The sequence below is a fragment of the Euprymna scolopes genome, chromosome 15 (genome assembly GCF_053919585.1).
Source record: "Euprymna scolopes isolate OS-2025 chromosome 15, ASM5391958v1, whole genome shotgun sequence".
NCBI classification, from domain to species: domain Eukaryota; kingdom Metazoa; phylum Mollusca; class Cephalopoda; order Sepiida; family Sepiolidae; genus Euprymna; species Euprymna scolopes.
In genome coordinates, this window is record NC_136496.1 from 17,567,626 (window position 1) to 17,711,804 (window position 144,179).

Consider the following 144,179-nt stretch of genomic DNA (forward strand, 5'->3'; position numbering starts at 1 on the left):
GAGAGATATATTTCGGAGATATACACTACTTTTTTAATCTGTATATATATATATATATATATATATATATATATATTCCTCTTATACTTCGTCATGATGTAAAATGGAAGAATTTTAAGTTAAGTACACCTGATGTTAGCTGTGGTTTTTCCTGTAGGCGGATAATTACAAATCACGCGGGACCACGCGTGATTATCCGGCTACAAAAACACACACACACAAAGCTAACATCAGGTGGACTTAGCTTAAAATTCTTCCATTTATCATTATGGAAAAGAATAAGAGGAAAAAATATATATGTATACAGATTAAAAAAGGAGTGTACAGGGTGAACAGAAAGTCATTGGACCAATTCAAAAGTGGTTTATTAATAGAAATTTACAAAAATAAAATTTAAACATGAATGAAAATTATAAGTTACGAAACCAAGAATAAATTCAAATTATTTATTTGCAATGTGTTTTTCCTTCCTTTCGATTAGACGTTCAATTCTCTGTCTGAAGTTACCAACCGAGGCACGCAGCGTTTCCTAGTGTATTTTAGCCCATTCACTCAGAAGAGATGTCTTCAACGCATCAGCACTTGGATGAGAAACAGAACAGACCTTTGCCTCCAACAAAAACCACACCGAAAAATCCATGGGATTCAAATCAGGCGATGTAGGAGGCCGCATCTCCTTACTCCAGAATCTTGGAAAATGATGTTGGCACCAGTCCTGAGTTTTTCTGGAGGTGTAGGATGGTGATCCATCTTGTTGGAAGGTGAAAGGCTGATCTTTTAAGTGTTTCTTCATCTCTTCAAATGCTGGGACCAAAATATCGTTAATGTAGCCACCTTTGTAGATCTTAAGCCCCTGCTCTACGAAAATCAGAGGAGACTTCCAAGATTTGGAGGCTGCAGCCCACACCTGAGGGAAGACGGCTTTTGTCGGCGGAAAACTATTCTCACGGAGTCATCAATGGCTGCTGAAGATTTTTCGCAAACTCTGTCGTTCTGATTGTTAACTGTCGCTTCAATTGTGAAGAGTTTTTCATCAGAAAAAAAAACGATCTCTCGTTGTGCCGTGCCAGCCTTCAAGTCTCCAAGAAGAAGATTTGTTCCTTCAAGTCTCTTGTGCTTTTGGGCAGGTGTGAGTTACTGTCTCTTTCTCATCTTGTAGGGGGACAACTGGAGCTCGTTTTTTTACGATGGTTCTCATCGAGGTAACGCTCACATTCATGTTTTTAGCCATTTGTATTGCAAATCTCTTTGGGTTCCTCCTTACCCTCTCTCGGGCAGCTTTAATCACCTTCTTTGTTCGGGCAGTGCGAGGTCTTCCACTCCTAGGACGGTTTTCAGCTGTACCAAGTTCCTTAAATCTGTTCACAATATGGTATACGGTGGATTTAGCCACTTTCAAGAGCTTAATAATCTCAGAGTTTGTCCTTCCCGCGCAATGAAGGTGAATTATGACCCCTCGTTTGCTAATTTTTCTGAATATATCTCCGAAATATATCTCTCTTTCAAAATAATCATTCGTTTGTTTGATAAATTGTTTAAAAAATCGCGTTTTATTTGGCCTTAAAGTGTTAAATGTTACACGTCTCTGATTTGATTTTCAAAATTCACTCAAAGCCTATTATGGATAACCAACCCAGACTTTCAAATCACGCGCGACTACGCGTAATTATTTGGCTAAAGAAAAAAAAAACACAGCACACATCAGGTGGACTTAACTTAAACTCCTTCAATTTAACATCATAACGAAGAATAAGAGAAAAAAATATCTTATTATTTTCTGCTCTTAACACAGGGGGTGAAGATTGATTGTTCCTGTTGACAGTGACATGTGCTGTCAAACGGTAAAAGAAGCAGACAGAAATAAATACCTGAATATAATATCACGATTATTGAATGCGCTAGTTTTAAATGGCCACTTAAAAGTCTTTGAAAACGTAGTAATGTATTCTAATCGACAGTTTGGCTTGCGTTTAAGTACTGTACTTGTTCATCTCTATAGAGAAGTGTGCTTTACATGTGCGTGTTTCTCTTTGACGTTATATAAAAGGATGAGGGTATTCTCCTGAAGACATTTCATTTAAAATATATTCTACTGTCTAGAATATTAGGGACACGGCGTGCTCCAAGTAATGAGATCACGGGTCAAGCATTACTTCACAAATATGTGCATGCTATGTGTCTGAAAACAGAGATAGTGAAATAATTCAGGATATAAATATTGTAGCAGATTATTTAGGAGACCAAGCCTGTAGAAAGAAAACAGAAGACGAGATATTAAAGTAAGATATATGCAAGGACCAATTAACTGAATTAGAGGGCATCGAATAGAAAATGCAATGGATGAATTCGCTCATATGTTTTTACACTAAAATATCATAATGAGAGTTGAGAAACAGGGGAGCTCTGTATATTAGACATACAAAGTAAAAGCTTTAGTTTAAGATACATATGCGTTTATATCGATGAAAAGACGTCCTTATAGTATACGGCTGGTGCAAATAGAGTGTCGTTGTTTTTGCATATATATATACACATATACATATATAAATATAAATATATATACATATATAAATATAAATATAAATAAATATACATATATATATATATATTAATATATACATATAAAATCAAAGAAGAGACGTGTTACATTTAACACTTTAAAGTCAAATAACAACGCGATGTTTTTTTAAAAAATAAACGAATGTTTATTTTAAAGAGAGAGATATATTTCGGAGATATACACTACTTTTTCAATCTGTATATATATATATATATATATATATATATATATATATATATATATATATATATATATATATATTCCTCTTATTCTTCGTCATGATGTTAAATGGAAGAATTTTAAGTTAAGTACACCTGATGTTAGCTGTGGTATTTTCTGTCAGCCGATAATTACAAATCACGCGAGACCACGCGTAATTATCTGGCTACAAAAAAAAAAAAAAATTACACACAGCTAATATCAGGTGAACTTAACTTAAAATTATTCCATTTAACATTATGGCGAATAATAAGAGGAAAAATATATATGTATACAGATTGAAAAAGGAGTTTATATCTCCGAAATATATCTCTCTCTTTCAAAATAATCATTCGTTTATTTGATAAAATTTTGAAAAAATCGCGTTTTATTTGGCTTTAAAGTGTTAAATGTAACACGTCTCTGATTTGATTTTCAAATTTTACTGAAAGCCGTTTATGGATAACCTACCCAGACTTTCAAATCACGCGCGACCACGCGTAATTATTTGGCTACAGAAAAAAAAAAACACAGCAAACATCAGGTGGACTTAACGTAAAATCCTTTAATTTAACATCATGACGAAGAATAAGAGTAAACATATCTTAATCCTTATGAAATTATTTAGGTGTGTATCGGCATTGTCCGAGGAAGTATGCTCCTCACCAAACCTGTAAAAAAAACGTTTTATATATGCTGTTAATTGATGCCAATGCCCCCCCCCATAATAATTGAAGGCCCTTACGCACATGGAGAGAATAAATGAACCGCGCGAGCACCGCGGATTTTCATATAAATTATATAATGAAGTGTATGGTTTTTAAATCCTAGGGTTTTTTTTTATATAGTTTAATCTGAAAAAACATGGGGAATTTTATTAAAAGGAAAATGTAACGGAAATGTTTTAAGTATTTTTCAGTATAATAATTAAAATAAAATACAACTAATCGAGATCTAACCTTTTTTAACCTATTAACGAGTTTAACTGCACATTTTATTTTGTTTTTTCTTGATTGTACAGGTCGTAATCATGATGAAATAATATAAAAATATACCTTCCTATTTTTTAAATAGTTTAATGTATTTTGTGTATTTTGTTTTTGTGATGATAAATCTATATATCTAGAAAAGTAAACATGTCTGTGTGTATATCTGCGTATGTTTCTGTGTACATTTGCCTACACAATAACTCTGTCAATTTTAAGTACTGAGATTTGCGGAAATCTTTGCAATCCGTTTTCGGCCAGAAATTTGGCTGTTAAGGTCCCAAAGTTCAACGATTTAACATTTGAGAACTCTACCAAACTCCTCCGACAATTTTGGGTTTAAACACTTGAAATTTTATATATAGGTACCTTGGATATGGATCTAACTTAATAAAAATATTGGACCCCAAAACAATAAATGTTAAGTGATCATAATAGGGGTAAAATTAAAAAAAAAAAACATCGACCGTTTTTTGCTCAACATACACCTCCAAACACCCGGGTAACGCCGGGCGGAAATGCTAGTATATCAACGACTCAAAATGGTCAATCTATATATCTATAAAAGTTAACTCCTCCCCTTGTGTCCCTGTATGTGCTATTTCCGAACAAAACACTCTGTTAATTTGGAGTCTATAGACTCAAGATTTTACCACGTGTATAGAGATTTGGGAAAATGTTTAAAACATTTGTTTTTTTTCGCCAGAAGTTTGCTGCCCAGGTATCAAGTTTCAAGGAAATCTTTGAAATTTCTATCAAACTCCTCCGCTAATCTTTGGTCTAAACACTTGCAATTTTAGATGTATGTTATTTTGACATGGTTCACACGTTATATTTTGATTTTAGCACAAAACAATAAATGGGGAGGGATCAAAATTGAGGTAAAAAAATAAAAATAACCTTTTCAGTCCTTACGAAATGTTCAGTCTAAACATTTGAAATCTTACATAACGTGTATTCAGACATAGAGCAAGCTTTGTAATCGGGTTTTAGCCGAAAATTTGGCTGACAAAGTTGTCCAAAATCAAAAGATTTCACTTTTGGTGCCTTTAGCAAACTATTAAGCAGATTTTGGGTTAAAACATTAAAAAATTTACATAAAGAGAATGTAGCAAGGTTTTTAATCAGTTTTTTTTTTCTGCGAAATTTTGGCTGCCAAGAAGTCAAAGTTCAAAGAGTTTACTTTGCAGATTCTACAAACCCCCTGCCAAGTGGTAAGTCTTACATACATCTCACTTGGATATGCACCAAACATTTTTAATTGATTTGAGTCCAAAACAATTAATGTTCCTCGTCAAAATGTTGATTTAATTTTAAAAGAAATTGACCTATGCGGTGTCTCAGACATTTGTTGGTATAAACATATGACATTTGTTGGTATAAACATATGACATTTGTTCGTATAAACATATGACATTTCAAATAAAGTATAGTCAGACAAAGAGCAAGCTTTTTAATCAGTGTTTAGACACAATATTTTGCTACCAAATAGGGGGATGTTTTAAAGATTTGGCCTTTGCCCTGTCTAGCAAACTTCTCAGTATATTTTGGGTCAAAATATTTCAAAATTTTTTAAGGGTATTCTGACATGCAGCAAGCTTTTTATTCAGTGTTCGGGGGGAGAATTTGGCTGCTAAGCCGTCAAATTTCAAAGAGTGTTCCTTTGTCGACTCTACCAAAACCCTCTGTTAATTGTGGAGCTAAACACTTGACATTTATGATGTAGGTTTCCTGGACATGAGTAACATTTGTATATATATATATATATATATATATATATATATATATATATATATATATATATATATATATATATATGTACATTTGCACATGAAGTTATTTACAATACATAGGTCCCAGACAAATCAGGCTTGACTGTTAGTATATAAATATATATGCAATGCGACTGTTCGGGAAATCACCAATATAAACGTAGTGTGTTTAATTCGTTTTTTGTTCCCGCATTGACATCGAGTTTGTGTCTTACTCTGTCTTCGTGAGGAGGAAAGTAAATTGGAACATCAACACTGTGCACGTAGTGTGTTTAATGACAACAAAATATCTAACTTTTTTTGTAAACTAAACAATGGTTATTCTACATTCCATTTTCAATAACATTCTGTATTTCAATAACATTATGTATTGTGTATTTATTTTAACTTATGTTCGGAATTCTCAATTCCAAATCTATCTCCACATGTTCAAATCCATGACTATCCTATTTAATATTTATTCACTCACAAAAACAAGGGGAAGTTCTTTAACAAATCTACATTAATTAATCTGACAGACGTTGACACATTTAAAATATTAATGTTTAAATTTCAACAGTCTTTATCCTGGTTAACGGTGGCCGAATTGATTGGGCCCTTGCTACTAAATAATCAACATATGAACACTCCTAAGACTCTAATCTCTCACTAAGACTCTCCTAAGACGAACAACAACAATACAGAATATACGTCATGATAAAAATACCACATATACATATATTTGGTACTACTTATAATAACACTCACTACGTAATACTAGAACTTTCTTCAATAGAATAAAAACATACATGCAAAATTTGTAAAATATGTTTTAATCAAGATGGATTTTATATTTAGTAATGTGTTTCTTTATGTCTCTTTACTCTATGTTGCATTCTATTTTAATGAAACTGACAGAATGACTTTTATCGTGATTTACTCTTCTTGTTAAATGATTTTACCATGACTTTTTCTATCATGGTGAATTACTTTTACTATTACTTTTTCTGGTGAATAAATTTACCATGATTTGATATTTTGGTAAATCGAAGACAATGACTTTTACCATGAGTTACTATTCTGATAAATCCTAAAACAATGCATTTACCATGATTTAGTATTCTGATGAATTAGAAAGAATGGTTTTCACCATGATTGCTATTCTGATGAATCGGTAAGAATGACTTTTACCATGATTTACTATTCTGAAAAACCTGAAAGAATGGCTTTTAACATGATTTACTATTTGGATAAATCGGAAGGAATAGGTTTTACTATGATTTATTATTTCGATGAATCGGAAAGAATTACTTTCACAATGATTTACTATTCTGTTAAATAAGCCAGAATAACATGAACACTAGTTTACTATTCTGATGAATCAGAAAGAATGATTTTACCATGATTAATTATTCTGATAAATCGGGAAGAATGATTTTACTATAGTTTACTACAATGATTAATCTGAAAATAATCGTAAGTAATGACTTTTACCATAATTTACTATTCTTATAACTTTGCCAGAATAACTTGTAAAAACGTTTAATATTCTAATAAAAAGAAAGAAAGAATGATTTTACCATGATTTACTTTTCTGAGAAATCGGAAAGAATGATTTTATCTATGATTTACTATACTGATACATCTGAAAGAATGGCATAATTAAATGTGCTGATACTGCAGAAAAATATTTTACCATGATTTTCTATTGTGATAAATTTGAAAGAATTATTTTACCGTGATTAACTAAAGGGATAAATCGAAAAAAAGGAGTTTACCATGATTTACTATTCTAATAAATCTGAAAGAATACCGTTTACCATAATGTTCTATTCTGATAATCTAAAACAATGGCGTTTAGCATTATTTGCTATTCTAATAAATCGGAAAGAATGACTTTTACCATGGTTTACTATTCTGATAAATCCGAAAGAATTAATTTTACCATAATTTACTATTCTCATAAATCGGAGAGAATAATCTTTACCATGATTATAAAATTAGAAAGAGAAGGTTTTATAATGTAAATGATATCAGGCACATTTAGATAATAGTGCAATTGCTTAATATATAGAGTAAGTACATTAAATCCTTTAGAGCAATTCTGACTCTTTGTCTTTACGTGTTCTATTTAAGATTTATCAGGTGTTCTATAAAGTAGAAATTACCATTCTCAATTTTTGTTGGAATATGATGTTAAATTACTCTGAATATGATTTACTATTTTGATAATCTGAAACAATTGTTTTTACCATTATTTACTTTTCTGATAAACTGGCAACTATTGTTTTACCATGGTTTACACAACGGATAAATCTGATAATTTGTTCTTGCAATGATTTACTATTCTCATGGATTAGAAAGAATACATTTATCCATGATTTACTATTCTGATGACTTGGAAGGTGACTTCTAGCATAATTTACTATTCTGATACATTGAAAATAATGACTTTCTACCGTGACTTACTAATGTGATGAATCTGAAATAATTGCTTTTACCGTAATTTACTACGCTGATAAATCTGAAAAAATGGTTTTTACCATGGTTTACTATTCTGATAAATCTTCATGAATAACTTTCACTATGATTTACTATTCTGATAAACCTGAAAGAATGAATTTTACCATTTCTTGTCCTGGTAATTCTTTTAAAAATGACTTTTACCATGATTAACTATTCTGAAAAATCAGGAAGAATGATTTTACTATAGTTTACTATTCTGATTAATCTAAAAAGCTCACTTTTACCATGATTTACTATTCTTATAAATCAGAAAGTATTAATTTTACAAAGATTTACTCTTCCTCTTAAAGAATTACTTTACTATTGCTTATATATCGGAAAGAATGGATTTCACTTTAATCTACTATTCTGATAAATAGAAAAAGAATGACTTTTACCGTGCTATGATTTACTATTCTGATATATCCGAAACAATGACTTTAACCATTATTTACTAGTCTGATACATCTGAAAGTATGATTTAACCATGATTTACTAAACTAATAAATATTAAAGAATAACTTTTCTCTTGATATACTATCCTTAGCGATTGTAAAGAATGATTTTACCATCGTTTACTTTTCGGATGAATCTGACAGAATGAGTTTTACAATGATTTACAATTCTGCGAAATCTGAAAGCATAACTGTTATCATAAGTTACTATACTGATAAATCAGAAAGAATGATTTAACCATGATTTACTTTTTTGATAAATCTGAAAGAATGACTTTTCCCATGATTCCCTATTCTGATAAATTAGAAACAATGACTTTTACCATGATTTAGTATTCTGATAAATTTGAAAAAAAAAATAAACAACGTTTACAATCGTGTTCTATTGTGACAAATCTGAAAAAAATATTTGACCATAATTTACTAATCTGAGCAATGTGAAAGAATCACTTTTACCATGATTTCTATTCTGAAAAATCTGAAAAGATTTTAGTATGAGTTACTATTCTGATAAATGTGAAAGAATGGTTTTACTATGATTTACTATTCTTATAACTTGGTCAGAATAACTTGTACAATACGTTAATATTCTGATAAATAAGAAAGGATTACTTTTACCTTGATTTACTTTTCTGAGAAATATGATAGAATGATGTTATCTATGATTTACTATACTGATCCATCTGAGAGAATGACTTTTACCATAATTAAATATTCTGATACTTCAGAAAATAATGATTTTACCATGATTTTCTGTTAAGTTTTGAGATATTGTGTTTGAACAAAGATGGCGGCGTAGTTCAGATCAGTAACCAAGATGGCGGCGTCGTTCAGATCAGTAACCAAGATGGCGGCGAAGAATTAAATACGGTCCGTGACGTAGCAGACGGCGAACTGATTGAATCCAAAATTTGACGATTTTTATAATAATTTTGCGACGTTTTCATTGGCTGTTTAGCACAGCTGTTGGTTAAAAAATGATCGGCGAATCCATTCGTCTCATACCCCCCATCACAAGTCAAAGACATTTTACATTTTCTATTCTGATAAATTTGAAAGAATTACTATACCATGATTTACTAAAGGGATACATCAAAAAGAAAGATTTTACCATGATTTACTATTCTGATGAATCGAAAAGAACGGCCTTTACCATGATTTACTATTCTGATAATCTGAAACAATGGGTTTGCCATTATTTACTATTCTAATAAATCGGAAAGAATTACTTTTACCACGCTTTACTATTTTGATAAATCTGAAAGAATGAATTTTACCATGATTTACTATTCTGATGAATCTGAACGAATTACTTTTACCATGAGTAACTATTCTGATAAATCAGAGAGAATAATATTTACCATGATTTATAATTATAATAAATTAGAAAAATGAATTTATCCACGCTTTACTTTTCTGATTACTCGGAAAGGTGACTTTTAGAATGATTTACTATTCTAATACATTAAAAATAATAACATTTTATCGTGATTTACTAATGTAATGAATCTGAAAGAATGGTTTCCCATAATTTACTATGCTGATAAATCTGAAAAAAATGTTTTTTTTTATCATGGTGTACTATTCTGATAAATCTTAATGAATAACTTACACCATGATTTACTATTGTGGTAAACCTGAAAGAATGAATTTTACCATTTCGTGTTCTGATAATTCTTTAAAAAATAACTTCTACCATGATTTACTATTCTGATAAATGTTTAAGAATGACTTACCATGGTTAGCTATTCGTATAAATCTGAAAATGATTTTACCATGTTTTACTTTTCTGATAAATCGGAGAGAATAATTTACGATGATTTAATATCCTGAAAAAAATGAAAGAATTACTTTTATCATAAATTATTATTCTGATAATCTGAAAGAATGAGTTTACCATAACTTACTATTCTGATAAATCAGATAGAATGATAAATCAGATAGAATGATTTTTCATGATTTACTATTCTGATGAATCGAAAATAATTGCTTATACTATGATTTACTATCTTGAAAAATCTGAAAATGATTTTTACCATTATTTACTATTTTTGTAACTCCTAAATAATTACTTTTACCATGATTTACTATTCTGATAAATCTGAAAGAATAAACTTTTCCATGATTTACTATTCGTACAATTTAGAGAAATGTACTTTACCATAATTTACTAGTCTTATGTATCGAAAAGAATGAGTTTACTATAAATAACTATTTTGAATTATCTGAGAGAATAACTTTTACCATTATTTACCATTGTTATAAATTTTAACAAAAACTTTTACCATGATTTACTCTCCTAATAAATTATATAGAATGAATTTTACCATGATTTCCAATTCTGATGAATCTGAGAGAATAAATTTTACCATGATTTACTATTCTGATAAATGTGAAAGAATGGCTCATACTAATCATTATTATCTTGATAAATAGTAATGAATGACTTTTATGATGTTTTACTAACCTGATAAATCGGAAAAATTGATTTTTTCAATGATCTACTGTTCTGATACATCTGAAAGAATGATTCTTACCATGATTTACTATTCTGATAAATGTTAAAGATTGCCTTTTACAATGATTAACTATTCGTATAAATCTGAAAATGAGTTCACCATGATTTACTATTCTGATAAATCACAGAAGATGAGTTTTACCATGATTCAATATCCTGATGAATATGAAAGAATGCCTTTTGCCATTATTTTCTCTTTTTGTAACTCTAAAATAATAGTTTTACCAGGATTTATTATTCTGATAAATCTGAAAGAATGAATTTTACCGTGATTTACTATTCTTATTAATCGGAAGGAATGACGTTTACCATGATTTACTATTTTGATAAATCGGGATAATGATTTCACCATGACTTTTACCATGATTTACTATTCTTATAAATCTGAAAGAATGACTTTTACCATGGTTTACTATTATGATTAATCTGGAAGGATGTCTTTTACCATGATTTACTATTCTGATAAATCTGAAAGAATGACTTTTACCATTGTTTACTATTCTGATTAATCTGGAAGAATGTCTTTTACCATGATTTACTATTCTGATTAATCTGAAAGAATGACTTTTACCATTGTTTACTATTCTGATTAATCTGGAAGGATGACTTTTACCATGATGATTTACATTATGCTTTATTATGTTTGGCAGATATGTATTTCTCTGAAAATAAAAACAACCCTGGCACCGATTTGTTATTGGTATTTTATCGATTTTTGTTTCTCAGATCTGCTTCGTTATCGTAAAAACGAATTGCACGCCAACTTTGGTAATATAATCCAAAAAGGAAAATATATGTAAAACTTTTTTAAAGTAAATTGTGTTATGTATCTCTTGTGTGTAGACCTGACACAATTAACACACGTCTTATGAAAATGGTCAAAATAAAACATGGTACATGTCATTGCTTTTCCTGAAGATTTCGAGGTGGATCATTATATGTTTGTTTTTCGTCAATATAGTACGGTTGTTATTTAGGTTTCGAAAATAGTTTCCAAAACCTCGATATTACCTTAAGGTTCTATTTCAGTCTTTTACTTGTTTCTAATTAGTATTATTCATGCATTTTTATGCTAATGATATTTTTATTACAATTTATTCGTTTATCTGTTGTATTCATCTTATTTTTTGACAAATCATCTTGGGTTATATTCTTTTTTGTGTCATGATTTGCTAGAACGACACACTTTAGAACTGATTATTTCTTATTCTATAGTAATGTTTAGAATGTTCAGTCTCATTGATTGAATAAACCAAGGCATTAGTAAATCTTTTTTTGCAGTGATAGCGCGGTTTTCACTTTACAGTAAAGTTTCTAGTTTCTGTCTGTAACATTAAGCCGAGATTTTGAAATGGAGACATTGAATGGTTCGTTTTTAAAATGTAAACGCGTGCAGTATTAGTATGCACCCACGAATGGCTCTCAAGAGGTCAGTATTTGGGATTACCTACTTAAAATAACGGGTTGTGTTTTCGTGAGGGAGTGTAACAAATTTCTCTAGATTTCCAGTATCATCCACAACTTTCAATAACATTTACGAATTACGATTTTTGCAATAATTGTTTACAACACACTTCTACTTTGCAGTGACTATTGCCATTCCCTAGTATTTGGGTTTCAACAACTGTCCCCACGATCAATCTCTATGGGAATCTGATTATTCCTTCCATCCTCAATCTTTTCCTCTTTGCTTGCTTTTTACGTATATGAGGTGGAACGGTAAATGTACGGCCTCAATGAAACAACACTATAGTTATTGTAAGACTTTTATTGCGAAAATTCAATTTAGGTAACTTGATTAGGTAATAGAGCTTGAATTTATTTAATGTAGCCGACTTAACCTTAATAACCGCCTCGATACTGATCACGAACGAGGCTCATGTTTTTCCTCATCGCTGGCGGGAGATCAGCGAATACTCGTCAGCTGGCGGCGTTCAGGCTGGATCTTGTGTAGTGTGAGATCATGTGAGTCGTGTTCTCGACGAATGACTAAAGGAAGTACTCCAGTGTCTTCAGCTTCAGGAAAAGGTGAAGTAAGAGAAGGCAATCGTAGCACTCCTTTCTGTAGCCACGCCTGATCTCATTATACTTGTGGTCCGTAGCCGAGTCCTGCTGCAACACTCAGTCGTTACGTGGCAACCTGATTGCACTAGTATATCAGCAGACTCTTCAGCATATAAACGTACATTTTCTGTTGATTTTAAAGCCGATTTCGAAAATGTGAGGTTGCATAATGTAGTCCTCACTTGAAATCACACTAAATACCATAACAATAGCCGGTAACATTATTTTTATCTCCATCGGCACATCCCTGTTATTCGTTGATATACCGCATATCCGATAAACTGCATTTTGAGAGTGCTGGTAAAGTCATGTTGTCATAAATTGGATTCTTAGAGAACAGGAGTTATACTGCGTCGCATCTCCGATTGAGGTCGTTTACTAATAATAGAAATATTTCATTATTCCTGGGATTTCAACACCATTAGCTAACTAGTAGCTGGCTTTCAGCACAAACATTCATCGGTTTTAATCAAATGAAAATGGAATCATGTCGTCATTTCTAGAGCGTCAATTCCATCGTCCCGCCTTGTATTTTAGGTGAAATCAAGCAAGAGTGCTTTTTTTTATTCATATATCTATATAATTCTTAATATTTTATTTCATTTACTTAATATATATTTATTTTATTTGTTTTTATATTTCGCATTTTCCGTTGAGTTATTATAAATGATTGCTCATTACCAATAAGATTGGGTTTTCCTGTACTCCAAGAGACAACAAATATCACTGGTACAAAATGAATAATAGTAAGTATTTCTGAAGATATTAATGAACTATATTATTTTTGCATAGCCCGGAGAAAAAAGAAATGAGCTCCATGTTTTTCTGTACACAATAATTCATTTGCTACTGCATATTAGTTCGTAATACACTTTAGTGTGTATATAGTCTCGCCAATTATATTATATCCTTCAGAAGACAATGGTCAAGTGTCCGGATTTTTTTTGTTTAATTTAGTAAAGTCAAAGACATTTTTCTTAAAAGTTTTCATAGCAAGGAACTTTGTTTGACTGCCACACATTTAACCCTTTTACGTCGACAAATTCAAACTCCGCAATCAGATCCGGGTTTTGGCGAAAAAGTTCCATCACGAATCAAAACTGAAATTACTTGATTTGTCTAATAAAATGATATTTAATAGATAACATTAATTTGCGTTAGGGATAAATAAGTAAACCAAACAATAATTAAACAAAATTATTTTATATGAACATCTGGCCAATGCCGTCATTTTTTTCTCACAGTGCAGTCCGCCCGAGTATGTGAAGCCCAGAAATTTAAATTCTTAAGATTCAGGTAGGATGTTATGTTTACTGGATGCAGTTTGTTTATAAAGGGTTTTGCAATTGATAAAGAAAAGTAGCACAATCAACACCCGTTTTAAAATATCGGCCATACACAGGTTTAAATGCAATATATTTAAGGCAAATATACGACGTTTTTATTTGTACGTTCTGTTCCAGTCCACATATTTCATACTAAATAAACTATGCTGTGTTTTTGGCATTTATAAAACTATACTTTATTTTAATGTGAACCGTTACTTTTATTCAGAAAAATTCATTTTAACCTACATACGCTTATCATATTGTTGTTTATCTATTTGAAACATGCAAGAAAATATAACACATTTATCAGTAAATAATTGTACATGATCTGAGAGCTGCCATTACATTTTAAACGTGTTGTTATATTCAACCACTCGAACCCAACACGTTGTATTATATCGTCAAAAAATATCAAACAAAAAACCGAAACAAATGAACAAAATCGAGCCCGCCTTTTGGAATGAATTGATTCGTGATTCTTTTAATATAACACGTTTCATTTGCGGTTGAAATCTTGTTAGGTGTAGCTTAGTTTAAAAACATATAACAATGCCACCTTTAAATATTAGGTACATGTGCAGACATTGAACCGAGTGTACATAAATGTCCGTTATATACAAGTTCATGATAAACCGTTCCCCTTGAGTAATCCAATTTCCACTATTAACGATTCCTAGTATATTGTCCCATTGACTACTGTAAACTCTTTTTCACCATTATCATCGAGTAACCTCTGGGATTGGATATGAGTGGACTCTTTGTAATATATATATATATATATATATATATATATATATATATATATATATTGGTGTGTGTATATGCATAGACATACACACACATACCCCCCACACACACACATATATATATATATATATATATATATATATATATATATATATACTAGTAAAAGTACCCGTCGTTTACTGGGTTCAAAAACAGCCTACAGAAAATGGACTCTGATTTATGAAAGTGTGAGAGGTTATGAACAGGAAGGGTTGTAAAGAGATAGTTTCGAATTTGGGGGTATCAAAACCAAAGCAAAATATAATGAAAGTAAAAATAAAATAGATAAACCCCATAATTTATTATACCAGACCTGTTCACACTGAAACACTTATCACAATATTCTGTGGATGTATAGTAAAAAACTTGTGTAACTTTGTGACATATGACCATTCTATGGAGCTCAGTCGCGAACGAACACCCCATAGTTTTATTATACAATATTTCTTCAAACTGAAACCTAATTATCAAAGAATACTTACGCAGACAAATATGAAAAGGATGTATTAAAGTCTGTGCCTATTTCCATTCTATGGAGGACAGGTTCGAACGCAGACCCCACAATTTTATTATACTATCCCTTTTAAAGTTAAAACATACGTATAAAAGTATTATTATGTACATCTATATCAAAAACACTTGTAAAATTTTTATTTTTAATTTTTCTATTTTTTATTTCCATACTTTGTGGACCAGGCGCGGACAGAGACCCCACAATTTTGATGAACCATCGTTCTGACAGATCAAACATACCCATTCCTGTGTCTTCATACATCTTCTATCATTATATGTTATCAGTTTTCTATAATACTCAACCATATAGGAGCCTATTCGATACCAGACACGACACGCAAACACACAGACGTTCAGCTTCATATATATATATATATATATATATATATGTATATATATATATATATATATGTAGTCACACTGCCATGTACACATTACTCGCCTCACAATCTATCAATTTCTTGTTATTAATAACTGAATTCCCCTAATAAGACATTAACTTTTAGGTTTTTATGTTTAAAAAAGAAGAAAGAAATGAACAACTTCAGATTACAATCTAAAAGGGGAAAAAACGTCTTGCTGTTGTCAGCTAAAATTTTATGAAATGATGTATTTTTAGTATTAATTTCACACTGTCTGCTCTAGGCTTAAGTAGAGTAGAATATAATATGCCATTTCATACGAGGTGCTGTTATTAGCTTGGTATCTGTGCATATAAACCACGTTATATTATCATGTGTTATTTCGGTAGAAATTTAAATCATTGTTTAAAGGCCTGAAGGTGTGTTTCTTTATATATATATATATATATATATATATATATATATATATATATATATATATATATATATATATATATATATATATATATTGTATTTTATGTACAGAAAGTTTTTAGATGAGACAATTCATTGGAACCGTCGGTTTCAAGTCCAATAATTTGTCTCATCAAACAACTTCTTGTACACAAAATACAAAATATAAATACGCTCTTATTTTTCGGATTTTCCTTTTAATTCTGCTTGATTTTGTTTTCTTTTTCCAAAAATAACTGATTACACACACCCACACACACATATATATATATATAGTGTGGTAGAGAGAGAGAGAGAAAGAGAGAGAGAAAGAGAGAGATATAGATGTATTTATATATATATGTGTGTATATAATATTTAATTACATTTAATTACTGTAAAATATTATACTAATGGTTTCTAATTAAGTTCATCAAGAGTAAGGGACAGAGAGAGGCAGATAGAGAGAAAGAGCAATGTATATATATATATATATATATATATATATATATATATATATATATATATATATAAAGAGAGAAAGGGGAATGCAGTAAAATGGAATAGGTTAGTCCACATAAAATATCCTTTTTGAAGAACTTCACAAACGATATCATTTTGACACCGACCCAATACTTATTTTAAAATGTTATAGGGAATTTTATTTTACAGATCGCTTCGTTTAAATGTGTAATGTTTACTCGCATACTAAACACAACATTCAATAATGTTACTATACATAAACGAGAAAGTAATTAATGTTTTCCTGCAATTCGGTTTGTTTTGTTTGTTTTTGTAATGACGTATTATTCTGTATAATTTGTAATAAATTGCGAAATTAATTAAGCACTGTTAATATTTTATGTTACTCGCCCAGTTGCACAAAATTTTCTCAAGTCGCCATTTCTGTGCGTAAATTTCCTATGAGCAACTGATAGGAAAATACCTTTATTAAGAAGGGCAACCCGTTAGGAAAAAAACTGAACTAGATTTTAATGGAGAACACACACACACACATACACACACACATATATATATATATATATATATGTATATGTATATATATATATATATATATATACATATTTAAAACATACTTTCTGACACAGAAAAAACATAATTTCTGTTCGCAATTATTTTTATCTCACACACTTGAACGTTTTGTTTCGTGGAGTCTGAGTATTAACAAATATCTCTAGTTTCAACCTCTGTCGTTAAACTTAGTCAATAAATATTGACGGTCATAAACATTTGAGTGGCGCTAATTCTTCCTTAGTTGTCAGGGCTCAAATCGAACGGATGCATAGTCAGTGCGCTGTTCTCGGTTTTTCAATCCTCCAACCCTTTTTATGTAAGAGGTGGGTAACTTACACTTTTGCAGTTTCATTTGTATTTGTTGGATGTGTTATTTCACACTCCTTTTTTTGTAACTTTGTTGTTACATACAAACAAACGAAAGAACTAAATAACAATCCAGTTCGATTGTTTTTCTTTTTTAACAATAGTTTTTATTACATATTACTCTACCGTCTCGACACAACTTAAAAATCTCCTGAAACCACGTGTCCATCTAGTTTGGCTTCTGTTTCTCTTCCGTCCGATCACAAGATTTTTGTCGACTTTCCTTCTCTCGACAACGTTGTGCATTTCCTCTCAATTTTTTTTCTCTCGCACAGGTTTCACAATTAGCATATGCGCGTTCTTTTGGCTTCTGCTGCTGTCAATCCCTTCAGAAGCCATCCGTGCAACGCTGCTGTTGATATTTCCACAGGCGTCTCTATGAACTGCATTAGATTTTTACTCTTCTTACTGTATAGCCGGTAAACCTCTGGAAATCATGTGTATTAGTCTCTAAAATTGACTATTTTCTTTAAAACTGTATCCGTTTTATTATTGCTATCACTTGTTTCTTTTCAGACTACTCCGATTCAAATCTCTGCCTTTCTATTTTCGAAGGTCAGCGGACCTGTTGCCAGTGTAGTACAATCATTTGAGTTATCGTAACTTTTTTATGTTCAATATATTCGTTTTAGATTCCGTGGGTTGGCATTGCTTTTCATTTTATTGTTCAAATATCGCTGTTCTAGAACGGCGAAATCTAGTATCTTGCAGGACTTTCCTCATTTTGTCTGCTATTATTATATCTAATCTTCTCGCTTAGAAAGTTAATCCAGTTGCACCTTTGAACATCATTATATTATATGAATTCCGTTTTTAGTACTGCTAATCATATAGACTCATATCATTTGTCTCTCGGTTTAATATGCAGTCGTTTTCTCAGTTTACTGCCTTACTGATTTTCTTGTGTATAGTCTTATATGTTCAAATTTGTTGGTGCATTCACACATAATGTGATTTATCAGTTCCTCTTTTGTGCATGGATCTATATTGTAAGTTTCATTGTTTTAGCAATCTTTACTTAGATATAATTCCTTCTAATCGTAGTATGCGGTTGTGTTATAGAGATACAGTTTCACTGTTAGTCTGAAATTTATTTCTGCCCATGTTAACCTGATTTCCTTTGTCTAATCTGTTGGCATCCTTACGAATCATCCACGTGGCTGTTCCCTTCCAAATGTTTTGCTTTATCACTGGCCGCTTTACATCTCTCTTATTCATCTTATGTGGTTTCTTGCTAGGATAAATAGTATTTCTGTGTTCCTTGTAATGTAATCGTAACTTCTTTTTTCGTAGCAAGTATGCAACATTCCACACAAAACAAGCTTCCTACTATATCAGATATTTTCACGTTTAAATAATTAGCGTGACTTTTCGCGTAGCGTATTATATATAATCATTAGGTTTTGGTATTCTGGTCAATATGCCAGATTTCTTCTTTTGTCTAGTCTATAAACTGTGCAGATAATCTTAAAATCAATATTGTGTTCATACATAGTATTACATTCTTACCTTATAATTTAGATTCTTTGATTTTTCTTGTCCTTCCTCGATATTATCATCGAATTTTCTCTTTTATTCCACCACATCATTGGTTGATGAATACAATAGGCCAGTTTTGGTGTCAAGTATACACAAACACAATAGTCCATTAGCCGAGTCCTGTCTAGAACGTTTGGGCCTCCTAAAAGCCCACCAGAGGTAGAAAGAGTGTACTTTTCCGTGCGCAGCATGACACTACAAATATCCTGACAGTATACTAATGAAGATACAAAAACTCTCTTAGCGCAATCAGAGAATTGCGACCCCTATACTGTTAGTCGAAACAGCAGCTAGACAAAGTACCAATCAGTTAGCTTTGACCTTTAATAGAATACCAACTTAAACCAGCTGTGAGCAGAAGTGGTATGCAAGCAAGCTCAATTTTCTCAGTCTGTGAGAGAAGGTAAGAGATAAAAAATACTGTAGGGGAACCGTATACAATGTTCTAATCAGAAAACAAGGGAAACACAGTGTGGCTTCAGTCAGTCATTGGCATTGTACATCTGCGTTTGGCTAATAGACAAAGAAAGAGTGTGAGCGCCTATCAAATCAAGCAACTTAGATTTATAAACCGGGTAATTTATTCGGGTCAAAAGCTCTAGGAAGGTTGCTGACCATGACTAGATAGGATTCCTCTTCTAATTTAAGTATCATCGTTTTTTTGTTTTTGTTTTTTTTATGCTTAATTCCAATTTTGAGTTGATTAGATGGTCCCCGCGTTTAGAACTCACAAATGTATGTAGGTGTCATTTTATCATTAGTGTTCTCATCTCCCACTGCGTTTTGGAAGTCCTGTACTCTCTGCTGCCTTAAATTTTACTCTTCTTAAATCCAACAGTGCGTTCTTTTTCATTCCGAATTCCATACGACAGTTCGTCGCTAGCGATTCATATTTCGAGTTCATGTGATATAATGTGAGATAAATACTTAAGATTTAAGGGCATTTAATTTGTTTATTTTATAGAAGTCCAGTGTCTATTCTTACGAATTCTAATTTTTTAAATTACTCTTAGTCGGCAAGGTCCACAGAGATATAGAAGGCCTGTTGACTGAAAAATGCCTGCAGGCATCGTAGGTAAGATTTGTCGAATGATAATGTCGATACTATATAAGGGCATTTATAAAAAGAGGATAAAAACATGTTAAAAAAGAAAAGAAAGGAACCCAGTTCGATTAATAATGGAACTGAACTTTATTCAATATATATATATATATATATATATATATATATATATATATATATATATATATATATATATATATATATAAGATTCCCGAAAGGATGAAACACTAGTGTCTGTAGGTATTTAATTATTATAGTAGAAAAATAATTATGACAGCCCCTTTAAGAAATTCGTTTCTTATCGTTGAGCACTTTCAGTTGAATTAAAAGTCGGTCAATTTAGCTCTTATGCGTAGATCATCGTATAACGATTAGATCACTGTCTGCCTGACGTAAATGAACACTTAAAATTAAGATGTTTAAAATTCAATGTTATTTCAAGCGGTTAATGGTAGCCGAATGGATACGGTCTCCGCTGATCGAGCCAGAGATGTCTCGTGATGCGGGGTTCGAATCATCCGACTGGTAGTAATCGTGACACCCTGCACTGAAGATTCTCGAAAGGATGAAACACTAGTGTCTGTAGATATTTAATTACTATAGTAGAAAAATAATATATATATATATATATTATCTATGTAAACTTACGTAATTTTAAAGCAATTTATAATGTAATACTTATGAAACTGAATTATGAATTTAGTGAATAAACCATGAAAGAAGTATAAGACAAAATATTCTTGGCCTTCGGGACAAGATCACAGTGTAGTAGTACCTGTTCTGTTGCTAGAACTCACCTTTTCTATCCTCGGTCGGTGAAGGCGATACTCCTTCATGACTAAGACAATTTTTAAAATTATTTTTTGTTTCTATCCAGAGTGCCCTTATTGGGGAGCTGGATTTTTCCCACGAGATTATATGTTGAAATATTTGTTTCCTGTCATTCTATGTCCATTTTTTCCCTGTTTGTCATCTAAATGTATCGCGTACTTTCATCAGTTACATGGTTAGATATCATATACTCCGCTATAATCTTCATTTCCATATCAGTGCCAAATACATGAATACGGAAATGAAATTCACATGCCTCCTAAAAGACAGTCACACTATAACATGAACGTCGGTTAAACACTAAGAGAATATAGTAAACGTGTTCGATATTAAATCAGGGTAGTCGTCAATTTGGGAGACGACATTATAATATTTCACTCACTAGGAATTGTCTCACAGGTCATCATAAGGGATTACTCACTGGCAGTAACCTGTGGTATTCGCTGGAGGCCGTGTGACAACAAGTCTCCCCAGATTACCAATGTTCTTCAACTCTTGACCACTGGTCCGGATGATTGCAATTTATTGCAACAGCCGTTTGCCCTTTACTTCTCATTGGTGTCGGCCAGTGGAGTTTCGTGGGGCTTGGGTGACAAAATACTCCCGCAATGTATCAGATTTTAACTGCACACTTCCAGTGGAGCTTTTGTTAGTACTCTCCCACCTTGGAATTTTCATCGTGCCTTACCTTTCATAAGTAGTTGGTGTGGCGACAGTCGATGCCATCTACAGTTTGTTTTTGGCATTTCACGCGGAATGATCACCCTGCGTGAACGAGTTTTGATTAAATGGCTGCTCTCTGAGATTTTCTTTCACTTTTTTCGTATATATCTCATACACTTTTTTGTAATCGAGCATGCATTTTAAGTTTTGATTTTTTAAAATTTCTTCAATTAAATTGGATTCATCCTTTTATTTCGTGCTTGTTCTGATTTTATTTTCATTTTGTATTAATTTTTTTTTTTAATTTCTACACTAATACTTTTTTTTTTTTCATACATATTCAAATAATGCTTTTGGTCCCAAATAGTACCTTCAAAAAAGTTTTCGTGATTAAATAAACCAATGAAAACCTTTTGCGTATGCGCTTTTAAGGTAGCAAACATTAAAATAAAATCCGTTTACACAGGGTCCACATTCTCCATTTTTTTATTGCTATTGTTGTTGTTATCATTATTATTATTATTATTATTATAGTAATAATAATAATAATAGCAGTAGTAGCAGTAGCAGTAGCAGTAGTAGTAGTAGTAGTAGTAGTAGTAGTAGTGTTCGTGAAGTGTACGCACCGTGCTATGTTATAGACAGGATTTTCAGGTTAATTTAATGTTTACGGTATCATTTTTTTCATTAATTTATTAGCTGACAATGCAGAATAGTAAGAATGTCCCCCCTCCTGTTAAAATGTATTTCTAAATAACGTTTATATTTCAGCACGGTTCGTACGATATTTATTTATAAGATAAATCACAAGAAATTAAGTTAACTAATATTTAATGTCCTCTTTATTTTTAGTTCATATCAAAACATTAATTAAACTGGATTATTTAATAAAGTTGAAGTTTTTAAAGGAGAATTTCCTATTTCATTTCCCATTTCAGTCATGTAAATTATTTAAATATAAAATGTTATAAAACAACAAAACCGTAAATTTGAAATATATTTCAATGAAATAAATACCCAAAAATATTGAATTCATTGATGGTTTTTAAAAATAAATAAATTAAAAATTAAAAATTGCCGTGAAAGGTGTTTTAACCTTAAAATATTTGGAAATACACAATGAAAAGTTGCACTTATGATTCAAAAAACAGACTGAAAAATATTCTCTAATGAAAATGGTTTGTGTAGCAGTTTAAAAAAATAATGTACTGATATATTGGACCTCCTTCGTTAGAAATAAAAGTTCCTTCGAAAGAAATAAAACAATTTCAGTTACTGTCATATTTTGTTAGATGAAAATAGCAATTCTGATAATTGTAATAATACTCTAAATGGAAAATTGTTTTTTTTCTCTTTAGGAGAATAAAAAAAACATAATTACAACAGCCACAAATATAAGACATCAAAAATAGTTTTATGGGTACGTGGTTGCACACCGGAAGATATAGACACTTTCCTGCCTTTTACCTACATGCTGATCTGATAATGACATCACAATGTCATGTTCATTGGCCTGTACCTACTCGCGGAAGCCTCGGCCGAGCACGGACGATAATGTATGTCAGAAACAAAAGTTTGAACTTTTTTTGCTGATTTCAATATCTCTGTAGAAAAATGAAAGTTGTAAGAGATGTCATATTTCTAATTTCGAGACACCCTTTCCCGATCTAGCTCACTGCTTTCTTCATCTTTTTCATATCCAGGGTATTTGATTATATTACAAGAACAACTCACTTTTTCTTCTTTTGTATTGTATTATAACAATAATATTATTATATAATAATAGCAGTTCCGCCCGGCTTTGCTCGGGCCCTATGTACTCTTCATAACTTTATGTGCATATGTATGTATTAAAATTGTGAATATATACGGTAATGCCTTTCTATACAATAGTCACTCTTAACTAACAGAGAGAAAACTTAGTGGAGACCGCAGACGGCAAATATATTTTAAAATTTGACCCCAATTTTGACACCTTAACATTTATTGTATTGACCTCAAATTAAAGTAATATGTTTTATCTATGTCCAAGTTAGACCCAAAATTAGCGGAGGAGTTTAGTGGAGTTCTCAAAAGAAAAATATATCTTCGGCCCCTTAACAGCCAAATTTCTGGTCGAAAACAGATTTAAAAAATGTTCCCAAATCTCAATACCCACTAGGTCAAATCTGGAGGCTGTAGACTGAAAATTGTTATATGGTAGGGGAGTGGACACAGAGACAGACACACGCACACATAGATATTTTCAATTTTATCCATATACAGATTACTAGTATGGGTGTACGGCTTTGCCCGGGTGTTGGAGGCGTGTGTTGTCGTCTGAAGGGTCGAACTTCAACACGATACTGATCTTGTGAAAATCCATCGCCTCTGTCAGAAGTTTTAGACAGACATGCTAACATACATACATACATTTATATATTAGTAGCTAGAATTTCAACGACGCATGAATGTATGTCAAAAATACACGTATCACACACACATATGAACAATTTAATATAAATATATCATAAATGGACAGCAACAACATCAGTTAGGGTTCGAACCGATTATAAAGCTCGCACTATCTCTTAATACCCTTTACGTATAATTTTAAATGTTTAGAACAGAAATCGTCTGAGTAATTTGGTAGAGACTGCCGAGGACATTTTTTTTTACTTTGACATTATTACTTCTTAACATTTACTGTTTCGGGCTTAAATGAAGTTACTAAGTCCGATTCAGTCCCAGGAACTTACATCTAAAATTTCAAGCGTTTATACCCAAAATTGTCGGAGGAGTTTGGTAGAGTAATCAAAGGATAAATCGTTGAACTTTGAGCTCGTAACAGCTAAATTTATGGCTGAAAATCGATGACAAATATTTTCCGAAATATCAATACCCTTTATATCAAATTTCGATGTTGTAGACTTAAAATTGACAGTTATTGCGTAGGGAAATGTACACAGACGGACACACAGACAGACAGTGTTGCCCGGGTGTTTGGAGGTGTATGTTGGGCATAGAAAAAGTAGGAGTCATGCTCGAAAACGTACAGCAAAGGAGGAAAAGTACGGGGGAAAAACCTGACGTATTTGCTGTTACGACTTCCGCTAAATCGGAATTGACGTAATGCCAATTAGTAGCCATTTTGCTTATTTTGTTGTTCTATTGTTTGTACTAAGACAGAAGGGCAGTTGTTTTTTTTTCTGTAAAATTGTTTGAATGTTATTTTTTAGTGCAAATATTAATACCAAAACACTTCAAGTAAAATTCGAAATATTGTATTTTAAGGTGATTGCTAAAACTCGGAAATTGAATTCTTGAATCTAATGTGTGCAAAATAATTTTCAACGATTCGTAAAACGAATATTTTCATATTTTTGTAGTTGCTGTATACGTAATATTGATAAATATTTTTGACAGAATTATTTGCATAATGGTTACAGATATTACGATACTTTTGCTGTGTTCCACGGTTAGTTTAATCAACTTTTGTTTTGCATGCAAACTGATTATGAAAAAAAAAACACATAATTAAGTGAAAATTGTAATTGGACCCTTTCTTTAGGATTTATCTAAGTCCGTATTCTGTCATATCTGCGCTGTTCACTCAGTCTATTTAGATGTTATCAAGTTTTGTTCCATTTATTCGTTCTGCATTGTGATCTATATGCTCGACTTTATTATAAATCATTCATGGTTTAAAAAGTAGGCGACGTCTTTAAACAAATGAATAGCTCCACAATCACAACATGGCTTAGAGTTGTTTTTCAGTTTATTTTCATTGGGATGATTACTTTTGGAAGTAAGTGGTAAGACTCCCTCTTTGTGATTTGCCAGAAGATTTAGTTTTGTTTAGACTTAGTAAAATTACCAAAACCAGAAAGTTACAATATTACCTCAGCTGTGAGTACCATGTGTAGCGAAACTTTATCTGCAAGATCAACTCTATATCCATTAGTGCGTTATGCTTCAGTAAAACATTCAATTCTTTTTAATGCGTCTGATATTTTTTTCTAAAAGATTAAAAACTTTTCAATCTTTGAAAAGTTTTACTTGATAATTAATTTCTCGCTTAGAGGACGTTTTCTAGGCATTTCGCGATTAATTCTTTGCAAAGCCGTTATCAGGTGTCACAAGACACGGAGATTGCCTTCTTCTGCCATAATGCTAGAGGCTTTATTATATCTTGCATATTCCACACAATACGTGTGATAAACTTATCAAGATAGCGAAAATAATATGATAAATTACACAAATGTAAGATATTATCTATCGGATTTTCCAACCGATTTCTAGGTTCACACCGCTGTCCAATCAATATTTTCCACCGTTTTATTATCGTTCGAGTTTTATCAAATTGCACTTCCCCAGCTTCAGTCATCATTTTTGCATAAACAACGCAATATCTGCGACACAATATTCAGTTTTACAAGCTTGTCTTATTGCTGCTATGAAATTACAAAAATGTCTCTTCGTAATTTACTATGTAAATTGAAGTAAACCATAACGTACAATGTTTCCAACTTCTTTATGCAATATAGTGTAAAAATTAACATCAGAAAATGACACATTTCACTCTTCAATTACACTTTTAGCGTAGTATTTTCAGTATAAGTTTAATAAAACTTAATCTCTAGCAGTGTGTTTTAAATGTCTGATACTGGCTATCACAGCTGATTAAATCATTAATAAATATATTCATTAATACATATATACATTCATATTCATTAAGTCAGATACGTGGCAGTGATATTTGAAGAGTCTCCAGTTGTGCACACCATAACAAGTTTAATTCAACACCTATAATTGATTAGAGAAAAGACAGTTTTCAAGATCGGCTTGATTGAAACAGGGTTAATAATCAAGCCCCCGCCTGATATGTATCTCTATAAAAAAGAAGTGACTTTAAATATTAATAAGAATGTTACAGTTCTATTATTCCGCGTCCAAATATATGGCGTTTATAATGTTAGATTTGCTGGAATATGATAAATAAAAAGAAAAATACTTGGTAGACATATAGAATATTTGTTATTTATTACTATTATTAGTGTATGTAATAACATGTCATTATGCTTTCGTGAATCTTACTGCATTGTATGCAAGGATTTCATGATTCTCATAATTAGGTTATTTTAATGGAAATCGACCCTGACAAACAATAGCTTAAATAATGTAAGGATCTAACAGGAACGAAAGATAGCAGTTGTAAATTAATCCTTATTTTACAAAAAACGCAGTGGTATAAGGAGAAGAAACACACAGTTAGCGTAGAGTTCAACAGTCTTGCAGGCCTTCGAAAATGTTACTGGAATTTGTATTAAAATGGGATATAAAACATCCGAATTACCGAAGGCCACTTGATTACAGAATCAAACACGCCTAAACAGACTAAGCTTAGAAAAGTAGAAATCCTTCTCTAGAACACATGTTATAAACATATTTAGAGAATACAAAACTAGGCCTAGCAGCGTAATGTCTGAAATGTAGGTTGTAGAAATGAAATGTTCTGGCCAATTAAATTACTATTACGTTTCTGCATTTTACTAATACATCTATATCTGGACAGAGATTGGCAAGCCACAATATATAATAACGATTACCCGTACATGGCCTGATAATATGTCTGTAAAAACTCTGCTGTAAAAATATATTTATAATGATAGGGAGAAACCGCTTCATCAGAGGTGGAGAGAGTTATATATTAAATATATAAAATCCAAGAAAATTTGGATGAGGTAAAAAAGATCAAACGCTGATTGCTGCTCAACAGCTGTGTAATCCATGGGGATGTCAGGAAGAAAATAGACACGACCTAGAGTGAAAACGCGTGTTCAATCGCAACAGATTAAAAAAACACGCCTTGCATTGTTTATAATTGAAGGCGAGCACACGTCTATATCAAATACATATTTAAACTGTTATAAAAAAAAATTGGCGAATAAGAATAACAGAACAGAATAGGGTATTACCGGAATAAATACTAATGTTTTGCACAATCGTCTATGGAATATCATCAATATATTCATGCAGATGTGTTTGTTGAACAATAAAAATTCTAAAGTATGACATTGCCAACACGAATGTCTACGTAATTCGACAAGCGGATTAGAAGAATGTATTCTAATTTTAGAGACTCGTCATTTATTACATTTTTAATTATTATTATTATTATTATTATTATTATTATTATTATTATTATTATTATTATTATTATTATTATTATTATTTAAATGCATTCAACTTCTTGCATTGAATCTGTTAACGTGTTTTTATTTAAACCTCATTTTTACTTTTCAACAGGATATATGTTTTCGCAAGATGAAGCTATTTTTCTCGATTACGAAATAGTAATGGTAGCGTTTTAGAACTGTTATATTTGGATTCCGGCTACGAAGTTATAATATGGCTTTTCATCAAATAAATCTGATTGCCAGCGTCGTCGAAGAAGTAAATTATGAGATTTGTATTAATTTGGCACTTCTTAATACTTGTAACAAGATTTGGACCAACTTGTGACGTGACTAGACTTTACGTATATTTAAGTAGAATAAAACTATTCACAATAAGTACAAGCTATGATTTTAATAAACAAGTGAAGCAATTTCATTGTCGACTCACTTATCATGTGTATCTATTCGACACCTGCACTTATTATTGTATTTAATGGAGAAATATAATCTATGTGTTATATCGTGGTTTATATTCATAGGATTATGCTATCGATTAGCCGATTAGAGACTTGATTTAAAATAAATTATATACCACGAACTATTAATGTATTTAATGGAAAAATATATTCTATGTGTTCTTATTTGTTTAATTTTTAGTCGATGAAGAATAGATTAGGTGATGAAGAACTACGCCGAAATAAAATATAGACCGTCTATAACTTTTACGATGATGAGTTTAACCAAAACATCTTGCGGACTACAAGCACAATAAGCAGCCTTACTTTAAATTTATTATTAGACACAGACACCCAACATATTAAACTACGATGCGAAAGCAAATTTACCAACAAATATTTAAAGAGTAAGAAACATGACGCATATAGTTGTATTTATTGCAATAGTAATCAATATTTTATTTGTAATTGGAATTAATATAAAATCAATACAGAAAAAAAGACATCAGAGAACAAAGAAAAACATAAAAAACTTTTATTACAGATGTTCGGAATGTATTTATATCAATATATTACTAATGCATTAAAAATAGAATTTTTAGATCATTGCATAGTATTTGTGTCGATAGGATGCTCATCCAAACTGTCAACATCCCCTCCCTTAAGACGCACAAGATTGGGATCTGAAAACATGAAAAATAAATAGATTATTACTACGTTTTTTTGTTATGCGATATATTATTCTTGTATAGACTGAAACTAACATACAACACATATAAGCCTTTATAAGTCGATAATACCTATTCCAATATGACGGCTGTGCCTGTGGAAGCTTATGATTTATTCTTAATTTAATAACTAATGTTTGTTTATTTTTCTTTCTTTTGCTTTTAATTTATAACTATATTCACGTAGTGCATGCAAATTGGTTATAAGTTGTTGCAAAAGCAATTCTATTGTCATTTATTTCATAGATAAAATATAAAGAAAGAGAAACAGTCAATAGATAGCAAACATATATCGCAGTGAAAGGTAAATGTCAACATATATTTATTACAGTAAATCGTAAATTATAGTTACGGCAATTCACAAAAAATATATATACACCATTTACGTTTCACCCACAGCAGTTACTACTAACACAGTCATATACTTACCAGAAATCCTGGATCATAGATATATACTAAATATTAATTTGTGATATTCATTACGTTTGTGAATACAAGAAAAGGTCTAGTTTATATTTTCGGGTTTTTTTGTTTAACTATTTCTGAATAACTAAAAAAATAGTATGTTAAAAACACGCCTATATTACTGCTCTCTGTCGATATAAATGCCGCAACTTTATATTGTTTCCCAAACTGTACTATATTTTTACATGGTAGTCGCCACTTATCAAGGCTGAAAGCCAATCGGGGAAAGGGTTATTGCGTGTACATTAATCAAATTAATTAATCTATTAATAATCGTTAATAATGGAGATTTGATAAAGTGTCTTACTTAAGGATGCGGATTATCAGGAATTTTTTTTATGGTCGATTGAAGACATCTAATTGTTTGTCAGGTGGGAAACAGGCAAATGGAAGAGAGCCTCACAGGCATGAACTTCAAAGAAAGAAGCTTTTTTCATGGAATCTACGTTTTTATTTAGGCACAGATAAAGTTTGGGGCAATTTATTGACAGTGGTTTAAGCTAGAGGGGTGTTTTCCGTGAACGATTGGCGAGGGGGGCAGAGATTGAAGCTCAAACAAACACTTACCAGGGAAATAACGATAAAACAAAGACAGGCTCGTAAGTCTCTACTGTGGGAGAGAGGTTCCAGGGAAAAGAAAAAGGCATTCCCCCACTAGGCCACGAAGTCTATTTTGTACTCTGTCAAGGCACGGTAGGCTGTGTTTAGTAGCACCTGCTCAGATATGACAGCAGTACTCCATCCTTGGACGTACTTTTCTTTTATATAGATAGATGATTGAATCGGCAGCGAGATATCTTCTAGAGCGATAGAAGGATCCTACAATTTTTCCAGCGACCTTGGCAACAGGCTTTATGTGCGTGTTCCGTTTCAGGTCAGGAGTAAATGTCAATCCCAGAAGCTTATTAAAAAATGGAACCTTTTCTAGACGAAAGCAATCGAGTTTAATTGATGTTAAATGATGAAAAGAACGTTGGTGATGTAAAGATATGAGCTTGGTTTTAGATGTATTAAAAGTAACCAGCCACATCTTCCCCCACTGTACAACGGTCTCAAGATCAGAGAAGAGAGAATCAGAGAGAACGTTGTCATTTACGTCGTTTGATGTGTTAGACTAGATGGTCCTGGTATCAGCATAAATGTCGATGAAATATTTAAGCATGTGTTTTGGGAGATCATTGATGTTGCTCAGGAAGAGAGTTGGGCCCAGGATTGACCATTGAGGGACTGTAGCATTAACATTGTGGGCCTCTGATTTCTGCCCATCAACTACTACTTTTATGATCCTATCAGAGAAAAATGATTCAATGATTTAGAAAAGGTTTCCAGCTATACCGTAGCTGGAAATTTAGCATAGTAGACCTTTATGGCATACCTAATCGAAGGCCTTTGATCTGTCCAGGGAAATTGCTCTACAAAGGAAGACTTTGCCGGGAGATTCGCTAATCCTATGAGTTATAACCGTTAGTACATCTTAGCACTAGTAGATCTTGTGGAGCAGAAAACTATATTGCATGCAACTAAGAATGTAACTTCTGAGATGGTCAAATACTTATTTATTTAATATAGATTCCAGCAACTTACTCAGGACACACAGGAGACTTATTGGTCTGTACTGTAAGGTAGATGACTTATCATATGAATTATTAAATACAGGACCTACTGATGAGTTTTTTCAGGGTGTTGGGAAGCAATTCTCCTTAAAACAACGTTTTGTAAGCATGGGGGCACGTTCTAGTCGTATTTTTTAGTACTATAATTGAAATGCCGTCAGAGCCAGTTGCTTTACTGGAATCAAGATACTTGATTAGCTTGATGAACTCATGCACAGATACTTGTATAGTGCATAGCGTGCTGCCTGTTATAGGATGAAATACGAGGAGTTAAAAGCCTTGGTCGCATAGGATAGAATTAGCTACATATTTCTTGGCAAATAATTTGGCCTTGTCTTTTGCTGACGAGATGGCCTCACGTCCATTGATGATTGTTGGAGTAGAACGCACGCTTATGTTCAGGATTCTGTTTGCTATTTGCCAAAACGGTTGTGAACCGTGCCGCTGCTCAGCTACTTTGGATATAACGGACTGAGTACATAGCTCTATTGCATTTTGTATTACTCTTTTTGGCAATCCCGATAGTAGCTTTAGTCTCAGTGCATCGATTACGTTGCCAGCTATGGAAAAAGTGATTTCTGTGCGCGATGGCAGCAGCACATTCTGGGGAGTACCATGGTTGGCTTTTAGGTTTTTATTTGAATTTTTTGGATGGTATGAATCGGTATATGCCTAAAATTTACAATTCAGTAATTTCTGATACTATAGAGACCACATCCTTTTTAATCATGGAAGGCAGATGTAGATCAGATATAAATGTACGGAAGTTATCCCAGTCACCCGTAAGTTTCACTACGATAGCAATGCACTCCCAACTTGTGACTGGCAGCATTTTCGTGTTTTTAAGGAACTAATGTATATTTCATATGTCTTTAAGCTGACTTTGCAGGTATCCTTGTTAGCGTTTGTGCATACTATACATTCAAGCAGATGTAATCCATCCGGCATATTTATTACCTTATTTCAGATACATATATTAAATATTATACACATCGTGAGTCATAAGAAATTTTTTTTTTTTTGTTCTATTGATCGTTCACCTCAAACAATACACAGGGTCATTTATTCGCGAGGTTCGACTATTTGGGACCAGATTGGCAGGATTCTATTTATGGAGTTCGTCATCGAGATATTTGATCAGATTACACCTGAATTTTTGTATGTATCTGGAGTTGGGCAAACAGGGTGACTGAAGGGAATTCCAACGAGTGTAAAAGCTATCTTAGTTGAAGTTTGTAGGCATCTAGGAGTCTCAACGCTAGAGGAGTGGGGTTCTGCTGCTTGTAGGGGTTGTCGGATATATTTTCGTTGCAATTAGTGCCCTTAGTTTGTTATCTAGGGGGAACTAGTTCTCAGAGTTCTTCAGTTGCCATTGAAATACTAATAAAACAGACACAGGGATGCCATTTAAGTCGATGGCACAAAGGTTGAAGTTTAGTCTATAGTTCTAGACCTATTAGATTGCCAACCATTTTAACCCTGTCCAGGAGTAATAGACAAGATGCAGATTCGCCAGTCAAGATGTGGCAACAATACTCTATGCATGGGCGAAAACTGTCTTGAGATACAAGATACTCTCATGTATAATAACCCTTTTAGCACTGCATAGATATAACCTCCTTGTAAAGTGATCGACTCGAGGGGGCGATTTGTTCCCAACTGGAGAGGTTGAGACCTCCTGGGCCCTAAAAATGACCGGGTAAATATGCTAAAATTGTTAAATTAATCCCGGATAACAGCGGATATAAAAAAATACTTGAAGTAGAAGATATAAATATAGATTTTGTTTTATTGTCAAAATCAGATATATTTTGTTTTATTGGAAGGCCATATATATATATATATATTCAATAACAGAAAATGTTAGAATAATGACGCTAACATTAATCTGGGATGAAGAACGCTAGACCAGGTATTCTGACTGACAGGGATTAACCTCTAAGTTCATGGGAGCAGATATCGGTTTTGGTCCCAGATTTCAAAACTGTAGACTATGGCTGAACTGCACACCCGCAATTCGCATCTGGCTCCCCCCCCCAGCTACGTATCTTACCTTTATTGACTAAGTGGATTTTACACCACGACCCGACCTGGACTATATACGGCCAATTTCCCTCAAACTTAACGAGATTTGCGCGGAATCTCGAGATAATAAGATTGCTCTCAAAGGCCTGACCACCACCCTTCTCTATCCTGCAATGTTGCCATCTACAAAGAAGCGAGATTAGAGAGTTTAAAAACGTGCTAAGAACTGATTTTATAAATATGCTAAGAACTGAAGTGTACATACCTTTAAAAAGTGTGTATTTTTTTAATTAATTTTTAGTAGAATAGAAGCCAATTGTCTTCTTTCTTCTGGTGAATGCAGCATTCGTTTTCCTGCTTCCAGAGAATTCTACACCGAGGCGTTCCGGATTTAATGTGATACACCGTTCGGAGGACTATACAAAGTGTGAAGACGATCAGGAATCAGTTGTGTGACCTCACCACGAGAGGCGTGTCACACCTCGCAGTAGCTCTGCCAATTTTCTTAATGTATTTGTTCCAATCCATCTTGTCTGAATGTTAAATAAAGGCGTCTTGCTTTACTTACCATACTTGACTCTCTCTTTCAGCATACAGTAACCGTAGCCGGCTGGGATACTGGCATCATTTAGCACTTTATAACATCTAGGATGTGGGTTTCCGTTTGCAATGTCTGCTGCACCTTAACAAGATAATATTTAAGGAAAGAATTAACAATTGTACACAAAATGATTTGATAGACATTAATACAGATTTAAACTATAGTGCATCACCCATATTTAAGTTGGTAGGAACATTTGGAAAATGAAATTGCCATACACATCAGGTAATTATTCTTAACATGACGAAATTAAAACACTCGCATTTTAATACCTCCTTTTACTGCAGATTCTACCAAGCCGTTCAGTTAATATTTTTATAATTTATCTCACATTATTAGCTATGTTGAGATATTTTACTCAAAACTATCTCTCTATCGCTCTCACACGAAATTAAGCTGAAAAATTATAGTACGCATATTACAAATGTTGGAATTAATAATCTGCTAGTAATTCTCTCTCTTATAACATATTACATGCTGTTTAAATTGCCTCCCTATAACTGTAAATTTACTTATGTATGGTGGCGTGAGTTCCTTTGATATGTAATAATAACGATTGGACAAAGACAGTCTCGAGGATGTAAACAATTCAGTTCACAGGTATCTCCAGGTGTGCGAGTTAAGAGTAAAAGCCTTGCGCAGTGTCTAATTTAGTTATGATATATTCTGTATCGTCAGTATTCAGCATAAAATTAACTGTCGGTTTTGATCCAATTACTTTCTTTTTAAACTTTTAGCTTTACTAATTTTCACGGAAAAAAGCATGTATGTACCGCTTCCTTAAGTGCAGACTCTGATTATACTGTTATAAAAGAGTGCAGTTTATTCAGTACATAAGCGGACAATTGTTTGCACTATATCATAAATCAAACGGGTGTTTTGTTCAAAATAATTAAACTAGCCATTTACACGCCCGTTTTCCATAAAATGTTATAAGGGTTACTGTTTATCATCAAACTGTGTTTTAACTCTTAACAAGTAAATAAATATTACAAAATTTAAAAAAAAAACTATTAGTCGACATCGTTTCGTTTCGGTAAACTATTTGGAAATGACGACAAATAACGATTCTGACAACACGTGTGTATAAGACGAAGTTTTTTTTAACAATCTTTAAAAGGGTAACACAGAAATTGTAAATTTTAGAAATAAAGCATAAGTAAAAAAATATTTTTACTCATGCATTTAATGAACTTGACGTAACTAAGCTTGAGACTCGGATTTCTCCGGAATATGACATCCACAGAAGAAAGAAATAAACAATTCGATCGGTGGATGCATACATCTCCCAGGCATAACAACATTAAAACCCCTACTCGCCGGAGGTCGGAAATATACATACATACATATATATATATATATATATATATATATATATATATATATATATATATATATATATATATATATCCAAAACCTCGACAGTCGTTCTTTACATGGGAAGATGTGGTGTATACCTAAAGCCGTTTTTAACATGAGGGGGTTCGGGTGTTTACAATACGCAGGGGAAAGTCGTAAAAATTAACGAAGTTGCTATTATTTATTGTAAAAAATGTTAAACTTAATTTTTGTGACAAAAAACATGTTATTTTATACAAACATTTATTACGAAATACAAATGACCGGTAGTTTTTTTTTTTGTTTTTTGTGTTTTTTATTTCAAATTTTACCTTATTTTTTCTTTCACATAGCGTTGTTATTATTTTATCTACAACGCTCGATTCTATCGGGCTGTTGACGTCATGCGCCGGTTAAAGCTGAACGATGAGAAAATAATTACACAACACTTAAAGTTTAATTCATTCTATCAGTCTTTGGAAAATAAATATTTGAATAAAGTGGCAATTATGCACTTACGTTACCGTGCTTTATTATTAAAATTAGTATTTACACATTAAATTCAGGTTTTAAAATATCTTTTTGTTTGCTACATTGTTAGGTGAAAGTAAAGATAACCAGTCGGTTTCTAATTTGTAGAAAATCTAGCTCCCGAAAAAGAAAACGGTACTCTGGATTGTAACAAAAATAAAAATTGTCTCAGTCTCAATGGATTTCTCCTCTACTGATCAAGGAAAAAACGATGAAGTGTACTTCACTCTCTGTCTCTCTCCCCCTCTCTTAATAAATTGTCCGACCATCTCTCCCTCCCTCTCTCTCTTTCTCTCTCGCTCTCTATATCATCATCTCCATCTCTCTTTCGGCCCCTTTCTCATTCTAATTTCCTCTATCTCTCTCCCTTCCCCTTCCTTCCTCTGTCTCACTCCCTCTCTGTTTCTAACTCTCCATCACTCTTTATCTCCTTCTCTTTCTGTATTTCCCTCTCACCTGCTATTTTCTATCTATATATCTTCCTGTCTATCTGCCCATCTCTAATCCCTCACCATATTGTAGTCTCCTCAATTAATAGGCATTGCCAAACATGGATACATCCTATTTTACACATAATTTACTTATTGTGAGAATAGAAGTTATTTGAAATTACTGCTCTTTTTAACAGCACCAGGAGTAACTGGTAAAACCTTTCTTATTAACCTGAGTTTGGCAGCCATTGAGTGACAAAATGGCATAGCCCTTGCGTCATGTGGAATACCCGCAACATTGCCATCGAGTAGAATAACTAGTTACTCTACTTTGAAACTACTATCAAACATTCAATTTTACAAATCTCCCATGTTCAACATCTCCAAAATACCCAGTATGGGGAAAATCTTGAAAAAATGCTAACCTTTTGTTTGGGATGAATGCACAATGGTAGGCAAATAATCACTTAAGGTTCTTGGCCGATCTCTGCAAGATTTTCATGACAATGGACGATTATTTGGAGATGCCGTAATATCGCTTGCAGGAGATTTCAGACAAATGCTATCTGTAATTCCTCAATCAACACCGGCAGATGAAATAAATGCTTCCCTTAAATACTACCCTTTTTGTTGCCAGATGAATGCATTAAACTTAACTCAAAATATGAATGCCCATATTTTTGCATCACTTGTGGGAAATTGGGCGCTGAAAAGTTCTGGCTGATCCGAGTTAAGGGCGACATTCGTTGAATTTTTACTTCTGTAATTTTATTACGTCAAAAGAAGAGTTAGTTTAAAAGGTTTTTCCAGATGTTCAAATTAATTATACGACTTCCACTTGACTGAGTAAATGAGTTATTCTTGCAGATCAGTACAAGACGTACCTGAATGCAACGCTATTATTCAACGTAAAATGCATGTTAGGTAATCACATACACACCCATCGACACTGTTGTTTAAGCAGATAATGTGGTTAATTATCCAACAGCTATATAAGTTGCAGTATATGCGTCCACATACACTGCAACTTAAAATTGGTGTACTAATAATCATGTTGCTAAATATAAAGCAATCCAAGATTTGCAATGGAAAAATTAACAAACAATATCAACAGAACCTTTTACAGATGGAGATATTTTCATTGGACGCATTTCTATGATTCCACCTGATACACCATTACACTTTAGGAAACTGCATTTTCAAGTTTTATAGTCGTTTACAATAACCATCAACAAATCGCAGGTAGCAATCTATATAATTGTGGGGCTTACCGCTTAACACTGAATGTTTTTTTTTCACCTGGACAATGTATGCTATGTGTTCAAGAGTCACCAAACCAGAAAATATTTCTCATTTTGGAACTTTTTCCATTGCGCGAATTTCAGCCACAGCAAGGCGTGGCAGGGTAAAGCTAATATATATATATATATATATATATATATATATATATATATATATATATATATATACATATATAATTGGTTGAGAGATTCCATCGAGAAAAAATGTATATTTAAATGGGAAAGGTCACCAATAATTGCTGTTGGTGACCTTTCTCATTTAAATATATATATATATATATATACATATATATACATATATATTTATATATATATACATATATATATATACATATATATATATACAGTACTCTGTACATATGTTTTGTATTTATTTTATCTGCCTTATGATTATATATACAATCAACACCAATACTTAGATAAACCTATCCGCATTGTTGTCATAAAGTGCAAGCATTGGTAATTTAAATTCTTTTGTTTTTATATAATAGATATCAGTATTATCGGTGGACGTAATATTTTCATGATTTCAGTAAACAGTTCTTTCATGTGCTGTTTATTTTCATATTGCTGCGCCTCTAGACTCAGTTTTTTTTTGTTGTCTTTCATCTGGGCTTTTCTGGCGTTCAACTAATCGTTGTTAAGTTTCCTTTGAGCGATTTTGTAGTTCAAATAATTGTTGTTATCTTTTTTCTGCAGGTTGTTGCTTTTCATCCGAGCTTTTTGGTGTTCTAATAATTGTTCTTGACGCTGTTTGTTTTTTCCTTTGCACGTTGTTGTTTTTCAATTTGCAGTTTTAATAAAAAGGCCTATTTACTTTGCAAGGTATCCATGCTTGAATGATGTGCAAACAACTGAGTTTCCAGATTTTTAACAAAACAGAGCCCAAAAGAACAGTTTTTAGTATTTTTAGAAAAACTGTGGGAAAAGAGAACATTACTTTGCTTTCTTTAGTGGCTTTGCCAAAGGAACCTTGAACATACAGTTTTAGCTTCTTTGAACAAAATATTGATTAAAAAAATATATGTTTTATATACGAGAAAAATATATCTCAACAGAAATATTCATTATTTTTTAAAAATAAAGTGACTTTTCGCATAAAACCGAAAGGTGTTTATCGTAACGTAAAAAAAAAACGCTGAAAACAGTATTTAATTTTATTTTTTGTAAGTAAAAAAGGTCATTGACACACTTATTTAATGAGGCGAGTAAAAGCACACGGATAATTCGTATGCCCTTTATTTTCTCTTTACGAGTGCGCCTAGATATCGTATAGATGAGAGAAAGTATGAAAATATTTTTACTTTCCATGACTTTGCAATGACTTGGTTTGGGGGAGTTAACCACTTACCTTTCATCGGTGTTTTCTGTACACTTGCTTGTGTTAAATCAGATTTCTGTTGTGAGTTCTTTTTAATGTTGAAGTATTTGGAATTCAGATTGCGTCTATGATGTCAAAATCTGACATCGCCACTGCAATAGTTTTGTTTAAGATTAACAAAAAATGCAGAACGCGAAAATAAAGTAACATGTGTTGCAAAGTATACAATAGATGGTTTGTTTGTCGTAGTCCACATACGTCGTAGGTGTGTTCATCAAATATCGACTGCCACCTTACATCTTAATCTTTCAGTATTAATAGAGATTGAAATAGTATATTTGTATGTTACATAGATGAGTTCCGCCGCAGCTTTTAAAAGAGTGCTCGGTGAAGGATAGATCAAATATACAGTATGTTTATTATACCAACATTATTGGTTACACATGTGCATACATGTTTCAGTGGAATCTCAAATCAGAAAATCATAAAAGTGTAATCTCAAATCAGACTGTAAAAAGGGGAACTACTGAAGACATATCAATACCCCCGTTACCCGAGACGGGATTTCCCAGGGTATAAGTCACACCTATAATATACTTTTGTTATACAAAAGGAATGAATCTTAATTTTTATTTTTTCCATTAAACAACCACGTAATATTTTCGAACTATCATAGTTTAATGTTTGTCTGTAACGTGTTTCTAGTGTGTACGCATCTTGATTCCGGGGCAGACATACTCCTAATTCTTTTATATGTGTTAAATATGTACGTATTTTTACATGCTTATGATTCCGTTGCCTTCTGTAGGGATAATTCCTATTTTAATCATAACTTTGTATAAATGTGTTTCTCTTTACTAGTTAAAACAAGAGATGAATTATTTCACATTTAAACGTGTCCTTATTCAGCTACCTTTAACTGTCATCCAATATATATTCAACCATATATTATCTCATTTACCACACTAAACTATCTCCTTTACTACTGTCAGCTAAGTTTATAGGTATCTTTTTTTAAAACACATAAAATTCCTCTCTGCCCCGTATCCATAATTGCCCCTCCTGCTTTTTCTTTTGTTTATTTCACTCGCGAACCTAGTCATTTCTCCTCTGCACTCGTATGCCGTTTGTAATTCTTCTCTGCGTTTATTTTCACTTTTAACGCCTACGCTTTCAAATTATATCAGATCACTTTCCTATCTTTTCTCCCTCAATACTTATCAATATTTTATGATCCTTGTATTTGTATTTTCCCTCTTTTACCCTACTACTACACCTCTAACCCCTTATTCGATTCTTAAGCTCTTCATCCTAAATAATGGTCCTTTCTTGAGTCCATTATATTATCATATTACCATAGTTGGTTGACACAATCTGTAGTCTTTTTGCTCTCTATTTATGGTCTCTGGGTTCAGAGCATAGTTATAATAGTAATTAAGTTTGTATTATATTACATTGATTTCATTTATTAGCTCATATACCGAGTTATCTGTTATTTTACTTCGATTTATTTTTATTTTAAAACTAAATTAAATATTATGCAATGATCGAACCTAAATTAATTTTCTATGAATATTTTATTTTAAATTCGATTTCAGCGATTTTCTTCGGATTACTACTAAACATTAATGATTTCCTTCCATTCTTGTTTTGTTATGGAAACATAAAAACTAGATGCTCTATTGCAGCTTTCTTTCATCATATTTCTATTGTTTTACATACTCGGCACTTCTCCAGATAAATTAGACCTTGATCAAGCTCCCAGTATTAAGTTATATCTGCACATTTTCTTCAGAAAACGTACAGAAAAATTGCATTCTTCAACACTATCATATTTTTCACTGAACTAATTCATTAATTTCTCTAAACTCAGACCGTGTATTCTTTGTCTTTAGCCAGACATCCTGTGTCTATTTTTTAAACTGAAAAAAAAAACGCAACTTTTCTTACTCCACTTCTTTCCTAAAGAAAACATTTTTTCTGGCTTTGAAGCTTTTCTCATGTCTTATACTCCGACTACCCTTCCCCTTTATATTATTATCGACACTTATCGTTTCTATTTCTTTTCTAAAAGATATTTAAAAATGACGTTGTCTATTTTACCATATTTATGTATCATGATAATATCAACTCCTCTTCTGATGAGAAGTATTTACCATTGAAATATCACAGGCGCAAGAGATTACTCCTTACCAGCTCAGTAAATAACCCTAGATTCCTCTCTCCGTCTGTATCTCTCTTTATGTTTCTGTTTGTCTTTTTTTCTTTCTCCACATGCATATATACTATGGGTCTTCAATAAATCTGCAGAATTGTTGGTACAAGCATGCAAAATTTTTGTACACCCTAACAATTCAGTATGTTATTGATATGCATCTTATGAGATAACTGAACAGTTGTTGTAATTTCAGGTCAAAATAAACAGCCACAGCAGATGTCGGAGTACACCCTACTAAAGCCTAATGACACACCTGCTTAATTTCAAAAGTACAACCACACCATGAAGTCAATTAAAAAGACCAATACGCAGTAAAAGTCGGGTTTAGACATTGGAAAAAATACGACACAGCCTAGTAGAAATACATCAGATTACATTTGGAAATATTCTCATGATTCGCGCATCAGTTTTTGAGAGGCATAACGATATTCAAGCAGAGAGTATGATAGATAGTATAGTAGGTGTGGCAGGTGTAAATAATTTGGAACATCAGAGTTTATTAGCCAAATAAATAATTCTATCGATAAAGAACGTCGAGTAACTAGAGAGACAATAAGTAAACATTTGTATGTCAGTGTGAGAACTGTACAGATTTATTCGCAGGGAACTGAGAATCAGGATTTGCGCAATTTTTTCCCAAGGTTTCTAGAAGAATATCAGAGAGTTTAGACGTTGTCAAAACAGCAGGCGGATAGTTCAACTAATCAGTTCGTGCCCATATGGTGTAGATCAACACACACACACCCACACACACATACATATATATCTGTGTGTGTCTGTGTGTCAAAACATACTTAAATTCATTGCCTTCACAACAGCAGCCGCATAGCGTAATGTTGAACAGACTTGAGTGCCATTTCAGCGACCAGGTTTCGATCCAGGCTTGAGGCAGTTGTTTGTCTAGCCACACTGATGAGCTGTGAAACAGCGAAACAGTATTGTATATGGATGGCTATATATATATGTATATATATAGTCTCTTGCAAATATATATATACACTCACATAGATACACAACCCCCCCACACACACACATATATATATATATATATATATATATGAGGTAGAGATTTAGAAGGCTATCACAATGCGAGGAATGAAATATAGTCGTTGTTGGTGACAGGAGACGAAAACAAGTGGCGATTTACAAATCAATAAGTGCATACATATGATGATTGCAACGTCTTGTCAGACGAGTGACACTCCCTCAGACATTTAAAATCCATAAGCCCAAATGTACGAGGGAGTATCTATACAAATATGATGTTACAGAGTCTTAGCTTTGTACGACAGCTAAGTCTCTCTCTCGGTTAAAAATGCTGAGATCCAGCAACAAGGAATAGCAAGATATCCAGCAACAAATTAAACTGCATACCAGCTTAATGCGGGTACCGGTCTTCCGCTTTATGGGTTTTTAACACCATGGCGTACGGGAGCCCTCTCTACCCCTATACACACATACACACACGCAAATATACATGGTGCTAGTTGGCCGTTGACCCAGAAAAAAGAGTTCATTCGCCCTGTCTATATATACATATGTTTATTCAGTTGTAATTAATTTTAGGAAAATTAAATAGTATACGGAAAAAAAATTAGTTCCGAACTTATATATGGAAACTTTCACTTATAAGTAAAAATGCTTTCATACAGATATTTACTTTTAAACAAATAAGCGGCAGGCTCAAGAAGAAAATCCCAAAATAAATTTCCTAGGTTCATGCTTAATCACTAATAGAAGTAGCGATTCAAAAATCATTCCTACTAGAAGAAATCGAGTTAAGCCTCATCTCATTTTCTTTATGCGATATTATTTAAAACAATCCGATTTGTGGCATCTATGTTCAAGAGTGATATATTCGTTTATTATAAGTGGAATAATTTATAGAATGTGGACAAACAATTTCTGCTATTTTTACATAGGAATCACAACTTATCAAGGCCCATGATCACTCGAGTATAAGGGTTAAAGAGTGTACAGTAGTCAATTGGACAATATAGTAATTGTCAGTAATGGAAATTGAGTAAACTTGTTAACTTAAGGGGAACAACTTATCAATAACTTGTTCACATTGGACTTGAATACAACCATAGTGTAGTGAGCTGGACAGCAGTAAAACGGAAAACAATTCCACAGGCGTGACGTTCAAAGAAAGAAGCTCTATATTTTGGTTTAGGCACATATAAAGAATGCGAGGAATTATTGATAGTGTTTTCAGCTAGACGGGGGTTTTCTTGTGAACGTTTGTCAACGGGGGACTATAGATTGAAGCTTAGTCGAGCACTTGCCATGAAAATTACGATAAAGTTAAGACAGACTCGCTTCATCTCTTCTATGAGATAGAGGTTGCAAGGAAGAAAAAACGGCATCTCCTATGAGGCTACTAAGTTTATTTTGAACTCTATCAAGGAAGGACAAGTGCTATCTAGCAGCCCCTGCCCAGATGTGGCAACAGTACTCCATCCCTGGACGAACCTGTCTCTAATATAGAGAATGGCATCAGAAGTGAGATATCTATTGGATCGACAGAAGGATCCCACTACTTTTCCACCGGCTTTGGTAACAGATTTGATGTACTTTAGCCATTTCAGATAATGAGTAAAGGTCAAGCCAGAAACTTGTCAGAACAGGATGCCTCCTCAAGACGAGAGCCATTCATTTCAATTGATGCAAAATGGGGATCAGAGCGTTGATGATGTAAAAGTAGAAACTTGGTTTTAGATGCATTAAAAGGAACTAGCAACTCTTTCCCCTATTTACCACGTGCTCAATGTCAGAGGAGAAAGAATCGGAGGCCACTTGATCATTTACAGTCTTAGATCTGCTACCATAGATGGTAGTACCAACAGCATAAATGTCTACGATTGATGTAAGAATGTGATTTTAAAGATCATTAATGTAAATCAGGAAGAGAGTTGAGCCAAGATGGACCCCTGAGTAACTCCAGGATTAATACTGTGAGCTTCTAATTTCTGCCCATCGACTACTATTCTTATGACCTTGTCAGAGAGAAATGATTTAATAACTGAGGAGACATTCTTAGATATACCATAGCTGGGGATCTTGTGAAGTAAACCTTTATGACATACCTAATAAAGGCATTTGATATGCCAAGAGCAATTGCTCTAGAAAGGAATCCTCCCTGGAGAGATTCGCTAATCCTGTGAGATATAACTTTAAGCACATCTGCTGTAGATCCTGCAGAATGGAAACTCTATTGTGTGCCACTAAGAAGGTTATTGTTTGCTGAGATAATTGATTACTTCTCTATTAACACAGATTCCAGCAACTTACTCATGACGCTAAAGAGACATAAGCCTATACTGAGAGGGAGATGACCGATCGCCGGAATTCTTAAATACAGGGCAAACTGGTGAGATTTTCCAGGGTGATGGGAAGCAATTCTCCTTAGGAACACGTTTAAACAGTTTTGGCGCTAGTTTTGGTTGAATTTTTTTGAGTACTATAATTGGAATACCTCATGATCGGTTGCTTTACTGGAACCAAGGTTTTTGATTCGCTTGGCAACATCACGTGCATATATTTGTATACCACATAGCGTGTTTTCTGATACAGGAGGAAATATTGCTTGTTAGTGGCCTTGGTCGACAACAGTAGAATTAGCAGCAAAGTTCTTGGCAAACAGTTTGGCTTTGTTTATGCTGACGAGATTACCTCAGGTCCATTAATGATAGTTGGGATAGAGCACACGTTTCTGTTAAGCATACTGATTGCTATTTGCTAAACCTAGTAAGAACCAAGCCGCTGCTCAGCTTCTTGGAACATTACGGACTGAGCGTACAACGTTTTTGTACGTTTTACAATGGTCGCTGGCATTTCCAAAAGCATGTTTAGTTGCAGCACATCAATTACGTTTGAAGCCATGGAAAAAGTGATTTATGTGCGCAATGAAAGCAGCACATTCTTGAGAACACCACGGCTGGCTGTTAGGTTCTCTATGGAGCTTTTACGAGGGTATGAAACGGTCAATACCTACAATTCACCATTTTGTCAAGTCTGATACTATAGAGGACGGAGAGGTAGATCTGATATAAATATACGAAATCTATCCCAGTCAGTCATAGAGTATCGGTATACTGTACGATGGAGAGGGACATCTGAAAGCTTTTTACATTTCATTTTTATCTTAATTGATACAACAACAGAATGGTCGAAAATCCAAGTGGAGACAGAACGGAAACTGAACATAGTTCAGGACAAGTTGCGAGGAAAAGGTCTAGGACACTTGCATTCTGCCCGTCAGAACATGATCATTATCAACGATGTGTGTGTATATTTCTGTAAGTGTTCTTCTGTGAATATACGTATATTATTTCATATATGCATATATATATATACATATATATACACATATATATACACATATATATTAAATAGGTCTATATATGTAAGTATTTAGTTATTTGTCCATTAAGATATACATTGTAATGCAATTTCTCTATGTATCAAGAGGGCGAATTGCGTGCATATTTTTTGCTTGATATATCTAATTGATTTTATTGCAGATATAACTCTTAGAGAAATGAGCTACATGCATATCTATATATATACATATATAAATATATACATATATATTATTACTACTATTATTATTATAATTATTATTATGTTCAAATATTATTCGTCTTAAATGTTGAGAGGCTAAAAATTATGTAATTTTCACTGTACTTTTTTATAACCTGATATTGCAAACCCCCATATCACTGTTCATTAGAATTATGTCGAACAGATTACTCTCGAGTTACAAAACGGCATGAATTAAATAAAATCTGTTCAAATTCTCTAGTACTACATGAAGTTTCTCGATTTCGGCATTCAAATTACTCATCTCGACAAAAGTGTAGAGTTTGGAGATTACTTTGGCCAACATGTGCAAATTTACGGTAAAATCACAGAAATAATTTCTTCAACTTAAACTGTGCAACTTATATAGCCCCATCTACATAATAAATAAACATTATGTATATTTATTTCTGAAATTCTTTTTCTCACTTGGAACTAACCACTTTTTCGCATTATTTTTATGCACATGTTGATGTGAATTTAGTTTGGAATACTCCAGAATTTTATCTAACGACAAGTATGTACTTTTCAACATGTTAATGTAAATAGGCAGAAACGTTGTTAAAAAGCACTAGCAAACGATAAATTCTAAAAATGTGAAACTAAGGATTAATGTTAGTTTATTCATGTGAAAAATTATGTGTACATAATTTTCAATAAAAAAAAATGATATTATTTTTATGGCTAGTGTTTAAATAAACATACCAGTTTTATCAAATACGAAAACATATTAACACATGTGTCAAGAGGCACCCTCTACTTTTTTGGGGGGACAAACAATTCCTCATTTCCTTTACAAAAATATATATACCTACTTTTTTCTGGAGAGAACCACAGCTGGCTGTTAGGTTTGCTCTGGAACATTTTAGAGGGGATGAAAAGGTCAACCATTTTGTCAGGTCTAATAGTATAGAGGGCACATTGTTTTAAATATGAAACGCAGAGGTAGATCTTATATAAGTGTACGAAAGCTGTCTCAGTCAGTCATAGAGTATCGATATACCGTACAATAGAGAGGTACGTCTGAAGACTTTTTACAGTTCATTTTTACATTAATTGATACAACAGAGTGGTCAGAAGATCAAAGGGAGACAGAACGAAAACTGAGCATAGTTCAGGGCGAGTTGTGATGAAAGGGTTTAGGAGACTGGCATACGGGTCGTCAGATCATCATCATTATCAACCATGTGTGTGTGTATGTGTATTTCTGTAAATGTTTTGTGTGAATATACGTATATTATTTCGTATACCACACAAACTATATTTTACATTGAAATTACAATGAGGAAAAACGTTTTTTTTTTAAGTATACAACTCAATACACGCTTTTTTTTATCTATATACTAAAAAATTATCAAAAAACTGTCTGAGGATCTCGACGTCAACCTTGGTCAGTTTCTGCATCAGCCAACATTCATTGTCCTGCCTACTTACCGTAAAAGAAGCAATCGTTGTCTTTGTTGCAGGGAACATTTATTCTGCACTCATGCTCATAGCAGATTGAATGTTTTGCTGGACACTGCAGGGAAATTGTGCACGGAATCTTTCTCTAATTGAAAAGAAAATATTTAAGCATCAGAAGCAGCAAATTATAAACAAACTAAAACCACAAAATAAAAAGTCGATAGAACTTATACAATCTGATGGACGTTGTCAATGATGGAAAGTATGAAAACATTAATGTTTAAAAACTTACACACTCTGAACTTTTAATGTGAATACAAAAATATTAAATATGAATATAAAACATTGTTCTATTTTTATAAGGAGTACCATATTGTTTTAAAGATGGTAAGCAAGTTTGCTTACGACAAGAAGAGTTCTAAGAAGCTGTTCATGCATTCATTTCATTGATACAGAATTTTGTAATATTTAGTGTGGAATGATTCTTGAATTTTCGAACGGGGGAATTATCACATTAACAAGCTGTATAACTAGCTATGTCTAGATAACATTCCATATAAGTAACTATTTGTTAATTGTCGAGTTCGATACCCTATAACATGAGAATTTCTGTGTGAACGCGATGAAGTCTGATATTAATGATAGAATTTATTGAATCTCTTGCAAAGGCGAACGTATCATATTTTCATAAATGTGATTCAAACGATAGAATAATTTTCTTCTTGGTTTATATTTTTAACAGTTATCTCTATCGTAAATATTACAACATTATTTTTATTCATATTGTAACGGACTGCCTAGTATTGAGTAATATCATACCTTATATGTTAAATATAAGCACACATATTATTGCACAACATGTTTTATATTAAACTGCAAACAATACGCAGATGCATCCAGTATTGCTGGTGTGTTGTTATATCAGCAGGGAGAGATGTATTAATAATTCTCAGAAGTTGTAATTTATAATTTACTGAAAAATACAAACGTGTCAAGTAATTATTTCACTTATTAAAATAAAATTATTTCCATGACATTCGTATATTTCTAATATATCTATTAGCATTCATATGCAAAGTGAATATATTCTCTTGGCTGTGCCATGAAATGCATTTCACGGATTAATTTGTTTAATAAGCACTTGTATTCTTTTAAAAAATTATAATAAATAAAATAACGAGACCGCTTTAAAGTAAATACCGATTAATAACCTATTTAGAATCGATCTGAAAACATTTTACCGGCCAAACTACAAAAGCAGATATACAGATCCTCTAAAATATTTGCTAAATTCCGGATGAAAAACGGATGTCGGGTAGTAAAAAGTAAAGGACGACCAACTATAACAACACAAATCATACAAGATATAAATCGCAGATAAAAATATTACCATGGCATTGATTGAATTCTGCAAAATACATAAGGATGTGTAATAAGATTCACAAGATCTAAAATATATACGACAATATAATCAATTTTATTATGAATACAATCGACACATTAAGATTAGAATTAACAATGATGAAAGACAATGCAGCACTGACATGAGAATACAGAAATATATTTTTCAGAGGAATTGATCGACATAGCATCTGTTTATCACGATCATGGTGCAACTCAATTATCTATAATAGAATTGAAATTCCTGATGCAAGTTTACACACAGAGAACAAAGAATAAACGACATAATATATAAGCATTATATATATATATATATATATATATATATATATATACTTCATATTAGTTTTTATTTAACAATCAGTTGTTATGGAAACGTGAGAATGTAAAGTTTACAGAATGTTACTGGCAGCAATATTCTATAAGTTATCCCATCTAAACAAGAATTGCTCGATATGCAAGATAGAGCAACTAAATTAAATTGTGATTCAATAATAATAGAATAGAAATTATTCTAAAGTATTCGTTGTCTTGCTTAGAATAATAAAAATTATTTGATATGAAACTCAACCACTTCATTTCATTTCAATGAGAGTTTTTTTGAAATTCATTGAATCACAATTTAAATATATATATATATATATATATATATATATATATATATATATATATATAATTGGTAAAATGATAATAAACTGTCAAATCTGATAAAAAGTACTTGACTCTTTAGCCAAGATTGCAAATGTAATCTAAAATGGAAAATATCCACACTTGGGGATAAGAGATTATGACTGAGGACGTTTGGCGTAGTGGTGAGCTTCACCCGGAGATATGAGAGCACTTGTATTGCATGCTACTTACAAACATTTTCAAGTGTTAGAAGAGGACAGCATCAAATCTACAGAAATGAAATAAAAGATTGGAGATGAAAAGAAAACACAACATTTTAGACACAAAAATAATATTGAATAAATATGTGAACTAATTTAAGAACATGGACAGCATGGCTACTTAGAAACACTGGACGATTAATAAGCTGAACCACAGGCGAACCTAAGCCTCCTGATCAGAGGAGAAGAAACGTAATCTCTTTGTAGAAAACACTACAGTTTAATGATTGTTCTGGCCGATTCTACGTGAAATTCTCGACTGTACTTCTAGTAGGTGGGTTAAAGGCACGGAAACGACCTGAAAAAAGAAACACAAAAATTAACTCAAATAACTGGTGATAACATGTAAAACAATCAATGCAGGGTAACACACGACCAAAAACCTTAAAGAAAAAAAAATGTGTTTTAAAAGAACTACATGGACAATTTCTAAGAAGGGGATCACGAAAATACGCGGAATTTACCAGTAAAAAGACATCGGAAAAGGGAAAATGAACCACTACTGACAGCTGCACAGGACAATACTATTATAATAAAGTATGTTAAATAAACATATATATCTTCCAGGAAAAATGTAAATGTAGACCCTAAGGACAAACTAACGGGAGGAATGTATACAAACAACAGAATTTTTAAAGCAATACATGCAAATATATTTTTAGATGATGGAAATGGCAAAATCCTAATATATATAGAAATAGAAAAAGACAGAATAAGCCAAGCAAAAAATAAACACACAGTAAAGAAGAAAGTGTTTAATGGTAGATGTTTTCAACATAAAAGATCCTATGCAATGATAAAGCAAAAAGAAGACAAAAGCAAAGTAAAACTTTGTCAAATCACTGAAAGGAATATTCAGTAGTTAGAAGGTCAGTAGTTTAGGCCCAGTAAAAACTGTCTATTCCTGATAAACAAAAGACCAACCAGTAAACGGCAATATTAAAAAAAAAACAGCTTTAACTTTAATGAAATCCTCAAACGCGTCATGAAAATACTACAGGAAAACACAAAAAATTGTAAATTTTTGCATTGATCCCGGAAGGGGACACGCAGAGTTTTCCTGGGAAATCCGTAATGTTACCTTTGTACTAATATCTTGTTTATACTTGTGAAATATTTAAAAAATGCAATGTGTAGCTATTGGAAAAAGTTTGGACAGGCGAATTTTTTCGGGAAGGAAAAATAAACTGTAACAAATCCCCATCCAATAGATACATTTCTTTATTAATTATCAATAATTACATGAAATAATTAATACCATAAAATAAATAATAAATACATACACGTCAAAAATTGTAATGAATATATAGTAAGCATAATTCACTGCGGATATCACATAAAAAAATTTCAACTGCGAATGTGGATTTAAGAACCAGCGACGAAATTTCTAAGAAGAACACACCTGAGAGATAGGCTGATTTCAATCAAGAGCAGTGAGTAATCTCGTTGTAACTACATATGCGAATACAATGAAAAATGTCTGCATATATATATAGCAAAAATAATTGTAAAGATTATGAAAATACATAGAACGTTTTGAAATGTTAGGAGGTTTGTTGTCAAAGAGAATACTACCAGTTAGCATTAGCCAATATTTGTTAATGCCTGTGTGAGAGATGTTAGTGAGTAGAACGTCTAATGGCATTAATTATGACAATGTTAAAGACATTATAATTACCTTTAGTAAAATGTTCAAGAGATCAGCCTCAGTGTCAGCTTTGACAATGTAAAACATCAACTGAAATGTAAAAACAATAGATAAAATTATTATCGAGAAAGATTTTTACTCGACCGGTAAACCAACGTGCGTGATATATTTTTTTTATAAAATCCAAGTGTTTCAAAAGTAGCCTGAAACATTCCTACATTTCAGTGTTATTTTTCTAAGCTGATCGTTCTTGAATTAAAGCGCTGCAATTGCAGAACATATATTAGACTCTATTTTCTGCCGTAATGCCAATAACTGAGCCTTTTCCACCGAAGAAAATTTCTCTCACTTCTTACATCTAACTTACGGCTGCATTTAATTTTCAGTTACTGTATCGTATATATCCTGTTCCGTGTATGCCCTTCACAATATCACTATTTTATACGTTCTACATTCCAATTATAGGTCCAATTAATGAATGTGTCATTACTTTTCGTTTGACAGATTAACAATTTAGCGGGCTATACATATTTCGCTTGCATACGCTTCTTTATCAATAGCGGAGCGTCAAATAAACGAACAGCTACGCTTGCTCTTATATGGCTGCCGAGGCATACGCGTACTTGCTTACATTACTGTGTTTTCCCATAACATTATACCAGCTGGCTTTCTTAAAGTCGATTCTAGAAAGCGAACCTATTCGCTTAAAACAGTATTCAGTGATCGTAGGTCTAGTATACACGGTTTTCTTTGTACGTTTCTAAACAGAAACACACCGGCTCTAAGTTCAGAACTGTAATATTCTCTTTAATGGTTCATTTTTTCATAGTGATAGAATATTGACGTTGAATTAGTTTTCTGAGAGGCCACTGTTAATTTAAAATTAATTAAATAACAACAAACACCTTGTTCTTGTTTCGAAATAATAATTCTTATTATAATTCTCATTTTGTTACAGGATAACTTAATTATAAAAATAATTCTAGCTAAGTATCCTGCATTCTAATAAAAAAACAATAAGCACCAACATGGAATTTAGCTTGGAGATTATATGAAACAAAATTGCTTCGTAATTTACTCATAATTTTTACTTGCTTCAATAATTCGCATTAAGAAAAATGACTTCATATTTAATTACTTATCTGTGCTATAATTCATAGTAAAACAAACATTGTAAATTACTGTTTCGATAAAAAAAAAAGAAACACTCTCATGATTTCGGCCAACCGCTACGAATTTGGATTAGAGGGACGTAAGAACGAACCACTAAAATAGAGGCGGAGAGACCACAAATAAATCATGACTCGCATTTTTTAGTCTAAAACACCAGTTCAATTTCATACCTCCGAAATCCTAGTGTTATTTTTCATGAACGATTTTTTAAAACGTTAACTTGATCTAAGAAACTAAGCACCATCTACGTATTGCTTTCCTTGACTTATTTTTAAAAAAACAGCTTTAACAGTTAAAACGCACCACACTTTGGCTGTATTTTTTTTTATATGGCTCCCAGTCAGAAATTACGCTTTTTTCAAGAAGGTCAATAATATTTGGATTAATAGCAATACTTGTGTTCGGTACATTTGTTAGATAAATGTAAAATGTCAGGATCATAAGCATATTCATGAAATATGTAGACATTGATGACGTAACCTATTCTATGATAAGTATCTGGAATTCTTAATGCTCCCGTAACACAAAAGATCATTGTTTCGTTGATTAATGTGAGTAAGCTAATAATTTGGCAGGGAAATAAAGTCAAAAATTATAACTTCACGTGCCACGTCCAGGGTAAATTTGCCAACTAGCTACATGTGCTCTTTTGCAAACAACGCATATAAAGAGAACTTTATTTAGATGGCGCATTTACCCCCGGATTTTGAGCAATTACCATAAAAAATAGTGCATAACTTGCAAATTGTCATTTGCACACACACGCCCACACATGCGTATATATACTTATACATACATATATATATATATATATATATATATATATATATATATATATGCGTGTGTGTATTCATATATATATGTGTATGTGTGTATGTGTGCGTGTATAAACGCAGGCTGTCCGGTGTTGCCCGGTCGTAATATAGTAATTGCCTATTACATTTAAATTACAATATATTGTTATACATTGTAAACAGAAATACCCTAGGTATTAAATGTAACGTAAAAATTCTTAAAAAATAAAGGGAAACACGAAAAGAAACGTACATATGTGAATGCGATTACTATGGTTTTTGTTTCTAAACAGTTTACTTATTGTAAGTATAAAAAAAAATACACGAGATGAGTTCGAAACAAAAATCAAAATATAATGATTCTAGCGCTATAACCATTAGATCAGCGAGATACGATCTGCACAGTGTTTAAAAACCTATCTAATTGAACATAATAATCTCCCTTATGAATGATTAACGCACGATGATTTTAAAAACGTACGGCAAACACGTAAAATTACAATAACCTTCAAGTTCCAATTCATGAAGTTTGCACACTAATCAACCCTTTTCCCGGGTTTCTACATTTTCGTCGTGTACGAACACAACCATATACCAGTTTCAAGTCGGTAGATCAAATATAGTTTAAGAATTGTTTTCACACACACTTTAGAACTCTTTTATATATATATATATATATATATATATATATATATATATATATATATATATATATATATATATACTGACGTAATGGATGTAAATTAAAATGTTTAAATTCAACGTTGTTGCACGCGATTAATGGCAGCCGAATAGGTACGGTATTTGATAATCGAGACGGCTCGTGTTGCCGAGTTCGAATCTGTCGAATGGTGTTAATCGTGACACCCTGCAATGAATATTCCCGAAAAGATGAAAAACTACTGCCTGTAGGTATTTAATTATTATAGTAAACAAATAATTATATATATATATATATATATATATATATATACACGCACCCCCCCACACATATATATATATATATATATATATATATATATATATATATATATATATATATATATACATATATTTGAGGTTTCAGGTGCCCAAACGTCGAGACTGACGAAAACAACGAGGTTGTTAGGTAGTGTTCAATAAAAAGAGCAAAATATTTTTTTATTTTAATTTGAGAGTAAACAGTTACATATGGTCGCAACAAATAGCAATCTGTTTCAGTCAAAGTGACATCCTCATGCGATCCAGAACTTCACAAAGCAAAAACGATTTTTCTTTTTGGCATCGAGCCGTTCTGTATTGCCTGAGGAAGTCTCTTTTTTACCCTCAAATAATACTAACAATAATATATATATATATATATATATATATATATATATATATATATATATATATATATATATTATATATATATACTAGCAAGCTGCCCGGTCTTACCATGCGTTGCCCGATCGTAATATATTATATTTTTATTTATACTGAGACAATATCGCATGCGACAATTCTGTTTTTCTATACCGTTCAATTCGTATAAGCAAACAAAAAAATAATTGATTTTTAAAACGGTATGACATAGAATTGACTGACTATATATTCGATACTAAAAAATGCAGCCAATGTTCCCTAGTTTTAAATTCATCGCCAAATTCCTCTAAAATATTAAGTAAAAACAAAACGGAAAGAACTGAAAAAATGTGTATGCGAGCATTGTGCTTTTCCCCCTAAATAGATTACTCCTTGCAAATAAAAGAAAATCCTCTAGTTTAGGTCTAAACCTAAATGCATTGAATCTACGATTATCATTCGCTGCCACTCCATTCTAAAGTTTTTTTGTTTATTTTATGCTCCGTGAAAAAGTTGGTAAGCGGTAAAAATAACCGATGGCTTCCAAGTACCAATGTTCCGATTCTGACCCAGTGCCAGCAGCTTTTTCCTGAGGAAAACGAATAAAAATGTTTTCCATTTATAGATTACAAGATTTCAAGTAGCACATCGAGAATTCGTTTAGTATATAGGTTTAGGCGTGTCCTCACACACATTCTATCTTTTAGAGATTTACATTTTGTTTTGCTCTAAATTGTGAATCTTCAGACAGCGATGTGAACGTAGTGCCAAACCATCTTTTACGGTAAATTCATGTTAACTTTCTTGGGCATAATCCTGCATATATATATATATATATATATATATATATATATATATATATATATATATATATATATATATATATATATATGATTCCTTCACTTTTTGACAGACTATGGATCCTCACGAAGGGGTGCCTACGCGTGAAATTTTTGTGATAGGAGGTGGGAAATCTCAAACCATACATCTCCTTAGTTGTCATTGTTTAATACCAGTGGCAACTGATGTGTGTACAGGACGACTGAAAACAAATGGTGAGATAAGTGGAGTGATCATACACCGCCAGGAATTCCGGGTGTGTTTACGAAATTATGCTGATATATATATATATATATATATATATATATATATATATATATATATATATATATATAGCAAAAATGTAAATTAGTAAAACCTTGAAGAGAGTGATCAATACTATTGCCGAGCAAATGGATGTATATTTGCACCGTTTTATTTGCTTAGTTAAACATGTTTCGGCTATCTAAACGTATCAACTATCAAAAAACTACATATATTTTACAGAAACGAGTATTATTATTCTTAGGAAAACTATATAAGAAGAAGCACATAAAATAAAAAAAAGAATCTAACATTCGGATTTGACGTTAAGATTTTAAAACATTGTAAGGTAGTAAGGGGCGAAGAGGGAGGTTAAAATATTCACACAGTCAAGGATAGTAACAGAAAAAGCGGGGAGAACGAAAATGTGGATAAGAAGAGAGTAAGATGGGTCAAAATTTGATTGCGGAAGCAGGGGGAGTAAAACATAGATAAGTACTAAAAGGAGAAGAGACACAAACACACACACATACATATATATATATATATATATATATATATATATATATATATATATATATATATATATATATATTTTACACGAATGCCCCGGTCTATGCCGGATTGACTTGCTAGTATATATATATATATATATATATTTTAGAGGAAACATCATTTAATCTAAATACCAAAAAACAAGAAATGGGCAGATGAAAATAAAATTTTTTTTTCCTTAAGGCCTTATCGTCTGACCCTCTAAGAGGAGACGTCAGAATGATAGATTAAAAACTAAGAAAAACGAATGAGGGAAGTGGGGAATTTTGGTTGTAGTTGGAAGAACAGTGAGAGAAAAAAAAAAAAAAAATAAAAAATAAAAAATAAAAAATAAAATTCTCACTGTTCAGGTGGTTTTAAATCAATGAATATCTCCAACTGATGTCTAAGAATCTTTTGTCTACACAGGCTAGGTCGAGAGTTGTTAATAACTAACGCCTCAATGATATTGAGGTGATAGTTCGACCTAGCACTGTATAAAACAGAAAACCACCCATCGGAATATTGATCGGCACACCTATTTATACTCAACAAGTGATCGCCAATGGCAGACTCATGAGCCTGGGAGTGCCCGGATGCTCTCAAAACCTGGTGTAGTCGAATATCCCGAGGGATATGTTGGGATATTCTCATTTCTAATCTTTGGGACGTTTTGCCAACGTAGTCAGCTCCACACTGACAGACGAATTTATAAACAACAGAGTTCTTTTGAATGGTTGGCAAAACATCTTTACGAAAAGAAGAGAAAAAGGTTCGAGTTGTGTAAACTACTCGAAGCATAGTAGCTGGAAAACACCGTTGAGTAACAGAAGAAATCCTTTTAACAATATGTAGGCCATCAGGACCCAACCATGGTAATTTTAAATAAATGGGACACCGTGATGGACCAATATGTTTACCGCTATTAAATGTAGTAATTTTACGTTCAATAGTAGATTTTATTATATTAATGGGATATCCATTATTAAGAAAAATATTTATGATTTCACCAAGTTCCGTATCAAGACGGTTTGGTGAACAAATCATAAGTGCACGATGCGTAAGAGCGCTAATGAGGTTTATTTTTCTAGACTGAGGGGCAAAAGAAAACCAATTAAGATAGAGCCCTGTAAATGTAGGTTTTCTATAAACAGAGGTCTCAAACGTAGTACCAACTTTAGAAACACGAACGTCGAGGAATGGGAGAGAGTTACAGTCTTCAACCTCCATAGTAAATTGTAAAGATGGATGCAGGTTGCAAAGAAGACGAAGAAACTGTTCAGCTTCGCTCCGAGAGGGAAAGCATGCAAAAGTATCATCAACGTAACGTGTGTAGAATGCTGGCTTAGTAATTTTGGAAAATAATTCGTTTTCCAAAAATCCAACGAAAATGTTGGCTAACGAAGGACCAAGAGGGCTGCCCATTGATATCCCATCAATTTGACGGTACATAATATTGTTGAAACTAAAGGAGACTGATTTAGTAGCAAGTTCCATTAGTTCAATGAAAATTCGTTCAGGAAGTTGTGGAGATTTTAAGGGGCCACGGTACAGATAGTCAGCACAAATACCAATGGTTTCATCCAAAGGTATATTAGTAAAGAGACTATTAATGTCAAAGGAGGCCAAGAACTCGGTATTTTTAGATAAAGGCAATTTTTGTATCTAGGATACGAATTGAAAAGAACCAGGGATACAATGGACCGAATAAAAAGAAAGCACAGGTTTAAGAAGGTCAACTAGCCATTTACCAAGTTCGTGTTGTGCAGAACCCAACATAGATAAAATGGGTCTCAAAGGAATGTTGGGTTTATGGACCTTGGGTAAACCGTACATTCTAGGCCTTTGAGAACCGATGGGTCGGATTCTATCATAAATCTCCTTAGAAATAAATCCGCTTTTATGAAGTTGAAGAAATCTTTTCTGGATTTTTATTTCCATACGAAAAGTATCATCATGGCTTAAGTCACCCAAACGGAGAAATTTACTTTTATCGTCCAAGATTTGTAACATTTTGGAGATATAATCCGTTTTGTTAAGTATAACAACGCCCGATCCTTTATCCGGGCGAGAAAGGTAAATGTCGGGATTAGACCTAATTAATTGTGCCGCTTCAAAATGATTTTTTTGCCACACAAAATCACTAGATTTAGTATTTATGGCAGAAAACCTCCGACCTAATTCGCCCAACTGAATTTTAACACTAGTTAATTCATCAGTAGAGATAGGCGAATTGTGTTTTAATTGAGTATACAATAATTCAATTTCACTAAATACTGCGATTTGATCAACAGAAGGGGGAGGAATGCAGAATTGTAAGCCAGCAGATAAAACAAATTCTTCTGTATTGGACAAAACATGAGAAGAATAATTAAATATATGTTTATCCAAATTTGTTATAATCCCAAACTTCTTAGTAATTAAATTTTTTAAATATTTATCATAAGAAGAAGTACATTTAATACGGGTAAATTTATCACCGATGGATAAAAACCTAGAAAAACGGAGTTTATCAAAGAAAGATAATTCTTTCCAAACCATGGCCCAAAGAAAAAGGTGTTTACTACGTAACGAATTATATGTATCAGAATTAAACAGGATTTCATCTTGTAGAAAAACACGTTGAACTGCCAATGTATTTCTACATTTAATTTTCGAAATACGATGGCAGATATAGCCGGGAGCAACATGATTAAGGCGGCAAGATTTTAGAAATTCCATCCTACACTTCAAAACGATTAACTTATTTTTAATACGTATAACCTTGTTTAACGTTTTGATAAATTGTGAGTTGTACCGACCTCGAAAATATGTAAGTAAATTTTTGGTACAACAGAATGGAAGGATAAATTTTAGAGGAAACATCATTTAATCTAAATACCAAAAAACAAGAAATGGGCAGATGAAAATAAAATTTTTTTTTTCCTTAAGGCCTTATCGTCTGACCCTCTAAGAGGAGACGTCAGAATGATAGATTAAAAACTAAGAAAAACGAATGAGGGAAGTGGGGAATTTTGGTTGCAGTTGGAAGAACAGTGAGAGAAAAAAAAAAAAAAAATTAAAATTCTCACTGTTCAGGTGGTTTTAAATCAATGAATATCTCCAACTGATGTCTAAGAATCTTTTGTCTACACAGGCTAGGTCGAGAGTTGTTAATAACTAACGCCTCAATGATATTGAGGTGATAGTTCGACCTAGCACTGTATAAAACAGAAAACCACCCATCGGAATATTGATCGGCACACCTATTTATACTCAACAAGTGATCGCCAATGGCAGACTCATGAGCCTGGGAGTGCCCGGATGCTCTCAAAACCTGGTGTAGTCGAATATCCCGAGGGATATGTTGGGATATTCTCATTTCTAATCTTTGGGACGTTTTGCCAACGTAGTCAGCTCCACACTGACAGACGAATTTATAAACAACAGAGTTCTTTTGAATGGTTGGCAAAACATCTTTACGAAAAGAAGAGAAAAAGGTTCGAGTTGTGTAAACTACTCGAAGCATAGTAGCTGGAAAACACCGTTGAGTAACAGAAGAAATCCTTTTAACAATATGTAGGCCATCAGGACCCAACCATGGTAATTTTAAATAAATGGGACACCGTGATGGACCAATATGTTTACCGCTATTAAATGTAGTAATTTTACGTTCAATAGTAGATTTTATTATATTAATGGGATATCCATTATTAAGAAAAATATTTATGATTTCACCAAGTTCCGTATCAAGACGGTTTGGTGAATAAATCATAAGTGCACGATGCGTAAGAGCGCTAATGAGGTTTATTTTTCTAGACTGAGGGGCAAAAGAAAACCAATTAAGATAGAGCCCTGTAAATGTAGGTTTTCTATAAACAGAGGTCTCAAACGTAGTACCAACTTTAGAAACACGAACGTCGAGGAATGGGAGAGAGTTACAGTCTTCAACCTCCATAGTAAATTGTAAAGATGGATGCAGGTTGCAAAGAAGACGAAGAAACTGTTCAGCTTCGCTCCGAGAGGGAAAGCATGCAAAAGTATCATCAACGTAACGTGTGTAGAATGCTGGCTTAGTAATTTTGGAAAATAATTCGTTTTCCAAAAATCCAACGAAAATGTTGGCTAACGAAGGACCAAGAGGGCTGCCCATTGATATCCCATCAATTTGACGGTACATAATATTGTTGAAACTAAAGGAGACTGATTTAGTAGCAAGTTCCATTAGTTCAATGAAAATTCGTTCAGGAAGTTGTGGAGATTTTAAGGGGCCACGGTACAGATAGTCAGCACAAATACCAATGGTTTCATCCAAAGGTATATTAGTAAAGAGACTATTAATGTCAAAGGAGGCCAAGAACTCGGTATTTTTGGATACGAAATTGAAAAGAATCAGGGATACAATGGACCGAATAAAAAGAAAGCACAGGTTTAAGAAGGTCAACTAGCCATTTACCAAGTTCGTGTTGTGCAGAACCCAACATAGATAAAATGGGTCTCAAAGGAATGTTGGGTTTATGGACCTTGGGTAAACCGTACATTCTAGGCCTTTGAGAACCGATGGGTCGGATTCTATCATAAATCTCCTTAGAAATAAATCCGCTTTTATGAAGTTGAAGAAATCTTTTCTGGATTTTTATTTCCATACGAAAAGTATCATCATGGCTTAAGTCACCCAAACGGAGAAATTTACTTTTATCGTCCAAGATTTGTAACATTTTGGAGATATAATCCGTTTTGTTAAGTATAACAACGCCCATTCCTCGACGTTCGTGTTTCTAAAGTTGGTACTACGTTTGAGACCTCTGTTTATAGAAAACCTACATTTACAGGGCTCTATCTTAATTGGTTTTCTTTTGCCCCTCAGTCTAGAAAAATAAACCTCATTAGCGCTCTTACGCATCGTGCACTTATGATTTGTTCACCAAACCGTCTTGATACGGAACTTGGTGAAATCATAAATATTTTTCTTAATAATGGATATCCCATTAATATAATAAAATCTACTATTGAACGTAAAATTACTACATTTAATAGCGGTAAACATATTGGTCCATCACGGTGTCCCATTTATTTAAAATTACCATGGTTGGGTCCTGATGGCCTACATATTGTTAAAAGGATTTCTTCTGTTACTCAACGGTGTTTTCCAGCTACTATGCTTCGAGTAGTTTACACAACTCGAACCTTTTTCTCTTCTTTTCGTAAAGATGTTTTGCCAACCATTCAAAAGAACTCTGTTGTTTATAAATTCGTCTGTCAGTGTGGAGCTGACTACGTTGGCAAAACGTCCCAAAGATTAGAAATGAGAATATCCCAACATATCCCTCGGGATATTCGACTACACCAGGTTTTGAGAGCATCCGGGCACTCCCAGGCTCATGAGTCTGCCATTGGCGATCACTTGTTGAGTATAAATAGGTGTGCCGATCAATATTCCGATGGGTGGTTTTCTGTTTTATACAGTGCTAGGTCGAACTATCACCTCAATATCATTGAGGCGTTAGTTATTAACAACTCTCGACCTAGCCTGTGTAGACAAAAGATTCTTAGACATCAGTTGGAGATATTCATTGATTTAAAACCACCTGAACAGTGAGAATTTTAATTTTTTTTTTTTTTTTTTTTTTTTCTCTCACTGTTCTTCCAACTGCAACCAAAATTCCCCACTTCCCTCATTCGTTTTTCTTAGTTTTTAATCTATCATTCTGACGTCTCCTCTTAGAGGGTCAGACGATAAGGCCTTAAGGAAAAAAAAAATTTTATTTTCATCTGCCCATTTCTTGTTTTTTGGTATTTAGATTAAATGATGTTTCCTCTAAAATTTATCCTTCCATTCTGTTGTACCAAAAATTTACATATATATATATATATATATATATATATATATATATATATATATATATATATATATATATATATATATATATATATATATATATTTATTTATATATATATATGTATAGGTGTATATACATATAGGTATGTTCATGAATTAAAATGTGGCACGCGTCTGCGGATGAAATGTCAGAAATTGACAAGCTAAACGGGAATTGTTTCAATATTTCTCACAAATATAAACAAACCTTGTTATTGTTATGAAAAATGTAACAGAAAGGAATCTGGTTATGTGGATGTTTTGAAAAGATTGACAGAGAAAAGTGACAGAAGGAAAGAGATGGCAGTTGGAGATTAGATTGACAACCTAGTAGATGCCACGATAGTTCTCTCTGTCGCTCCCCCACTATCTCTCTCTCTCTCTCGCTCTCTATCTATCTATCCATATACCATAAGCAAGGACAACAGGAGAAATAAAAAAAAACAACTAAATGTTGGTTGCCGTGACCTCTGCTTTTAAAGAAAAAAGCAAGATCGGACCAGCACCACAGACAACGTGAAACGGGTCCTTAAAAGAAAAACAAACAAAAGAAAACAAACAACCAAAAAGAAAAAAAGAACAAAGCGAGGTAAGTGACGTTCGATATTTTCCTGTGTGTTTCTGCTCTAAAAACATATATAGGAATATAAAACCTAACACAGACGCAAACAAGCTAATATATGTATATGTGTAGATGACACGTATTTTGTATGCATTGAGTAACAAGAAAAAAAACCCTCAAATTTCGTTAAAAATTAATGATTTTTTTTTACTGTTTCATTAAAATTTGATTGTGCTTTTGTCCAGTTTTACATTGATTTCTTTCGTTTAATTGCATACTGTGGAATGCGTAGGTTAAGAAAATAAATAAAATAAGTATAAAAAATGGAACAGGAAATTTTTAGAAGTTTCATTCAGGAATTCAGGATTGTACAACGGAGTTAAGGAATGCTGTTAGTTCGGTGTCGAACACAATTAGGGGAGAATCCCTACTTAAAAACATAAAACCATTAGAGAGAAGAGAAAATTGCGGATACAAAAGATGTAGGGACGACTTAGAGAGATATTTTAGGGTGGTAGGAGCCCGAGATGAAGAGAAATGTCCAGCAGCTCTTCTAAGAACAACTTCTTGGTTGGATAATACATTAGTACCCTGGTAGTTACCAATGCGCATATAACATGGGAAGGGTTGAGGAGTTCCTTAGACGAATACTATGGAATTGTCACAAACCCCAACGCGCATATAGTTGAGTTAGCTAATGTAAGACAGGGTAACTCGGAGGGTATCCAAGCCAATATGTAGATGATATTGAAGCTAATAGAAGGAGCCTATAGTGGGATGGATTCATAAAATGAGATAGTTACCAAACAGGTAGTAGGGTTTTTTTATAGAAGGCCTCCGAGACCGAGATGTAAAGATGGCAGTAATGAGACACGAGCCGAGGAATCTTCAGGCGGTTTATCAAAAAGCCGTAACAGAAACCCGGCTTGATGCAAGCCATGAATATGAAGACGAACCCATGGAGGTTTGTCACACTAGACGGCGAATTCAAGTTAACGCCATGGGTCCAGCTAGATTCCCAAAACACGATGGTAGATTGAAAAAACGAGAACCATGTAAGAAATAGGGGTCCAACATATAAAACTAGGGAAAGCGAAAGAGCTAGACATAGTATAAAGCGTTTTATTGTGGTAGAGAAGGCCACATGTTGAGACAATGTAGAGAACGTATCCAGGGAAACGGAGGCCCGACAAACGGAAGAGGAAATTACTGACGCACATAATCAGTAGAATGGGCGCAACAAACTCCATTACGGTTAGATTAGAAGGGAAAATTATAGAGCTCTAGTGGATACACAAGCAGAAGTTTCGGTAGTGAAGAGTAGTGTTTTAATGCATTGAGACAGGGTCCTGAGTTAAGAAAAAAAAGCAGTCAATATAAGGACAGCAAATGCGTCTCCATTAAGTGTGGAAGGTATCGCACGATTAAAAATAGGAATAGGAAGCCAGTCCACACAGCATGAATTTTTTGTGGTCGAAAATCTCACCAGAAGTGTAATATTAGACCGTGATTGGCTTAGGAAAAATTGGGTGAGAATGTATTTTGATTTAGGAGCCATAAGGTTAGGAAATGAGTATATAGCTTTAGAGGAAGATGCTAATATTACAACGATAGTTAGACTGGCCGAGAAAATAACGTTAAAACCTCAGCATCTACATACATGCAATGCGCGTGCAGGTTTTAATAACGGTCAGGGATTGGAATATGAGATAGACCAAATAAGCAACGGATTTGTTAGTAAACTGAGTGGAATATCAGTAGCTAATGCTATAGTAAAATTAATAAGTCTAGTGAGATTCCGTTGCTTATAATGAATAATACAAAAAAGACAGTCACTTTAAAAAGGGGCTGTCCGATAGCTAAGTGTAGTTAGGCTGGTAGCATTACTGAGATTACCATGCCAGATAAACAAAATAATAAGATCTCGGGTGAACACTTGGAAGGAATAAATATACCTGAGGAATTCAAGTTATAGATCGCTAGGTTGCTAAATCGGAATAGGGATGTGTTTGTTACGGAGGACAAGGATTTGGGCAGAACCAATACAGTAGAGATGCGTAAATGCCCGTATCGAACACCACTAAAGCAAAGAAGGATGGTAGATTCAGCAGTAGACGAAATGATGCGGGCAGGAGTAATAGAAAGATCAAATAGCCCCTGGAGTTTTCCTATAGTACTAGTAGAAAAGAAATATGGTAGTAAGAGATTTTGTGTGGACTTTAGAGGATTAAATATAGTCACGAAGAAGTATGTCCGAGCATTACAAGTAATTGATGATATTTTAGCATCGCTTGGGTCAGCAAAATACTTCTCGAAATTAGATTTAAAATCAGGGTACTGGCAGGTTAAGTTGAATGAGAACGATAAGGAGAAAACAGCGTTCACCTGCCACCGGGGTTTATTTAATTTTAATGTGATGCCATTCGGACTAGCGAACGCACCCGGGGTTTTCCAAGAATTAATGTCCATAGTTTTACAGGGACAGGATACATTTGCATTACCGTATTTGGATGACATACTAATATTTTCCAATACAAAGAAAGACCATTTAAATCACATAAACAAGGTGGTAGGTAGCTTACGCAAACATAACCTCAGGTTAAAAGCCACAAAATGTGAGTTCTTTAGAAAAGAAATACAGTATCTGGGGTTTAAGGTTAGTGAGAGGCGTATACAGCCAGACCTGGACAAAGTCAAATCTATAAAATCGATTTCGACTCCAACCACTGTGAGACAAGTAGGGGCTTTCATCGGTATGCCGTTATACTATCGGCGATTTATACAAAATTTTTCCGATATCGCTGAGCCGTTAGTTAGGTTGACGAGGAAGTGTGCGCGTTTTCAATGGAATGACGCATGCCAGTCTTCATTTGATATCCTAAAAACGAATCTCGCAGACATGGTAATACTGGCATATCCCGATCCTGATAGGGACTATAGACTGTATACAGACGCCTCCGATCAATCGATTGGAGCATGTTTGCACATATGTTCTATGATTAGAGAGCGGTTAAAGAGGTAGAAAAAGCCAATTTATTTTTTATCTCATAAGCTGAGTAACACCCAGACGAGATGGTCAACGATAGAGAAGGAATAATATTCGATACACTATGCCCTTAATAAGTTAAACCACTACTTGCATAGTGCAACGTTCACCATCTGTACAGATCATAGACCCCTAGAATATTTGTTAAACTCAACGATACAAAATAGGAAGATAACAATATGGGCTTTAAGTATGGCTGGATATGATTGTACCATACAGTCCCTGAAGGGGAAAGATAATGTTTGTGGGGATCTTTTGTCACGATTGGTGGATTCGAGTCAGGACGGTGATGATCCTCCGGTGGAGATAGATAGTAGAAACTATCTAGTGACTGCGATAAATTCGAATCTCTTTGAGCCGAAAGAGTATGCCTCATATAAGAATGCTGAGGACTCATCGGTTAAGCACAAACGACCTACGTTATCGGGTATAGATCTAATTAGGGAACAAGAGTTAGATAAGGATATATTAGAATTGAAGTAGCGAATAAAAAATGGTAAAGCGTCCAAAGACATATATAGTAATGGACGAAGTCGTGTATTATTCGTCGCAACCTGACAACGAACCATTGATTAGATTATATGTACCATCACACCTTAGGAAAAGGGTGTTAGTACAATATCACGACGATAATGGTCACATGGGAGTGGAAAAAACATAGGTAAATGTATCCCATGCCAGACCAGAAATTTGAAGAAACAACAACCTCAAATGCAGGAGTGCGATCTGCCCCATTTCCTTTTGCAAAGTTGGCATTAGATGTTTCTGGGCCCTACCCAAAGACACTTTCGGATAACCAGTACATATTAACTTTCATAGATATGTATAGGCTTTTGCGGTCCCCAATAAGAAAGCAGAAACTGTATTGCATCTGTTAATTGACGAGATTTTTCCAAGATTCGGGGTACCGCTTCAGCTTTTAACAGATAATGGGCCCGAAAATATAAATAAAGTAACGAAGAAGGCATTAGAGGACCTTAATGTAGATCATGTGACCACATCGTTTTATCACCCGCAGAGTAATCGAAAAGTTGAAAGATTGCACAGAACGATGCACGACGTGTTAGCAAAGAAGATAGGAGATAACGAACAGTCATGGGACATTTATACAAATCAAATGTTAGCGGCTGTTAGGTTAATGTGAGCGAAACAACAAAGTTCTCACCATATTATTTGCTTTATAACAGGGACGTTATTCTGCCGCTAGATACTATATTGAGACCACGTAGAGTGTACTATGGTGACGAACATAACGACATTGCTCTACAAGAAATGCATCGAACTTTTACGTTAGTTAGGAATAATGTTAAAAAAGCTAGGAAAAAGATGATAAAACTTTCACAGAGAAAAACAAAATCAGTAGAATTTAAGATTGGTGACATAGTTTATTACAAAAACCATCAAAGAAGGGGAAAACTAGACGTACGTTGGAATCCCTATTATGTAGTTATAGAAAAAAAGGTTCTGTCTCTTATAGAATTAGGGATCAATTAACGGGCTCTGTGACTAAGGCGCATGCAGAACATCTCAGGGCAGCATCTATTAAGGAGTGGGAGATCCCCACTACAGAGATGTCGTTAAGGATAACTGCATTGGCCGCTCCCGAGGTATCAAGTGATTCGGAGAGTGAGTCAAAAAAAGAAGATACTGATTTTCCAATCCAGAAGTGTCGACATCGGCGGGAGAATTCCGATGAAGAACCTGACGTTCTGTTAATGGATCGCCGTATCTTGCGACGTACGTCGGCAGGAAGTGTACATGGCCTAACGGTGAGATTCGAAAATTTTGCGGACGTAAGAGGCTATGAAGATAGTAAATTTCTTCCGGCAAAAGGAATCGAAATCGACACAGAAATGAATAGGACTAGTGCAGAGACTAGGAGGAAGAATACTGGTCGAAAGAAGGGGGGAAGTTTAGGATGGGTTAAAGAAATATTCTGTTTATAAATAAAACGAAAATAAATAACCCTTTCCTCCGTGTAACAGACGCTGGATGACACTTTGGTAAGATAGTAGCTGCTTCTCATTTCAATCAGAAATTTTAAAGGAAGTTTAAAGAAAAGAAAAGAAATCAAAATAGAGCAGAAGCATACATGATACTATCGGGTGTCATTTACCGATGTTAATTTTAAATTAAGACGCGGTTACCGGCGATGATCAAAGATCATGCATCGGAAAGAGACAATTAAAGACAATTAAAAGGATTAATGACATTTAACGAAATATAAAAATGTGGAAATATAAAAATGTGTTGTATGTGGACTCGAAGAAGAAGTGTCAGACACCACAGAATGCAAGATAAGTGTTTCCTATGAGAAAACTCGAAAAAGAGTCATATAAAAAAAGTGGATAAGAGAGATGATTTTTCTTCTGTTACACTCCAAAATGCAAATAAAAAGAATAAATAAAAAAGAGGAAGAAAAAACGATGTTGTAGAAGTGTTGTTATTGTTGAACATTGTTAAGAGATTGTTGAAATGCTATATTGTTTAAAAATGTTATATTGTAAGCTATGGTGGAGGAGAGAGGGGAGTGAAATGTATGATGTTATGCATACATTTTTTAAATACAAAGGGAGGAATGTAACACGAATACCTCGATCTAAGCCGGGTTGACATGCTAGTATATATATATGTTTATTGGTGTATATACATATATGTATGTTCATGAATTAAAATGTGGCACGCGTCTGCGGATGAAATCTCAGAAATTGACAAGTTAAACGGAAATGGTTTCAATATTTCTCACAAATATAAACAAAACTTGTTATTGTTATGAAAAATGTAACAAAAAGGATTCTGGTTATGTGGATGTTTTGAAAAGATTGACAGAAAACGTGACAGAAGGAAAAAGATGGCAGTTGAAGATTTGATTGTCAACCGAGTGGACACCACGATAATTCTCTCTGTCGCTCCCCCACTCTCTCTCTCTCTATCTACCATAAGCAAGAACAACAGGAGAAATAAAAAACTGACTGTTGCTTACACCAATGTTTGTTGTGTTTTGAATTCTTAAAAAGGGTTTATAATATAACACTCACATACACACATACATATATATATATATATATATATATATTTGTGTGTGTAATAATGCAGTAATGTATATATATATATATATATATATATATATATATATATATATATATATATATATATATATATATATACCTCTTTGTAGTTACCCAATTTTACTGGGTTTTTATAATTCAGTAATCGTTCATATACCAATACATTTTAAGCTAAAACGAGATGACTTAAACTGTAAGGTACATCATATTACATAATTGAGCATTCATATATTGTTTTAACAAAAACAAAGCCATCAAAGAATGGGTTGATAGCAACAGCTACTGTATTTGAGCATCAGTTACAATTGTTTCAAGACTATTCGGACACATTCTTACATTACGCCGTTTGAAAATTTTCACAAGAACATCCTTTCTCCAGATTATTGAATAAAAATCACTTAAACAATAAACAACAAAACATTATGAAAGTCATTTCTCTTATGAGGAAAAGAAAACAAGCGAAAATATTTTACCTATATCTCATCCTTACTAAGTATTTTTAAAGATTTATATATTACCTATTTCCGTATCCCTATAAAAAAATAATTTCAGACTAAGTATCATACAATGTTACCATTATGACCTATGTCCATTTAATATGTTTTATTAATACTATTCAATGATGTCTTAAATTAAATTTCTTTATTTCGTTATTTAATTTAAATTATTTTTTCTAATCCGTACTAATCAACTAAGTTTTATTGTTGCGATCCTATGTTATTTTCGTATCTATCTATCTATCTATTTATCTATCTATCTTTTTCTCTCTCTCTCTCTCTCTATCTATCTATCTATATACATATATATATATGGCAATTAAGCTAAGCTTCATTGCACTATATATTTTTATAACTTACTATATATATATATATATATATATATATATATATATATATATAAAAATATATATATATATAATTTCAAGTCTAGATACCACATATTTTGATAAGGGTTGGTGTACACTTTCTCCATACATGCAGTCAAAGTAATCTTTCGAGTCCTCCTCGATGACCATCCCTCTTGAAAAAGCCCGCATAAATTGTGCGAAAGGCTGAGTGTTCAGGTCCTTCCACCTCCAATCAATTTTTCATATAGTCAGATGCCTATCCATCTTTAAAAAATCTCTCTCTCTCTCTCTCTCTCTCTCTCTCTCTCTATATATATATATATATATATATATATATATATATATCGAGACATATAGATGTATATACATATATATATATATATATATATATATGCATACACTCATTTTTATCTCTCTCGATATATATATATATATATATATATATATATATATATATGGAGAGAGATAGAGGGTTGAGATAGAATAGATATTTGTATATATATATATATATGTGTGTGTGTGTGTGTGTGTATAAATCATTCATATATATATATATAAGTAAGGGGCCGTTTTTAATATTAATTTTTATTGGTGAAATTGTGTACGTTGTGCGTATGTAAACTAACAATTAAAAAAACTGGTGTACGTTTTTATTATAGTAGACATTTGAATTGTCCCCACCTGATAGAGAGAGAGAGATAGAGAGAGAGGGAGTCATCCACATACAGTACGATTTCGCTGTTTCTCAGCTCATCAGTGCGGCTAGCCAGGCAACTAACTAAAGCCAGGATTGAAACCCGATCCTTTGTACGATAGTCAAGGCTCCTAACCCCTACGCTATTGGCGGCCGCTGCGTGCGTGATGAGTTTAACGATGTTTTGACACCGTCGAACTACCTCTGCTCGATTTGCTTATACGCTAATGGTAATTCGTGTATCACTTCTCAATATGCTCAACTCAAGACAGGGAGCATTATAGTCATCCGCATGGTGTACTGTGTTGCTTTTTCACAGCGAAATATATATATATATATATATATATATATATATATATATATATATATAAAATAAAAATATATAAAAATAAAAATTATAACACGGAAATTACATAATTGTAAGCATCGACAATTATGTAATTTCCGTGTTATAATTTTTATCTTATTGCTCTGTTTACCACATTGAGCTCTCATACCCGGATTTCCTCCTGGAATTATTCCATTATAACACTATATATATATATATATATATATATATATATATATATATATATATATATACATATATATATGTGTGTGTGTGTGTATGCATATATGTATATATATGTGTATATATATACATATATATATATGTATATATGTATATATATGTGTGTTTATATGTATATATATATATATATATATATATATATATATATATATATATATATATATATATATATATAGCTACTTAATTTACTCACATAAAATTAATATACGAATGTATATATTTATGGGTAAACTTTAAGTATTTAGTTAGTTAGTAGTTTATAAAATATATATGGCGATTAGAATTCGCGTCCCAGAGAAGATCTCCTCTAACACTCAGTCATTTGTAAGAGGAATGAGTGAACTTCACTAAGTAAAGTAATAACACGAACTGAATACTCTACCAGACAAAATTAACTCTAGCCCCGATAACCAGTAAGAACAAAAGATTTCGAGAAAGTTATACACTCACATGTTTAATAGTCAAATAGGAAACTATGTGTTACGAACTTATTTACTAACTCAGTAATTTCGATTTAAAGGAAAACGTTAAATAATTAACCGAATTTCTATTATTTTTTCATTCGATCTCTAGTTTTCGAAGCGATTAATTTAGGTGTAAGGATTTAGACTTAGGAAACATGAAACTAGTACTGTATGACGCGTAACATTGGGAAACAATTATCCATGTGAATATGTAAATGATATATACATACATATTTATGTATATATATATATATATATATATATATATATATATATATATATATATGTTTTATGTATATATATATTTATAAACATATATTATCTTATGTATATATATATATATATATATATATATATATATATATATATATAGTCTAAAGAAGCTTTGAATAAAAAAATGCAAAAATAAAAATAAAGAATGCAGTTTGGATTATGGAAGGAAAACAATATTAATTTTAATCTATCGCGGACTAAGTATCCACATAATTTGATTTCTAAAAAGTTTATAATGACCAACGAGATTTCATTTATATATGGATGAAAAAACACACACATGCATATATATATATATATATATATATATATATATATAAAGCTGAATGTCTGTGTGTATGTCTGATCACGAATAGGCTCTTATATGGTTGACTGTTTTAAAAAACTGATTACATATAATGATAGAAGGTGCATCGAGACACAGGGATGGGTATGTTTAATCTGGCAGAACAGTGATTCATTAAAATTGTGGGGTCTGCGTTCGCACCTGGTCCACAAAATATGGAAATAAAATATTTAAAAATTAAAAAAAAAACGTTTACCAGTATTTTTATATAGATGTACATAAGAATACTTTGATAAGTATATTTTAACTTAAATATAGATATTTTACTAAAATTGTGGGGTCTGCATTCGCGCCTGGCCTCCATAGAATGGAAATAGGCATAAACTTTAATAAAGACTTTTCATAACTATCTGCGTAAGTATACTTTAATAATTATGTTTATAATAAAATTATGGGGTTTTCGTTTCCACCTGACCCCCATAGAATGGAAATATCTCACAAATTTTAACACGTTTTTTTATATATATCCACATAATATTATGGTAAGTGTTTCAGTGTGAACAGGTATGGTATAATAAATTATGAAGTTTATCTATTTTATTTTTACTTTCATCATATTTTCCTTTGGTTTTGATACCCCCAACTTCGAAGCTATCTCTTTGCAACCCTTCCTTTCTATAACCTATCATACTTTCATAAATCAGAGACCATTTTCTGTAGGATGTTTTTGAACCCAGTCAACGACAGGTACTTTTGCTAGTATATATATAATTGCTGTTCTATAAATATTACGTTGTGTGTGTAGTAAGTTCCGTTCTCATAAGTTCTGAAACGGCTGGACATATAATCTCACAAATTTACACCAGGATAATTTATATATCTGCCAGTGTTTTAGATATGTGTTTGAACAGAAATTCATTCGATAAGTATCGAAATTCGAAAATTGAACTAAACTCGAATTAACATTAGTTTTTGTCCATTTAAAGATAATAAACATTCATGGCGATATTTTACCTCAGATCAGTGTTACGTTGCCAATGTGACGTAAAATATATGGCTGTAAAATTCGTCTCTTTTATCTATTTGAAATTAGAGACAATTTATAACATCGTCAAGACAAAAAATAATCTAACCTGCTGTTGTAAACAAAAACAGACGCAATTTGTATGAACACAATTTTCATTCATATATATTTTTTTAATTAAGAATTAGTCCACCGGGCTTATGTTCAGTCGAGGAATGGTATTGTAATACTCTTACGTAATATGCATGAATTAAAATGTCATTGTTCAGCCGGACAAGGCCGAGCAAGGCCAGACAAGGCCTGGCAAAGCCGGGCAAGCCCGGACGTCCTACATATATATATATATATATATATATATATATATATATATATATATATATATATATATATATATATATACTTCTATGAATTTTGTTTTTGTTTGTATTCATATTCATACTAAAACACCTTTTAGTATATATTTGTTAAATTGCAATTTTTTACATATGCGACGTCAAATTGTAATCATCTGCAAAAAATTTAGCTTATTGGCATATTATTTTACATTAATTTTTATTAATATCGTAAGTACTATATTAGTTCTTCATGATTCATACTTGCATAATATTTGCGTAAAAATGTACAGCAAACACAAACCTCTTCCATAAACATTTATGTATGAGTCTATGTATTTTTAAAAATAAATTGCCTACAAAAGTCCTTTGTTACTGTTTGATCAACACATGGAATCTATTGCATAGGGCATATGAACTCCAATGTGAAACTTTATATTTAGGTTTTAGCCGAGGAAATCGGTGCAAAACTGCTAAAATAAAAAAGAAAATGATTCGAATGATCGAACGATTGCATTACAAATATGCATGCTGATTGCAATAGCTATTGTTTCATGTTTTAATTTGTTGTCTCTTAATAGACGTATGGTGGAGTTGTACAACCATCCCCCCATGAATTATTTTCTACGGATAGATTTTTTAATTTTTCCTATTGGATTATTTTTTATTCGACACTGATTGTATATATATATATATATATATATATATATATATATATATATATATATATACAAACATGCATATGCATATACATATATATGTATAAATATCTATATCTATCGATAGGTACATATATATGTATAAATATCTATATCTATATCTATCTATCTATATATATACATATATATGTATGTATGTATATATATATATATATATATATATATATATATATATATATATATATATATATATACATAAATTTAATAAAATGTCAAAATAATTAAAAACACGTTAAATACAAATACAGGAGTAAGCTTACTTACTAGGATGCAGAACCAGTTGATCAGAGAACTTGATGCCATGATGATTCACAAAGACGTCTGATGAATTGCACAGTGAGCTTTTATGCAAATATTTCTGGGATGAACTCTTTGATTGATTAATTTAAAATACAATAGAACAACTTATATATATATATATATATATACATATATATATATATATCCCTTTTTACATACTGTTTGGTGTAGACAAAAACTCGACACTAATTATACTTGATAACACTGAGAAATGAGAAACGCTCAAGCGAGTAGAGGATCAATTAATGCGTCAAAACTTTTTATAATTATCGATAATTATTGAAGTTAATTTTGTGTAACGAATGTAGGAAATATTAGTGTGAAGCTTCTATTTTAAGAAATATTATCCGATAAACATATAAATTGGTTGCTTATTTCTGTCACAAGATATTTTTTACTGCTTCAGTTTGAAAGAGTACGTTTATCTCTAATTACGCCATTAATAATTATGTATCGACTTTGAAACGCCTACACTATATTTTATATACACATCATCAATTTTCCCATCATATACTTGATTTAAAAAATTGAGAGATTGTCATGTGAAAGTAACCCATTGAACGCCAGTATGAATAAAAAATGAACTATTTTACTTACTTTTAAAAAGCATCCCCCTATTTAAACTTGTTTCTTTCATTTCTCTGATACTTGCTCCCGCTGCTCCTTGGTTTTGTTTTTTGTACTGCCTGATTAAATATTTGATTTAAGAATAAATTCTTTCTGATTTATTTTCAACTTTTACATACACTTAAAAGATTAAATAATAATTAAATAGAATAAGCCTTTTGATCCTGTTTTATTGATGAAAAGCGAAAATAAAATATGTAACATCAATAAAAATTAAGAAAAAATAGTTGGTTTCTCAGTGTGTAAGCGTATCAAATTTTTATCGGTTATTTTATTCCAGACGTGGTTATGTGGAGAAGCACCAGTTTAATGCTTCACGTTCTTATGATCTGCCTATATTTATTCATTTTGCTATGTAATCGGGAATACATATTATTCTGGGTACATATAGGAGACACATATAACGGAGACTCACAATAAAGGATTATAATGTCATATATAGAGATTTTACATAAAGTTCCTATTCAGAAGACATAGAAGATTCGAATTCATTATGTAAGGATGGAAGTTTTTTTTTTAAATCCGGGGGGGGGGAGAATAATTACTGATGATGAAAGAGGCAGACATTTAATACTTGAAGGATGTTATACAAAATTCGTTTGACAAAACAAAATTAAGCTTACAGTTGTAATGACGACGACGAGATACGTTTACAAATATATATGATTCTTTATTAATACTAGCTATATGATAGATTAATCTCAGGGATTCCAGCTATTGTGACTACATGGTCCCTTTTCCCCCTATGAGCTACGATTTCTATAATGTATGTATTATATTATTCTTTTATTGTATACGGACATTTTTTGTATATACAAATATAACTATTTTGTTTCTCTTTATATTTATTTATAAATGATTTGCATATCTATAATACAGTTATAACTACAAATATTTTACCATTAAGATTTGTTTTAATTATATTTCATATTATATGATTAATTCTTTATATTTGAAGTTATGAATTTATTATAATTTTACTAGAATCTCTTGTCTTTTACTTTTCCAGTTTTAAGAACTAGACTTTCAACTTTTCTAAGTTTCATCTTAACCATATAACTTTTTAGACTCGCATTTTTCTATGCAATTATTAACTGTAATCCATTCTTTAACATTGGCATATTTTTCATCGGAAACATTCTTCCTCTTTACATTTTTTTAGTGTTTGTAGTCATAAAAAGAACAATTATTCTGCCTGAGAAATTATTTTATTGTTTCACACTTTTTAAAATAAAAGTAATTTTGTAAAACACATGTATGTAAATCATATTATGGCTAGAGGCATTTGAAGATTAAACCGTTATAAAAATCATATCGATTTTTATCATAGCGCCATTTATTCGCAACATCCTAAATATAGTTTCTGATATTTTGGGCAGTGAAAACCTTATTAAATACACATGGATTTATATTAAAAGTATATCTATGTACAACAGTAATAATATTTAACTATTACTTTACATTTTACATGGTTAATCATCTAACTTATCTATTTCTACAATCAGAACATCTTAACATTGTCCAGGAAATATAATTAACACACTCATTTGCATAGAATCTCATAATATTAATTTATATATTTGCTGTTACATTTTTTAAGTTCTGCTCATAGTATTATTTTTTTTAATTAACTACAATTCATTTAAAACTTCTGTGTAGAAATGTGACACCTGCTCTTTAAAACAAATAAAAAAACAAAATCTACGGTATTAGACAATAATATGTTTATTTAAAAAAACTGGACTACCCGTAACCCGTTAGGTCAGTATGTTATATTAGCTATGGAATTAATGTATGAGCGTGACATTTGTGACGTAAAGAAAATATTTTTTGTGACATAACAGAAACATTTCTATGAAAGTATATATAAATGAAAAAAGAATATAGATATATTTTTATGGGTCGTTCTGTTTATAATTGTTAATGTTTGAAAAAAATAAAACTTACCGCCATTGAATTATAAGTGCTTTGCCGTACTTACAGGAAAATGTGCACTGAACAGACATCATAATACTTAAAGTTAAATAAAAAAAAAATGAATTATCTTTTAATTGAAACGTGAAAAAAACACACAATTGCGACACTAGAAAACGCACACATTAAAACAATACATTTTATTGCCGTGTTGATTTTTTATTTGTAACGGAAAAATACTATTTTCAGGGGTATTTATTTATGTTAGTAGTGTAGAAGTAAATGTACGAATGTTTAAGAAAAAATGTATTAAAAATTTGTGGATAATTCTTTTAAAAATGAAGGCTGTGGGTAAATCCCCGTTGTAAAATGCTCTGATGGTTGTTAAGTAAATTTTTTTGTAAGCAATTGCGTTACATAACTTTAGCGGTATACGGAAATGAACGATGTAAAAATGCAGAAAGTATTAACAGTGGTTTATTTGGCTAATTTAAACGCGAAAAAACTCAATTAGAACGCTGAAACCGTACACAGTAAAACTAGACATTTTATTGTCGCGTTTATTATTTGTTTACGTACGTATGCGCAACTGGAAATCGTAAACCGGATGTTGGGATACAATACCCGTTATAAGGCCATTTGAATTTTATAATTATATAGATATATGACTTATATTTTCTTCTCTGTGTTTCATTCTTTCGTATCCTACATCCGTCTTTAATTTTTTTTAAAATAGAATGACGCTATGCGCGTGATTGCATTAAAGTATTCGTGTGGTTATATATAAATGTTAAAGCCTACTATTTCTACATAACAAAAAGACCCCAATATATATATATATATATATATATATATATATATATATATATACGTGTGTGGGTGTGGGTGTATATAAAATATATGTATATATATATATATATATGTATATATATACTCATTTATAAAATATATATGGGGATTAAGCTACACTGAATATTCCGCATTTCATCCACTCTAGGATTCTTCAGGCTTATATATGCCAAGATGCCGCTCGACATTTAGCGGTCGTTAAACACGCTTATATATATATATATATAATATTTTGATCAATGCATATTTGATATTAATTATTATATTATATATGGTCCAATATATAACAATGATGTTAAAAGTTAAAAAAAAAAAGTCCCATGTGCCCAACAACTGAGAATCAAACCCAAACGTTTAGCTCACGAATGCACTTTTGTCTTTGACGTTAATTGCTGAGCTGTGAAGAGATGTTTTCTGTAAGCCTAAAAATTTAAACTCAAACCAATAGCTACTAATTTACGAAAGCATATTCGTAATATCGTTGTTCGAACTTCCCTTGGCAAATTCCATTCGTTTAATTTTGACACGGATTTTCATCGGCTAAAACTATAATATAAGGTGTTGCATTCGTTCGATAATGCTTATTATTTAATCTTATGTCAGTAGACCAAAAACGTAGAGGAATTTGGAAAGCCAATAGTTTAAACAAATATGTGTATACGTATGTGTAAATATATATAGAAAATATTACGCAACTAGTAATCCTGTAGAATATCAGCATGAATATAATTACTAGTATTAGAAAGCTAAGGCTAATCATCCCATTAGAAAACCGAAAAAATAATCTAGTTGTAATTAATGAAAACGCATTTCTAAGAGAATATGCAAATAAGCAAGATCTCTTGCCGATAAATGCAGTTTCACGACACATATATAACGAAGTTTTATTTTAATGGTAAATAAATAGAAAAAAGCTGTTCTTTTTAATAAGAATATCAATACACACAATACTCATAAATTGATAGGATTATAGAAATATATATATATATATATATATATATATATATATATATATATATATATACATATATATATAACCCATACGTACATTTTTCGATATTGCTGATCTAAACAATGAGGTGTAAAACGTTTTAATATTTAACCAGCATTTCGGGTTATATTGATTGCATTACTTAAATAGCTGTATATTAGCACATTATTATTATTGTTATTGTTGTTATCATCATCATCATCATTATTATTATTATTATTATTATTATTATTATTATTGTTTATGTTATTGTTGTTGTTGTTATTATCATTATTATTATTATTATTATTGTTGTTGTTATTATCATTATTATTATTATTGTTATTGTTGTTATTATCATTATTATTATTATTATTATTATTGTTGTTGTTGTTGTTATTATTATCATTATTATTATTATTGTTATTGTTGTAATTATCATTATTTTTATGATTATTATTATTATTATTGTTGTTATTGTTATTGTAGCTGTTATCATTATTGTTATTAGTATTATTATTGTTATTGTTATTATTATTATTATTGTTATTTTTGTTGTTATCCTTATTATTATTATTTATTTGTAAGGTTTTAAAATTTATTAAGATATTCGCACAAAAATAACTCACTCATTGATATTTTTAATCGGAGCAGTACAAAGAATAAACCATTCTACTTAATAACACTTATAATTACAAGGAAATAAACACACATCTCTTCAAATATTTCGGTCTTGTAGTCCACGACAGTCAGTATAAAATTGATTTATGATATTTGGTTGTTATAGAGTGCGTCTTTCTGGTCGTTAGATAATTATACGAATTAATAATTAGCAAATGAGGATATAAAAGCCAGTTAAGCGTAGGTATTTTATTTTTAAGGCTTGTGAAATATAAATACTCTGGAAGCATAATTATAAGAAAATGACCTCGTTATCAGGAAATAATTGTGTTTGGCGATTTGAAGGAGTTTGTGTATATTTGGCCTAATTGTAAAATTGGGGTAATCTTCGAAATAATTATTTACAGAAGAGATAACATAATTTTCGACATCTACTGTCATACTTTAACATCAGTTATAATACAGCCCCCCACACACACGCATATATATATATATGTATATATATATATATATATATATACATATATATATATATATATATATATATTATGTCCACCTTGTCAAAGTAAAGCACTTGGTAGTTGTGTTCTGTTTTAGAAATGAGAAAAAATCCATCAGTTTAAGTGCGAGATCGCGACTTAACGGTCGATCATTTACTATGGCTCCTTCGTCCTGAAGTTTTTGCTTTCATGTTGCTCTATAAGTGGACAGATTACTCAAAGAGGTTAGCCGCAATGAATAAGTTATGTTCCTTGCTAACAAATTCAGAGAGTTTTCCAAACCTCAGTTCTAATTCCACGACCGAAACTGCTTGTATTATAATTCCGAAAAGTGGAACTGTATGTAGGTATAAAAATTAATAATTATATATATATATATATATATATATATATATATATATATATATATATATATCGCTCTCTCTCTCCCTCTCTCTCTCTCTCTCTCTCTCTCTCTCTATATATATATATATATATATATATATATATATATATATATCTACTTAAATAAGGGAGTAGTCACCAACAATGTGTATTTTTTAACATTATTTTATTATTCTGTGTCTTGGTTTTTCATTGAGAATCACTATTAAAGAAATGCCAGAACCAGTAAACATAAGGCAATTGCAGAGTTTTTAGGTTTGGCAATTTATTAACAGGGGTTCATCCTAAATATGTACACATTGCGCGCACCACTTAATGAATTGCTGAAAAAGGATAAAGCTTGGGAGTGGACAGAAAATTGCCAGACATAATTCCAAGAAATAAAAAGAATCCTAACTTCAAAACTATTCCTAGCGCATTTCAACCCGCAGTTGGACATAATAGTAGCTAGTTACGCTAGTCAATATGGCATCGGGGCGTGCATGCTACATCGAATGCCGGATGGCTCGAGACAGCCTATTGCTTTCGTATCACGGACTCTCTTGCCAGCAGAAAAAGAATTATTCTCAGATAGAGAAAGAAGCACAAAGAATTATATTTGCAGTTTCAAAATTCCACCGGTTCTTGTACGGAAGACATTTTTTTCTACAAGCCAACCATAAGCCGTTGATATCCATTTTTGCATCAAAACAAGAACTTCCAACGTTCACTGCAAATCGACTATTAAGATGGGGAGCTATTCTGCTGAGCTATAATTTTACAATTCAATTTCTCCCATCACAACAACAAGCCCATGCAGACGGTCTATCGAGACTGCTTCCTGCCAAAATGGAATCTCTTGAAGATTCAGTAATCGCTGCACTACGTATTAATAGTGATGTAAGAACAATGATAAACAATATTATCCGCGAACTGCCGGTCACACTTCAGAAAATTAAGTCAGAACCCATAAATGACAATTTCATTCAAACCACGAAGCAGAAATTAGCACTGGGTGACATCAGTTCAGACATTTTTTTCTGGTTGAGACGAAATACTGTAATACAGTGAAAGGGTGCTCGGCCCTCTACAACCTTCAAAAAAGAATTCTCAGGAAGTTTCACATGGGACATTCAGGAATAAACAGAATAAAAAGCCTAGTGAGAAGATTTGTTTTGTGACCAGCTATGGGCCAATATATTACCGACATGGTGAACAGATGCAAAGGTTGTGCTTTGTCTGCGAAAGCACAACCGATAACATATAAACACCAGAGCGACCCTCGCCTGCTCGGTGACGTTTATTACTCTTTTCAGTTGTAACCTTTTTACGTTGTTTTTTCCAGTAATACATTGTTTACACACTATTCCGTTGTTCTGTTCACTTTGTGGCTTATTGCAAGCCATACCATTTATATTTAGTAGCATATAACTGTAGCAATTTGACAGCCTACAATCTTTTGGGAATTCTTGGAATTATACTGAAGTAATACTCCGGCCAATGTGCATCCCACTTTTCTTTCAGTTTTGTCCAATTTTTCCAAATTTGAAATCTTATCATTGCGTAGCTATTGCTTGATGTAATGACACAGGTTTTCGATAGGATTGAGGTCTGGATATTATGCAGGACAATCGAAATACGTAGGGTAGAAAATGTTAATCCAGTATATTAATATACTTGATCAAATTAATTCTATCTTGCAAACGAAATATAGGCACTACACCATTGGTACTAATAATGCCCTACACCAAAACTGAACCTCCACTACTTTGTACCGTTGAAACTGAGCACCAAAAATTACATTCTTCGTCTTTCTCCCGACAAAATTTATGCATATCATAACTGCCTAGCCTATTGAACTTGCTGAAAAACACTTTTGACCAATATTAAGAGCCATGATCTTCATTGCATCTGACGATGTCCAGACGAGGCTATCTGTTCTTTAGAGAAATCATTAGCTTGCATCTTGTAACATATCCTCGCAAATAAAATTCTTTTAATCTGATCTTGACAGTAGAAAGACAGCATTTTTTTAAAAGATTGCACTGTTGTGGGATTGGAGGAGCCGTTTAAAATATGTTTCTTAGGCTGCAGTTCTTCATGGCGTTGTCTTCCATGTTAGAAATAACTCTACTACGACCAGATTAAGGGGCACCACGAACAATGCTGCTGCTTTGGTGCATTTGCATGGTCTTTCGTACCGGTTGCTCATCACATTTCAATCTGCGGCCGATTTCTCGATTGGATAACCCTGAAAGGTGGAGATTAATAAGCTCCTGACGATTACTAAGAGGATGTCGTGACATATGTAATAAATGTTAGATTGTATAACCTGGAAAAAACACAAGTACGATTAGAGATGTTTTTCCTCTGTTTGTTGATATTTTAAACTCATTTAGGGGCGATAGTTTTAGCTGGTTTAAGCGAATGTGTTGCTGCGGACTTTCTTTTTGCCTCCTCATTCTGAAGTTATTTTGTTTAATTGACGTGAACACCAGAATATTTAAATCAAGTAACATATGAACATGCCAAATTATAGAGAAATAAAATGCAAATCAAATGATGGTATAGGTTATTTAAACAGTTACATTAAATTTACCTTAACTTCGCAGTTTAAAAAAAAAATTAAAAGTGCGGACTTTCTTTTTGCTGGAACTATATATATATATATATATATATATATATATATATATATATATATATATATATATATCCATACACACACACACACACACATATATATATATATATATATATATATATATATATATATATATATATATATATGCATGCTGCTCGGCATTTTCCTGTCGTAAATTACGTTTAAATAAATTGTAATATGCGATCAACTATATAGTTATCATCAAAAATTTGTGTAGAAAATGCCTCGTGCGAAACCACCGAGAATCGAAACCGAAACGTTCAGATTACGATTTACGCTTTTCCTTTAAGTTAATGCGCAGATAATGAAGACATGCTTTCTGAAGGGCTAAAAATGTGGCTGTTAAGGGTCAAAGTTCGACGATTTGATCTTTGAATACTCTACCAAACTCCTCCGACAAATTCGAGTATAAACACTGGTAATTTTACATACAGGTTTCTTTGTACATGGATCTAACTTAATAACTTGATTTGAGCCCAAAACAATAAATGTTAGAGGATCATTATAAGGGCAAAGTTGATAAAAATTTGACCGCTCTGATCCCTACCAATTTACTCAGACAAAAATTGCCTGGCTAATTTGGTAGAGACCGAAGCGCTCAAATTTTAAACATGTGGAATTTTACATAAAGGGTATTCAGAGATACGGCAAGCTTTTGAATCGGTTTGGGCCGAAAATTAAAGTTACCGATATATAAATTTATGAATATATGTATGTATGTTTTCGTGTCTGCCTAAAACTTTCGACATAGGCGACGTATTTGTACAAGATCAGAATCGTTTTGGAGTTCAGCCTATCAGACGAAAAATATCGAAAAATTGGTTAAAAACATTAATATCTGCATCTTTATCTGAGCACTTTTCTACAGGGAAGTCGCTTTTTTTCGCTGAAATTGTAAAAAGTCATCGTCTCCTTGCTATTGTCTGGCCTTAATTAAAAACTACGTCATTTCCGGTTTTGGCGGTGGTCGTAACAGCAAAGACGTCACGTTTTCGCCCGTTCTTTTCATCTTTTGCGGTATAGAATAGAGCCTGCCTTCCTACTACCACTTTTTTTTTTTGCTCAACAAACACCTCCAAACACCCGGGGAAACGCCGGGCAGCCATGCTAGTACTTAATATAATTATTTATTATTTATCACCACAGAGGTTTTTAGAAGCGTTTTGAAAGCATATCAATTATTTTTTGTCTCCATCTTAATTTATTTCTTTACTTTCCGACATTTGATCGATTACACAGAAATAAGCGTTGACCATCCGCCCTGATAGAAGTCCAGGCGGTTGGTCATGCTTTTATCAAAAACAAGTTGTACCCACTTACCGGCGTTGCCCAGTTAAAGCGTATCCCACCTCTCGAAAAAAAAAAAGCATAGTACAGTTGTTATGTTGCTGCTGCAGCTTCATCTGCTTCCCACAGCTGCGAAAAAAATCACCGATTCACCGTTGCAGTTCTGGTTCTGTCAATCGGTTAGATACAGGCCACAGTGATAAAAAAATAGATCCTCCCAATATTCTATTAATATGTAGAAATTTATTTTTAAAAGGAAAACATTGAATCCTAAACTAAGGAAATGAAATGAAAATGAAACTAAACTGTATTTTCATATATAATTCCTTTTTATGATTAAATGCAATACTTGCATATATATATATATATATATATATATATATATATATATATATATATATATATATATATATGTATATATATATATATGTATATATATATAGTAATTTATAAAATATATATGGCGATTAAGCTACACTGAATATTCTGCGTTTCATCCAACTATAGGATTCGTCAGGCTTATGCGCATAAGCCTGACGAATCCTATAGTTGGATGAAACGCAGAATATTCAGTGTAGCTTAATCGCCATATATATTTTATAAATTACTAACTAGCTCTACCTGCGTATTGAGCACCTTTGAAGTAAATACTTGAAGTTTACGCATAAATCTATACTTTCATATATTAAATTTATGCGAATAAATGAAGTAGTTATATTTTATATATATAAATTCTGTACATAATGTACTTGATTGCGAAGTTGGACTTGCATAAAATATAAATAACATCAAGTTATACCACCTGACAAAGTTCAGGGAGATAGCTGGCCGAAACCTCCTGAAACAAAACAAAAAGAAAGGTGAGGATAATAGCCCGCAATAAATAAATTAATTCATTAAGCGTTGTCAAATTTTCATCAATTATTAATCACTATTCGAGAGTCAAACATTCTTAAATGGGAACTCGCCATCGATACATATGAGTGTTAACTCCATACGAATAATGAAGACATTGAATTAAGGGGAATTATAATTTGCAGGTAATAATCTTCTCTTAAAAAATGTTCGATTCTTTGTATTTGGAAAATAATAACGAAAAAGGATGTACCCTTACAAAGTATGAATAATATACATTTTACCAATCGTCGTACAATGTATCCGTCAAAATAAGGAGTTAGTAATATCGAGAAATTAGTTTGCTAGAAACGATATATATTTTCAAGCATAGCGAGGTTCGAATGCGTGATTATTTTACACTAGCAAGTTCACACGGCTTTGCTCGGGCCCTATGTACTCTTCATAATTTTACGAGCCTATGCATGTATTAAAAACTGGAAATATGAACGGTAATGCCTTTCTATATAATAGTCTTCCTTAACTCCAATAGGGAAAATTCGCATTTTATGTTTTCTGGTCAAATAGAATTATAAAGTTAGATCTCTGTCCAAGTAATCTATATCTACAGTTGCAAGTGTTTATACTCAAAATCGGCGGAGGAGTTTGGTAGAGTTCTCAAAGCTAAAATCGCTGGACTTTGACGCCTTAACATCAAAATTTCGGCCAGAAAAACGATTAAAAAGATTTTTTCCAAATCTCAATACACCTTATGCCAAATTTCGTGTCTGTAGACTGAAAATTGACAGAGTTATTTTGTAAGAAAATGTACACATACACACATACAGGCAGAGAAGCATTTTCACTTTTATAGATATACTAGCATTTCAGCCCAGTGTTGCCCGAATGTTTGGAGGTGTATGTTGAGCAAAAAAAAAAAAAAAAGCGGTCAATCTTTTAAAACTTTGGCCCCTATTTTGACCCCTTAACCTTTATTGTTTGGGGCTCACTCAAGTTATTAAATTAGATCTATGTCCAAGGAACCTATATCTAAAATTCCAACCATTTAGATCCAAAATTAGCGGAGGAGTTTGGTAGAATGCTCAACAGTCAACTTTCAGGCCGAAAACGAATTGCAAAGATTTTCCCAAATCTCAGTACCCTGCATATCAAATATCGAGTCTGTAGACTTTACATTTACATAGTTATTGCGTAGGGAAATGTACACACACATACATACAGATGCGCTCACTTTTATAGATATATAGATAGATTTACATAACCGTGATATTTACAATCGAGTGATTACACCGAGTTAACAAACCGATTTGTCAGTGTAAACTCTTTTTATAAAGACTTAAATATCACATAATATATGTTATGATGCTGCTAACAAGTATTTTACTTTTATTTGCATTATGAGTATAATGAACAATTCAAGATGCCACTTTGTTCTTGCAAGTTTACATACGTAGATCATATGCTTTGCGAAAATGTAGATTCTATGTCTATGATTATTTACCAGACACAACACACTAATTGGATAAAAATATTCGGTACATCATTTCCATATACAACCTAATTTAATGCGCATAGTTGTGATAGAAAAAAAAACTATACGCAATGTATGCGCAATTTTATTTATATATTCGAAATTTTATTAAAACGAGGAATTCCAAATCTTAACGATACAAATATTGTAATTTTATTACCCTTTTAGCCTGTGATTATAGCGTAGTATCTGTGTTTACTGTGGCAGGCAGTGCCAAGGGTCAATACATTATTATTGTAATTGTATTTTTAGCATTAATATTGATTGATTTGAGCGACGGATGGTCACTGGATCAGTTCTGATTAGAAGAATAAACAATTAAATTTGTGAGGAAAATATTTACGTGGAATCGCAAAAAGAATGTGAAAATAGATGTAAACATTATTTTGGGGTTGGATAAACAAATAACTAGATGGGACATTAGATTGGTTTGAAACACGTAATGAGGTGACGTAAGAGAACACATGATGTAGTTAGATTTAAAGAGATTCAGAATCTAGAGCTTTGACCAGCAAAGCAGACATACGATCTAGACATGGGTAGACAGACAGCTAGGGAGGGAGCTGTAAGAATAGAACATGTAGACGAACTGCAGATCCTGTGGAAATCATTTGCGACATATGTAATAATTTCATAGTCTAAAAATATAAAGAGTTGTTTTATGGTTTCACAAATTAGAACAGATGTCTCAGTTGGATGGTGCTGACCGTTTCATGGTTCGTCACGGAACAGCAGAAAGATAGAACAACTCTTCAATAAAAAAGGTATGAAGCATATATTATTTTTCTTATATATGAACTGTAAAATATTCCCGTGCGATAAGTCTTATAAACATGATTCAGTTTACACGTCAGTACCATACCCTCCTGGCTAAACAATATACATACGATTTATACGTTTATTATCTGTCCGTTAAAAGAACTAATATCACATCCACTGGATAACACATGGCAAGATTTAATATATTATCTCTTCTAATATAATCGATATACAACAATATATCTGACATTAATATCAAGAAAAGGTACCACACCCGACTTTTGAAGCCTGCGCTTATTTTATCTTTTTTCTTTACATTCAAGTTACGGTAATCAAGAACAAACGAAAGATATGTCTTTAATGTGCGCGCTCCTCAATTACGTAAGATATATATATAGAGAGAGAGATGGAGTGTTATTATATTCCCGATACTTACTTTTTTAATAATAATAATATATACAATTGATCAAAACGTAATATAGTTTTAGTTGAATATATTAAACCCGAACAGCGAATAGTTGTATATAAAGTGAATCTGAATAAAACTTGTGGGAATATCGATAAGGTTTCTAATAATTATTTATCCCTGTACTATATTGAATTTTCGAAAACATTCAAGACAAAATTAAACATTATTTTGCTTATGCACTATATTATATGATAGACGTACACTGTTTAAGCTGTTCTTACGTGAAGAAAACAAAACACTTTTTTCTGTCATTATAATATAGGAAATGAATTAAGCTCATAATTACACATTATAACTAACTCTTTTATTTAAAGGACACATTCCAATATATACCCACACTTCCAATGTAATTAGGCATCTACATAATGATATTCTATCTATTCATAGAATCGTGCTGCATGATAATTAACAAAAGATAGCTATAGTTTCAGTTTGAACACCGTACGTAAATTGAGCTGTAGAACCATGCTAATTAAGAGGCTATAGCCGTAATTTCTTATATATTTGATGAGTGCATGGCGTTTCCCGGGAAAATGTGTACCACATTTCTTTTAGAACTTTCATAATCTCCTCTTTTCCCTTTCTGTTGTTTTCATTTTTTCTCTACGCATCTTCCTTATTTTGGGTCCAGTTTATCTTAACTTTAAGAAATACGACCACATATATGTATGCATTCACGGTTCTTTTTGTAGAAGTTCCCCCATTTCGTACTCGGCATAGGAGAATTAATACCTTGATTACTAAATGAAATCATGCTCTATAGTTAATACCTTAACTGTCAAGTACACTGAGCATCTGAGAAATCATGCGCCTGTCCCTGGGAGGGGAACTGAGTATTAATATAAGTATCGTTACACAGATATGATGTGATTATATATATATATATATATATATATATATATATATATATATATATATATATATATATATATATAATTTGTTTCGCTAAATATAAATATGTTTTATTTATAGTTTAGAACATGGATTAAACATCTTTTGCTTGTTGCATCGAGCAATGAATTATTTAAATAATTATTTGTGTGTTATCGCTATATTTCCATCGACCTCTCTCACTCGATATCAATTTTACAAAGCACAAATGTATCTAAATTAATATAAAACGAATGAGTGCTTTACTGTTGCGTGCTTTATTATCGATTTACGCACACCAACAACACATATTTGCACACACCCACAACACATATTTATATTGAATATTAGGTTAACAGTTTATTCTATTATGATTATTATAATTTGATTATAATTATTACTTTTGGTGTTTTAGTGTTGTTACAGAAGAAAATTGAATGTTTACTTTATTTTGTTTATTACTAGCAGGACCCGTTAACAGGTGTTACCCGGTGAGAGCATGCTCACCACTCGTAAAAGATTTAACTCCGGCTGTTGTTGGTATTGCCCAATACTCAACCCGCAAAACCCAGTATTGTTTTTAAAATGAACAGTCGCAACCTTCTACTTTAAGAACGGAATAAATATGCTATTTCGTAAGGGGCGGGTTTACAAAGTATTTGCCCCAAATTTAATCTTGATAATCGTTGTCATGATCCCAACGCATAAATACTATGAACCAATATTTTATGGGGGGGGGTGCAGCGTCGCTAGGGAAAAAAATTGTAAATGTTTTGGGTGTGCAGTGTCGGTCAGAACATATTTAAATATATGTTACTTATGTAATTTTTGCTATCGTGCTGAAATAATTTATTGTTTGGAAAACCAGTCTGGCCATGTTACCGGGGAGTGTTTTGTCAGTAACCCATGTTTGTAAGATATTCGTATTTACATTTAAGATCCACTTTTAATTATAGTGTACGTCGGTCAAGAAAAAACAGCTGTAAAAAAGAAAGAAAAGGGCCGTCGGTTATTACATTGTCCCAAAACTTCTATTAAATAGTAATCTTTTTATAACGCAAATAAGCAACAAATACGCATGCAAGCCATTTTGTTTTAGGTTATCCATTTCGCAACTGTAGTTTCTATAAAATGATTTTTTTCTTAATCACTTTGATTTATCTGAGCAGGATTTTTTATTCTAATAGCAAATAATAAAGTTATATTGATTATTATTCTAAAAACTACATAATCGCATTCAATGATAATGTGTTTTTTTTTTCTGCTGATGCAAATACTTATAAAATAAGTTAGGTAATCGATAATACTTTTTTATTCGAAAAACTACTCAATTGTAGAAAATGTAAATGCGTTCGTGTTTCTCCTGGCTATTTTGCTTCCTAATTTTTTGCCTGGAAAATTTAAATCATGTGATTACTGCGCTGAAGCAGGTCAGCTGTGACAGATCGCCGGGACTCGATGGTATGCTCTACGAACTGTACTTGAGGCTGTCGCCATCATTCTGCCTCGTCTGACGGATGTGTTCAACCATTGGTTTGCTCAGGGATTGATTCCAGGGAATGACCCCATTGCTGAAGAAAGGTGACGGGCATAGACGGGAGGAGTTAGACGACTACAGGCCCATAATTCTAATTAACACCGAGTTGAAGATTTTGGCCAAGGTCCTGTCGAATCGGCTGCAGGTTGTTGAACCGGAACAGAACTACGCTGTGAAAGGGAGATCGATTCAGAACAACTTGCACCTGATCCGCATGATCCTAGAGGGGGGAATAGATGACGACACAGAAGCCGCGCTGATCAACTTAGATCAGTCCAAAGCGTTCGATAGGGTAAACCATCGTTTCCTGGCAGCTGTCTTAGAGGCCGCAGGTTTTAAACCGGACTTCTGCAAGTTGATCAACATGATGTATCGACAGCCCACGGCTGTCGTTTAAGTCAACGGAAAGCGCTCTAAACCCTTGATCTTTCTCGACCGGTTCGTCAGGGCTGTCCGCTGTCGCCCCTGCTTTGCGTCCTGGCCTTGGAACCTCTGTTCCGCAAGCTGAGACGTGGAGAGGCAAATTCAGCCCTGCGCGGAATGGCTCTCCCTTGCGGCCCAGCTGCCAAAGTATCCGCGTTTGCCGATGATGTCACGGTCTTCGTGTCGAGCTTCAGATACATCGAGATAGTGTCGGAGGCGCTTGCACAGTACGAAAGAATAACGGGGGCCAAGATAAACTGCAGTAAGTCGGTCGGGCTGCGGTTGTCGCCTGGAGTGGAAACGCAAACCTCCCGGCACCCTTCAGCTGGACGGATGGCCCGGTTCGGATCCTAGGCGTGTGGTTCAGACCGGGTCTCCAGCTTGATGAGAATTGGTCGGAGGTACGGTCAAAGGTTGAGGCTGCGGTCAACGCGTGGCTTTCTAGAAAACTTTCCTTAAAGGGTAGAGCCGAGTCCTGCGCTACATACGTCTTCCCTCCCATCCTTTACCGACTGGATATACTTCCCCTGCCTGCACACCACCTAAAACCTCTTGTCGAACTATTATCTTTGTTCCTTTGAGACAGAGGGAGATACTGGGTGAGCGGACAGGTCTGCATTCAACGTCTATGTGAGGGAGGTTTGGGAATTCCGGACTTGAATTGTCATCGAGACGCCAAGAGGCTAGACTTCCTGAGCCACCACCGTCAAGAAGATCAACCGTGGCGCCCCGCGATTACTGCCGCCTTTCCCGACCTAATTGTCGACCCCTCTATCGAGAGTCGTCGCAGGCCTCGGGGAGACTCAGCCTTCCTAAAAGAGTATCGAGCCGCGCTAAAACGACTACCAAGGTCCAGCGACCTTGTGACTCCTACCTGTAGGAAATTCCACAGGGATCAAGTGAGGGGGCTGCCGACGACTCGCTATGCGCGCGTTTGGGTTGACAGCAGTTTGGCGCCAGGTTCGAGTCATCTGAACAAGTCGGAGTTCTCTATGACCTGGCGATTGGCCTGAAACGCACTTCCTCTTAACAACATACAATGCAGTTCAGTTTTTTTTTTGGGGGGGTCGCCTGCTTGTGCCCATTCGGAACAAGGGCCATAGAAACGACTGATCACGCTTTCTTCGATTGCCACGAACTCCGCCAGTACTGACCGTATGTCAGCGAGGTGACGGCCTTCATCGATCCCGAGCATCCTCGCCCGATTAGCGTATCCAGTGTCATTAACAACGTGAGGCCGCCGTGGGACAGGGAAAGAAAAATGGTCTACATTACGGTCCTGGTCGTGGCGAGAATGGTGATTTGGACGTCGCGTCTGTAGACTGGCCTGTGGGGGGTCTTTTTCTGATCAGGATCTGATCGCTTTCTTTAAACACCAACTACGTGTGAAGATCAGATGAGATAGAAGAAGGCTGCATTGTGCGGCATTTGACAGAAGATGGATACATGTAGCAAGTCTGTGTGTACGAAAAGGATCCAAGTTTGAATACGTGTTCCCAGTCTATGTGTTGAACGCGCAGTTCCGTCAAGCGTAATCCATTGTCAGCCTCTTAGCTAACCGGGTGAATGCTTCATCCCTCCCCAAATAGGAAGCCTCCAAGATCCCCACTCCCTCCCATCTTCAATTTTTTTTCTTTTCACCCCTCACCCTAAATTTCACCCATCTTGGAGGGAAAGAAATCAATAACTAAATCCCATCCCTCACCCACAAAATTTTCTTTTATCCATTTTGTCCGATCTATAGAGCATCCCGAGTTAGAGACCAGCCTACAGGATGTCAGGTTCCTTTACGAACAAAAGTGGAATAGGCGGTCTATCAACTAGACGGGGCTGGGAGGGTCATACTAACCACTTTTGTATTTTTCTTCCCCCGCCCTCGACACAAATGAAATATTGTATCATCATTTTTGTCAACTTTTTTTGTTTTTAAACGGAAATAAAAAATGTTTTAAACAATTGAGTGCTAAGTAGGACGTCCCTACGTACGAAAGGCCGAATACGATATTAAGGTGAAAGAAGATTCTAGCTAAGAGCAACTTTTGTTTAGTTCTAGAGTGACAAGGATGACCAATGCCCCCTGTGGAGTTTGCCTTGTACCTAAGTTTTTTCTTCATGTTCATTTTTTGCCTGAATAAAAGATTTAATATCTCAAAGTAGAGTATCTGTTCCGGCAGATACTGCAAGCAAAGACCATATGTGGGGGCAACCACACATATAAGACCTTAACCAATGTAGGGGAGACTCTTCATACCAATTGTCACTATCCAGCTCCCCTACTCCCCGGGGAGTTGGTCCCCATTTCCCCTTCACGCCTCACATTAAAAATCGGCCTTGTGCCTAATTTGCTCTGTGGGGGAGCAAATGAATACGTTTTTGTTGGTCTTTTGGCCAAGATCTAGGTGTACTATCTGTTCTTACTACATGCTGTACTGATGTTTGAAACTTTTCCGTGACCACATAGCAAATATAACGTTTCAAATTCCCTAAATCAAATCATTTTTGTGATATAAAGTTGTGGATCACTTTTCTATATTGATTGAATTTAAAATGATCATCCACTTCACAACCAGTCAGTCTCCAATCCATTCAAGTCATTCTCCAGCTCATTCGAGCTGTTTTTGAAAGATTTCAGTTATATTTTAAGCATTCAAGTCATTTTTAAGGTCATTCAATTCATCCTTAAGTTCATTAAAGTCATTCTAAGTCTTTACTTTTTCTTTATTTAAGTTATTTCAACCCATTTTCGGTCATTTTGTTTTATTTTTTATGAATTTCATGTTAATCCTACATTCACGAATTCATTTATTACACGAGAGCACGCGACTAATGATTATCGCCTTATTATTTTAAGTATTGGTTACACAGCACTTTAAATTCCAATTATTGTGAATTTGGTTCTTGTGAATTATAATGTAACCTAGCAGCTGATCGGCTTTACTCGGAACATGACATCAATTTGCCAAGGTATGCACTACAAATAGCAGAAACAATGTTACAAATTAAAATTGAAAAGAAATAAAAATAATTTAATTCATTAAGAAGCACACCTGTGTAACTGGAATTTTCGAAATACTACAATAAAAAGAAAATGAATATCTTTAGTTTGGAAAAATATACGATGGCGCCGAAATAAGAGGTCACATATTGTCAAGAAAAAAGATAATTGCTGATATAAAAGACCGCGTTTCCTGCGGCGAAAAGTGCATCATCGCCAAAAGAAGATCTGGGAAGAATACATGAGGGTGGGGACACGCGCAGGCAATGCACCCCAATCCTCACAATGTCGTTGTTTGTTGGTTTTTTTTTTCTTTTCTTTATTTATTCTGTTAACATTTTTATGTTTAGATGTTTGCTTCAATTTCTTATATTTTAGCAGGATTTGTTACGCTTTCAATATCTGCAGAGCTCAACGCTTAATGCCGTGTTCCGAGCAACGCCGATCAGACATTGAGTTACGCCTGATTACAATTATGAACAAGTACCGGAATTTATTAAAACTGACCTTAGGAATTTAAATATGTTATATAGCGTGGTCCATACCGCGCTTTATGGCAAATAGTATTTTAAAGTTAAATTACAGTTAGGTAGGTCTAAGTAAATAAAAAAAATGTGTTCGATTAAAAACTAAAACAAGTATAAGTCGCTCCAAGTCTCTCTTTCTCTCTCCCCCCCCCGTATCTCTCTCTCTCTCTCTTTACATACCCTTTTCCCTTTCTCGGTCGTTACCGTGCTCGAAAAAGCGTCAACGGATTCACAATTATGCCAACGATAAATGTAAGTAACCTGTTATAAAAAAGATACTATATATACATATATATATATATATATAATTTTTTAACCGTTATTTTTTAAATAAATTATTGCTATACACATTACATTTTAATAATTGTGAATCTATTTAAATGGTCCTTAGAAAAGGAAATATGTAAACTAAAGAGGTGCGTACCGCACTTTTTTGTAATTACTAATTTCAAATTATTATCAGGGTTATACTCTCATAATCGGTGGAGCTCGACGGGTAACATCGTGTTCAGAGCAACTTCGATTGGACGCTTAGTTACGTCTTGTTGAAATTATGCACAATTACCTGATTTTATATAAAGTGTATTTAGTAGTTGAAATATGTAAAATAAGGTGGTGCGTGCAGAGCTATATTTTTAAATAGCATTTTAAATTCAAGCTTTCCGTTTTTTTATTTAATTGTAAGGTGCGTCTAAAGTAAATAAAATGTGTGCTCAGCTGAAAACAAAAAGAGATATTAGTCTCTCTCTCTCTCTCTTTCTCTATCTTTCTGTTCTCCCCTCTCTCTTTCTTTCCGTCCTTACTGTGCTTGACCAGGTGTTAATGGATTCACAATTAATCCAACGATAAATGTTGGTAACGTGTTATGAAAAAAATAATATATTTCATTTGGGGTGTTATTGTAATCTTAGTAATAATTACCCAACACTTTAAATTCCAACTATCGTTTATCTATGCACACATTCTTTAGGAATATATAAACTAAAGTGTTGCGTATCGCGCTATTTTTGTAAATAGTAATTTCAAGTTAAGGTTTTTAATATCGTTGTTTTTTTTATTAAATTGTTAGGTTTGCAAAGAGTAAATCAAAATAAAAATCTCTGTCTCTTTCTATCTCTCCCTGTCTCTCTCTCTCTCTCTCTCTCTCTCTCTCTATCCTACTCACTTTCCGTCGGTACTGTGCTAGAAAACACGTTAACGGGGTCTTAATTAAGTCAACGATAAATGCATCTTATGTGTTACGAAAAAGATAATTTGCTTAATTTTTTTTTTGTTTTGGAATATAATATTTTCACAAATAAAAAATTAAATGTAAGAGTTCATCAGCGGAAAAATGTCCTTAAATATGCAAATAAAGTCAAAGAATATTGTGTACGTACAAAAATGGCGTCGTGATTTATTTCCGAACTGTTCGTTTAATGACTGAAAAACCGAATATTTGAATTGTAGAATCAATAATTCTAATTCAATCGGCGGCGCTGAATATTTAAAAGGGAGAAATCATTATGTGTGCCGGATGTAAGAGGTAAGAATATGCATTTGTGTAAGAAAATCTGTAGCTAATGGCGGCTAACACACAGGAAAGTAGAAAAAGTATAAATTCACTCGGTGTAGAATAGTGGTGTAAGAGGCCTACATATAGAGAGGGGTAATTTTAGCTTCTTTCTTTTGTAGCTTAGGACGATTATGGCAATGTATTTCCTCAGAATAAAAGTAATGTTTTAATATCACGGAGCTATGTGCATGTAACTGTAACTGCGTTTTATAACTAAATAACGCAATGGCTAATGACGTAAACAATATAATGCTATGTGCCATCTAGTGTTCTCAACTTACGACAGTTTCGTCTCGGAGGGAAAAATTGCGTCTATTTTATTCGATACAATATTTTATTATTATGATTCTTCTTCTTCTTCTTCTTCTTCTTCTTATTATTATTATTATTATTATTATTATTATTATTATTATTATTACAGAAAAAGTGTACTTAGTTTTATTTATGAAAAATAATTGATATATCTAACTGTTTGGATTTACAAATTTAGTCAGGTTCCTAATGTAATTTTGTGGGAACTTTTTGGAGATTTGCAAATCTATACATTTTTGGAAAGGTTTTGGTCTCAGGAATCAGAAAACCAATGTTTGCATTTGCCCAGATGCGTATATGGCGGCCATATTGAATTTACAAAATGGCCGCCATAAGATGTACGTTTTTGAATATCGCGGCTTCTAAATAAGCTGAAAAACTGATTTTAACTTCTAAACCTACATTTTCAGGGCCAGGGAAACCAATGGCGGTGGTTATAAAATTTTCCCAGATGTGTATATGGCAGCCATATTGGAATTTACAAAATGGCCGCTGTAAAATGTACGTTTTTTTTAATATCTTCGCCTCTAAATAAGTCGGCACACTGATTTTAACTGCTAAACCTACATGTTCAGGGTCATGGAATCCAATGGTGGTAGTTATAAAGCAACAACATCTTTAACATTAACCTTTTGATGCATAACTGGGTTCAAACTGATGTGGTGTTGTTTTATTGCAATATCTTTGTAATAAAAATATGTATCATTTATAAATTCATAATTCAGCTGTTCCTAAAAAATCTTGCTTTTATATCACTAATTCAAATTGTTAATTTACCTCTGATACTTTGAGAACTTGTAGTTTTTGTATTGCTATTCTAACATTACTGTAATTCTCTCTTGAGTGATGAGTGATGAGTCGCAAAGTAGAGAGGAAGCATGTCAAACCAAGGAGTCCTTTACCTGGAAGCAGTGCATTCTCTGCCAGTCTGATGATAAAAAGAAAGTCTTGGTGCAACATCCTCGATTAGAGTCCTATGGGCTCGTACTGCAAGTAATTCTAGAGAGGGCTAGTTTGAATGATGGGGACTATATCCAAATCCAAAGGCGATTGCAGAACTGCACACCAAAAACATTGTGTTAAGAGAGGGCGGTCTGGCATCGCTCATGTCATTCGAGTGCAACTAACAAAGTTGAAATACAACGTGCAAGAGATCGCATCGCACACGTTTTAGCTACAGGACACTACACTGCCAAAAAGCCTGGGCAGAAAAGAGGAATTACAGAAGAGGCTGTTCGAGACACCTCTGCATCTGGTTATGCATTGCCATTCACACGATCACATACAAGTCCACTGGATAAGAAAGAGTGCTTCTTCTGCCAACAGGACAATGGCCAACAACTGTACCAGATCAGGAATGAGAGTGCAGGTAAAACTCTCAAAGATGCTGTGGAAAGGTCCCATAATCCTGCACTGAAAACTAGGCTGAACACCTGCATATCACCAGGTGATGCACATGCAATTGATGCCCTATACCACAAAGCTTGCTGGACCCAAAATGTGTTCCATGCTCTTCGAGATACTAACACTAGAAAAACTGCTGAAGAACCCTTTCTACAAAAGGCGAGTCTGCTTGAGCTGATAAATCTTATTGATGTAGAAACAAAAAACAAAGCATACCTTGGGATGGATGATATTGAAACGACTTATGTTAATATGCTTGGTTCGGAAGTTTTTGAAGGTCATGTACCTGTATTCAGTAGAAAATGGCTGAAAGAAAGGATCCTTACTTATTTGCCACACCTGAAGTCTGTTTGACCAAACATAAGAGAACCAACTGTCCTCTACTCCCCAGATGCATGTGAAGAGGACATGGTTAACACCTCAATGACAACTGGTAAGGAGGAGAACAGCATGAAGACAATCTACAAAGAAGCACAGGTGATAAGGAAAAGCATTGTAACCTTCAAAGAGCCCAAGGAAGGAAATGTCATGCAGGTATCTAGTGACAATAATGATATTCCAGCTGAATTATACACCTTAATCCATTGGATAATGGTTGGGCCTGCTGAAAAGCTGGAAACTGTAAAGAGAACTAAAGATGTTGACCAAGCAACACTGACGGTGAGCCAGAATATCATGTATGGGTTCAAATTCAGTAAACAGGTAAGGTACAAGCCAAGCAATGAATCAGCATTTAAGTCACCCCGTTCACGAGGGAATTCTCAGGTTCTGGGGCTGGCACTGACTGTCCACCATGACACACGCAACAAGAAGGTGTTGAATCTTCTCAATGCTCATGGCTACGCTATTTCAGATCGCCGTGTCCTTCTCATGGAAACTGCTCTGGCAGATGCTGTTGTAGAAAACACCAGAGTATACCAAGGCCTCTATGTACCACCATTCCTGAAGAAGGGACCGTTGTGTTTTTCGCCGTAGATAACACAGCTTTTGCAGAGGATACTCCTGATGGGAAGGGGACCACCCATGGAACCATCGCAGCAGTGTACCAGAAAGTTGACCCTTCTAAAGAACCTGTTGCAGAACCTTTGATTATAGGTGATGCAAAGAGTATATCAGTCACACCCTATCATGTAGACATGCTTCACTGTAATAAGCCCAAACCACAGGCTACCAAGAGGTCAGAACAGTTTGCCATTAGCCAGGGGATCTCAGAATCCTATCAGCTGACACAGCTTGGATGGGTTGTTGCTTTATCCAGAATGAAACCTCGAGAAACCTCCAGTAAGATTCCAGGCTGGGCAGGATACAATTCACTGCTGTCTGAAAGCCTTCCCTTGACACAGGTTGGAGCCTTGCCACTACTCCCTGAGGTGGCACACGAGTGGTCAACTCTACTAACTGTGATCGTACAAGCAAATAAGCTGAGAAAGTTGGCAGTTGGGGAAGATCACCCCACTGTCATTACCTTTTACATGGCTCTTTATGAGAAAGTGGTGCAGCTCCTAGATGCCAGACCTGACTTGAAACAAATGGTTGTTCCCAGACTGGGTGAACTGCATGTCAAAATGCACACACTACAAGCGAGCTCTCCATGCCCATATCTACTCATACATAGCACTCTATGAAATGGCTCTGGACGTGTTCTTCAAGGACAACCCACAATTGAAAGATGTGTGCCTGACGGCAGCAGAAGGAGTAGAAGCTGCCTGCTCTGAGGATAAAGACACGAAGGCTGAATCCGTGAAGCAAGCAAACAGCACCCTTCAGGAAGCCTTGACCACTGCTGAGGTCATCACAGCATTTAAAAAATGGAAGGAACAGAAATTCCAGAATGCAATGTTCAAGGGCATGATGAGGTACCTAGATTGGGTGGAAGCAATTCTGTTCTTTGTAGCAGCAATTCGAAATGCTGACCTGGAACTCCATCTGCAAGATGGAGAAGCACTTAGCAAACTGTTCTTTGCCATGGACCGCATCAAGTATAAGCGACTCTGGCCAAGATACATTGCAGATATGCATGACTTGAGAAGCAATCACCCTCATACATGGGAGGAATTACGAGCAGGCAATATATCAGTCACGGAAAGTGTCATTCCCTTCGTGTCTGTTGGGGCAGACCATGCATGTGAACACCGGAACAAACTGATGAAGACTAGCTCTGGCATAATAGGCATCTCCAACAATGCCAATGCCAGACAGAGATTTTTCTGGCTACACCAGAACTTTCACGTCTGTCAAAAGAGTTCAAGAGTCAGTTTGGCATAGAAGCTGACAGAATCACAGAGCATCATGAGCTTGGACCAAGTGCAGTCAAGAGGGCACATGGTACAGTCGACAAGATCAAGGACGCCTTGCTCAGCCATGGAAACCCCTTTACCACTAAAGTGGAAAAGCTGTACAATGTGATCACTAATGCCTACATCCCAGATGAGTATGTACCACATATCTTGAATATTGATGTAACTGGACAGAAGTTGTATAAGGATTACGTGTCAGAACGGATCAATGGAGATGTCAGCCTCTGGGCCCCTTTGAAGAAAGAGAACAACAAGATGTTCCTTTTTGGGAACAAGAAGATTACAGTGAAACTCAGAGACAATACTGTGGATCTGAAGGAGACCAAGGACCTGTTTGCAAAGCTGATGGTACTTGCCAGGTCAAGCCGAGACATCAACCAGAAAGAGGCCATAGGGAACCATGAATTCACTCTGACACCAAGAGCACTGTTTGCCCCTGATGGAACAATGCTGCCATGCTACAACAAGTCCAAGTTAATCCATCTACTTGAGAAGCTGACAAGAGAAGACATGCCCCATGAAGGCCAGTCACCTCAAGCTGGAAATTCTACCCACCAAGATGCAACGTATACAGGATTTACAGAGCCCACGTCTACTGATCAGCCAAGTCGGAAGATAGCACTGGTGGATGGCATGGTGCTTGTGCAGAAGCTGAACAAGAAACCAGCGACTCTAGTGACACTCAAGGATCTGAGTAGCTGCTTCAATGACAGACTGATGCAACTAACACGAGATTATGATGAAATCATCCTCGTTTTTGACACATACCGAGCAGATGCTCTGAGCAGTGCAACCAGAGAAAAACGAAGACAAGGAAAAGCTTCTGTTCAGTATCAAGTCAGAGATGACACTAACATCAAACACATCCCAATGAGGAGGTTCCTCTCCCATGACAAGACGAAGGCTGATCTGACTGACTATCTTGCTGCCCAAACTCTAGAGTATAACAAGGGATCATCCAAGCTGATCATCGTATCTGCTTTTGGATACACTAAGAGCAACAGAGACCTGGTCTTTGAAGTAAATAACCATGAGGAAGCAGACATGCTGCTCATCCACCAGGCTGTGCTGGCTTCACAGCGAAACCCACCTGATTCACAGTTTGTATTTTTCTCTCCAGATACGGGCGTTTTAGTGCTAGTCACAGCAAACTATGACCTATTGCTGAAAAACACGTCCATTTCTATGTCCTCTTGTGTTATACAAATTGAACCACTGTGGCGAGCTCTAGGTAAAGAAAGAGCAAAGGCTTTGCCAGCCTTCCATGCGTTCACTGGGACCGACAACACAGGGAGGTTCTCTCGTATATGCAAGACAACCTGGCTACAGATCTACCTCAAAGCAAACTCAGATGTTGTCAATGCTCTGCAAATGCTTATGGATGAAGAAGAAGTGACAGATGGGATGCCGTCAAAACTGGAATCCTTTGTATGTGCAGCTTACTCGCCAAAAGGGATCAACATAAAAACAATCCCTGAACTGCGATGGCATCTGTTCTGCAAGCATAGGGCAGAAAGTTACAGGCTCCCTCCAACACCTGGAGCTCTAAAGCAGCATATTTTAAGAGTCCATGTCCAAGCAAGGGTATGGGCACAAGCAACCATTGCTCTGCAGATTTCACAACTGGATTCCCTGGAAAATGGGTACTTCAAAGATTTGGATGGCACCCTAAAACCAACGACCACAGAGGTCCTCCCAGCACCTAAGGCCATTCTTGAGATGATCACATGCAAATGTATATTTGACTGTTCTTCTGGCAGATGCTCATGCAGGTCTAAAGACTTAGCTTGTACTGATATGTGTCGGTGCAGCAGCCAGTGCGAAAACGATGAAGATTCCTAAGCTGTGATGTATGAAAGTGATGTTGATGATGATGTTGATGATGATTATTATACATAGACTATGATCAAACATCTAATTATGTTTAAGATGGTTGCACAAACATTCAAAGTTTACAGTTAAAAGGTATTTCAATAAAAATAATTTTCTGACTAACTGCCAGGGTTGTTAAGTTTTTTACTCATATGTTGGATTATGTGTTTCAAAAGGGGGGTGGGGTACAAAAGATAAAATGATAACGTGGACCATTGACTTCCTTGACACTGAAAATGTAGGTTTAGCAGTTAAAATCATTGTTCCAACTTATTTAGAGGCCGCGATATTACAAAACATACATTTGACGGCAGCCATTTTGTAAAATTCCAATATGGCTGCCATATATACATATGGGAAAATTTTATAACTACCACCAGTGGCTTCCTGGACCCTGAAAATGTAGGTTTAGCAGTTAAAATCAGTGTTCCAGCGTATTTAGAAGCCAAGATATTACAAAACGTACATTTTACGGCGGCCATTTTGTAAATCCAATATGGCCGCCATATCGGCATCTGGGCAAAGGCAAACATTGGTTTTCTGGTTCCTTAGACAATAAGTTTTTCAAATCTCCAAAAAGTTCCCACAAACGTTAAAATTGTGCCGTTAGGAACCTGACTAATTTATAAAAAATAAGATAATGATTGCGTTTATATTTGTACAATGTATGCATTAAACGTTTACAGCAAGTCTGCTCTGAAACCTTTGTGTTGTTGTATTATATTATATTTTAGGGGCATTTAATTAATAACACGTAGAATTCTGGATGAATTCGGAATACGCCTGCATTAAAAGAAAACGACTAATATGCGTTCGAGTTTTAAATTTTCGCGAAGTTGCCAACCCCACTGTTCAACAATGTTTCTACCATATTATTTAGTGGCAATTTATTGATTTCAAATTCTTGCATTATTTTCGTGTAATTGCTGCAGAACTTACTCTACAGACACACACACACACACACACACACATATATATATATATATATATATATATATATATATTCAACTAATTTTGTGAATAATATATGGATTAAGTTAGTTTCATTGTTAAATATGCATATTGCATATGTGTGGGTCATTTTTTTGTAAATTGATGTAATTGATCCATTTATAAATTGTGATGTTATTTGTCTCGTTTTTTTTTAAATTGAAATTTACTGCATATGATTTATTTTCCAATATGTACGTTTCTTTTTAATTAGCATATTTAGTTACTACCATGGATATCAAATAAAATATCGTTTAAGCTTATGACGCAATCATTCACTAATTTACATGAAATGGAAGCATTTGGTTTTCTCATATGTCTATACTATGTTAGGCCCACTGCACATCAGATTAAAAGTTGTACAAGATTTGAGTATAGGGAAATAAAAATTTCAGAGTTTAACATTTTTTAAATTTCAAGGCCTTTTCATGAATTATAAAACATAATTAACCATTATGTATTTATCATTTAAATGCAACAACAACAATCCAAAAACAACAATCACAAGGATGTTTACTCAGCAACCGACAAGGCTAATATGTTTGCCAGCCTGTTTGCCTCCAACTCCACACTTGACCCTTCCAACCTCCCCCTACCTGACTTTCTTTTGAGTATCTAAAAATCACCCCTGCTCAGGTGCATGCTATCATAAAAAAACATTTACACCTTAAAAGCATCTGGACCTGATCTCATCCCAGCTGTGCTATTAAAAATGTGCTCAGCCGAGGTAGCTCCAGTTCTGTCCAAACTCTACAACAAATGCCTTAATGAATCATGATTTCCGGGCTGTTGAAAAACTGCTTCTGTTGTACCAATATTCAAGAATACTGGCGAAAGAACTGATCCATCAAATTATCGTCCCATTAGTCTCCTCCCACTTTTCGCCAAAATATTTCAGACCATAATTAACCATGCTCTAGTCCGTCACCTTACAGATGCTAAACTTCTGGCTGACAAACAATATGGATTTAGCAAGCCCGTTCCACAGCAGACATCCCCACTGTAATCTCTGAACGTATATACCATTCACTGGACAAAGCGGGGGAGGACAGAGCGGTAGCCCTAGATATATCTAAGGCTTTTGACAGGGTATGGCATGAGGGTCTCTTCAGGAAAATTAAATTAAACGGTATCACTGGTAAAATACTCAACATAATTAAATCCTTCTTAGATAAGAGAAAAATCCAGGTTGACCTCGACGGTCGTACATTTTAAACAATATGATATAAATGCGGGAATGCTTCAGGGGTCTATACTTGGACCTCTATTTTTCCTAGTATTTATTAATGACCTCCGCGACAAAACTGCCTCTGAGATAGATATATATGCTGATGACACCACACACTATAACAGGCATGACAGGAAAACAAATGAACACATAACTAACATGAATGGCAAAAACACTAGAGGATGACCTCCGATCTATAGTAGTAGAATGGGGACAAAAATGGATGGTCACATTCAATGCTGCGAAGACTAAACTGGTTTCCTTCAATAATTACAAGAAATCTTCTATACCACCAATAGCAATGGCCAGTGACTCCCTATCTGAGAGCACATCTTTCAAACTGCTTGGCCTAACGTTCACAGGAAATATGAGTTGGAACAATTACATTGTAAACATTGCCAGGGCCGATGCGAAGAAGGTAGGTTCTCCCTATCGTGCTAGAAAACTACTGACACCTGAAAGTATCCATTCGCCCATGTATGGAGTATTGCTGTCACACTTGGGCTGGTGCATCTGCTACTAGTCTCTCGCTCCTAGGCAAGGTTCAAAATAGAGTCGCCAATCTGATAGGCCCTGAACTGGCATCTAAGCGTCAGTCTTCGTCCCATCGACGAAATGTTGCATCCCTCTGCCTGTTCTACACGTATTTTAATGGTGAATGCTTTGACGAACTGCAGACACTTAGACGTAAATACCCGCGACAAACCCGACACGCAGCTAAATCCCATCCCCACACAGTAGAGATCCCTAGATGAAAGAGAGCCTTTTATTCCAGTAGTTTCTTCCCCAGAACAGCTAGACTCTGGAATTCCAGTCCAGGTCCCTGCTTCCCCAGCTGTACTAACATGCAGAAGTTCAAGTGTAACGTGATTCGACATCTTGCTGCCCGAATCCCTACATAGTGTCCGAGTAGTGTCTGCTCCTGATAGTAGCCCCCTACACCAAAGTGGCAATGTGCCTTGTTTGGGTTGAAATTTAAAAAAAAATAGCTGCATATGGTGTTGTATCATTCCGGTTTTTAATGCTAATAACGATTGCTTTTTTTTTTCAAATTTGTTAACATTGCCTTTTTTGATTCTTGGCATTTTGTACATTTTTGTCTACGCTTTCTCCACATACATATTAGGGTGTTTTGCTATCGCTGGGATATTTTCTATTGTTATTTCTATCCCCACTCAGATGGTCCTATTTCATCACTTTATTCCATCGACTCCATAACTTTACGATAATCCACAGAGAATGAAATCTAGATAAAGGAGTAGTTATAGTTTGCGATTCTCGCATGACGAACACCTTTCCTCTGAGAAATTTCTTGCAGAACAAATGTATCTAGTACGCAGTGTGTTGCTCTGATTCGGTTTCCGACTAAATCTGCTTACTATTTGTAACAAAACCTGGATGGCATAAAGTTGGGTATGCAATTATGTTCCCTCCTTTGGGGGCATTAATTTTCAATTCATTCTTCCTCGTTCCAATTTTTAAAATTTTTAATTTGTAGAAGGGATTTCGGGGCTTTAGTTCCGAATTTTCTTGGACACCTTTTAAATAGGTATCTCGTGTCTTCGAGGTTTGGAATCTAGTTTTCAGTCTCTTTCCTTATTATGTGGGATGGTGCAATTCAGATTGCTACTAGTAGCTATTGTGCGTAGGTTGACTACAGCCAGACTTAGGTAATACGCACCGTTTCTCCGAGTTTTTAATAAATTGAACTTTTGAGTTGCTCCGAGATCCTGGTGAGGTGCAGTATTCTGCAACGCTGTAGCAGACTGAGACTGCTGTTATTCTGAACATTATTTGCGAAACACCCCGTCGGGTTCCAGATACTTTGTAGGACGTAGTTTCTGTTGACTACCTTATTTGTACATCTATTAAAGTGGATCTGAGAGAACAGCGTTCCATGAAAGGTTATTCCCAGGCATTTCGGGGAAATGATCAGCTTTAAAGTAGAAGGTTCGTCTAGCTTTTTGGTTGTTGAGATAGAAGACGAATGCACCTGTCTTTTTGGTGTTCATCCTTAAGAAGCACTGATCAAAGAAGTATTTTCATATCCTCAATCAGCGTTATTTGCAATTTTGTTCACACTCTCTGATTGATGAGCAAACAAAGTCTTCTGTGGATCTCAACTTTACTAAGGCAATTGTGGTCATGTAGCTGATGTAGATGTTAACGAGTACTGAGCCTTGGTGGACTCAATTTTTGTATTTTATTAGTCTTGCTTGTATCGTCTCCCAGATTGGCATAATATTGTCTGATTAATGCCATTTGTTCAAGTAAGCTTAATAATTTTATGCAGGGGACGGATTCTGTGAATTTGAGCATGAGTCTTTCTGTCCAAACAGTGTCGTAAACTGCATTAATATGGATGAGGACTGTTTCGGTTGCAAGCGGATTTTGGTAGCCCACCTCTATGTATAAGGTAGGGGGGATAACTTGTTCTGTTGTACATCTCTCTCGCCTGAAGCCTGCTTGCTTTTTGTCGGGATATGTTTGGCTCCAGAAAGGAAATTAGTCTGGAGAGGGTAGATTGTAGAGGCAGCATTGCATGGAGAATGGTATGTAGCATGTTTTAAAATATAAAGAGAAAATCATTTATATGTGAAAAATATTCAATTTCAAAAATTTAAATATTTGCTGACTTGCTCAACATTTAGCATGATGTGCCGAATATCAAACCTAACATAAAAGCGCAAAACATGTCACTTTCTTTATGATTAGAGTTCTTTCGCGTTTTAATGTAGCATATTTGTCAGACATATTTTAAAATCGTAAATAGGTTACACATTCTTAAATTGTATCTACCTTAATATCATAACTGCAATAATTAAATTTTATATAACACACAGATAAAAATAGTGTTCATACATTGGTAAGAAGCATTGTAAATTATATTAATTTAAATTAGTCATTGGTTTTGTAAACACACTTCTCATGTTCTGTAAAATGCATTGTGCGATGTCAACTGAAAAAATACTTATACACCAGACGCCTGCCAATTATGGATTTTCAATTTTATACCGATTAATTCTGCTGAGAAATCAGACTCGCAAATATATTGATAACATGACATTTCACATGACCAACAACATCATTATAAACATTTGCGAGCCAATTCATTACTTGCGAACTCTCAAGAGTAACTTGTCAGTCTAAGATATTCCGATATTTTCTATGTTATGAATCCAAATAATAGTCGTAAACAAAACCATAGAGTAATTATGAGCATGGAATTGTCTGAAACTATAAAGTATGATATGAGATATGTCGTTTCTGCGTGACGTTCTCACTGAATTCTTCAGAAAAGTAATTAACAATGGAATTATCAATTTGCTAGAGAGTGAAATAGATATTCTATATAGAGACAATATGTAGTTTGTATATTTCTGCGGATTCAAACAAGACAGTAAAGCCTATGTCGCTATAGAAGCTTAACGAGAATATAAGCTACCGAGGGAAATGAACCCGTGATTTATAAGATAATATTAAACGACAATAAAAGGTAAAAATAAATGACTAAAACTTGTAAATAGTATTGTTTAGATTATTCGAACGAGTTTTACACATTAATTGTTAGTTTATATATTTTAATGCACATTATAAATAAAAACTTGTTCAGGTGTTGGTTGAGTAACATTGTTTAAAGATAATTAGTTATTATCGATCTATCTGTTTATCTATCGATTCAATGATATTAAAATCGTTTATATTGGGAGTTATTTATTGTTTATGGAATTAAGTTTAGCTATAGAGTTTAGCTGAGATTTTTATATAATTTAGGTAGGTTAAATATAAAGGAAATAACCTTGAACAGTTGTACGTGACGGTAAGGTACCGTAAATACAACACGTTTTTTTTAATTAGTGACGTAACGGAACTGAGGTCAGAGGTCGGGAAGTTTAAAGGTGACAGTTGGAGTTTGATCACCAGAGTAAACAAACGAGAGAGTTGGGGTCTAGTCATACAGGTGAATAGACGTACGTTACGGACAAGGAGCGGGCTCGGAGAAGAAGAAACACTAGAAGAAATGCAGACTCTGTGAAAACATTTGAAACAACTGAATCAATGTTTATTATAAAAATATAAAGTGTTGTTCTTGCGGTGTTCACAAAGGAAAAATGAGATGTTTCAATTAGATGCTGCTGGTCGTTTAATGGTTGCGTCACGGAGCTCAGCAAGTGAAGATACATGGACTCTTCAAGAAAAAAGGAATGACGCATATATTATTCTTCTTATATATGAAATGTATATCTGTGATAACTCTAATACACCATGACTCAGTTACACGTCAATATCCAAACCTCCTGGCTGAACTAATATACATACGATTAATACCTTTTAATACATAAATTATGAAAAATATTCACATAATATCTCACATCCATTATATAACTAATGACACGTTTTAATATAATCTCCTATACAACATATCTCTGTTTCCCCCGCTGGCATAATTTTACGTTATTAACACAAATCCATCATCACACACCCCCACACACACACCCACACAGACACACACACACACACACACACACACACATACACCCCCACACCCCCACACACGCGCGCAGGTTCTTTATTTCGATTTCTCGGGGTCTCTATCAATGCATGCTTGTCTTTCTTTGTCAAACAGCATATGTAGTATTTTCACCTCAATTTGAAAATTGAAATTGGAAGCCGACGTCCGATAGACTATACTTGCTTCTGCTTAAGTTACTTAATTTTTAACTTTGCCATTTCAATTACTTTGTTGAAAAAGGAAGCAGCGTTATCTATTCCTAAGACGTCAGTGGCTTGGAACATGGAGATAATTAACCTTTTCTCTTTTTTTGTATAGGACGGTGTCCCAGTTTCCTTTGTTTTCCTTAACATAGAGTATTTTAGTACCTATCCTACATTTCCTCTCTACTGTTATTCCTCCCCGCTACCAAACCTTTTACTTACTCTATTTACGATAGTTTTTTTGTTTTTTTTACACAGAGATCACCACTTATCAAGGCCCGGAAACCACTCAGGGATAAGGGTTATTGCAAGTACATTACGTTAGTGAGGAGATTTGCTGAAATGTTTACTTAAGGGGGCGGTTCATTAGGAATTTGTTAACATTGGACTTGAAGACAACCAAGTTGTAGCCCGGAGGGAAGCAGGCAGACGGAACAGAGTTCCACAGGCGTGCAGTTCTAAGAAAGAGGCTTTGTTCATGGAATCCACGTTTTGATTTAGGCACAGATATAGAGTGGGGGAAATTTTTAGCAGTGGATTCAGCTAGACGGGTGTTTTTCGTGAAAGATTGGCGAGGGGGGACCAGAGATTGGAGTTCAGACGAGCATCTGCCATGGCAATAACGATAAAACAAGGACAGGCTCGCAACGTCTCTTCTGTGGGAGAGAGGTTGCAGGGTAGAGAAAAGGGCATCCCCCACTAAGCCACGAAGTCTATTTTGTACTCTGTCAAGGCAGGATAGGCTGTTTTAGCAGCTCTTGCCCAGATATGGCAACAGTATTCCATCCTTGGACGTACTTGGCTTTTATATAGATAGAGAATTGCATCAGTAGTGAGACATCTTCTGGAGCGGTAGAAGGATCCCACCATCTTTCCAGCGACCTTGGCAAAATACTTGATGTATGTGTTCCATTTCAGATCAGGAGTAAAGGTCAAATACAGAAGCTTGTCAAAACACGGGGCCTCACCCAGACGAGAGCCATCCATCACAATTGATGGCAGATGGGGATCAGAGCGTTGATGATGTAAGGATAGGAGTTTGGTTTTGGATGTATTAAAGGTAACCAGCCACATCTTCCCCCACTGAACCACGCGCTCGAGATCAGAGGATAGAGAATCAGAGAGAACTTTGTCATTTACAGTCTTTGATGTGTTGCCGTAGATGGTCGTGTCATCAGCATAGATGTCAACGAATGGTTTAAGTATGTGTTTAGGGAGGTCATTAATGTAGATCAGGAATAGAGTTGGGCCCAGGATTGACCCCTGAGGGACTCCAGCATTTATATTGCAGGCCTCCGATTTTTGTCCATCTAACACTACTCTTATGAGCCTATCGGAGAGAAATGATTTAATGATTGAGAAAACATTTCCAGTTATATCGTAGCTGGAAATTTTGTGAAGTAGACCCTTATGCCATACATTGTCAAAGGTCTTTGATATGTCAAGAGCAATTGCCCTAGAAAGGAAGCCTTTGTCAAGAGATTCACTAATCCTGTGGGATATAACCGTCAGCACATCTGCGGTAGATCTTGCAGAGCGGAAACCATATTGTGTGTCACTAAGAAGGTTGTTTCTGCTGAGGTGGTTGACTATTTCTCTATTTAATATAGATTCCAGCAACTTACTCATAACACACAGGAGACTTATTGGTCTGTACTGAGAGGGAGATGACTTATCACCTGAATTCTTAAATACAGGGCAAACTGATGAGGTCTTCCAGGGAGTCGGAAAGCACTTCTCCTTAAGGCAGCGCTTAAATAGTTTCGTAAGTATGGGAGCAAGTTCTGGTTGAAGCTTTTTTTACACTATAATTGGGATGCCATCAGGGCCAGTTGCTTTACTGGAATCTAGGTTCTTTATTAGCTTGGCGACCTCATGCACGGATATTTGTATGTTACCTAGCTTGTTCTGTGTTATAGGAGGAAATATGGGGAGTTGATGGCCTTCGTCGCATAGGGTAGAATTAGCTGCAAAGTTCTTTGCAAATAGTTTGGCCTTGTCTGACGCTGACGAGATGACCTCTGGTCCATTGATAATGGTTGGGATAGAACGCACACTTCTGTTCAGGATCCTATTTGTTATTTGCCCAAACTGGTGGGATACAAGCCGCGGATCAGCTACCTTGGATTTAACAGACTGGGCATATAGCTCTCTTGCATTTTTTATTACTCTTTTACAGTGGTTGCTGGCATTCCTGGAAGCAGCTTTAGTCTCAGTGCATCTATTACGTTGGTAGCTATGGAAAAAGTGATCTCTGTGCGCGATAGCAGCAGCACATTCTGGGGAGAACCATGGCTGTTAGGTTTTTGTTGGAATTTTTTAGATCGTATGAATTGGTCTATGCCTACAATTAACCATCCGTTCAGATTTGATACTATAGAGGACACATCCTTTTTAAACAGGGAGTGCAGAGGTAAATCAGATATGAATGTACGGAAGCTATCCCAGTCAGCCATAGAGTATCGGTATACAGTACGATGGAGGTGTACGTCTGGGGGCTTCTTACATTTCGTTTTTATCTTAACTGATACGACGGAGTGGTCGGAGGATCCTAGAGGAGAATGAACGGAACATGAACATAGCTCATGGGAAGTTGAGAGAAAAAGGTCTAAGAGGCTTGCATATTGACCGGGTGTATCGGGCACACGGGTAGGTTCGCGAACAATCTGAGTGAGGTCATAAGCAATGGCAAAATCATGACAAAACCTCCCCTCATCATCAGTCTTATTTGAATGGGTCAGCCATTCCACGTTATGGACGTTGAAGTCACCACATATGCGAATGTTAACCGAGGGATGTGAAGACAGTATGTTGTCTATGTTCTCAGATATGCTCTTAAAGATAGTAACTCCGCTGTTGTGGGGCCTATAGAGGGCAAATATAAATGAAGTGGTGTTAGCAAGTGCAACCCTGACGCACATATAGGGTAAATTAGGATCTTCTCTAGAGATATCCCTGCCACACGGGAAGCCATCCGTAATGTAGGCACATATTCCATGCCCATGGCGATCTTGGGGGTCAGATTTAGCTGTTAAATTTGAGTATCCGTTTATTATGAACTCATCTAGGGAAGTGGTCGGCCCTATTCCAGTTTCACTTATTCTTACTTACTGGTCCTTATTCTTACTCTCGTGCACTGCATGCGACGTATACGGAATCTGATTTTGTCTATATTGGTTGCACGTCCCGCCGTCAAATAGCGCAGGAGAAATAGACACTATAAGAATAAGGATCGATAAAAATACTAATTGGAAGCAGAGAATATTTGGTGAAAGAAAGTAGATATCTATGAAGTAGAGGAATGATGTAAAGGTGACATATGGCAGTCATATACACACGAAAGGTGAGGGAACACACGTTTACTGTATTCATTTTTCGTATACTTATCAACAATAAATCCTTCCTTTCATATTACATCTCATGTTCTTTTTGCTGCGCGTAAAGTTAATTATCTCTATCACTCGACACTTCCACATATTTTACTTTATTTTTTATTGCCTAAAATTCAACATAAAACCACATAATAAATATTGTAGTCATATTTCAGCTAGCGAATCTTCATCCTATTTTAATATTCTTGAAACGTGAAGAAAGGTTTACGGAAAGATTTGCCTTCATCTTATCTTTTTTCTTTGATATTTTCAAAAACGGTCGGTTTCTACCCTCTTTTTTTAAATAAATACAATTATGGAATATGTTAGTTTTATTGTCTTCTGGATTGCCAGCTTCACGTTTTATTAAAGGGTCAATTTGTCTCAGTTCATTCGTTGTTTCTATATTTTATTTTAATAGAGTATTAATTCTTAGTAGCTTCTCGTCAAGATGCGAAATATCTTGGAAGAAACTTCTTTCTGGCTGCATTCGTAATGCACAGAGTTATCGTATTTTAAGTTTAAAATCTCTATGCATCGCATTCCATTGTTATGATCAACTTTCGTTATTTTGGCGTTCTACATCGATCAATTTAAAAAAGAATGACTTCCAGTTTTAATGACAATAAATGATAGAATCTACAAATCATTTTTGCTCTGTGTTTAGCTGGATTCCGAACAGAGTTTACTAACTTTTTAATGCGCTTTTCATCTTCTGCAGGCCAACTTTAACAGTCAAGAAAATCCGAGGTATATATAATGATCAAGATGATCCTCTAAGAAGCCAAACAAATTATGTGATAGAAACTACATTTCTAATTAATTTAAGAATATCTTATTTACCTGTTGGGTATAAGCAAATGTAAGCAGCTAGATAACATAGAGTGTCAAACAGATTCCTAACTATTCTTCCGGTCTTTGCACCAAACCCGTCAAGCATGAAGATGATACCTTGTGTTTCTATGAGTCTCTGGGTTCTGTTGTTGCATCTAAACCAATTAATGATAAACTTGTTATTCTTGGTGATTTCAATGCCCGTGTTGGGAAAGGCTATGGGTCCTGGACGTATCTTAGCCGCTATGGTATCGGTACAACGATTGTGAATGCCCTTAAGCTACTAGAGCTGTGTTCAGAATTTAATCTTGCTATCTGTAACACATTTTTCGCCTAAAACTGATTTAAAAAGCTATTGGATACACTCACGTTCAACGCATGGTCACCTAATTGACTTCATCATAACTCGAAAACGCGACCGCCGAAATCCATATACTGTTGGTGTCATGCGCAGCGCTGAATGTGACAGTGGTCACAAGTGGGTGAGAGGAAACTTTAATTTACGAATCTGTAAGAAAATTCGTCACAGTGCTGTTAAGATACCTAGCCATATTTATATCGCCAAGTTTAAGTTACCTGAAGTTCAAAACAGCATGGCGGAAAAGCTCGATAATCTTGAATTTGATTGTACGTTGGTGAATTTTTAGACTCATGTTTATTCTGCTGTTGCTTAAGTTCTTGGCTTCAAGAGTAATAATACAAGGACTGGTTTGACGACAACAATCTGGAAATTAATCAATTGCTGATGAAAACACAGACAATTTATGAATATTTACTTCCTGAAGATCATTCTGATCATACAACTAATTTGCGGCAATACAAAGACGTGAAAGCCACATTGCAACGTGAGCTAAGAAAAATGAAAAACGAATGGCGGATGAATATACCGGAGCAGATCCAAAATGTGTTTCACACAACAAAAAATGAAGGTACTTTATGGACTCCTGCTCCAAGTATTTGGTCCTCCTACTTCTTTGATATCTTCCCTGATGTCGAAAGGTGGTTCCGTTGTCATTAAGGATCCAGAACACATCTTAAAAAGATGGCAAGCACACTTTACTGTTGTGTTTGACAATCCCTCAGCGGTAGATGCTGATAAAATTTATAGCCCACCACAATGTGATATCATATTCAGAAGGAATTGTTTGCCTGATCTAGTTGAGGTGCAGGTGGCTTTCGCACAAATCAGCAGTTGTAAGGGACCTAGTTTAGATGGTTTCGCACAAATAAGCAGTTGTAAGGGACCTAGTTTAGATGGTTTCCCGGTGGAGCTCCGTAAGGTCGGAAGTGAAAATATTGCTAATGTTATCCTTGGTTTTGTTGAGGAAATCTGGGAAGTGCTCATGTTCCACATGATTGGATTGATGTGGTCTTGGTGACCCTGTTTAAAGGAAAGCGACACAAGAATGTTTGTGACCACTACCGTGGGATTATGCTTTTGGGAGCTGTTGGTAATGTTTTCGCACGAATTCTATTAAACAGGTTACTGAAGGATGTTTGTCCTAATTCTATTCCAGAGTCGCAAAGTTACTTTAGGTCTGGCAGAAGAACCATGGATATGATTTCTTCAGTCCAGTAAATCCAGAAGAATTGCATTGAACAACATATACCACTGTATCAAGTGTTTGTGGATCTAACCAAAATATTTGACGCCGTAAACAGGGATGCTCTTTGGTTAATCTTAAAGAAAGTAGGATGTCCCCCAACCTTTGTTAAGCTATTCAAGGAACTGCACCGGAACATGAAACTTCGAGTATCGATTAACGAACACTTGCCTGATAAAATCCCAGTTGACAATGGTTTCAAACAAGGTGATATTCCTGCCCCTACTCTTTTCTCTATATATGTTGCTGCTTTATTTCTCATGCGTTTAGAGATTGCCATAAAGATGCCATGTTTAAGCTTCGAACCTATGGTCGAATTTTTAATCTTAATGCCGAATTTAGTCTTAATGCCAGAATCAACATGCATCCTGTCTTGGTCAAGGAGTTACTGTATTCAGATGATGATGTTTTTGTCGCACACGGAGACTGATATCCAGCATAAAATGGATAGCTTGTCTAACACAAAGGTGATGTTATCTCCTGCACCGGGCCAGTCCTACGCGGTGCTAGATTGGTTGACTCATTTGGTAGTTCTCCGTCGAGGGATGGCTGTCTCGACACTGAAATCACCATATTCAGGCGAATTAAGAAGGCATCTGTAGCTTGTGAACGGTTGGAGAAGACAGTGTAGTCTGATCGTGGCATTATAGACATGACTAAGATATGTGTTTACAAGACCTGTGTGCTAACCACACTGTTGTATTCATCGGAGCTATGAACATTGCATCAAAGGCACATTAAGTGGCTTGAACAATTTCACCAAAACTGTTTGTGAAGTATCTTAAACATCAAGTTGCAAGCACAGGTAGCCGATACTGAAGTCCTTGTTAGAGTATGTTACTCTAGTGTTAAGAACCTTGCAATATTTTTTTGGGGGGAGTTGGAAAATGGCAACCACCCTCAACACAAACCTATTCAGGGGCTCTACAAAGAATAATATAAAAGCCTTACAAATCGTTTAAAAATTGAAACTGAGAAAGAAAATAACACCACAAATACCGAAAACAACAACAATGTAAATAAAAATTAAAACAACAGTAGAAAGTATCATAATAATAGTGAATATTCCAATTACTATAACAAAAATAGTAACAGAACCAATAGTAATAACGAAAAAACAACAGGAAAAACCTAAGAAAAACGCAACTACTTTGCAGTTTTAATTTAGAAATGTTATAAAAATAAAACGGAATATAAATTAAGATGGAGATTAATTGACAAAACGGCAATACATCAGCCAGACCATTCGAAAAAATGCTACCTATGCATACTAGAATCATACCATCTAGTAATATGATAAGAAAAATTATCAAACAAACGACTATACGTAATCCACGGATGTCTGCATAGAACCTGATACTTGATTTCACGCATTTGGACTGATTAAAACAATTGATGTAAATAAAAATTAATAAAAGGAACAGAAAGAAAGAATTGCATAAATAGCGAAAAACAAAACATATAAGAAAAGAAAGGAAAGAAGTGCCAGGAAAGACACCTTAGAAGCAAAAATATACAGCAGGAGAGTAACCTCCCATTTAAACAAAAAATGAATTAAAAAAAATAAAAAAATAAATACATAAAATGATTATTAAGAGTTCCAACACCAAACAAAAAGGAATATTAGAATAAAAACGCATAAATGTAGAAATAAAATTATAAGAAATTTGGAAAAAAAGGGAAAAAACGGTAAATTAAAGCAAAAATAAATAATAAATAAATAATAAAAAATACGAAATTATGGTTTAAAACACAAACTTATCTTGGCATTACTCCCAAGACGGCGGACAGGTGACAGCATCGTTTTGAATTTCTTTTCCACAAATTCCATGTTAATCCTGTAAAAATACTTTTTTTGTAAAAATCCAATGGAAAAATCATCTGAAGAAGTTGGTGGCGACAGGATATTTACATAAATCGTAAAATTGCCTTCCCACGTACGAAACAGATGTAATGAAAAAATCCAGGAGAAAATAAACATAACTTATAAAAAAGAAAAAGTAAGGCTTTGAATTACACACCAGTTTTGCAATATATATATATATATATATATATATATATATATTTATATATATATATATATATTTATATATATATATATAAATATATAAATATGTATAAATGTTTATATATATGTATGTATATATTTATATATATAATTATATATATGTATATATACGTATATATGTATACATACGTACATAGATGTATATTTGTATGTACACGCATATATTTGTATACATATGTATATATATATATATATCTATATATATATGTGCATATGCATATATATGTATATATGCATATGGATGTATACGTGTATATATGTATGTATATACATGTATATATGCACGTATATGCATATATGTGTGTGTCTATATGTACATATATGTATATATGTCTATATGTAAATGGGTGTATATATGTATGTATATATATGTATATGTTTGTATATGAATATATATGTATATATGTATATGTATATATGCATATATATATGTATAAATATATTGTCAGGTCATGTCATATGCTACTGCTACCATGTAACCCAGTACTACCTGCCTCATGGTCAGGTCATCGGCGACTAAACTGGTTCCCCCACCATACTTGTTTGGTGATGAGGGTGGCTAGTCTCCCTGAAGGATAAAAAACACGACCTTCCAAAGGACGAATGAACTCTTTTTCTGGGTCAACGGCCAACTAGCACAGTGTATATTTGTATGTGTATATGTGTATTGGGGTGGAGAGGGCTCCCATAAGCCGTGGTGAACGCAACCTTTCTAGGAGAAGCAAATCTCTGATTTAAAAAACAAAGCGGGAGACCAGTACCCGCATTAAGCTGTCCTGCAGTTTAATTTGTTCCTGGCTATCTTGCTCTTGATTGTTGCTGGATCTCAACATTTTGAACCGAGAGAGAGACTTAGATGTCGTACAAAGCTAAGACTCTGTAACATCATCTTTGTGTAGATAATCCCTCAGGCATTTGGGCTCATGGATTTTAAATGTATGAGGGAGTGGCACTCGTCTGACAAGACGTTGCAATCATAATAATAAATATACGTATATGTATATAGCTGTTTATGTGTACATATGTATGTTTATATGCATGTATATACCTTTATATTTATATGTATTTATATATGTGCATGCATTTATATGGATATATATGTATATGTATAGCCACGTGTGTGTATATATATATAGGTATGTGTATATATATATGCATATATTTATATATATGTATATGCATATATATACATATATATATATATATATATATATATATATATATATATATTTACTTTGATTTTCTCTACCGCTCTCCCTCGACGCAGGACTGCACCATAATAAACACACTCTCTTTCAGCATAGACAACACTCTCTCCCTCAAAACTAGCGCACAAGTACATGTATTTGGTGACTTAAATGTCCACATCAAAAACTGGCTTGGATTCTCTACTTACACAGATGCAGCGGGCAGCACAATATATAAAAAATAACAAAAAAATAAATTGAAAAATGAAAATAGTGAGATGAAATTAAAAGACGATTAAAAGACGATTAAAACGTTTAACATCGCTAAAATACTCAAAAGCACTTGGGCGTGCCCTCCGTTTCATTTGGAGTCTGGTTAATCGTTGGTTTATTCATGTGGATTAACAATGCCTCAAGATTGGGAGGCGCACCTCGCAATACGAAACCGTAAAAATGGGCGTGTTTTTATTAATATGTCTCTAACTTCAGTTTTAGGGGCGTGGTGAGCTATGAGGTGCTGATAGATTGAACTATTCGGGGAAGGCGGGTGACATGTTTAACGACGGTAGAGGCTGGTTCGAGTCATGCCAATGTACGAATTATTTTTGGAGACACATTCTCTATGGGACATTTAAAGACGTACACGGCATTTCAATTTTTCAGCATACTGCCATCGGATGTATGGTTATTATTTATTAGTAATTGGATAGTTTTAAATTGTTTGTAAAACGTTTGCGATTATAGGAAATTTCTTTTTTCACTCGAAAAAAAAAACGTTCGGAAAATATTCCGACAAAGAGAAAAGAAAGGCTACAAGAAAAACAAGCAAGAGTTGTCTGTGCTATTAAATGAATATATATATATATATATATATATATATATATATATATATATATATATATATTTATATATATGTGTGTGTGTGTGTGTGTGTGTGTATGTGTGTGTGTGAAGAGAGAGAGATAAATATATGACTTCTACGACTCCAGGAGATATATAACTCCTGATGCAATTCTCTACCTATATAAAAGCCAGGTACAGCCAACGATGGAGTGATGTTTCTATATTTCGGCAGGAGCTGCTAGAAATAGCTTATCCTTACTTGACGGTGTTCAAAATAGATTTAGTAGCTTAGTGGCAGATGCGCTTTTCTCTTTCCTGCATCCTGTTCCACAGAGAAAAAAAACCTGCGATTCTGTCTCTACTTTTTCGTTATTTTAATGGCAACTGCTCAGCTGAGCTTCAATCTCTGCCCCCCTTGCAAAACTTCCACGAAAAACACACGTCTAGCCAAAACCACTATTAATAATTTACGACACTCTTTATATGTGCCTAAACCTAAATGTAACTGCAATGAACAAAGCTTCTTTCTTAGAACTGCACGCGTGTGGAAGTCTCTTCCGAATGTCTGCTTTTCAGCTGATTACTATGTGATTGTCTTCATATCCAACGTATACATGTTCTTGAAGAACCGTCTACCTAAGTAATCCAATTTGCAAAATTCCCGTTACCCGTTTACTGCGCCATAATCACATTAACAAATGTATACCTGTTTACCCTTACCCTCGAGTAGCCTCCGGATCTTGATAAATATTGTTTCTTATATATATATATATATATATATATATATGCATATTGATATTGAATGTATATATACATACATATATATATATATGTATGCATTCAATATCAATATGCATATATATATACATATATATATATATATATATATATATATATATATATATATATATATATATATATATATATATAGTTCCTTCTTCTAACTTAGACAGACTTACGGATATGCACTCTAAAAGTACCTGACCACAGATTCTTTGTGGAATGAGTAGTAGATTACATCAAGCTATAAACAGCACATTTTCCTATAAGCGGTCATCTTATTCCATAGGAAATTTTAAATATACAGATATTCTGACACGGACTAATTTTTGATTATGAGTTGTTGTGTGTTTTTTTTGCGTTACAGCATTATTTGAGAGAAAGACACAGAGATGTAGGACAACATGATCTGTAGTAATTGGTACTAGAACCATTAAGATCGAATCCATTGAAGAAAGTTTAAGTGAGAGAGTTTTTTAGCTTATTGTAAAGTAAAACCAATTTCTTCAATAGTTATTATTTTCTCTACTAGCACCTCACAGTTTTTTAATTGTGTGTTATTAAAATATACGGAAAGCAATCCTTCGTGGAAAAAAAGTCGATTATATGTTTTCTAGCGTAAAATATGGATTCTTAGTATTACCTGTGGATATTCCCCGTTGGCAGTAATGTATTTAACCAACTGATATGCTTTATTTACGCTACCGTTTTGTTTTTGTTGTTGTTATTTTTGTTTTTCTAGCAGCGACAAAATCATTAGGTTCCTCAATCCAATAACAAAAGGAAAATTTGACTTTTTATGCATCGCCTGATTAAAGTGCATTAACTTATGAGTAGTATAAAGTACACAGAATGCAATATTATCCTGCATAGTTAAATGCTAACAATGAAGTTATATTGTAAGAAACAACATTTATTTCCTTTTTCGGTCCGGCAACTTTTCGCATGAAATATTTCTTTTTTTATTCGACCCTGTTTGCTTTGAATGCTCCTTTTGCAACGTTATGTTTCACAATTCATTCTTTCAGTAGACAAACGCGACATGTTGCAATTATTACGAACTTTTTGACTTATATTATTATTTGCTCACCTGGAATACTCACCCAACCATCATCAAAAATTGTGGTGTTCTCTGGAGTCGGAGTGAAAACAAATCCTTCCAGTTCTCTAGTACACCACCACATTCGAAAAGCCTTACAGAAGAAGTTGCCTTATCACAACAGCCGCTTCCCATTGATTTCTCGTTGGCGACAACTATTCCTCGTCACTGGATTTTGGGTGGCAATAAGCCTCCCTATGATCTTAGTCCTCTATGCATCCATCTCTTGAGTGCTATCTAAAATCTGAGAAAACTTTGGCTCCCAGTTTACTATAATGACATCCGATCTTCTTGGTGGATTGAGTTTACCTGTTTGTATATTCATATCCCATAGGAACTTGTTACTTTCATTTCCATTACTGCTGCTTGTTTGTGTTTGTACCATTTGTCTGTTTGTTCAAGATAAAATTGTTTGCAGTTTAGCCAATGAACCGCTTTCCGAGTTGATCGTGACTATTGATATATTCTTTTTGGGCTAGTTTGCTGCATTCACTGATTATAGTGTTTATTGTTTCGTCTCTTTTTCAGCAGAGTCTCCATTTGCTGCTTTCTTGTGTCTTGTTGATCGTTGTTTGATGTGGTTGGGTTTGATTGCATTATCTTGCGCAGCTTGATATTAGTGATTCAGTCTCCCTGTTATGGGTTCATTTTTAGCTATTTCCAAGTTGTTTCGTTAGTAACTTCTTTCGTAATCAGTATATATTTTCCATGTACCTGCTTCTCTTCTAATTTTTATTCCCGCGTCTTTTTTTATTGTTATTCTTTTTCTTCTTCTTCTTCTTCTTCTTCTTCTTCTTCTTCTTATTATTATTATTATTATTATTATTATTATTATTATTATTATTATTATTATTATTATTAACAGTGCGCACTAAATGGTTTAAGCGTTCCCTCCTAGATAAAAAAAAAAGTTATAGCACCGTTGTTTGCTGTTGTGTCTGCTGCTGCTTCCCAACCACCAATCTCCTCACATAAAGAATGGCTTTTGGAATAGACGCCCTCATATACACATGGTGAAACGGCTATTATTATTATTATTATTATTATTATTATTATTATTATAATTTTTATTGTTTGAATTTTATTCATTTTTTTAAGAGAATACCTAACGCTAGTGTAACGCATATATTACTATCCAGGGTTATTAAACTGTTTTTTATTTAAAAAAATATCTCACCAATTCTCATTGTGCGTGAGCATTTGTAATTTTAAAAAAATATGTAATCTCTTTTTCCAAGCGTTACGTAGAGCTATCCCAATAAGATAAACGCAGACCATTATACTGAGTAAGTGTTCTCTTTTCTTATATTAGATACGTCGTTATTTTTGGCCTCTAAAATAGGTTATTCCTAGTACGAAACACTCATATACTTCAGCTTCTTTCCGATTTCTACAAATTTACTATCAGACAATATATAAACCATCATATTTGGGCTAGTGATTATCTGTCCTGTTTTAGAGTTTTTGAAAGATTCAAAAACGTAGACTTTATTTTTCTTCTTTCCGGCGTTTTTTCTTCTCTCATACTTTTTGCTCAGATACACATACACGCACGCGCGCGAACGCACACAAACACAAACACACAAACACATACACACAAATACTCTGTGGGTCAAGTTTAAACCGATCGCTCCAAGAAAGTTACATTTAACATTTCTAACAAATAATAACACGTATGCTTTGCAAATGCGTAATACATTTTTATTAAATTCAAAAACACTCTAAATGTATTTATTTTCAGAAGTGTATTTGGTATTATTATACATTAAATGTTATTTTTCAATTTTAAACCTTTCCAATTTAGAAATAAAAAAAGCTAATGAGATTATTTCCTCTGAACTGAATCATGCCATATTTAATTATATTCAATACAGATATAAATAAAAATAAAATGCGTCTTTTTAAACTTGTCGATTATTTTCAGTAAAATAATTGTAAAGATGCAATTAACAAGCCATTGTCCTTATTAACCTTTTCGATCCTTTGAGGTTTCAATTATCGCTTGTGTTCGATGCTCTAAATATATTTCGACCTTTTGAAACGCACATTCTTAGAGTCAGTACTTTTTATTAAATTGCACTGTAATTACTTGTGGAAACGTTTGTTTTATTCACTGAAATATTTATTAAATGTTTAATTCTACGGATAACAAGAATTTACTCTTTCGTATCTTTCCTAGAACTGCTTATGCACAGATTATTTCTTTGAACCCAGTGCTGCTTCTCAGATGATTAAAAGTAATGTGATGCATCACTTGATATTGATATGCAGTAACCCTTCCTCGTAGATAAGCAATGATCTTTTTTAAACTTTATAATTGTTGCAGCCATAAATTAACGGCTAACCCGGAGATAATAGTCCGTACTTGAGGATGTGTAGTTAAATCTCTTCAGAAATTATTTAGCAAATTTGATATGCGATACTGTTTTTGCTTCTTGAAAATTTATCGTAACTGTAAGTATCTGAAGAGAGTTTGTAGTGAATTTATTTCATTCTGTGACATGAGTTGATAGAAAAATCCTACGTTTCTTACGTTAAAACATAAGTTTACTGTATAAAATCTAAGGGCATCCCAAATAGCGTTTATAAAGAAGCAGATATTTTCAATAATCTCTTGTTTTCGAGGAAATAAGGATCAGTTAATACCATAACTATATTTATTGCTTTATTCTGTAACTTTTATCGGTAATTAGCAACAACAGCATATTTATAAACTGAATCAACTTCCTCTTGGAAGTATAACTATGTTTATTTCGACCCCTCGATTTCTAGAAGTGGGTAGACTATTTTCTACTGCTGACTTCCACCCATTGATTTACTTCCCGATACACGTCAGAGTTATTGGTATATTCATTTACTAAAACATTCAATTATTTGCAGGAATATAATTAGTTGACGGTTTTAGATTTGAAATACTTTGCAGACTCATCATTAATAATAAGGTCGTTGTGCTAGAACCATATGAAATAAGCAAAAGACACAATGTCTCATGAACAAATATGTATTACATTGAGGAGTATTTTCTTGGAACTGGAAGGTTAGCTGAGTTAGAAACAGCTCGCCACAAACGGCATCCAGAAAGTAGCATTTTCGATCTTTAGCTTCTGAACTGATGATCTGAATTAAATTACCAGCCTTCCATTGCTAAGAAAGTATTAAAAAAATAATAGGGGGATATAGATTAAGACATATGAAAAAAGGAGCTGATATGTTGTAATAATTTATAAGATATCGATATTACGATTGCGTTGGCTCCACTGATATTTATAAATATTGTAAATATGAAACTAGCTGATGTGCATTGACATTTGAAGACAAAAAGATCACTAACCTCATTTTACTTGCTATCGCATGTGGACAATGAAGTCATATAGAATGCTATAAAATAGTCATATAGAATGCTAAAAATAGTCATAGAGAATGCTATAAAATAGTCATATAAATGCTATTAAATAGTCATATAGAATGATATAAAATATTCATATAGAATGCTATAAGATAGTCATATAGAATGCTATAAAATAGTCTTATAGAATGCTATAAAAAGCACATAGAATGCTATAAAATAGTCATATAGAATGCTATGAAATAGTCATATAGAAGTCAATAAATAGTCATATAGAATGCTATAAAATAGTCATATTGAATACTATAAAATAGTCATATTGAATACTATTAAATAGTCATATAGACTGTTATAAAATAGTCATATAGAATTCTATAAAACAGTCATATTCTATGCTATAAATAGTCATGTAGAATGCTATGAAATAGTCATATATAATGCTATAACATAGTCATATAGAAGGCTATAACATAGTCATATGGAATGCTATGAAATAGTCATATAGACTGCAATAAATAGTCATATAGAATGCTATTAAACACTCATAAAGAATGCTATAACATAGCCATATTGAATGCTATAAAATAGTCATATAGAATGCTATAAACGATTCATGTAGAATGCTATAAAATAGTCATATAGAATGCTAGAAAATAGTCATATAGAATGCTATTGAATAGTAATATGAAATGTAATAAAATAGTCATATAGAATGCTATAAGATATTCATATTGAATACTATAAAATAGTCATATATAATACTATAAATCAGTCATACAGAATGCTACAAAAAAGTCATATAGAATTCTATAAAATAGTCATATAGAATGCTATAAAACAGTCATAAAGAATACTATAAAATAGTCATATATAATACTCCAAAATTTTCATATAGAATGGAAGAAAATAGTCACATAAAATGCTATAAAACAGTCATATAGAATGCTATAAAATAGTCATATAGAATACTCTAAAATAGTCATAAACGATGCTATAAAATAGTCATAGTTAAGGCCATAAAATAGTCATATAGAATACTCTAAAATAGTCATAAAGAATGCTATAAAATAGTCATAGTTAATGCTATAAAATAGTCATATAGAATGCTATGGAATACTCCTATAGAATGCTATAAAATAGTCATATAGAATGTTATTAAATAGTCATATAGGATGCTATAAAATAGTCATATAGAATGGTAAAAATAGTCATATAGAATGCTATAAAATAATCACAGACGAATCCTATAAACTAGTGATATAGAACGCTATGCAATAGTCCTATAGACTGCTATTAAATAGTCATATAGAATGCTATAAAATAGTCATATAAAATGCTATAAAATAGTCATATAGAATGCGATAAACTAGTAATATAGAATGCTATAAAATAGTCATATAGAATGCTATGAAATAGTCATATAGAATGCTCTAAAATAGTCATATAGAATCCTATAAAATTTGGGTAGTTCAATATTTTTCCTCAGGCTGGTTCTAATCTTTGTGACACAAGCATATAAAATCGGAGTTATCTTAAAATAATCTATAATCCATACATATAAATTGGATCTATATACACATTATGTGCACAAATGTTTGTAAGATAATATTTAAGTTTTTAACGATAGTATTTTCAATGTTATTGGAGTTAATTTAAAGAAAAACTCGATAAATCGATGGTGTTGTCATTTTTATATTTTATATTTAGTATTTCATACGGTCATGCTCACAAAGAAAATGTGTAACGAAATTAAAATAGATGTTAAAAAATAGAACGTTTTTATTTCTTGCTGCGTTTATTCATTGAAATAATGTTAGAGAGAGTCCATGTTAATAATTATTACGGGTTTCTGGAAGAGAATTGTGCAATTATTTTGTATTGCATCTATCTATCTATCTATCTATCTATCTATCTATCTCCCCCCCTCTCTCTCTCTCTCTCTCTCTATATATATATATATATATATATATATTTATATAAATACACACACAAACATATATATATATATATATATATATATATATATATATATATATACTTTATATATACTTTATATTTGTTTTAGATGAGAAATAATATGTCGGAAAACATACATGAGCATGTTCTGACCAGCAAGATTATAGCATCTGGAAATCTCATCAGGCGTTCTAGCTTATGTGATAGCGAGGTTTGTAATGGAAATCTCAGCATTTCAGCAGTATTATTGTAAAGATGTTCTTTCATATGTTGTTAAAAATGTATAAATAAAATTAATTTTTTATGTATGTAAAGAAGATACAGTAGCTGTGGGTTATGGTCTGTATTTAAATATAGGAATAAGGAGAGGACGATTGAGGTAAGCAAACTAGAGAGAAAGGTAAATAAATGTAGCAAGGAAAATGTATGCGTGTGATTTTGATAACCGTAAACGTCGTAAATGCCTTTTTATAATAAAAATTTTACCACGTTTTGGGTGAATTACCAGGGGTATATAAAGTTACCAATTTTTTGGAACATCAATAATTTCTCATTTTTTCTAACGACGTTTATTTGTAAAGATGTTTACTTTTAATATCAATTCAACTTTCAACTTATATGTATGCGTTTGTTGACCTCTCCGATTTAACAATGTAATAGGAGGTATATTATATAAAGTATTGTATAAACCTAGCAAAATACAACACAATTAAAAATTATTGTGAATGTTACATTTATTTTGAACTTTTGAATTGCATTGAAATTATTAAAGTTCTCTACTATATTAAATCGTTTTAAGAATGCTTTCTAAATTTTCAACAAATATGTGGCAAGTTGTAACTTCTGACTATAATCACATTATAAATTAACATATAAAATGCTATATAAAATGAACTTTAGTTATAACTCGATGATAGATTATTGAATCTACTGAAGTAAAAAACACAATTATATATATATATATATAGTGCGAAAAAATATATATGTATATATATGTATATACATATATATATATATATATATATATATATATATATAACTACTTTATTTACTCACATAAAAGTAATATACGAAAGTATAGATTTATGCGTAAACTTAAAGTATTTACTTCAAAAGTGCTCAATACGTAGGTAGAGCTACTTAGTAATTTATAAAATATATATGGCGATTAAGCTACACTGAATATCCGGCGTTTCATCCACTATAGGATTCGTCAGGATTATGCGCGAATTCAAAAGGTGCGCGGTGGATACTAGAAAGCTGATTGGCTAACTAAAATCCTCAAGATATATAAAAACGAGAAACAACCACAGAATTCGCACATAAGCCTGACGAATCCTATCGTGGATGAAACGCCGAATATTCAGTGTAGTTTAATCGCCATATATATTTTATAAGTTACTATATATATATATATATATATATATATATATATATATATATATATATATATATATATATATACATATATATATACACATACATACATACATACATACATTCAAATAAGTTACCGTGATTTATTTATTTACTTTTATGACGCTATCCTTTTTTAGTATGTACTCTTTGTGTTGTTTAATTTTATTCTACTCATAAAAATTTCAATATTATCACTATTATTATAATATATAATAATAACTATTGTGGTTGATATTGATATTGCTATATAGAAAGCCTTATCAATTATTATCACTATCACAGTTAACATCACTTTCACTTATATTTATTTCTTCAGTATTTTTTATTATTTATTATTTTGTCACGATTATAATAAATAATAAGATCTATGCATTAATTATTTTAATAATCTAATGTATTTGAGGTGTATTATTATTATTATTATTATTATTTTTATTATTATTATTATTATCATCATCGTTATTATTATAAAACTTTTCAAGTTTTACATAAGAGTAAGTAAAGAAAAATACCGCGGGAACAATGCTGTTTACTGCTGGTGGGGAGGTATAAAATAACAAGAGTACTAGAGGTGGGGAAAGGAAGAAAATAAATAATGTTTTTAAATTACAATGAATGTAATTATTTATGTATTTCCCTCGTTTATTTTCTTTTCTACTTTTCTTTCTTTGTTTTCGATTTTATTTGAAGTATCTTCTAATGTTCTTTTAAAGGTATTTATAGGGTGGCATTGGGGTTGCAATGAATATAAAAATGCAAAGTAAGTCGTTATTTTCTGACCACCTCGAATTTGGGTTGTTTAAGATGCGTTTTTATAACGTCGTAATTGAGATAAATGTTATATTTTTATCATAGATTATGCAGAAAATTGTTAACTTGCAAACCACTGGTAATTGACCAAATACGCACCAGAATGTTTCATATTTTAAGGTATTCACTATGTTGGCGGAGATTACAAGCATATATATATATATATATATATATATATATATATATATATATATATATATATATATATATATTCCTTGCTAATCTTGCATTAACTTTATTTTATGTATGAACAAATATATATTATATCTTGCATATTTTTAGTATTGAGCGCTCTTGTATAGACTTCATTGGTTCATTTACCTCTGTAAAATATTTAATTATTGACACACACACACACACACACACATATATATATATATATATATACCTGTCTCTGTGTGTATCTGTGTACATGTGTGTCTGTGTGTGTACATTTCCCTACGCAATAACTCAGTTTTTAGTCTACAGACTCGAAATTTGATATACAGCGTACTGAGATTTGGGAAAATCGATGTGATCGGTTTTCGGCCAGAAATTTGGCGATTAAGGGGACGTTTGAAAACTCTACCAAACTCCTCCCACCAAACTAAATCCTTAAAATTTGAGATATAGATTACTTCGACATGGATCTAGCTTAATAACTTAATATGAGCCCAAAAAATAAATGTTAGCGGGGCATAATAGGGGTCAAAGGTTAAAAAAATGACCACGTTTTTTTTTTGCGCTAACATACATCTCCGAATACCCGGGCAACGCCAGACACCCATGCTAGTATATCTATAAAAGTGAACGTGTCTGTGTATCTGTGTGTCTGTGTGTCTGTATGCGTACATTTCACTACGCAATAACTTTGTCAATTTTAAGTTTACACACTCGAATTTGATATACACGGTACTCAGATTTGGCAAAATCTGTGTAAGGGTTCAAATTCAATGATATGACCTTTAAGAACTCTACCAAACTCCTCTGATAATTTTGTGTCAACGCATTTGAAATTTTAGATATATGTTCCTTGGACATGCCTCTAACTTAATAACTTGATTTGAGACCAAAACAATAAATTTTAAGGGGTCATGATAGGGTGCCAATGTAAAAAAAATGACCTCTGCGGTCTCTTTCAAATTACTCAGACAATGTCTGATCTAAATATTTGAAATTTTATATAAAACGTATTCAGAGATAGGGCAAGCTTTTTCATCAGTTTGGCTCGAAAAATTTTAGTTACCAATACTTAAATGTATGTATGTATGTATGTTTGTATATCTGCCTTAAACTTTAAATAGAGGTGACGCATGATACCAAGATCAGTATCGTTTTAAAGTTCCACCTTTCATACGACAAATATCGAAAAATTGGCTAAAAACATCAACATCTTCCCCTTCAACTAGGCACTTTTCTACAGGGGGACGGATCACGTTTTCGCCGATATTTTTTAAAGTAATTCTCTCCTTTAGATTGTCTAGCCTTAATTTAAAAAAAAATGTCGCTTCCGGTATTGCGGTGGTCGTAACAGCATAAACGTTAGGTTTTACCCCGTTCTTTTCCTCCTTTGCGGTACGTATTCCAGCCAGCCTTCCTACTACCACTTTTTTTTTGCTCAACATACACATCCAAACACCAGGGTAACGCCCGGCTGAAGGATCAGTCTATATATATATATATATATATATATATATATATATATATATATATATATATATATATATATATATATATATATATATATATATATATATACTGCGTGTCAAATTATTTACATGATTGTTTTTGTTACCAGTTTCAGAAATCTATCCGGTAGTTTCATATGAAAAGCTTCGGAAACGCTGGCAATGCTCAGCTGCGCGTACTGTGAAATTGTGGTTCTGTTCCGCGCAATGTAAACATCTTGCCATCGTAATTGCTTAATACACGGTATTTGAGGTGTGCCATTTTATTAACATGGCAGTTTCATCAATTAAATGGGTCGTTAACGTTGGTTTGAGTAGTTATGAAAAGAGTACTATTAAAGAACAGCTAGCAAAATGTAAATGTACCCTCGAAATACCTAAAATGATAGGAAGGTACCATAAAACTGCGAATAATTTGTAAAGGACCCTACAAAGGTACGTAAGAGAGCTGGTAAAGGTAAATCTAGAGTTGTTTCGCGCCGTTCTCTACTCCAAATTAAACATGAAGTTGTTAAGCACCCTGGCCAGACAAGTCAGGAAGTCTTTGACCAAGCCGGGTTGACGAATGTTTCAAAAAGCACTCGATGCCGTATTCTGAAAGAAGTAGCCAAGTCTGTTAAGCCTGTTACAAAGCCTCCATTAAAGAAGCCACATCTCATAGAAAACCGATTGAAATTGGAAGAGGACAACATGAAAACAGATATTTTAATTGTTTTTTTCACGGATGAAGTGTGTGTCACTCTTGATGGGCCAGATGGCTGTGGCAAGGGATACGTCCTAGATGGACAACATCGTCATCAGCGTTTAAGTCGGCAAGAGCGTGGTGATGAGATAATGATTTTGGCTGGGCTTATCGGAGATATTTTGTTGGACCATGGAGCGTCCCAGAAGGCGGAAAAATGACGTCAAATCCTTACATAGCTTTTCTGAAGAAGCACGTTTAACTGAAGCTTAAGAGGCAAAGGTTGAGGTTCAAAAGAACCATTATTATATGCCGCGTATGCAGCAAACAAAAGGAAAGAGTGTTTGCAACAACTGGGGGGTTCCAGGCTAGAGACGATTAAGTGACCTGCGAGTTTACCAAATTTCAACCCAATTGAGACCCTTTGGAGTATCAGGAAGCGACGCCTCTATGCAAGTGGACACCGATTTAAGAGCAAATATGAGTTGTAAGATGCTCTCCAAAAGGTATCACAAGGAATACCTGTTGACGAAATCACAACTTTGACTAATTCTGTGTACAAACATCTTTTACAAGCCATTCATAAAAATTGGTCGCATATTCCCTGCTAATTATGTCAAAGTAGAAATTGCTATGTAGTGATTTTGTTCTAAGAATTTCTCCTGATTAATTTAATGTTGGAAAATTATTTCAATAAACAAGTTATTGATATATTGTGTTTTTCTCAACCTCGTTAATAACTTGACACACTGAAATCAACAGGTATTCCTATCTTCTGCCATAGTTTCGCTAATATTGCTTTAGATGCTTTTATTTTCTGACTGAAGTAGCTGAATAGTGGTTTAAGCAATTTCTCAAAGTTTCATAGATTTTTGTTCACTCGTTCTTTAAATATTATACAAAATGTAAACTGCTTAATAATATGAGAGGCAGTATATATATATATATATGCATATGTATGTATGTATGTATGTATATATATATATATATATACGACACGACCATCTATAGTAGTACATCAAAGACCGACGCCCCTACCATATACAGCAGTAAATAAAATACCGTTAACTACCAAGTTCTCTCTGATTCTCTCTACCCTTATCTCGACCATGGTGTACAATGGGGAAAGAAGTGGCTGGTTAGTTTTAATTCATCTAAAAACACACTTCTATCCTTACATCCTCAACATTCTGATCACCATCAGGTATCAATTGAAATTAATGTTTCTCATCTTAAGGAGGCTCCATGTTTTGAAAAAGCTCTTGGGATTGACTGTTACTTCTGGTCTGAAATGGAAAACGTACATCGAACCTGTTGTCAAGGTTGCTGGGAAAATAGTGGAATCCTTTTACGATCCAGTAGGTATCTCACTGCTGATGCAATTATCTACCTATATAAGGGCTAGGTACGTCCAAGGATGGACTACTCTTGCCACATCTTGGCAGGATCTGCTAGAAAGAACTTATTCTTGCTTGACAGAATTTAAAACAGCCTTCGTAGCCTTGTGGGAGAATCTCTTTTATCTTCTCTGCAAACACTTTCCCAGAGAAGAGGCATGATAGCATTTCTTTGCTATTTTTTTTTATTTTCATGGCAAGTGTTTGTCTGAGCTCCAATCTATGGTCGCTCCTCGCCACTCATTTAGCTGAAATAAATATTAATAATTTCCCCAACTTTTTATCTGTGCTAAACCTAATCGTAAATTCAATGTACAAAGTTTCTTTCTTAGAACTGCACACCTGTGGAACTCCCTTCCTATTTCCTGCTTTTCGGCTGACTATTATATGGTCGTCTTTAACGTAAACGCGTTCTTGATGAGCCAGTCCCCTTAAGTAATCCAATTTACCAAATATCCGCTACTAATAATCATTACGGCATTAACCCTTATCCTCGAGTGGCCTCCGGACCTTGATAAGTGACGACACCTTTGTAAGAAAGGGAGTAAGTGAAAGATTAATATATAATATACATTAGTTCGTATCTTCTATATATTTTTATATATCACGCAGACATTTACAACTTATTAAATGTAGTTAGCGCAAACATTGTTTTGATCTCAGGTATATAACAGATTAAATCAAACTAGTAATGGAATGATATTATCAGCGAATGATTCCGGAAGCAGCATCAGTCGCAAGTTTTCGACTTTTTCCCTTGGCAATTTTATTGAATTTCTAAAGACCGTGTGCATCGTATGTTTCTAAATCATCGAATGGGAAACTCTGTAAAACATTGATAATACTGGAGACTTTTGGTAAATATGTTTATGAGGGATACAAACAATGCCGATTGCTGTGTTTGTTATTTTGAAGCCATCATTCCACGGTGTGATAAAATCTAAGAAAGTTTTCCCGTTTAGCGTTTGCCTAACAAAAGATGTTTTATATCGAATCAGACAGGATTAAGATTAGGTGTATACTTATTTTATTCGACAGATTATGTTTGATAATTCCAGCGTTTTTCTCATCGGAATGAAAAGAGCTCCATTCATAGTCCTAGAAATCGCGTCGTATGTATTTATATCTATTAAAATCGAGACATAAAAAATTGTTAGAATGCCTTATTTGAGATTATTATATATTTTAAAGAATGTTTGAAAAGAGTAATCTCAATCCTTTCCTGAAGTAAATCTAGTGGGCTTATATGCACTTGTGTTATAATCATTCGGAACTTTAAAGGAAAAAATACATGAGATTATTTTACACTTATTCATGCTTAGTTTTGTTTGGAACTAAAATACTCTTCTATATAAATAAAACAGTAGACGTATGTGTGTGTAAATATCTAAAAGGTAATCTATTAAGCTACTGGTCACATATCACTGAAATTCTCATGAAATAATATTCATGCACCGAAGGTGGTTCATAGTGAAAAATAGCATTGCTTAGATGCATATATATTGCATACAGACATCGGATAATGTACAAGTAAAATGTTCACAAAGCAGTAGGTTACATTTCGTTGTTTTTTTTATGCGCATGCGTATACACTTGTTTTTTTTTTCAGTCTGGAACATTCGGTTCTCTTTAATTACAATTCTAACTGATAACATCAACTCATTTTTTTATGTTTTTGTATTAAAAAGGACGAAATCATACGTACATTTTACTCGCGGTTTGAAATTTGTAAATATGAAAACAAACTTATATATAATTTTACGATCTTATATTTACTTAATTTCATACATTATTTTACGACGTAGTACCCACGGGATATGGACAGTGCATAAATAATAACGTTATTTGTTAGAAAGCCGTTCTTAATACAGGAAGGAGAAGATATTATTAAGACTATTCTGTACTTTCATCTTACATTTTATTAAATAAGAAACTGACATGTATTATATGTTTATTTAGTATTAAGTATATGTTTCTCAATCCAATTTCTTCATTAGTGTATTGTAAAACAAGGGTTACCTAATCACTAACAGTACATTGAAATATGTATTTTTGAGTAGCATGAATTTAAAATAAGGTGCTTCTACAGAGTAATACAAATATTTAAAAAATACAAACAATTGAAATCATGTATTTCGAAAAACGCATAATCAAATGTAAGAAGAATTCCATTTTTTCTTACTTACTTTTTTAAGAGAGCCAACATAGCGTCAATCGAAACTTATCAATGTCTTATTAGTTTTTAGTGACATTTATATTAACGAAATACATTACTTTTCTGATTTAATGAAACAGAAAAAATGTATTTGGCCGTTTCCTTCATTTTTTTCAGTAAATAAACTACGGTTTCTAAGAATTAAGTAAAAACTTATCAACAATAATCTGCTAAAGTTATGAAAAAATCTGCTCGATTTAAATAAAGAATTTGCACAAATTATATCAAACGATTTATTAAGTTGGCAAAAAAAGAGAATGTATTTAAGCAAGACGTTTGCCAAAAAATTGAGAATGTGAGAAATTTCTTCCTCACATACCCCAATTTCTCCCTGCAGAAGCAAATGAATTAACCAAACAAAAGCTTTCAAACTACAAATTCAGTCACAAGTAACAGCAATGAAAGTTCTTTGGTTCTGGTATAGTCCTTCTGCGAAACGGTGCCCTGATTTACTTCTATATGCAAGGAGCCTTTAGTTCAAATTCGTATTGTCGGAATGTTAGTTCCTTGTTCCTTTTAAAGTATCCATGAATGTAAATGATAATGACTCGGCGGGATGAGTATACCTATAATAAGGCATAATGTGAGCCCATTAGGACTCGAGATGAAATGAGATGAGATCCAATATTTGGTAAATAAACATAGAAGAACAGTTATTGAATGCCATGGATAAATATAGGAGCAATATAAGTTGTCTCTGCTTGTAGAGATGTGGTGTTCGTCCGCCTACTCTTTGGTGTCAATGAAGGAATTGTCTTGGTTCCCTCGAGAGAGAACCGATGTGTTGCGTTTATCCCGATGCCTAGTTTCTCTTTGACTGGAAAAAATGCATGATAGAAAAAAAGGGCGGCAAGCAATTAACTTGACTCATTCAAAATTAACTAATCACGGACCGGCTACTAGAACTGTGTGGCCGGCCTAAACAAGAAAGATCACGGTGGCATATGGAATGTCTCTCAATATATATATATATATATATATATATATATATATATATATATATATATATTTTAATTATTATAGTAAAAAATAATTATGACAGACCCTTTAAGAAATTCATTTCTTATCGTTGAGAACTTTCAGTTGAATTAAAGTCGGTCAATTTAGCTCTTATGCATAGATCATCGTATAAAGATAGGGCCACTCTCTGACTGACGCATTGAACATTTAAAAATGTTTAAAATTCAACGCTATTTCACGGGGTTAATGGTAGCCGAATCGAACCAGAGATGTCTCGTGGTGTGAGGTTCGAATCGTTCGGCTGGTGTTAATCGTGACACCCTGCACTTAGGAATCCCGAAAGGATGAAACACTGGTGTCTGTAGGTATTTAATAATTATCGTAAAAATAATTATATATATATATATATATATATATATATATATATACACACACACACATATATATATATATATATATATATATATATATATATTCAAACGACTACTTCATTCAATAACATAAATTAATATACGGATTTATTATTGAAGAATTGTCTCAATTATTAAATCATTTCTATCTGATAAGTACATTAGAGTATTGCTTGATGCGCAGAATCTAGTAGCTCACAGTATAAATGCAGGAGTATCACATCGTTTTTTTCTCATCCTAAAGATTTTCCTGATCTACATCAATAAATTCTCAAATCCTATCCTACGTTCACTCGGAGAAACTTATGGTGACGACACTACAACCTTTGACAACACATAATGGGCTGTAAATGGCTAAGTACTCTCTGGTTCTTTCTCCTCTGATAGTGAGCACGTGGTGCACTTGGGAAAAGTGTGGTTAGTTTATTTTAATTCATCTACAAATAAGCTTCCATCTTCACATAATGCCCGTCTTGCATCAATTGGAATGAATGTCTCTCGCGGGGGATCCATGTTATGACAAACTTTATCGTCTGACAATTACTAGCATACTGAAATGGTACAGGTACATCAAATCCGTAACCAAGGTCGATAAAAAATTGGTGAGATCCTTATGCTGCTCAAGTAGATACCTCACGGCCAATGCCATTTTCTACCTGTAATTTAATTAATAATTACATTTATAAAAGCAGGGTGTGTGCAAGAATGGAGTACTGTTGCCACATTTAGGTAGGATTTGCTAGATGAACTAATCCTGCTTTGACAGAAGTCAAAATATATTCGTAGCCTAGTAGGGATGTTTTTGTCTTCCTTGCAAGCACTTCCCCACAGAAGAGAACGCTGGGAGCCTGTGTATACTTTATCGATATTTTAATGACAAGTGGTCGTCCACGCTCTAATCTATGGACACTCCAGCGAAACGTTAGGGGTCTTTCTAAAACCACTATCGATAATTTGCCCCACTATTTATCTGTGCCTAAACATAATTATAGATTCAATGAACAAAGTTTATTTTTTATAGCTACACGCTTGTGCAACTCCCTTCCGTATCCTTGGTTTTCAGCTGATTAGAAGTAAATAGACACTGTCTATCGCCCGGCTTCCATACTCCTTTTTTGCCTATTAGCTAGACGTAGAGGTAGAACCACACCGAGTCGACAGACCCACAGTGCTCGATCATGTTTTCTGACTAGGGCTATGAACGCCGTTTTCCCCACTCCCGACACATCCCATCACTTTAACTGGCCACTTGGGAGTGACTGAATGCCATAATGCCAGTACAAGTAGAATGAGTTGACCATCGACTTATGGGTTGAGGGTACCGGATAGACAGTTCCTGGCTGCTGTTCCCGACTGGTAGTACAGGAGCCTTAACTCTTTTGTAGAGCTTAGAGCGGCTGCTCCATCAACAGTTGTATAATATCGGGTTGTTTGTAGTGCCATGTCGCTCATGGAAAGGGACTCTGCACTCATCCCCTGTTGGTTATCAGAGACCACAATCCTAGTAGATGGCAGGACCGCTGATGGTCTGCTTGTGTTGCATGTCTGGTATTCTGCATAACCACTTGTTCAGCATCCCTTACCTTAACTGAAAAAATGACAGTACAATAAAAAATAAAGCTAAAACCAGACCCAAACTCAAACAAAACCAACCTGCCTTTTCCCTTGACGCTTGCATTTACGAACATCCGTGGGCTTTGAAATGATGTCGAAGCATTTCTACTAACAAACACCCCGGATATCTCAGCACTAAGTGAGACTAACCTACACTCCTCCACCTCCTCTAACTACTTTAAAATGCCTCGATATCTCCCACTCTACTGTCATAACCCTGACAAACATATGCACGAGCTTGGAGTATATATCCAGAACACCTTCCCCTTGACTAGAGGAACTAAACTAGAATCGGACGATCAAGCCTTCATGTGCTTTAGACTTAACATGCAACATAACATTAGCTGCTTTTATTTTCTCTACCGCTCTACCTCGACCCAGAACTGTACCCTAATAAACAAAGTCTCTGGCAGCATAGATAGAGCACTTTCCATCGACACTAGCGCATGAGGGCATGTGTTTGGTGACTCCAATGCCCACCACAGCAATTGGCTTGAATTTTCTAATCACACTGACGCAGCTGGTATGACTAAATATAACTTCTCTATATCTCATTCCCTATAACAGATGGTTAAGTTTCCAACCCGTTTCCCAGACCAGTATGAACAACACGCATCACTTCTAGATCTGTTTCTGACCACAGTTCCCGATGTCTGTGTAACTAATTCCTACCTCCCATTTGGGAACGCCGATCATGCAGTGGTAATAGTTGAAATAGCCCTAAACTTTAGAGCCAAAACTGAAGAGCCACTGCTCCAAACAACGAGGTATTATAAAAAGGGTGATTATGAGGGACGCCTTGTGGCAAAATATTTTTTCACGTCCTGCTGAACAGTGCGCAAATAAGACCACTGAATAGTTCAAAACGGCAATTGAAGCACATATTACTACACGGAAAGTTTATAGCAAGCCCCACTCTCCTGAATGGTTTACTTCTACTTGTGCAGCTGCCATCGCACAAAAGAAGCATGCATACCGCAGATTTAACTGACATAACCCAGTTCAAATAGGCAGAAGTATATAGAAGCCAGAAGTAACTAAGAAAGAAATAACGACAGTTAAGAAAGAATTTAGTGAAAGCACAAAATAAAAAAAAAACGCATCGAAACACAGAGATTAGGAACCCGCGACTTCTGGAAAACTAACAAAAGTGTAGTAAATAATGGATAATCAACAACCCCCCTACTATCGAACAATCCCGAGGTTGTTTGTTCTGCAACTGAAAAGGCTAACATGCTTGCCAATCGGTTTGCCTCCAACCCCACACTGGACACTGCCAAACAACCCCCAGCCTGCCTTTCCTTTGCGGACAGACGCCACACTAGAATATCCGAAAATAACCCTTCTCAGGTGGATGCTATCATAAGAAAGCTTGACATTGCAAAAGCATGTGGACCTGATCCAATCCCGGCTGTGCTATTAAAAAAGTACTCCGCCGAAATAGCTCCAGTTCTCTCCAAACTTTACAACAACTGCCTTAATTAATCTTGCTTTCCTGCCTGCTGGAAAACTGCTTCTGTAGTGCCAGTTTTCAAGACTTCTGGCGAAAGAACTGACACAGTAAATTATCGCCCCACTAGCCTCATTCCACTTGTCGCCAAAATATTTGAAACAATAATTAACCAAGCTCTAGCCCATCAACTTACAGATGCTAAACTTCTGACTGACCAAAAATATGGATTTAGACAATCAGCAGACATCCTTAATTTAATCTCAGCACGTATATACCAGTTACTGGACAAAGCGGGGGAGGGTAGAGCGGCAGCTCTAGATATTAAGGCTTTTGACTGGGTATGACATGAAGTTCTTCTCAGGAAACAAGATCATATGGTATCACTGGAAGAATACATGACATAATTAACTCCTTCTTAGATAAGAGAAAAATCCAGGTTGTCCTCGACGGTCGTACAGCTGAACAATATAAATGCTGGAGTGCCTCAGGGGTCTATCCTTGGACCTCTGTTATCTTCTCTTTTCTATTCTTCTTCTATATGAATAAAATTAACTCCTTTTTTCTCCGTCGGGTTTTGACCTTAATAGGATTAAAAATCAAGATATTTCATGCAAATATAATATGTACAAACGGCAGAACAATATCTGAGGTGTGTTATAGGCTTATTATTTCTCAAATTCCTCGATAATCTTAGATTTCTATACTTTTTCTGCTGAGAAGTCACGGCGAAAATCGGTTAAGATCAATGGAAGTGGTAAAATATTTTCTCTCTAATAAATTCCTCCTCCCCCTCCCACCACTTAACACCGTTTGGGAATCGTTCACAAGGAACAGTGGAGAAGAGAACACCGGTTTGGCTTCGTAGTTATTTCATGTGAAGTTATTTAAAATCACTAAACTAAGCTGCAGTGCTCTGTGGCGTAGTGGTTAGCGTGCTAGGCAGTTCACATTATATTTTCACGTTCGCGCCGACCTACCGTAGTCGTTTTTTTTTTGTTTTTTTTTCCTAAACAACTGGAATGGACTTTTCTTGGTGGCCGAACTGTTAACGTTGCAGATGTTTTTTTTTTTTTTTTTTTCATACTTTATTTTCCTACTTTTACTCATGACTCCGGGTTTGATCCTTCCTACTTACCTACCATAACATTTTTTAAAACTCCCCCCGTCCCGGAAACAAAGACTCGGGCAACGCCGGGTACCCCCGCTAGTTCATCTTCTATATGAATAAAATTAACTCCTTTTTTCTCCGTCGGGTTTTGACCTTAATAGGATTAAAAATCAAGATATTTCATGCAAATATAATATGTACAAACGGCAGAACAATATCTGAGGTGTGTTATAGGCTTATTATTTCTCAAATTCCTCGATAATCTTAGATTTCTATACTTTTTCTGCTGAGAAGTCACGGCGAAAATCGGTTAAGATCAATGGAAGTGGTAAAATATTTTCTCTCTAATAAATTCCTCCTCCCCCTCCCACCACTTAACACCGTTTGGGAATCGTTCACAAGGAACAGTGGAGAAGAGAACACCGGTTTGGCTTCGTAGTTATTTCATGTGAAGTTATTTAAAATCACTAAACTAAGCTGCAGTGCTCTGTGGCGTAGTGGTTAGCGTGCTAGGCAGTTCACATTATATTTTCACGTTCGCGCCGACCTACCGTAGTCGTTTTTTTTTTGTTTTTTTTTCCTAAACAACTGGAATGGACTTTTCTTGGTGGCCGAACTGTTAACGTTGCAGATGTTTTTTTTTTTTTTTTTTCATACTTTATTTTCCTACTTTTACTCATGACTCCGGGTTTGATCCTTCCTACTTACCTACCATAACATTTTTTAAAACTCCCCCCCCCGTCCCGGAAACAAAGACTCGGGCAACGCCGGGTACCCCCGCTAGTTCATCTTCTATATAAATAAGATTAACTCCTTTTTCCCCGCGGGTTTTGACCTTAATAGGATTAAAAATCAAGATATTTCATGCAAATATAATATGCACAAACGGCAGAACAATATCTGAGGTGTGTTATAGGCTTATTATTTCTCAAATTCCTCGATAATCTTAGATGCCTATACTTTTTCTGCTGAGAAGTCACGGCGAAAATCGGTTAAGATCAATGGAAGTGGTAAAATATTTTCTCTCTAATAAATTCCTCATCCCCCTCCCACCACTTAACACCGTTTGGGGATCGTTCACAAGGAACAGTGGAGAAGAGAACACCGGTTTGGCTTCGTAGTTATTTCATGTGAAGTTATTTAAAATCACTAAACTAAGCTGCAGTGCTCTGTGGCGTAGTGGTTAGCGTGCTATGCAGTTCACATTATATTTTCACGTTCGCGCCGACCTACCGTAGTCGTTTTTTTTTTGTTTTTTTTCCTAAACAACTGGAATGGACTTTTCTTGGTGGCCGAACTGTTAACGTTGCAGATGTTTTTTGTTTTTTTTCATACTTTATTTTCCTACTTTTACTCATGACTCCGGGTTTGATCCTTCCTACTTACCTACCATAACATTTTTTAAAACTCCCCCCGTCCCACAAACAAACACTCGGGCAACGCCGGGTACCCCCGCTAGTTCATAATATTCATAAATGACCTCCCTGACAAAATTGCCTGTGAGATGGGTATATGCTGACGACACCACACTCAATAACAGACGCGACAGGAAAACAAATGGACATATATCTAAAGAAATGGCAGAAGCACTAGAGGATGACCTCCGATCTGTAGTGGAATTGGGAAATAAATGGATGTTCATAGTCAATGCTGCGAAGACTAAACTCGTTTTCTTCAATAATAACAAGAAAGCTTCTCTACCACCAATATAAATTAGTAATGACTCTTTATCTGAAAGTACATCCTTTAAACTTCTCGGCCTAACGCTCTCGGGAAACATGAGTTGGAACAATTACATCAAGAGTATCGCTTGCGAAGCAGGTAAGTTCTCTCTACCGTGCTAGAAAGACACTAACGCCCGAAAGTGTCCTATAACTCTATAATGCCACCATTCGCCCATGTATGGAGTATTCTTGTCATATTTGTATTGTTGCATCTACCACTAGTCCCTCGCTACTAGACAAGGTTCAACAGAGAGTCGCCAATCTGATAGGTCCTGAACTATCATCTAAACTTCAGCCCCTGTATCATCGAGGAAATGTTGCATCCCACTGCCTTTTCTACAAGTACTTTAACGGCGAATCCTTTCATGAACTGCAAGCACTTGGTCCCCTCGACGTAAATACCCCCGACAAACCCGACAAGTAGCTTAATCCCGCCCCTTCACAGTAGAGATATCTAGATTCAAGATAACCTTCTACTCCAGTAGTTTCTTCCTCATGACAGCTAGACTTTGGAATTCCCTACCGGGTCCTTGCTTCCCCAACCGTACTGACACGCAGAAGGTCAAATGTAACGTGAACCGTCATCTTGCTGCCCAACTCCCTACACAGTACCCCTGATAGTAGCCCCCTTCAACAAAGTGGAAATATAACTTGTTTGGGGAGAAAATTTAATTTAAAAATAAATAAATAAAAAACAATATGGTCGTATTCACGTTCAACGGAAACTAGTTCTTGATTAGCCATCACCTTAACTAATCCAATTTACCAAATCTCCACTACTAAAGATAGTTATAGTAATGTTCATTGCCTACTGTACACATTAACCCCTATGCTCGAGTGGCTTCAAAGCTTTTATAAGTTGCAACTAATTTGTTAAAAGAAAATACTACGAATCTGCATTCTGCACTTCTTTTAGACAAATTCTCAGCAATTACATCTAAACCAACATACTTTATTAGAAACACTATTGTTTCCGTGTGACGAAATCTACAGCTGATACTGTCTGTTAAATCGAATAGATAAGTATAACTATCGACAGGGATTCCTCTTTAGAGCACTAGCTCTCGACATATAAAATACATTTTATAGGTTTAGTTCCACAGTTTACTTAAACGATTTCAACTATGGAATATCTGAACCATGGAATTATTTCCTACACAAAGTAATCAGCCAATGGTTGAAATCCGAAAACTAAGGTATCAACGATGACGTCCATCGATGATCAATAATAGGCAAAACTATCTTCCTCGTCTAAATATGTTTGATCTCTAAAAGCATAGTTTTAGTTCATGACTGCGAAATTACTCAAAAAACAGACGTAGTATACGCAAATTTATAAGGATAAAATGAGGCATCGATTACTATGGAAAACGCAAACGTAAAATTAGTCATGTTTTCGACAGAAATGTTATCTTTCTAATGAGTTATATGCTTGAGAACGGGGCTGATATTATTACTTTATTAAGAGTTCCCATATCAAAAAACATAGCTATTTCGAGTTAATAAAATCACACGCACGCACACACACACACACACACATATGTGCGTCTATATTGAATATATATATATATATATATATATATATATATATGTATATATATACATGTATATATATATAGATATATATATATATATTGTTTTAACAAAGGTGGCCTCATTACTTCATTTACGCACAAATTATTTTTCTTTTAATAATGATATTTCGAACTCACCCATTTGATAATTATTTCACGGAATCCTGCCTTTTAGATTACTTCGAAATATCTTCCAGTAACGTTTTCTTTTGATTTTTACTTGTCCATACTGAACTTTAACCAACTTTTCCTCGATTTTACCGTTATTGGATATTCTACTTTTTACCCGCTCATCCATTTACGCGGAATCATTTTTCTTTTTTCCCAAATATCCTCTGCTTCAGTATTTTTTACAAAGTTTTTGCTAATTCCTACCCTTTGATGAGAAGGAAAGTAGTTATTTCTAAAGGCCGCCTATTAAGGAAAATGTTATATGTTTTTAAACTCTTCTTAAAGTATTTTGAGCATGTGTTATTAATTATTTGTTCCTGTGCATATATAATCTTAGTTGAAATATATATCTTATAAAATGACAATAAGATGTAGGGTATGCTTTTATCCGCGAAATATTACCGAGTTTATATTCGGTTGATTCAATATGCATTTTAAAGCGTTAATAAGAAAAACCTCTTGTTATAAATTGGAACCATTCGTACGTGCTATATTTATGCTTAGCCGTGTCAACGGAGCGCTTCAAGGAACTTAATTGCGTAGTTACTATTATTCTCAAGTGAAATTTGATTATATATCATGCGGATCAATGATTGAAATATGTGGCAATATTAAATTTATAAAATAAGTACCAATAGCTGGTTGTCCCTGTCAGCCATCGAGTATCGATGCATTGTTAAATGACGTGAAATTGTTCGATTTTTTTTTTTTTAGCTAAGCTGAGACACTGGAATCATCTGAAGATCCTAGCGGGGGCAGAAATAATAAGGTACAGAGTGAAGAGTATTTTGTTTATAAAAGACGAAGAAGACTCGTAAATTTTCCGTCAGAATCGATTATTTGAATGAGTTTATTAACAATCTGTGTTACATCATAATAAGCAAAGGAAAAATGACAAAACCTATTTTCGTCATCAGTTTTGCTTGGGTGAACTCGCCTTTAACATTAGGAACAGTGAAATCTCCACATACGTAATTGTGTCCTTATGTTGAAGTAAACCGTGCATGCTTACTTTTAGGTTATTCTTTTAGTAATCACGTTTTGGGGAGGTAAGAGCCAAGTATGTCATAAGATGGAGTATTGCTGCCAGATATGGGCAAAATGTACTTAAATCATTTTATACTGTTTTGACAGATTTTACTACCAGCTTTTATTTCTTGTATCTCATGTACTATTCTGTTTAGCTAACCTCCTTTTGATCTGACTACATAGTTCTTTTCATGTCTAGTCAAAATAAAATATTGCTAAACATTCTTTTCAAAACTTAGATTATATATAATTTCCTCGATTACTGAATATAATGTTGTTTCATTCTTGCTTGCCTTTCGAGCATTGTTAAGTGTCGACTTTCTAAAAAGTAATGCTTCCTTTTTTAGTGCCATCGAATAAATCATATATATCCTAATAGTAGGACCCGCTATGGGTGTTGCCTAGTAAAGCCAGAACAGAGTCTTATACTCTAGACATACAAACCATACAAAACTACGGCCAGAAATAGCGGACGCCGGCGGCCGTGACTCGACTACAATCATTTACCTTTCAGCATCTAGTATTGTCTAGCATTGTGTATCAGTAACTTCTTGTAGGGGTCCTTGTAATAATTGATATGATTGTTAGTTCCTCAGGATTAGTGTTTCTTTGGGGCGATCGTTTAGGTTTCCTCGGGATTACGAGTGGGTACTTGCTGCCTTTGCAACGGAAAGTCACTGGCGGCCCCGGTCAGATATTGCAATGCAC

The 144,179-nt window shown here is 33.9% G+C and overlaps 1 protein-coding gene across 2 annotated transcripts; it reads right to left on the reverse strand.

The window, feature by feature from the left end:
- Positions 1-29,089: 29,089 nt before the first annotated feature.
- Positions 29,090-74,159, reverse strand: LOC145293742 (uncharacterized). 2 transcript variants are annotated; one of them, XM_080140215.1, is made up of 5 exons: positions 73,982-74,150; positions 51,098-51,157; positions 47,159-47,273; positions 33,968-34,081; positions 29,090-29,251 (listed from the first exon to the last, which is right to left on the reverse strand). In XM_080140215.1, the coding sequence occupies exons 1-5, from the start codon at positions 74,018-74,020 to the stop codon at positions 29,172-29,174; spliced, it is 408 nt and encodes a 135-aa protein (XP_079996341.1). In that variant the 5' UTR covers positions 74,021-74,150; the 3' UTR covers positions 29,090-29,171. The 2 variants fall into 2 exon arrangements, with proteins under 2 accessions (XP_079996341.1, XP_079996342.1); XM_080140216.1 differs by lacking the exon at positions 51,098-51,157 and having other exon boundaries at positions 73,982-74,159.
- Between the last annotated feature and the right edge of the window lie 70,020 nt (positions 74,160-144,179).

What these genes read in the sequence shown, in the direction of transcription:
- LOC145293742 (XM_080140215.1), bottom strand. Translation starts at nt 74,020, where the DNA reads ATGGCATCAAGTTCTCTGATCAACTGGTTCTGCATCCTA. An exon ending in CAACGATTGCTTCTTTTACG is followed by an intron (nt 34,082 to 47,158) that starts GTAAGTAGGCAG and finishes TATCTTGTTAAG; the next exon opens with GTGCAGCAGACATTGCAAAC. An exon ending in GAAAGAGAGAGTCAAGTATG is followed by an intron (nt 29,252 to 33,967) that starts GTAAGTAAAGCA and finishes TCATGTTTTCAG; the next exon opens with ATCCCAATCTTGTGCGTCTT.